At 49.3% G+C, this 103636-nt stretch overlaps 1 protein-coding gene across 1 annotated transcript; it reads right to left on the minus strand.

The window, feature by feature from the left end:
* Window positions 1–11729: 11729 nt before the first annotated feature.
* On the minus strand, window positions 11730–71040 carry Slc9a1 (solute carrier family 9 member A1). The gene is made up of 12 exons (XM_057784538.1): window positions 69876–71040; window positions 25121–25581; window positions 21561–21811; window positions 20338–20555; window positions 18380–18582; window positions 16336–16425; window positions 15860–15930; window positions 15573–15746; window positions 15238–15352; window positions 14963–15064; window positions 14175–14247; window positions 11730–13448 (listed from the first exon to the last, which is right to left on the minus strand). Exons 1-12 carry the CDS (start codon window positions 70237–70239, stop codon window positions 13105–13107), a joined length of 2466 nt encoding a protein of 821 aa, XP_057640521.1. The 5' UTR covers window positions 70240–71040; the 3' UTR covers window positions 11730–13104.
* Between the last annotated feature and the right edge of the window lie 32596 nt (window positions 71041–103636).

Raw genomic sequence — 103636 nt, forward strand, 5'->3', positions numbered from 1 at the left:
ATTTTATATTTTTGGAAAAGCATCTCACTCCACATCCCCTGGCTGGCCTTGCGCTCACTGTGTGAGGGACCTTGAAAGCATCGCGGCCGGCAGTGAACTGATCTGAGAAGAGGCCAGAATGAAGCTTAGTTTGGCCTACTTCAGTTATCCGGCACTGGCTCAAACTTCCGGAGACTGACACTGGCTTAATCTAGCCATGTTTAAGCACAGCATAATTTTGAAAAAATATCCTGATGACAACTAACCCCATCCTGTGTGTGAAACAAAGCGTAAGACATGTTTACACTGAAGCCCTTTACAGAGTGCAGATGGCTTCTTTCATAGGGCTGGGCTCTGTTGGCTTAGAAACGGTGCTCAGGATAAGGGCCTAAGGAGAGTGTCTGAGGTAAACCTGACGCCCGTGGGAGTCAGGAGTGGCTTGGCCCTAAGATAACATGGAAGTCACTTAGGCTGTTGTAAAACACAGTGGCATCTTGCATAAGGATGGTTTTATGGACTGAGAACCAATGTTAAAGATGTGGGGGTGGGGAGTCTGGGCTAACGAAGCACAATATCCTGGGTGTTGTAATTTATTTTAAAATACCACGAAGAGAAGTCACATCATGCAACAGGGCTCACCTGGAAGGTTTATTCGAAGAGGAGAGAGAATGGCAGAAAAGGAGACAGAGAAGGGGGCAGAGATGGTCCCTGGGACAAGAGTGGTGGGAAGGAGAGGAGAGAGGGAGGGAGGAAGGGAGAGGGAGGCAAGGCACACCTTTTAAAAGGGAACATAGTGAATGTGCACAGCAGCTGCTCTTAGTGGCTACAGCTGAGGATGTATTCTGTGAGGACCCTAAGGGCAGGCCAGTGCAGATGCCTGAATGCTAACACTCCTGTCAGGACCCCAAGGGCAGGCCAGTGCAGATGCCTGAATACTAACACTCCTCTCTTTTGTTTGTTATAGAAAGGTGGGGCGTTAGGAATGGGTAGCAGGTGAGGCGAGGATGAGGACAATGTGTTCTGGAGACTGCTTCCTGCTGACCTGGGGGGCACTAATCATATTTGGGGGACCTGAGAAAGCTGGGGTTCTGGCCATGTCCTGGGGTATCTGGCTGTTTGACTTCACTGTCTAGGCTCTGTGGACTGCTCGGTGCCCCTTGGACCTGGGAAACACCGTTCAAGGTGGATCCAGGTCCATTCCTGGAGCTCACAAGAACTTTAAGTTTACAAAGAGATCAGTTTTAGACACATCAGAAAGCAACCAAAGAGAATTTAAAACCTTGAATTTAAAATCCAGCTAAGGATGTCACTTATCACTTGCTGAGCAGCTGGATGACCTGAGTTTGACCCTCAGAACCCATGTAAAGGTGAACGGGAGAGCCAACTTTGCCAAATTGTCTTCTGACCTACACACACACCCACACACACATACCACATACACAGCACATACACACACACCACATACACATCACACACACCACACACACTATATACTTATACCACACACAACACACACATCAAACACACCATACACACCACATGCCACACCACACAACACCACACCACTGTACACATGCCACACACACAGGCACACAATACACACATATATCACACACCACATACACACACATAGACACACACTACACACATATACCACACCACACACTCATACACCACACACATATGCACACACACACACATACTCCACATATACCATATACCACAAATACTACTCTATACAATATAGCACACACACACATTAGGCACACCATACACACCACATAACACCACACATACATTGCACACATACCACACAGACACATACTACACAAATATACCACACTTAAATATACACCACACCATCACAACATACACACACATACATACCACACACACCACACATACACACACCAAATAAAGGAAAAACATAGAGAAAAAAACTCTCTCCCCCAAACTCAGTTCCCCTTTTATTTTTTTTAAATATTTATTTATTATGTATACAATATTCTGTCTGTGTGTATGCCTGAAGGCCAGAAGAGGGCGCCAGACCTCTTTACAGATGGTTGTGAGCCACCATGTGGTTGCTGGGAATTGAACTCAGGACCTTCGGAAGAGTAGGCAATGCTCTTAACCACTGAGCCATCTCTCCAGCCCAATAATCCCCTTTTCTTTATGATTTTGTACAGAAGATTTTGTTTTAACAGCAGAAGATAGACTATCGAGGCCACATTTACCAGCTCAGCATGGTCAAGCACTCTCCCATTGCAGGGCTCAGCTCTTCATTCTCCTTTTGGAGTTTCTGACTTTTTTTTTTTTTTTTGATTTTTCGAGACAGGGTTTCTCCGTAGCTTTTTGGTGCCTGTCCTGGAACTAGCTCTTGTAGACCAGGCTGGCCTCGAACTCCCAGAGATCCGCCTGCCTCTGCCTCCCGAGTGCTGGGATTAAAGGCGTGTGCCACCACCGCCCGGCCTCTGACTTTTAATAAACGTAAACGGTACCCATTTTTTCCATTACAGTCACCCGTAGGACCTTGCCCTCCTGTGTGTATGGTTAACGGTTTACCGTTCTTGAGACAGCTGTGAGTCTCCCTCCTTCCTCAGCTTCTCCTAGCAGCTGAGGCTCCGAGGCCTGCACCACCCACAATGCTTGGCTGCCTCTCACTTGGGGGAAAAAAAACCAAACTGGGTGTGGCTGTACTTGGGAAATGGAAAGTGGAATAAAAGGAGTTCAAGGCCAGCCTTGACCAGCTAGTGAAACACCAATTCAGGCTACTTAAGACCCTGTCTGAAAAAACTAAAACACAAACAAACAATTTCAGTTTATTGGAACTCTTGATCTTTAGGACCTTAATCACCCTGAGAACATTTGTGTTTCCTTCCAGGAGGCACAGGACTTAAGGTAAAAACGTACAAGTCAGAACAAAACAGATTATTATAAATCCTAAGATCGCATATGAGCGTGACCACGTGCATTTACTAAAGCATACTTCCTGGCAAGGACTGTCGGAAGCACAGTGTGTGTATTCCCCTCTGGTATCATCATCTCGTATCAGTGGCCATCCAGCTGTTCTTCGAGAGACGATATTTTCTATCTAGGCTTGTTGCATGGTGCTGGGAGTCCCAGTGCCAGTCATGACCTTACCAAACAAGCACCTCCCCAGCCCATGGTGGGGAATCTTGACTGCCAACCTGGCAGGATGGAGAAGCATCAAGGAGATTTGTAAAGTACTCTTCGGGGTGTGTCTAGGAGGGCGTGTCCAAGAAAAGAGTGAGCTAGGGGGAAGAGCCACCCTGAATCCCATCCCATGGACTGAAGATCCAGAAAGAATAAGAAAAAAGGGAGAAACCTGATGAGGACGTCCTCTCCTCTTTCTGTCTTGACAAGGGCTATCCTGCTCCATTACTCCCCAGACCACCTCCACCTCACCTCCAGCACCATGATGGACAGAATCCCGTGAGGCCACGGGCTGGCAGCAATCTTCCCTCTGTTTATGCCAGCCATTCTATCACAGCCACAAGGACAGCACGGCCTCTGAAAAGGAAGCCTCGGCTGAAGATGGCTTTGCTGGCTCCCGTGTAATCCTCCCATCTGGCTGTGATGTGAGGAGGGATGCAGAGTAGGCTGTGGTAGGCATGGAAACGAGGCTGAGCGAGCATCTGCCTCAGCTGCCTGCTGGATCTTTCAGGAGAGAACGCCTTACCTCAGACACCAGCACGTATGCACATGCACACACAGACACATGGGCAGGTGCGTGTACATACGGCAGGTGCTCTGGGCCTTTGTGCCAAAAGGCATGGGACGGCAGTCTTGCTTCCGTTGTCTGTAAAATGAGCTAATGAGAAACTGATGCTTCCCAAGCCTACAGCTCTTCTAGATTCCAGCACGTTCTTTGTCCCTTTAAGTCTACCCTCCATTCTGGAGGAACCCCTTCCTCAAACCCTTTGTGACTTCTTGAGAATGTGACTTTTGATGCTAGGTGTTGGTGGCACATACCTTTCTAATCCCAGCACTCGGGAGGCAGAGGTAGGAGAATCTCTGAGTTTGAAGCCAGCCTGGTCTACAAAGTGAGTTCCAGAACAGTCAATGCTGTTACACAGTGAAACCCTGTCTTGAAAAAAATGTGTGTGTGTGTGTGTGTGAGAGAGAGAAAGAGAGAGAGAGAGAGAGAGAGAGAGAGAGAGCCCTTTGTCCTCACCCAGGGCCTGGATGACTACCAGTAGAGGCATGGAAGCTTCTGTGGCAAGGCTGCTCACACATCTTGACACATCTTGACTAACGCTCTGGCAACCTCCTTGGAAGGGGCTGATGGACCATGGTAAGCCATGACACGCTACGGCATGATGGTTACTCACCATATGACCAGAAGTGGCATGATATAACTGGTAAGATGCTGGCAGATCAAGTGGTAGCATTTGGTAACTATGGTGATAGCGTTGGCTAGAGTAGTGACAATGACTGGCATGCCTGGTCTGGAGAGCCTTCACCCTGTCAGCCGCAGGGCAGCTGCGGCGGAGGACTGGTTTGTCAAATGGTGAGAATCAGAGCCAATTACACACACAGCCCCGTTAAGTCTTTCACACTTGGAAAAGGATGTCTGTAAGAAGGAGCGGCGGTGTGGAAGAGGCTGGAGAGATGTTTTCAGTGGTCAAGAGCGCTTGTTGCTCTTGCGGGAGACCAGAGTTCAAGTCTGTGGGACCTGGAAGGCTCAAAACTGCCTGCATAACTCCAGCCTCAGGGGATTCTAAGTTCTCTTCTGATTTCTGGGAGCACCCGCACGCACACGTGCACCCCCCCCAAATAAACAAAAAAGAATGGGGGCCAAGGCTGAGATGGGGCCATGTGGCTAGAACTTTGTAGATCCCTGCAGTTTCCTGCTGACAGGGGTGGTTCCTCCCTCAACTCTTGAAAATGAGTCTTTCCTTGCTTAAAAACCATCCAGTGAGAGCTGGGCTGTGGTGACTTACATCTTTAGTCCCAGTACTCAGGAGGATCTTTGAGTTCCAGACCAGCCTAGTCCACGCAGAGAAAAAAAGTGTTGAAAAACAAAACAAAATAAAATCCATCCAATGACTCTGCTTTGGTAATTGCCTCTGAAGAGGCACAGAGCTCCCCCAGGGTGCAGGCCCAGCACCTGCTCTGTCTCCTGGGATACCTTCCTATAACGAGAGGGATGCTCTAGTACAGCCCAGGAGGAGTACAAGGCTCATTCTCAGAGAATCGTGCACATGTTCAAGAAGTGGTCAAAGCCTGGGAAAACTGCCAGACACCTGGGTTGTATTCTGGGGTGTTAGATTAAGGAAGACAAACCTGGGGGTTCAATAGGACCAAGTTAATTGATGTATACATCTTCACTTAGTCCCGGGGTTGTGTGGATTTGAGGCTTGGTGTGGTTTGACCTGGATAAATTGGTTATTTAAACCACCCAGTGCTCAGCGTTTTCACTCAGGGGATCAGTTCTGGGAGGAAGACCCCATTCCTGTGGGCTATGGTCCTGGACTGAATATAAAGGAGGTAGCAAGGGGCTGAGGAGATGGAGTGGTTAAAGTGCTTCTTATAAAAGTAGGAGGACCAGAGTTCCAATCCCTACCACCGATATCAGGTGGGTGTGTGGCTCACTTGTAATTTCAGCCTTTGAGTGAGGATGGGTCACTGAGACTGGAAATTCTGGTGACGTCTGGGTTCGAGTGAGAGACCCTATCATCAAGATGAATGAAGTGGAAGATTCTTGACATCAGTCTGGGTCCCCACACACACGTGCACACATGCATGTGAAAACACACACACACAGATGCGCACGCATGCATCCACACATCTACACAAAAGGATGAAGAGAAATGAATTGACGTAAGCACTTATGACTCTGCTTCTTGTGGACATGGGCACATCTGCCTTGATTTCTCAGCGGAGATGGTGCACCCTCAGACTGAGAGCCAAAATAACCTTTCCTTCCTCGAGACCCTTCTGTCCGTGTTCTTTCATGGCACCAAGGAAGGGAACGAGGTGGCATCCACCTTTGATCCTTGTGGTGGCTCAAACACAAACGGCCTCCATTTAGGCTCATATATTTGAGTGTTCGGGTCCCAGTTGGTGAATGGTTTAGGAAGGATTGGAGGTGTGGCTTTGTTGGAGGAGGTGTGTCCCTGGGCTGCAGGGGTGGGGAGGTTTCAAAGCCTACACCAGACCAGGTCCTGCTCTCTTTCTGCTCTGCCCTTGTGGATAAAATACAATCTCTCAGCTACAGGTACAGTGCCGAGCCTGCCTGCCTACCGACTGCCATGTTTCCCACCATGATGATCGTGGACAAACCTTCTGAAACCATAAGCCCTCAATTCTTTATTTTATGAATTGCCTTGATCGTGATATCTCTTCAGAGCAACAGAACAGTAAGTGACCAAGTCATCGTGATAAAGTTCTAAACACTAGGCCAGCCCATTACCTGACCAACAGGATGGCAATTGGGCCCAGTGAGTAGGAAGCTGTATGTGATCTACGTTCTTAGGAATGTTTTCTAAGGGAAGGTGGGCCAGTGAGATGGCCGACCATCCTACACAGTGGAAGGAGAGGATCAACTCTCACAAGACACCCTCTGGCCTCCGCAAGCACACACACTCATGCAAAGTAAAGAAAAATGTACTACAATCTAAAAAAAAATTTAATAAAGGAGGAGAATAAGTCCCACAAAAAATTCAGGGACTGCCATGTCAATGAGGCTTGAAGGGGACGCAGGGGTTCAGGGCCTGTCTTTCCTCTAAGATGAGCGACCAGCGGCCTCTTCACACTACCCTCTTCAAAGGATGGGCTTCTGTGGGACTTTGAATCTGCGGGGGTGGAGGTGGGGAGATGGGATGGACAATATATACCACATCCAGCTGTGCTGCCAAAGCCATTTTCTGTGAACTCCACGAAACTGTGACCTTGGGGAAGAGACCCCAAAGCAGGCGCAGGCTGCAGAGGACACTGCCCAGTCACGTGAGCATTCTGAATGAGAAGAGGCCATGGCAGAAGGATGCCGGGTGGACAAGCACCAACAGGAGTCTCTGGCATGACAGACCCTCAGGGCTTTCTAGTAAACCGTGCCAGCGACTTGTGCCAGTAACTCTTCTGCATTTGAAAAGTAGCTCCTGGCGCACACTGGACATGGCAGGGACAGAATGCCTGTCTGTGGGACACCAAGCGACCCCTTTAACCAGAACCCATGGCATAAGATTGGACACACACACTGGCGTTCCATTATTAAACATCAGCGACGAGGTCAGGTCTGGACAAGCCCGGAAAGCACGGAAACCGCGTGAGCAGGCGGTTCGGATTCCCCTGGCACCTCACTTGCTGCTATGGCAGTTCTCCCTAGAGCACACGTGAGCTGCTGTCCCATTAACTTGAAGAAACAGGCACAGATAGGATTGCTGTATGTGTGTGTGTGTGTGTGTGTGTGTGTATAGATAGTTATAGATATAGACATAGGTAGTCTGTATATATATGTATAGTTATATAGTTTATTTTTTAATTACCTTAAATTTTTTAGTATAATTTATTTCTACTTCACGTTCACTGATGTTTTGCCTGCACATGTATCTGTGGGAGGGTGTCACAGCCATGGAACTGTTGTGAGCTGCAACGCAGGTGCTGGGCATTGAACCTGGGTCCTCAGGGAGAACAGGCAGTGCACACCTCTGCACAGCAGAGGAAAGCTGGTTAGAAAGACCTTTCTCTTCTCCCATATATGAGTCCCAAGGACCAAATGTGACAAACACCCTTACCCACGGAGCCCTTACCCATCTCTCCTGCATGCCACAACCAGGCTGTCCTTCAACTCAAGGAGGTCCACCTACCTGTCTCCCGTGTGCTCGGATTAAAGGAGTGTGCCATTATGGCTTGCGCCTCCACTTTATTGGGGGGCAGGCAGGGACTGTCACCCAGCAGAGCTTGCTGATTCAGCTAGAATGGCTGGCTAGCCAGACTCTGGGTTCATCTCCTTCCCGTCCCCCGTTCCCCGTCCCCCCGCCCCCGCCCTGAGATGACAGCTCTCGATGTGAACACTGGGCATCTGAACACCAGTACATATAGTCAGAAGACTTAAAAATAGGGAGATTGGAGGCTGGGGAGAGGGTGCTGTAGTTTGAGAACCTTCCTGTTGGGAAGCTGACACCCCTTTTCTTTGTAAAGGAGCAGTTATTGCCTCAGGGGTCCAAGTGCATACTAATGACCTGACTGGTACTCCCACCTGGTCGCTCCTGCCAGTACCACATTTCTGGATGTGACAGAATGTCTCCCATGGTCCGCCTCCTGCCATTTGATGGAGACCATCTGCAGTATTCTGTAGACTGCCATGTCCTCCCAAGGAATCCTGCCGTCAGCAGTACCGATTGGAGAGAACATGGCAAGCTGGGAGGGAGACTTCCCCCTAAGTCTGGGCTTCTGATGGGCAATGCTGCAGTGTGTGCTTCAAACAGTAGCTAGAATATGACACCACTGGTTTTGTTTCTTTTGTTTTGTTGTTTGTTTGTTTGTTTTGAGACAGGGTTTCTCTGTGGCTTTGGAGCCTGTCCTGGAACTAGCTCTTTTTTTTTTTTTTTTTTTTTTTTTTTGGTTTTTCGAGACAGGGTTTCTCTGTGGTTTTGGAGCCTGTCCTGGTACTAACTCTTATAGACCAGGCTGGTCTCGAACTCACAGAGATCCGCCTGCCTCTGCCTCCCGAGTGCTGGGATTAAAGGCGTGCGCCACCATCGCCCGGCTGGAACTAGCTCTTGTAGACCAGGCTGGCCTTGAACTCACAGAGATCCGCCGGCCTCTGCCTCCCAAGTGCTGGGATTAAAGGCGTGTACCACCACTGTTCTTACAGTGCAGTTTCACAAGCATGGGGAACAAGGGGTTATGTGCAGGAGAGTCTCCATTATTCCCAGCTACCTGTAGAGGGTTCCTGCCTTTATCCCCGTGACTTGTGGTCATGCTGAACTCTGTATGTGGCTTAGCCAAAAGGCAGGAAGAGGGCCAAGGGCATCAGCTACAGGAAAATTAGTCTGCGTTATCAAAAGGAAACTAGATTTTACTATACATGGGGGGTAGGCAGAAAGGCTGGCTGGAATCATGGGGTTCTCCAGAGGCCTCCTACTTCTCCTGTGACCCTTAGCTGTGGGGGACCAGGGAACCCAACAAACATCACAGCAGTATGAAGTGCAGATACATAGGGAAAGGGGGACACACAATAGTCAGGGTTCTCTCCTCTCGACCTCCCCGCCCTAGAATTTGTTGTTCTGGAGACAGGTGTGGCTATAAAGTCCCAGGTAGGACTCAAAGAATCCCCTACTTCAGCCCACCAGGTGAAAACCCCAACCAGTCATGGCATTGCCCACAGTAAGAACAGAAAAGCCAGGCATGGTGGTGGCACATGCTTGCTGTGGGATAATGTTCTTGTACACTGTAAAGATTTGTCACTCATACTGGTTTAATAAAATGCTGATTGGCCGCAGCCACACAGGAAGTATTGGCAGGGCAACCAGACTAAGAGGATTCTGGGAAGAGGAAAAGCAGAGACTCAGTTACCAGCCAGACACAGAGGAAGCAAGATGAGAATGCCTCACTGAGAAAAGGTACCAAGCCACGTGGCTAAACATAGACAAGAATTATGGGATAATTTAAGTTGTAAGAGTTAGTTAATAATAAGCCTGAGCTAACAGGTCAAATAATTTATAATTAATATAAGCCTCTGGCCATTGTCCTTAGAGCCCCAATGACTAATTTTTTAAGAAGGTTTTTGTGCAAGACATTAGGTGTCTTTCTCAATCCCTCTCCACTTTAATTTTGAGACAGGGTCTCTCTCTCTCTTTGAGCCTTAAGTGTATCTATCAGTGGTAGCTGGTTAACTGGCTCCAGGGATTCCCCCTGGCCTGGCCTCCTCAGTGCTGGCACTGTCTGCTAAACAGATTTTTTTACATGTATCCTGGGGGTGGGGGGTGTCTAAACTTGGGTCCCTATGCTGTCTGAAAAACACTTTAACCACTTAGCCATATTCCCAGCCAATTATTTTATGTCTCCCTCTGTAGTTCAGGCTGCCTCAAAGTTGTGGTGATCCTCCTGCCTCAGCCTCTGGAGTATTGGAATTATTGGGATTGCAGGTGTGAGCCCCCATCCTAAATTCGTAATGATTAATATTTCAAGTTAATCCCTGAGAAGAACTAGAAAATGGCAGGGATGCAGTGTTCCTGAGATTTTTGTTTCCCATGTAAGGATCGTGTTTTTCTCCTTTCATGAAAGACAAATTGACATGAAAATCTTCATTATTGTTGGTTTTCTGAGACAGGGTTTCTCTGTGTAGCTCTGGCTGTCCTGGAACTCGCTCTGTAGACCAGGCTGGCCTCGAACTCAGATCCACCTGCTGCTGCCCAGTGCTGGGACTAAAGGCGTGTGCCACCACCTCCTGGCGAGATTTATATTTTTATTTATGTATATGTGTATGCTGGTATGAGTTTATGTGCACCATGTGTGTGCAGTGGCCACAGAGGGTTGGATCCTTTGAGTTGGAGTTGAGCTGTTAACCACCAAGCCATCCCAGTCGGGAAAATACAAGTGGAAATTCTGATCCACAGGTAGCTGTGCTGTTGTTTAAGGACACAGCCATGGCTGGACACCCTTCCAGAACCACAGTTCTCTTTTCAAGTGCGGCTCTAGAACCTTTTTTTTTAAAATATTTATTTATTTATTATGTATACAATATTCTGTCTGTGTGTATGCCTACATGCCAGTGGAGGGGTTCAGACCCCGTTACAGATGGTTGTGAGCCACCATGTGGTTGCTGGGAATTGAACTCAGAACCTTTGGAAGAGCAGGCAATGCTCTTTATTGTTGCTATCCTTGAGATGGGGTGTGGCCTTGGAGCCCCAGGTTGGCCTCAAGGAACCCTTCTACTTCTACCCCTCCTGCCCGGGATCAGGCAGAGTCCTGCACTGGTTGAGGGGCGGGGGATGTTTCCCTAAAGTGAGCTCTATTGGGCCTCATCCTTGGTGCCTGCACCTTCGGAGTCTTCCAACGGTTCCCTGCTGGGACAGCAACACAGGGATGCCATGTGGTCCTTTCCTATAATCCTTTTGAGCATGGCCCCCTTCATATATCCTCAGTAAAGTCAGCTCTGAATCTAGTCCCAGGCTGGGCAGAGCCTCTTGGACAGTACAGATTCTTCTGGGCTGAGATCTCACTGCCCTCTGGTGGTCAACTACTGGAAATGCCGCTCAGCTCCCAGCTCCGCATTACACACAAATGGTAGGTACCAGGGACTGAATGGTCCCGTTTTCTCAGGTGACAGCACAGGGCTTCAGAGGCTTTGCACTGCCCTCAGATCCCAAACATAAACTACAAGGTCCCATCCTCCCCCTCCCGGCTTTTAGCAAGCCGAGCAAACAGACTTGTTAGGGAAAGTAGAGAAAACTCACTGGCCTTCCTCGGGCCTGAATGTCTCCACTGGCCTCTGCAGGAGCCAGTCCTGGGTGCCAGTCAGGAGTCTCCCTGATAACAGCCTGCTGCCCTGCTGCCCCCACTCACACATCAGGGTTTCTAGCCGTGTGGGCACTGGGAACTGCTGCCCTTCAGCACCGAGCTGAGGCCCTGAGCGCAGACACGGTACCCCATCACACCGTATCACCAGCACTTGGCACACAGTATCAACCCCACCAGCAGATGACAGTGGCGGTGTGTCTGTGCCAGGCTCTGAACCTAGTTCCTCAGGCGCCTTTGTTCCCAGGAAGCAGCCCTGGACTCTTATAAAAAACTCACATTGATTTATTAGAATATGAAAAAGGTTCAGTTTCTTTTGTACAAGTGGCAGAGCGGCGGCAGCTGCAGTGGCTTTGTACATGGTTGTCGATGTCACCTTACATGGCAACTCCTGCCCGAAACAGCACTTGCATGGAGAGGAGACAGCTGGGCCAAGCACCCATGGCCCCACCCCTGGGGACCCCAGGGACCCCTCTGACTACTGCACTATCCTGGGGAGGGAGTGCTTGGGGGCTGGACAGGCACCCGTGGGCTTGTGCCCAGCCATGGTGGCAGAAGGGAGTATGTGCTTGTGAGCAAAGGTCTCTGGGGTCCAGTGCTCTGTCTACTCCAGCAGCCCTGGCCAGCACAGGGCGGAAGCCTTATTCCCAGGGCTGGGCTTCACTGCAAGCTATGTATGCAGGTAAGAGAGGGGTCAGATGGGGGTGGTGGTGGAACAGGCCAACAGAGTAAAGCAGACCCGTGAGCAAGGTAGGTGCCAGGAGGCCCCTTGCTCATGAGCTTGAATCCTGACAAGTTGAGCCACATCTCAATCAGTGCCATGGGCAAGAGCCCAGCGGGCAGAGGTTCGGTTTAGGGGAAGGCGGTGGACAGTGGGAAGGAAGGAGGAGGGGAAGAGGGTGCGGCTGACTGGTCTGGAAACAGGAGTGCCTCTGTGCAAACGGAATCGTACTTATACTTACGTGGAGGTGCAAACAGTGTGAGAAGGCAGCACTACCTGGAGCGCGGGCAGCCCCTCCCAGCACCAGCCCCAGAAGGCCCGTGGTCCTCATCCCCCGAGTCACAGCACCCAGCAGGAGCTCAGAGGTGCCCTGAGCCAGCAGCTCAGAGTGAGGGCAGTTTTTGGTGGCAGGTCAGGGTGCTACGGCTGGACAGGAATAGCGTGGGTCGGCCATGGGTCCCCCTTCTGTCTCCCAACCACAAGCCTGTTGTCCTCTGATTCAGGAGGCCCCATCAAGGCCAAGGAAGGTTCAGCTCCCTCCTTTCCTGGTGGGGCCACAGTGGAGCCAGAGGCTCTTTGGTTAGAAATGATGATCAAAGATGGAAAATTGGTCTGGATCAGGAGGGGGCTGTGGGAAGGGAGGGCCTCATGGAGCCCTGGTTCCAGGACGGGAGAGCCTGGATCTAGAGATAGGGCAGAGCTTGCCTCACCAGCCCAACTCTCTGCCAAATGGATTGGAAAGGCAGTTCTGGTGGGAGAGGACACTTCCCAGGAGGCAGGGGCAAGCCGTGCTGCAGTGGGGGCTGTGGACCCAGCTGCCATGCGTAGGAAGGGGGCAGGGCCAATCCAGGTCAAAGGGCAAGGGGAGCACCCAGCCCCCACTCTGTGGGAGAGTCTATGGGACACCCACTGGCCTGGGCCTACTGCCCTTTGGGGATGAAAGGCTCTCCCTCCCCGGGCTCGGGGTGAGGGCCTGGGTCACTGAGGCAGCGCTGTATCCTCTGGGAGCTGGGGCTGTCACTTGGTCCAGGAGTGAAGACATCATCAGTGCCTGGGGATGAGGGCTCCTTGCTCCGCATCATGATGACGCCATCCTCATCTTCATCTTCCTCTTCCCGAGTCATCCTTGTTGGATCCCGGTTTAGCCCTAGGACCTTGCCCTTCAACTCCTCATTCACCAGGTCCACAGACTCAGGTGACTGTGGGGACGCTGGGTCGATGGTAATAACAGGCAGATCTGCCTTGGGCTCATAGGCCAACGGGTCTGCGGATTGAAAACAAAGCATGGACGGGTGGACGGGCTCCGCCCCTGAGCCCTGCTCAGTGCGGGCCACACCTCAGGGACCCCTTCAGCCTGTGCTAGCGGCTCTCAGACCTTCCCATGAGTGCGTCTGTGTCTAAGGGCTTCATGTCCGTGACCAGCTGCTCCTCCAGCACACGGTTGCTCTCCTTGGGTCAGGGGTTCCTGCTGGTGTCCCACAGATTAAGAAATAGGGCTCGGGGCTGGAGAGAAGCTCAGCAGTTAAGAGCACTGGCTGCTCTTCCAGAGGACCAGGTTTCAATTTCCAGCACCCACATGGCAGCTCATAACTGTCTGAAACTCCAGTTCCAGGGGATCTGACACCCTCACACCAATGCACATAAGATAGTTATATATATTTATTTAAGAGAAAGAAATGGGCTTTTCCTGAGCTATGACCTGCAGGCCTACGTCTGCCCCGTTCCTCTTCACAGACTAGTGACTTCTGCCTCCCTACCGGATGCTCTGTGCTGCTGCCCACTGCAGGCTCCACCCTGAGTCCCCCTGGCAGTACCTCTGTGCCTGGGTTTCAGAGCAGAGCTATGCTGCCTCTGTGAACACCCAGCCCTCCCAGTGTGGACATAACTCAAGGTTTGAGAAGACATCATGATGGGAAAAGCTCATCTTCCCCTATGATTCTGAGGCTCTCGCGGGCACAAACACCCAGGCTGAGGGCCTCTTTAACCTTACCTGAGCCTATACGGGCCCGCGACATGGTGGGTGAGTCTAGCTTGTGGGCCGGCACCGTCAGGTAGTTGCTGATCTGACAGAGAGAGTGGACAGGGTGAGTGTGGGCAGTGGGCTGGCAGAGGTCCTCTGGAAGACACTGAGACAATGGTTCCTCGATGGGCACTCTCTTTGTCTGTACCCACAATGACACTTCGGGGCCTTCAGGGGACTTGTCCCAGGCTCTCGGCAAGCTGTGCCACCTTCTTGGGCAAACTCAAACAGATCTACTTTGTGCTAGCTCTGCCTCCAGCCCACAGCTGGCCGAGATTCTAGAGTAAAACAATAGCAGTAAAACACCACCCGGGGCAGCATGTCTTAGTCCCGTACGGCCCCCAGGACTGCAAACCCAATGCACCGCAGCTGAGCTCAGCTCCTTACCTAGCATCAAGCCTTGTTCCTTTCCTGGGCGCTCTGACTTCTACCAGCCCCTTTAGATTCCTTTCCTCCCAGCGACCCCACCTCAAACTGGTAACCCAGTCACCAAGTCTTGCTTAGCTCCACTTCCCAGTGTCCCTTGAGCTCACTTGTTTCTCTCTCTGTGTCATCCCCACCCTTTCTCCGCATGGCTCCTCAGGGGATAAAGCCCAAAGCCTCATTCCACTAACAAACCTCCCGGGCTGTGTCTGTTTCTGAAACAGGTGCATGCCCTCAGAGGAGCCCAGCAGAGCCCGAGGTGCCCTGGGGTGAGAGTGCAGAAGAGGAATCCAGCCTCTAGCATGCGCGAAAGGTGGGCCCAGCCTGACACGCACCTTCTGCTCCAGCTGCCGGGCCTTCTGCCTCCGGAGCAGCATCTGGTTCCAGGCTTCCTCGTAGGGGTCGGCCACCAGCGTGTGTCTGTTGTAGGACCGCAGCTGAGGGCAGAACAGTTATCAGAGGAGGGGAGCACTCAAGCTGGGCTGGGAGGCCACGGCCAAGGAGGCCTGGCTGTATGGGGGGCAGGAGAAGGGTAGGGGATGCAGGGTAGGTGCCAAGGAAGCTCAGAGGAGAGCAGCTAAGAAGACGCCAGGCTGGGGCAGGACCTCACCCGCTGCCGGGTCTTCTGCAGGTTGCTCCTCAAGATCTTGCGGATCTCCTCCTCCTTGTCCTTGGACAGCGCTGGCAATATGCGCTCTGAAGCCATGGACTTGGGGTGTATGTTCCTGGGACAACAGAACACAGGTTAGGTCGCCATTTTGGCAGCAGGAGGCCATGCTGGGGGACAGCACAGGGGTGTGTAGTCAAAGTCCTAAGCCCTAGTATGGCTTCAAGTCAAAGGCCACCTTGACTAGCTAAACAACACGGCCCTGGTGGCCATCCCAGGCTATGGCTGGGGGAGCTAACATGGGTACAGATGCTGCCTAGGTTGGCAGTGGCACTCACTGCATTGAGACAGTGGAAACAGCAGACGGGATCTTGCCCATGCCTCCACTTTCCACCAGCTCGATGGCCTGCTTCATCTCCATCTTGTGGTAGAAGGCAATGAGCTGGGGCTCTTTGGAGCGCTCGCCAGCTATCAGACACTTCTTCACGTACTTCTTATTAAACCGGTTGAGCCTGTGGGAGGAGGGAGGTGGATGGGGCTAGTTCCTAGGCATGAGAAGATGCCTAGGCCCCCAAGGACCCTTAACTCTTCTTCCCACCCTCCTGCCCACCAGACCTTCACCTACTTGTCCTTCCAGTGATGGTGGCCATAGTGACCACAGATGTCCTCGATGCCTGTCAGAAGGTGGTCCAGGAACTGAAATGGGCCCAGGGCCAGGTCAAGCCTTACTACTGGGCTTCTTCCCACCCACCTTCACCCATAGTCTGCTTAGCCGGGCCCTGTAGTTCCAGGAGTAGCCAGGAGGTGGTGCCTTTCCCTTACTCATCCTGAAGCCCAGGCCACACACTCTGGTGTGCCCCCCTCAACCCATGTGCAACTAATGACAGAGATTGGTGTCAAGTAGAGCCAGGGGTGGTATAACAGCCTCTTGGGTTCCCAACTGCTCACACCACACTTCCCCTTCAGCTAGAGTCTGGCGGGGGACCTCCGGGGGCTCAGAGATCACCTAGCACCGGGATGAAGGAGGGTACGCTTAAGGCCCAGCTGCGCCCCAGCTCCAGCCTTCTCCTGCAACCCAAGGCCCAGCCCAGCCTCCAGTACCTGGGTGTGGATCTCCTCGTTGATGGAACGCTTAGTTTCTTGCTTTTTCTTCACAGCCAACAGGTCTACCAGGGGCCGAATGGTCATACCCTGGAGGGCAGGTGAGAATCAGACATCCTGGTTCTGCTACCTCCGCAGGGAGGCTGAGGAACATCCCTTCTTCCTGAGGGGCACCCCCACCCCAAGGCAAGGAGACTCTCCCCTTTGAGGTCCTCCATCTCCCAGGACTGGGCTTCTCACTCTCCACCTCAGTATGTAAATAAAGGTCTTTAAAGTGCACTTCTTCCTGTCAGAGGTCTGACAGCCCGACCTGTGGGACAAGCCTCGCTGCCCGGCTAGCTGCAGCCTGGGTTCAGTGTGGGTTCCACCACCAATCTGCTCTGCAGCCCAAGAAGTCAGGCCTGCAGATAAGAGAACCTTAGCACTGCCCCCTGCAGACAGAGAACCTCCGCACTGCCCCCTGCAGACAGATGACCACATCTGCACTGTCCCCTGCAGACAGATGACCACATTTGCACTGTCCCCTGCAGACAGAGAACCACCCCCACACTGTCCCCTGCAGACAGAGGGCCACCTCCACACTGCCTCCCTGCAGACAGAGAACCTCAGCACTGTCCCTGCAGACAGAGGACCACCCCCACACAGTCCCCGGCAGGCAGAAAATCACCCCCCCTGCCCCCGCACTGGCCCCTGCAGACAGAGAACCACCTTAGCACTGCCCCCTGCAGACAGATGACCACATCTGCACTGCCCCCTGCAGACAGATGACCACTTTTGCACTGCCCCCTGCAGACAGAGAACCTCAGCACTGCCCCCTGCAGACAGAGGACCACCCCCACACAGTCCCCTGCAGGCAGAAAATCACCCCCACACACACTGGCCCCTGCAGACAGAGAATCACCTCAGCACTGCCCCCTGCAGACAGAAAACCTCCGCACTGCTCCCCTGCAGACAGAGGACCATATCCGCATTGCCCCTTACAGTCAGAGAACCTTTGCACTGGCCCCTGCAGACAGAGAATCACCTCCACACTGCCCCCTCACAGGTTCTTAGTGTTTCCCTAGTATTCGGGCTTCAATACCTTCAATATCCCTGAAAGATGGCTCCTTAAAATGTTCCCATTTTACAGATGAGGGAACCGAACAGTACAGAGGCCGAGGGATTTCCTAGGGCCAAAAAGAGCAGACCCAGAGGCAGGCTGGTTCAAGGGGGTCAGAACCATGCCACCTTCAGGGAAAGTGGGCTTGGAAATCCACAAACAGACTCAACAGCAAAGTCGAGAGAAGGCAGGGCATCTGAGGATGGAGCGGGAAAGAGGCAAAGAGCAGCTCGCTCCTGTGAAAGGACAGAAACTTGCCCCATCCAGGAGGCCTCCCCATATCTTTCTCTCATAGGAAGACAAAGATGTGTCCTTCTGGCACCGTGTGAGGTGCCCAGGCAAGGCAGAGGATGGAAGAGAAATAGAGGCCAACAGTTTGTCACCTGTTCTAGGCCAGGCAGCTACGGGAGAGCAGTGGGCAACATACCACACAGACTCCCTTGAGAGGTGGGTAGAGACAGGTCTCTGCTAAGCCTGGCTCATTTAAATGCCCAGAAGTCACTGACCAGAGGCTTGAAGGAGTCCACCTCACAAATGGAGAACTGAAACACAGACAGGTGTACTGCCCCAAGAAACACAGCTAGTGGACACTAGGCTGAGCCTAGGCCTCAGGCTTCCTGGCTCAAGAGATGTTCAGCTGCCTGTTCTGCGATGCTAGAAACAACAACCAGGAAACCACCGCAGCCCTGCCCTGAGCTGGGATAGTCAGATCTCAGGCCCGCCAGCAACATCCGCGGCTCTCAACAGAGCTGGGCATACTCTGGCCACTTCGCACACTAACCATTGATTTCACAATGTTCACTACCACAGCTGGGAGCTGAGGCCACAAAGCGGGATGGCTTGCCCAAAGTCATGTGGCAAGTTAGCTACAGGGTACCCATAGCCCTTTCCACCAGAAAAGTCAGGGCCCCCAAGGCAGGGGCATGCCCATCCCAGGCCCAGCACCTGCACAAAGACTGTGAAAAAGATGACCGTGATGATGGCAGTGAGGAACAGGTCACACATGGGGAAGTGCTTCTTGTCCAGGAGGTAGCCCAGGGAAAAGGCGATGGCCCCTCGCAGGCCCCCATAAGCGATGATGAACTGGTCCTTGGGGGTCAGCTTGACAATGCGGAACTTGTTGATGAACCAGGTCAGGCCCAGCACACCTGCCAGGGAGCAGGCAGAGGAGAGGTCAGGTGGCCCAGGAAGCCCCTCCCACTAAGCCCATTTAGCTCACTCACTTCTGAAGATCTCCCAGGGGCCTTCAGGGGCTATGGGTCAAGGGATGAGGAGACAATAGAGTGGCAATGAATCGTTACTTATTAAAACAGATGAGCAGCAGGGAAATAACTATCTTATTGTCTCTCCTTTTCTATATATTGGGAACTGTCCATAATAAAGTGTACTTCACAATGCAGGCTGTGAGGGGAGGGACACAGAAGGGTGCTTTGCCCCACATGCCTGGGGTCCTCAGCTTGATCCCCAGCATCACTAAATACACAGACAAAACCTGCTTGCCAACAATAAAAACCTCACAAAATCTCTTTATAGGCATCTTACACCTGTAATCCCAGTACTCATGAAGCTGAGGCAGAACGATTACTAAGAGTTCTAGCCCAGCCTGGTCTACATAGTAAGACCTTATCTCAAACAAACAAGAAAAAAAATTCCCAAACAAAGGACTAGAAAGAAAATGTAGAGAGGGACAGGGAAAGACACCCACTGTGGACCTCTGGCTTCCGTGTCCACAGGCACACACAGACCACCGCACAGACGCCTCCGTGTCCACAGGCACACACACACACACACACACCATCACACACAGGGCTCCGTGTCCACAGGCACACACAGACCATCACATAGACGGCTCCATGTCCACAGGCACACACACACACAGACCATCACACAGATGGCTCTGTGTCCACAGGCACACACAGGGCTCCGTGTCCACAGGCACACACAGGGCTCCGTGTCCACAGGCACACACAGACTGCTCTGTGTCCACACACACACACACAGACCATCACACCCAGGGCTCTGCACAAATGTAACGGGAAGCGCAGACTTGGCTCTCAGCAGAGAAAAGGGAGTAAGATACAGAGGAAGCAGTGGCCTAGCCACTGAAGCGAGGACAATCTGGCATATGGGGGAGAACCATAGGCAACACTAGCCTGGTGGCTTTGGGCATATGTGCTACGACAGGCTGGATTTTGAGGGCCTGAGAAAGTCACTGGGCTGTTGGAGTGTTGCAAAGCCCTTCACTATGACTCTCTGTGACACCATCCCCAGCGTCTCCATACTAACTACAAGGGGGGGGGGGCGCGTTTCTCCCCACGTGGTCTCAAATGATGTCAGCATCGTAGAAAAGAAATGGGAGCAGCCAGGAACCATTCAACCAGGAAAACACTGCAGTATACGCATCTCACAAACTGGCCTCTCCACACACTATACACCCACAGCTCAGCCTCTCACGCTGTCGTAGACTCCACAACTTAGCTCCTCTACACCTATACCATAGACACCCCACATCTCGGTCCCTCAATACGCTGTCATAGATACACCCACACTTTAGCTCCTCTACAGACTGTACTGGACATGCCCCACAACTCAGCCCCTCCACATGCTATACTATAGACACCCAACAGCCCAGCACCCTCAATACACTGTACTGGACACCCACAGGCCACCTCTTCTACATATTGTACCATACGATACAACCCAGCTAGTACTGTACCTTAGCACACACAGCCTGACTCCTCCACACAGTTGCCATCACACACACACACACACACACACACACACACACACACTCCTCCCGTGACCTGGGTCTGGCCTCACACTCTATCACAGCCCCTCCACAGCGCTCACACGGTCACACAGTCAGTCACGCATTCCTCCCTCAGCCTGCATCTGGCCCTTACCCAGGACCCGGGCAATGAGGCAGAAGAGCAGGGTGCTGATGACAAAGGTCCAGTTCCACTGGTGGGAGCCAGCCACAGTGGAGACCCCGAGGAAGATGAAGATGAGGGTCTCGCTGACGCTGCTCCACATCTTCAGGAAGTATTTGATGGTGGTGTGGGACTTGTGGGAGATGTTGGCTTCCACGTAGGGACGCATCACCACTCCTGAGGCGATGAGGCTTGGGGTGGAAAAGGAAAGGGTTCGGGGTGAGCTGCGCCACTGCTAACAGGCTGACCAACCACCTGCCTACCAGGAACGCATAAACACCAGATACCCACTGTGCCTCCTTGACCTTCACATTAAGTATACACGGGGCCAGCGAATTCTTGCATTTTCAGACAAGAGACAAAACTTTTGGGAAAATAAAGTCACCTACATTGTCTAACTGAGGTGAGTCCACTCAACTCTAAAGCCTTGGCCTCTTCTCCAAGGCCACACCGCATCCTGCCCAATGTGGTCTCTCAGGTTCACTCCCTTCATGTGTGATGCTCCCAAGGCACAGGGTCCCACTAGGGCAGTGGTTCTCAACCCTCCTAATGCTGCGACCCTTTATAGTTCCTCACGCTGTGGTGACCCCCAAACATAATATTATTTTCAATGTACTTCATAACTGTAATTTTGCTGTTATGAATCATAATGAAAATGTCCATGTTTTCTGATGGCCCTGGGTGACCCCTGTGAAAGGGCCACCACCCACAGGTTGACAACCACTGCCCTGGGGAACTCTGCAGGCTTGTCCCTACTACCCAGAGTCCTCCAGTTTAGACTGGCCTCGCACTTCCCTTCTCCTTGTCCCTCACTGACTCTTCCCATTGGCCCACTGCTAACTCAACAGAGGCCTCAGGGCTTTTGCGACTCAGGCTTGGTAAATGCTGGTAAGTCCTTTCTAGGGAGCCTGTGGCAGGACTGAGACCTAAGACTTCAGGCAGCACGAGATTCTGCCTCCTGTGACTGAGCCTAGCCAACACAGGTTGCTTTTTCTTCATCCGCTTTCAGGCAATCTTCAGAATCCTGAACCCTAGAGCCCAATTCGCTAACGACCTGGATCATTCCAGTGGACACCAGCGAAGTCTGGAGTCCAGAGTTCGGGTGCTGGGGAGCTCCTTGGCGACCACACAGACATGGGGATGTCATGCTAAGTGGCTTCCCCTACCCAGCCCATCACCCCTCGTGCCCGACTCACGCCATGATTCCCGACAGGTGGAAGAGCTCGGCTGACAGGTAAGCCATGTAGCTGTAGAGGAATACGAAGAGCGGCTCGATGACCCGGATGTGGGAGGTGAACCGTGAGGTGAAGGCTGCGATGACCCCGTAGACCACGCCCACAAACACCCCGCCGAGGGACACTACGAAGAAGCTCAGGAAGCCAAGGAAGATGTCCGAGATGCCCACATACTCATAGCTGGCAAACTCCTCAAAGAGGTGATAGAGGACCTGGAGAGGGCAGGCAGGCTGGTGGGCAGGAGGGCAGGGCCTGGCCCCATGGCTCCCTGGTTATCCCACCCTCCACAGCTCACAGCCATGAACACAGCCTACATGCGCAAAGAAACCCTAGTGCTGAGTAGGTATAGAACCATGGCCTGGGGCTGGGGACCTTCTTCTTTGGAGGCCTGCAGCACACACCCTGCTGGTCATGAATGCAAGCTCTAAAGCTGGGCAGCCAAGCGGCAATCCTTCCTACACATGGCAGGTAACCCAATCTTCTGTGCTTCAGTTTCCAAGAGGTGGAAGCAAGCGCAGTGCCCACGTCACAGGGCTGTCATAGAAGTAAGCTAACGGAGTGCTCAGCACGATACTCCCTGTGCTACTGCCGCTGCTGGTGCCACCAGGTCTACGTATCTCACTGCTTGACCTTGTATAAAGCAGGCCAGTTCCAATAGCAAACCAGGATAGGACCTGTCATTAACCTCTGGAAATGCATGGGCTAGGTCGTATGCAACCTGGGATCCACCAAGAGGGACTGGCAAATCCCCATTTAAACAAGCTGCCCAGGTAGTTCCAAGGAACAGCCGAGCTCAGACGCCGTAGAGCTGGAGGCCTCTACAGCTTCCCAGCCTGGCAATGGGAAAGTGTGCAGTGGTCATCAGTACCGACTATCTTTAGTGGAACGCAGGCCAAGGATACCTACACCTATCTCCTTGCTACAGTGAGGCTCACAGACATATCAACTAACATGCCGGGGGGCCCACCAAGGGGCAGGACCAGAACTGGTTCCCTCAGTCTCTGGGTTTTGTTCTGAGGGAACAACATGGCGGCTCCCCAGGCTACTTAAATCTAGCCCTAGATAGTTCTGCCAGGAACCAGGTAGGGAGTTTCCAGGCCTGGAAGGAAGGGGAGGCAGACAGGAGAGGGTGAAAGGACAGAGAGCTGATGCCAGGCAGCTTGGGTGCAGCATCACTGTCTTGGAAATATGGTGTTTACAGCTGTACCAAGCTCTAGGAAAGGTCCAACTGGGGCCTGGCAGGAAGGGCAGATGCTGGGCACTCGCTGGGCCCCAGTGCTGCTGGTGTTTCATACCTGCCTGGGGGACAGGCGAGGCCTCAGCAGCAGGTGCGCTCTGCCCAAGGCTAACCTCACTCCTGGTCTGGGGATGCCCATGTGCGCTCATGGTCCGCCACACGGGCCACTGGAACAGTACAGAGGCCAGGTCCTCCTTTCTAGCCTGCGGTTATGATCAGTGTGACAAGTAGAGAGAGAACATGGTGGAGGCCGGTGGGGGTCATGTGACTCTAGCATCTCATGCATTAGCTGGTGGAGCCTCTTAATGCCTCCATTTCTTCATGTGGGAACACTTGGATCAGAATGCCACGGTCCTGGCTGTTCTTTGCTAGAGTTACCTGGGAAGAAGACCAGCTGGGAGAATGACTCTCCAGCAGAAGCAGACTTCCTGGAGATAATGCTATGGGGAATTTTTTTTTTTTTTTTTTTGATTAAAAGGCTGACGAGGGAGGACGCAGCTCACTGTGGATGGTACCACCTCTGGGCAGGCGGTCCTGGTTGTACAGGGAAGCAGACTTGAGCAAGTCAATAAACAGCGCTCCTCCACAGCTTCTGCTTCAGCCCCCACCTCCAGGGTCCCGCCCTGAGTTCCTGTCCTGACTTCCCTCGGTCATGGGATGTGACCTGACCTGGCTGTAGGCTCAAACAAACCTTTCCTCCTCAGATGCTTTTGCTCTGGTATTTTATCACAGCAATAGAAACCCCAACAGATATGCAAAACAGATAAGGCAAGCTACATTCAGACTGGAAGCATCTGAACACTGGCCACATGGTCACCACTGTCACTACTGTCAGGAGATGGCATAGATCTGAGTTATCAACTCGATGAAAGTATGCACTGTTTCCAGTAGTGTCGACATGAATTCCTATCCAGACTCAGCTGGGCAGGGTTCAACTTAGGTACCAACTGGCTTCAGATACACATTAATAAGAAGAATTCCATTGTGGGAATTCCTTAAGTCAGTAGCCTTTTAGATATCGGCCCATTTTGGGCATGATCTCAGGACTAGAAGTGCACATGAAAATCATGCACGACCCCTTTTCTTCTGCTGGATTCGGCTCCCAGCTTCCATGCACACAGAGGACCACAGATCGCTACCCTTACTGTGAGTTTATCCCCAAATAAATAAACCTTTGTTATACTCATTCCAGGCTATTGTGGAACTCTTTGATACGCCCACATTTTGGCGCCCAATGTGGCCTGAGCTCACACTACTCCTGCCATGAGAAAAAGCAGCAGATGGCTCAGGAGAATTCCTATAGGAATCCCAGGAAAATGAGAGGCTAACTTCGGTGTGTCCTGCATGAGTTGAGGATTTTGTGTCCCTTGGCAGGGGCTGCTGCTAAAGGGACCAAGATGGAGAACTGAATGATTAGGCTAGACTCTGCTGTATGAGAAGTGGTGAGGGCGCGGGAAGACGTTGAGGCCAGGAAGCACTGTCTGTTTCTACTTCCTGTTGCATCCAGAGGGGCTGGAGATGACAGAGTGCAGTACCAGCAGGACAGGGCACGGACCTCTGTCATTTGTGTCTTCCTGTGTGTGCAGACCCTTTCTTAGGAGCCCAGTTCTAGAGGGGACTAATGTGCGTGCACACACCTGCTTCCTGAGGAAGCCCACAGAACTCTGCCAGGCACAGGGCCTCCCCTGGCCTGTGGCAGACGGCACTACTACTCTGTCACTTGACAACAGGCCTAGAAGAGGAGTGTCTTGCTTAAAGTCACACAAAAAAAGTAGTCAATCCTGACCTACTAAATTCACTTATGATGCTTTAGAGGTTTGGGGGAGCAGACTCCTCATTTCCTTTGCCCAAACCCTGCACACACCAATTCTTGGAGCTAAAAGGCTCCTTGGAAGTTAAATGGGCTATGAAGAAAGGAAAGCACGAAGCAGTTCAGCAATTGGGCAAAACGGCAACAAAATGCAAGCTGGCCATCCTTGGGTCAAAGCCTACTGGGTCAAGAGCTCAGGTCCTGCAGGGCAACAGACTAGATCAAGCTCACTGCCTAAAACCTTAGCTCTGCCACACTCTAGCAAGTTGTCTAACTTCCACTGCGGTCTCTAGTTCTGTAAGATGAGGATAGTGCATCTCTCCTCGGGTTGTCCTGAAGTAAGAGAGAGAATCCACATTCCACTGCTTGTCTGACACACAAGCACGGAGAGACATGGCCATCCACATTATCACCAGTGGAAGGATAAGGCATTGCCTGTGCCCCATGTGCGTGTGGTGTGGCCTGACCCCTCACCACAGTGACGGCATCATTGAGCAGGGACTCCCCGAAGACAAGGATGTGCAGCAGTTCGTTGATGTGGATCTCCTCGAAGACAGCCAGCACAGCCACCGGGTCCACGGCCGAGATGATGCTGCCAAAGAGCAGGGTGTCCAGCAGGCCGATGTTGTTGATCTGCTCACCGCCCACCAGGCACACGGCGTACAGGAGGCCACCCAGGAAGAAAGCATTCCACAGTGTGCCCACCACGGCAAAGATGAGGATGGTGCCCAGGTTCTCCGTGAACTGCCGCAGTGGCAGGAAGTAGCCCGCGTCCAGGATGATGGGTGGCAGCAGGAAGAGGAAGAAGACGTCTGACTGCAGGAAGGGGGGCGTCTCGCCAACGCCCTTGATCAGGCCCCCCACCAGCAGCCCCACTACGATCAGCAGGCAGCTCTCCGGGACGATACTCGAGATGGTGGGGATCACATGGAAACCTGTGAAGGACGAGAGAACGGGAGGCCGTGGGCTTTTCAGGGGAGCCAGAAGAACAGAAGGTTGGGGACAGGACTGGGGACCAGGAGAGCATCTGGCGAGAGGTGCACAGGCTTGGTCTCAGAAGGCCGCTCTCTTAACTCTCTGAGCCTCGGCTTCCTTGCCTGTAAAATGGAAGGGATAATACCAGCTTCACAGGGCTGTGGTATAAAATAAATTATTTTTCAAATTTACATTTATTTTATGTGTGTGTGTGTATGCATGCATATATATGTGAGTATGCACCGTGGCACGTGGGTGGATATCAGAGGACAATTTGTGGGATTTGGTTCTTTCCTTCTATCATATGGGTCCCGGGAATTGAACTCAGGTCCTCAGGCTTAGCAACAAGCACCTTTCCCTTCTGAGCCACTTTGGACCCGATGTTTTCACAGAACATTCATTAACTGTCTCTGTCACTGTCCTAGACTGCCAGAAAGCAGCAGTTCTGTATACCTCTAGCAGACAGAAATTAAACTGACGACCAAGGTGCAAAGTACCCAAGGCAGCAAGCTATTCCTGAGTCCATGGCATCTTTTCAGGCACAAGTTCAGGGAGGCTGACTTTTGCCCCACCCAGGGAAGAACAATCAAATGATTCTGTCTAAGGGAAGGAAGGCTCCATGCCATGGAGGTGTCTAAGTAACAGGCCGGCAGTGAACGGTGCTAAAGTGCAGATAGCAGAGAGACTGCCAGGAGAAACGTGGGGACAATAGGCTTGGGTCTGCAAACTGGCAGAGTACATGCAGAAATTTCTGGTCCCAGACTGGCAGGCAGGAGGCCGTGGACATAACTGAGGCATGCTTTTCCGGACATCAGGCAGCTGCTCCAGACAAGATCCCAAGAGGTCAAAAGCCATCAGTTTTGGCAAGCGAAGCAAAACCTCTTTGCCACCCTACTCTGCCTTTAGTGCAATCCCACCCACTCTCAAGACAGGGAAGCATAGGCTGAAAAGGTAAAGAGACTTGCCCAAAGTCGGAGCAAGTCAGTAGCAGAGTCACGAGAGAACCCAGATCTGATGCCCTGCTCCTGATGCCCCGCTCCCAGCCAGCTCCCTAACTCTGAGATTTTAGCTCTCCTAGCCTCCCTCCCCATCAAGCCATCCTGACACCCACCAACCATTCCCAAGCGGTGCTGGCCATCAGCAGCATGCCATTCTTTGTTGTGGACCATGCTGAGGTTCCGTACACGGGCTGTGGGGATGCCAGGTTTGGGTACAGAGCCGTGTTCCTTATGAGTTCTTTGGTTTGGTTCTGCAGTAGGAAGGTGGGTGAGGACCTGGGTACCCAGATGCAATGTTGGGTACCAGACCCCAAAGCCAGTTTGGTCAAGAGATCGAGCCCTTTGCTCAAGAACAATGTTCCCTCCTCTTCCCTACCTAGCAAGCTCTGAGCTGGTAAATTCCACAGTATGTGATGACTTGAGAATGACTGTGATCCTCAAGGACCTGCCTGGACAGATCTTTGCCTTCTTCGTTCCCAGAGCCTTGGGAAGGAAGGACATTTCTCCCAAAAGCAAAGTCCCTCCTATGCTCAGGACTGACCTAGGGAACACTAGTACACCACAGTCCCCACACAATGACAAGCTCCCAGGAGACACGGAAAACACACTAGGGAAAAACACAGCTCTGTCTTAGGGTAGGAAGGAAACCTCAAAGCTGCCTTGTACATACATGCTCCTGATTTCAAAAGTTACCTTGTGCGCTGAAAAGATGTCTATAGGCTAGCCGGGCGGTGGTGGCGCACGCCTTTAATCCCAGCACTTGGGAGGCAGAGGCAGGCGGATCTCTGTGAGTTCGAGGTCACCCTGGTCTACAAGAGCTAGTTCCAGGACAGGCACCAAAGCTACAGAGAAACCCTGTCTCAAAACAAAACAAAACAAAAAAGTTTCTAATTCTCTTTAAACGGGTATTTAGTCATAGGAACATGAGACAACTGAGTTCAGGGACTAGATTCTTACAATGGGTCAGAAAGCATAGAAAGCAGTGTCCCAAGATCAAGAGTGCAGCTCTAGGGACTGATGACATAGCTCAGTGGGTAGAGGTGCTTGCTGCCAAGCCTGATGACCTGAGTTTGATCTTCTGGGTGCCACACAGAGGAGAGAACCAACTCTTACAGGTTGTCCTCTGATCCCCACAGGAAGGCTATGGCACCATGAGCACACATAAATAAATGCTTTATAAAGTACCATCCCCCCAAAAAAGAGTACAGTTCCAGTCAGCAGGCCTTCTTTGAATGTTGTGGGTCTACTCTATAGAGTTAGCAACAGCAGTTGCCTTAGGAGAAGACAGAGAGCCCAGAGTAAGCAGAAGACAGCTTCCACCTCCTCCTAGCAGAAAGGCTGGGAAAATGCCTCTCGTCCTGTGTTCATCAGACCAACCCACAGAGCTGGGATCCAGGGATGATTGGCCACAGCTCCTGTCTGGAGAGGGTGTGTGAGTGAGGCAAGCTAGGAGCGGTAACGTGGGGATGTTTGCTGCTCCTGAAGGTGTCCCAGAACCAGCGCTGTTCTGGAAGTTCACACTCAGTCCTGTGAACAGCCGGGCAGTGCTGCATGCAGCGGAAGACAAGCCTGGGTGTGCAAGGAGCGGCTCCGTCTAGCACAGCTGTCTCGAGCCTGTGGTCAGGAGTTCCCAGCCATTGCTGGAGTGTCAATATTTTCCCTGAGCTGGCTCTGCTGGGCCCTGGGGACCTTGTGAGGAGCTCATGGGGATGACCACGCTTCTCTGGAATGAGTCCTCTCTGGCAGGTGAATAGTGGGTGTCTCTACAGATGAGGAGCTGGTGCTCTGAGAGGCAGGATGTGCCCTCACAGGCTTCTCAGGCCTGGGCTTGGGGTCTCCTGACCAGGGGACAATATGCTTTCTTCTGTAGAATCAGCTCCCAGGGTACCCGGGCTGCAGTCATGACCCTGGCATCCTTCCCCTCTCATCTGTCCCCAGTCTTCCGTTTGGTCCTGCTTCCTAGTATTCTGCTGGGGGCTCCAGGCCTGAGAGGCCTCTAGGCTGAGTCCAGGCCACAGGATCTCTTCACCCTTGGCTTCTTGCCTGCAATGGGTGGAACATTACTGGAAAATGCTCGGGGGAGGGGCAATGTCTCTCAGGAGGAGGAGACTCCTTAGGGAAAGCAGCTCACTAGCCTGTGGCCTGTCCTTGATTGTCCCTCTCTAACTGTTCCCACCCTGTATCACCCCAAGTGTCCTGAAACACAGGCAACTGGCTGACACCTGTAGTGGGGTCCCTGGCATGGTGACAAAGGGCCAATATCGAGGGCTCCTCCAGGGCTCAAACTGTGGCACTGGTGACTTAGCTACAATGGAATTCGGGTAGGGCAGACAGAGTTAGAAACAGATCTAGAGACAAGGGAGCTAGAATGGATCTCAGACAGCATGATATGGTCAGTGGCCACAGAACCAGTTCCACAAGAGCTGTGCACTGCAAAAGCAGTGACCCCTTAAGCCCCACAGCGTCCCTCGTCCCTTCAGGCATCCTGCTCACCCAGAACTGTGTGGCAGGAAGGTGTGGAATTCCACATTCCCAGCCTTGCACAATGAATGCAGCTGCAGGCTGGCCCTCCTGTGAGAAGCGCTGTGGGAGGAGGTGTGACCATGTGTGCACACAATGCACACCGACAGAAATGACTAGAGTTCGGATTGGGGGATTCTCCAGGCTCTCTGCAGCCGCTCCGCCCTCACCATGAAAACGTTTTATTCTCATTCTCAGGCTGTCTCCATCTGCTTGGGTGGGCATGGTGGAGCAGGCAAGGCTGTCCCATGTCACCCACGGTTCCTAGGGTGACCACATGTTCCTGGTTCTGCTTGTCACAGGCTGCCTGGCCTGGGAAGAGACGGAGGAGGCTGGGACGAGGGGTCTCTGAGGCCCACCAGTGTCAGGTCACCAGAGACCAGATGGCAGATCGGGGGCTCTGTCATCCTGCATCCAGGCCTGAAGACAACTCTGGGGCTGCAGTTCAGCTGGTGCCCAAGGGACTTCTCTCTTCAATGCACACTGTTTCCATTCCTTTACATCCTTCATCAATGCCCCAGCAGCTGTTCTCAACCACAGCAGCGAGAGACAGGCCTCACACGGAAGCTGCAGTGACTCTACAGGTCACGATGTGTGCTAGTCATTTTGATCTCATTCGCTCCTCACCATGACTTCGAGAGGACACAATTTTAGATGAGAAAACTGAGGCGTAGAAAGGTTAATTAAGCAACTTGGCTTAAATCCACAAAACCAATAACTGGGTACACAATCCAGGCCCAGAGTCTGCTCTTAGTCATTCACACCATTACCTCTGGCTTCCTTCCTAGCTGGTTTCTCAGAGGACCCACCCAGGACTAAAGAGGCCCAGAGCTGTTCCCGAAAGACCAGAGGCAGCCATTTTTTCCATGAGCCCTTCTTCCCCAGGGAGGCCCTCACACAGTTCCTCTCTCACGGTCCTCTTGAAGGCACCGTCCCAGGAACCATGCACCGAGCTCAGCCAGAAGGGCCTTTGCTGCCAGCTCTTAGGGCAACAGGTGGCAGTTAATCAGACATGGGTTCTCACTATGAACTCATCGGTGGGACCCGAGGAGCAAGAGTAGCTCAGAATCAGCCACTGCCTCAGCAGGTTCCCAGACAGAAGTGCAGGAGGTAGAAGTGCCTACCCACGCTGTGTTTCCAGAGCTAGCAAAACTTAGGTCCCAACCAAGACACAGTAACTAACCAGCATATGGCCTTGTCAAGTTTCTTTACGGCTCCTGTCCTCAACTTGTCCACCTCTAGCATGCCAGTGGGTAGAAGTAAATGAATTAGAGGAGACAATAAAGGTAAAAATGCCAAGCACTGAGCCAGGTATGGGAGTGCATTCCTTTAATCCTACCTACTTGAGATACTGAGGCAGGGGGACCACGAGTTTGAAGCCTGCCTATGCAACTGAGAGGGAATCTCAGAGAGGAAGAGAGAAAGCACCAAACGATGCTGGTACCCGATGTACAACGTGACAACTACTCTATTAACGTTTTCAGAAAGGGCCAGCAAGATGGTTCAGTGGGTAAAGTTCCCGTGGTACAAGCCTAGTGACCTGAGTTCTGACTCCTGGAACCCAAGTAAAAGTGGAAGGAGAGCTGAGCAGTGGTGGCGCACGCCTTTAATCCCAGCACTTGGGAGGCAGAGACAGGCAGATCTCTGTGAGTTCGAGGCCAGCCTGGTCTACAGAGTGAGTTCCAGAACAGTGAGGACTATGCGGAAAAACCCTGTCTCAGAAAACAAAAAAACAAAACAACAACAAAAAAGTGAAAGGAGAGAATCGATTAATTACACAAAGTCGTCTTCTGACCCCTATGTGGGCACGGTTGCGTGTGTGTCCTTTCATGGGCCCCCACATCATGCACACACATACATTAGCGATAAATAAATTTAAAGTAAAACTTCCTTCAGCTGAGTATAATATAAATACATTATCATGACCCACTACTGTGCATGTACCCCCCATTGCTGTGCACGTATATGAGCGCACCCCTCACTGCTGTGCATGTACCCCCACTGCTGTACATGTACACCCCACTGCTGTGCATGTACACCCCCATTGCTGTACACGTACACCCCACTACTGTGCATGTACCCCCCGCTGTGCACGTATATGAACGCACCCCTCACTGCTGTGCATGTAAACCCCCTGCTGTGCACGTATATGAGCGCACCCCTCACTGTTGTGAGCAAACATTAACTAACTACTTGTGATTGAGATACGATTGTCAGATGTTAAGCATGGAAAGAGGAAGGCAAAAGGGACTCTCAGTTCTTACGCCAAGCAGTGTTAAAGGGGAAGAGAAGATGGTGTCCCCGGTGCAGGGCTACCAGGCTGGGTTTCTAAAGGCTCAACAAAAAAATGCCTAAGGAGCAGAGTCTGTCTTCCCTAAAAACCTCGTGACCTGGGCCCTTCTAGAGGCTGTGCAGAAGGATCCCAAGTTCAAGGACTGTATGGGCTACACAGCAAGTTCTAGGCCCTCCTCAGCAACTTAATCAGAGCATGTCTGAGAATAAGAAATAAAACAGGAAGATTTAGAGTGCAGCTCAGGGGTCAAGTTTTTGCCCAGCATGAGGGAGGCTAATGGAGTCAGTCCAGACACTGCAACAACAACAAAGAATGAATAAATAGAAAGAGCTAGAGAGGTGCTGGAGAGATGGCACAGTGGTTAAGAGCGTTGCCTGCTCTTCCAAAGGTCCTGAGTTCAATTCCCAGCAACCACATGGTGGCTCACAACCATCTGTAATGAGGTCTGGTGCCCTCTTCTGGCCTGCAAACATACACACAGACAGACTATTGTATACATAATAAATAATATTTAAAAAAAAAAGAAGGGAAAGGGGAGGAAGGGAGGAAAGTGGAGAAATATATATATAGCTCAATAAAAGCAATAAAAATATATTTATTAATTAAAAAAAAAGAAAGAAAGAGCTAGAGAGACCACAATGGTTAATGCTCTTGCAGGAGACCTGAGTTCTGTCCTCAGCACCTGTGCTGGGTGACTCACAACCTCTTATAACCCCACCCCCAAACGATCTGACGCCCTCTTCTGGCCTCCCAGGGCAAGTGCACATACACGCATGCACGCACACACTTAAAAATAAAATATGTAAGACAAAGAAAAAGAGCAGAGTGGGGCTGGAGAGATGGCTCAGTGGTTAAGAGCATTGCCTGCTCTTCCAAAGGTCCTGAGTTCAATTCCCAGCAACCACATGGTGGCTCACAACCATCTGTAATGAGGTCTGGTGCCCTCTTCTGGCCTGCAGACATACACACAGTCAGAATATTGTATACATAATAAATAAATAAATATTAAAAAAAAAAAAAGAAAAAGAGCAGAGTGGAGCATGGTGGCACATCCCTTTAACCCTAGCAGAGGGACACGGATCTCTGAGTCTTAGGACAGCCTGGTCTACAGAGCAAGTTCCAGGGCAGTCAGGGCTACACAGAGAAACCCTGTCTCGAAAAACAAACAAACAAGCCGGGCGGTGGTGGCGCACGTCTTTAATCCCAGCACGGGAGGCAGAGGCAGGCGGATCTCTGTGAGTTTGAGACCAGCCTGGTCTACAAGAGCTAGTTCCAGGACAGGCTCCAAAACCACAGAGAAACCCTGTCTCGAAAAACAAAACCAAAACAAAACAAAACAAAAAAACAAAAAAAAAAAGGAAAAAAAAGAAAACAAACAATGTAAACTAACGGCTGGAGGGAATAGCTCAGGGTTCCAGCTTGTCTAGGATAAACAAAGTCCTGGGTCTGATCTCCAGAACCACAAGAGAGAAAGAGAGAGTAAGGGGGGGGGGAGACTCCCCGTGACCCCAAGTCACATGACAATGGTTGTCCAGCACAGAGAAAGGGCACATTTAGAGACACACTCAGATGCCGATGTGAGGAGCAGGGCTGGGGTCTTCACATGGCTCTTCTCATTCTGTATTTGATCCTCATTTGATGGATAAGGAAAAGGGTCAGAGAAGCAGGGTGACTTGACCAGGGCTGTATAACTGGGAAGGGCTGCCATAATTAGAATCCAGGTCTCCTAATTGCCAGTTCTTTGAGCTCCACGAAACCTAAGCCTGTCAGGATCAACAGAAGAATTCAAGTCTGCCATATGCCTCCCCCACATAAACAGTCAGAAATAAATCTGCTCCCAGTACCTGGGCAGGAACCATCCCCGTGCCCAGAAAAGCCAGTCTCTCTGTGCCTCTCCCTAGCCTTTCCACACAGCAGCCGTCTGTTTCAATCCATACATCAGAGTCTTTCTAGGTTGTAGGGGGAAGGGAGGACACATAGGGTCCTGTTTGGTCAAAAGTGAGACCCCAGCCCCATGACACCCCTATATCAAGCAGTCTGGGATGATTGAAAGAGTCACCCCAGCCCCTGGCACCCATCCTTGGAGCAGGAAGCTCCATTTCAAGACCCCTCCCCCTAGGAGCTGCGTTGGTCCTAACTCCACCTCCGGGAAAGCCCGCCAAGCAGTGACCCCTCCTCAAGGAGGGTCAGGACCACTCCCACAGGCTTTAGGCAGCTGCCCAGAAAAGAAACACATGGTCTCAGGTTTTGCATGTTCTCCCCTGCTCTCTTCCCCTTGCCATGCTCCTGGCCACCTGGGAGCGCTGCATTAAATGTGGGAAACTTTTTTGGGTCTAATTTTGTCTGATTGAAATTATTTGCGTCGGCAGAGAGGCTCATCTTACGAATTATTCCTAGCAGGTCCCACCCCTAGAAATATCAAGACTACAGGCCGGGCGGTGGTGGCGCACGCCTTTAATCCCAGCACTTGGGAGGCAGAGGCAGGCGGATCTCTGTGAGTTCGAGACCAGCCTGGTCTATAGAGCTAGTTCCAGGACAGGCTCCACAGCCATAGAGAAACCCTGTCTCAAAAAAACAAAAAAAAAAACAAAAAAAAAAACAAAAAAAAAAAAAAAAAAGAAATATCAAGACTACATAATAAAGCAGCTAACAATCTACCTGAAAAGAACAGCGAAGCCAAGCTGTCTGGGCCAGAAAAGAAGGAGCCAGGGAGCAAGAAGCAGTGCCGGGTCTGGACCTGTGCTCTAATAACCCTGAGCCCGGTGTCTTCCAGGCTTCCCACTCACAGAGCTCACCACAGATGGGCCTTTTTCTGTCAGAGTCAGGGGCTGGGCCCAGAAGCATCTATACCCTGTGCTGCGGCCGAGGGGCTGGTAAAAGATAGAACAGGAGGAGGGGCCACAGCAAGTGGGAGGGGGCCAACAGCCTGAGGAACCCAGTGCTGAAGCCGGGAGTCAGTCAGCTCCCGGAGAGGCTGCTCAAGGCCAGCCTGGTCTAGGGAGTAAGTTCTAAGTCAGCTAAGGCTGTTACACGGAGAAACCTTGTCTGGGGGCGGGAGGGAGGGTGGTGGGCTCTGTTTTTTTTCTTGTCTTCATTCTTCTACCTCCACCAACCCCTCTTCCCCGTTGCCAGAAGTTTCCTAACCCTGCTTCTGTGTACACAGTGAGGAACTCTTTAATCTTGAACTTCTACCCACTTCCCAAAACCCAGTCAGGCATCGCCTCCTCTAGGAAGCCCTCCGTGCACACTCCAACCCAGCTGCTCCTCCAGACTGAACGTGTGCTGGACATCCACATCAGTGCTGGCACCCCAGCACAGCCCAGACCTGAAAGGATGACACTCAGGAAGATGGGGTTCAGGGGACAATGGGAGCCTCCTAAAAGTCATCAGATCCCTGTCAAAGAAGGGGAGGAGGGACTGGACACATGCACAGAGTGCAATGACCTCTGAGTCTCCAAGGCCGGACACTGGAAAGGACGCTGGCACACAGGCCTGAGACACAGAGGGGCTCCCCCTGACCGTCAGGCCCCACCCCATATCTGTATGGACTGCAGCCAAGTCCTGCTGCCATCAGCCTTCACCTTGTGGCTCAAAGAACCGTTTCAATGGCCTCAAACCCCTCAAATCCCCTCCTCCCTGCTCTAAGCAGCAGTAAATCTGGTGTCCCAGGGCCTCCAGTCACCAGAGCTCTCCAGAAAGCTATAGTCAATGAATCCCCCTCCCCCGCAGCGCAGCAAGGCAGATGCTGACTCATGCAGGGTGAAGGGAAGGACAGGGACCAGGACAGCAGTAAACAGTGTCGACAGAGACAGAACTGGCAGTCAGAGCAGTGGCAGGAGAGGAGGGCTCCAGCAGACAGCGGGGCCGCTACCTGGAAGGGACCAGGGGCTGTGTGGGGCAGGGCAGTGGGATCCGGGGTCCTGAGTCTCAGCGCTAGTCTGCTAGCAGGGGACCATGTGACACACATTGATTTCTTTCCATTTTCTCAAAACAGACATGGACTGTTCTGGTGATTTGATTTTATTTTTGGTTTTTTGAGACAGGGTTTCTCTGTGTAGCCGTGGCAGTCCTAGAGTTAACTAGACCAGGCTGGCCTCGAACTCACAGAGATCCGCCTGCCTCTGCCTCCCGAGTGCTGGGATTAAAGGTGTGCGCCACCACCAATCACCACCCACCCCAGGACTTGCTTTGGTGATTTTAAGTAAGCTCATGTTAATTTGAAAATATTTGCTAGTACTATGTACTTTTGCCAGCACTCCAAGTGCTTTTAGAAGGCAATTGGCTCCCTTCGTCTCCTCTTTTCTTTCTTTCCTTTTATTTGTTTTTTCTGGCCTCAAACACAGACATCTCCTGCCTCTGCCCCCTGAGTGCTAGGATTAAAGGTGTGGGACACCACGGCCCAGCTGGGTCTCTTCTTTTCTATAACCCCAGTCCAGTCTGCCATAGCAAAGTTGACTTTGGAGACCTTCAAACTTTTCTGCTTCTCCAGTTTTGTTTTGTTTTATTTTCAAATGCTGAGGACAGACAGACTTCAGGGCCTTCTAGAATGCTATGCAAATGCTCTACTGGAGTCGCATTTTTCATGTTAGTTAAAACACAAATTTAAGTGTTAAAATTATGTTTAAGGGGCTAGAGAAATGAGTTAAGAACACTTGCTGCCCTTGCAGAGGACCCAAGTTCAGTTCCCAGCATCCATGCCAAGTAACTCATAACCACCTGAAATTCCAGCTCCAAAGGGTCCAGTATCCTCTTCTGGTAGCTGCAGGCACCTGTGTGCATATAGTGAACATACATACATCCAGGCACATTCACACAAGCATAAAATAAATATTTAATATTTAATAGAAACAAAACAACCAACCAGGTGTGGAGGTGCATACCTTTAACCCCAGCACTTGGAAGCAGAGGCAGGTGGATCTCTGAGTTTGAGGCCAGTCTGGTTTACAGTGTGTTCCAGGACAGCCAGCGCTACACAGTAAGAACCTTAACCCCAGCTCCCAGAATATCCTTCTTCTGGCCTCCTCAGGTACCGCACTCACGTCCACATACCCACACACAAATAGATAAAAAACGTACAAGTCATTAACTGTCCTCTGTGTACTTTGATGTAAACCCTCACCCAGCTGTCTCAGCCCTAAAGCAGTTGTGCAGTTATTACCCTCATTTAGAGACCAGGCTGGCTGCCAGCATGGCTCAGCAAGCTGTCACTTGCTGCAAAGCCCAACAACTACCCAAGCTCCATCCCTGGAACCTACAAAGTGGGAGGGGAAAACCAACTCCCCAAAGCTGTCCTTTGACCTCTATACACACACCATGACACACATGCCTCCCCACAGAAGAAAATTTAAATGTAATTTTTCTTTCAGATCATAAAGAGATTGGGTGTGAGTTAGGCAGTGGTGGTGTATGTCTTTAATTCCAGCACTCAGGAGGAAGAGGCAGTGGGATCTCTGTGAATTTGAGGCTAGCCTGGACTACGTAGAGAAACCCTGTCTTGAAAAAAGCCACACACACACAAAAGAGAGAGACTGGGTGTGATGGAGCATGCCTGTGACCCATCACTTTGGAGGCATGAAATTGGGGCCGGTCTGGGCTCCATGGTAAGTTCTAAGTCAGACTGGGACACAATGCCAGACTCTGTAGCAAACAAATGCCCACTTACTTGCCCAGGACACACGGCCAAGCTTACAGAGTGTTTGGGGCACCTTGGTTCTCCTTTCCTACCCTGAGCCGTGGAGCCCCCTTACTGTAGATATGGCTGCGCCTGCACCATCATAACAGAGCGATTCCCTACAATGGCATTAGGGTGAAAGGAGGCTTCTTATGCTCCGGTCATCTCTACCTGAGCCCCGAACAGGCCTTGCCTGCCTGTGTTGTTGACAATAATCACCCGGCAGCCCTAGTGTCTGGTTTCATGTACCTTCACCCCATGGCACCACTGGCATTGGAAAAATCTAAATGACATTCCTGGCAGTGGAAGCCCTTCTTGGCTCCCCAGCTTTCACCCCTGGAGTGAGAAGGAGGTGAAAACAGAATGCTGGAGCTTACGAGAAACCTGGAAACGATCTACTGTCAAGTCACTATGTCTTCCTTTCCACCTGACGGCCCTGGTGTGTGGCTGACCCGCTGAGCTCTTGTTCTCACGCCCACTCCATTGCTGTCCTGTCCTGTCCTGGGGGCTGTTCTAAGGACCTGCAGCGATAGTGGTAGCTGCACATGCTACCGTGCCTCATTATCTGAGGTGTGGCAGGGCCTATGCAGAAACAATGCTATCGTGTTTCAGAAACTTTCATTGCTTCTCTCGCTTTAGAAATTTTAGAGCCGTGAGCCAGGCGGTGGTGGCGCACGCCTTTAATCCCAGTACTTGGGAGGCAGAGGCAGGCGGATCTCTGTGAGTTCGAGACCAGCCTGGTCTACAAGAGCTAGTTCCAGGACAGGCTCCAAAACCACAGAGAAACCCTGTCTCGAAAAACCAAAAAAAAAAAAAAAAAAAAAAAAAGAAATTTTAGAGCCGTGAGAATGCTAGATTTTCCGTTCTTTTTGGAAGGGGAAGATACAGTCTGCAAAATGCAGACACAAGCTAGAACTGAAGTTGAGTACAACAAATACCCGTGGTTCTTAAGCAACCCTCTGAGCCCAAGGCCTGTCTAATTCAGAAGCATCAGAGTTCAATGCATTGCGCGTGACCCGTTACCTAGAACTTGCACCTGTGCACAGACGTGGCGCAGTGGCAGAAAAGAACAGCAAGAACAAAGCAGCACAAAGAGAAACCTACAACGCCCAGGAAAACTCCCCTGCAGAAAGTGAGTCACAGTGCCCCACTTTCAGCTGCCACAGGAGGGCAGGGGGTTACAAGGAACCAGGCTCGGGTGCTGCCAGCTTGGTCAGGGAGAGAGAACAGCAGCCCCCGGGAGGCAACAGGCCCTCTGTCCCTCACAGCTCCGTTTGCGAATGGGATTTATGTCTGTGTATCATCTGTGATAGAGAATGGGTACCTACCCACTGGGAGATAGCTAGCCACCTCACAACCTGAGCACATTGGTAACCTCTCAGAGGGTCATAAAGATATCAGCAAGAGCTGGTGCAGGTTTGTGCTCGAGGAGCTAAGGCAAGCTGGGCATGCCTGGGCTACAGAGCAAATCCAAGGCTACCCTGGACAACTTCTGGAGATACTAGCAAAATAAAAAATTGAAAATGGCCTGAGGACATAGCTCAGTGGTACACACTTCCCCACGTTATGTAGGACTGTGAGCTTAATCTATAGTACCCTAAAAAGAGGAGATGGGGAGAAGAAAAGAAGGAAGAGAAAGAGGAGGAAAAGAAAGAAGGCAGGAGGAGGCAGTGGCGGCATCAGTGAGGGAGGATGTTGAGAAGGCAGAGCTGATGGGGAGGTTCTGCAGGAATGCGCTCAGATGCACAGGTGGATCTATGAGCAGCAAGGAGGCAGGAGCTGGGCTGCTCCTGACAGGCAACTCCTTTCCCCAGCTTCTCCTTCGGTTGTTCATGCGGATCTTTAGAATCACCCTGACTCCTCTGTGCTCTCACGCCCACATCCCACCACAGCCAGAGGCTACTGGCTCTTCCTTTTAGACCCCTTCACTGATTCCTCTGCTAACAACTGGTCCAAGTCTCCAGATTGCTGAGGCCACTGCAGCAGTACCCATCAGTCTCCTCCATCCACTGCGGTTCCCGGGGCTCTGCCTATGCCAGCCAAGGGGGAGCCACCTTTAAAAAGTAAGGCGGGCAGGGTGTCTCACACCTTTAATCCCAGCACTCGGGAAGCAGAGGCAGCTGGATCTCTGAGTTTAAAGCCAGCCTGGTCTACATGGTAATTTCCAGGCCAGCCAGGACTACATATTAAGACCCTGTCTCAAAAAGTCAAACCAAACAAACAAACAAACAAAAGAATGGCAGACTTTCAAAGGAAGATACCAATGCCAGGGGGTGCATCCTTTTAATCCTAGCACTTGGGAGGCAGAGGAAGTTGAATCTCTGAATGTGAGGCCAGCCTGGTCTACACAGTGAGTCCACAAGTGGATGGACAGCATTTTCTCTGCTTCCCTTTAGGTCTCTCCACCTCCTCCAATCTCATGCTCTTGCTATGTCGGTGGTGCCCATCACTGTGACAGCATATGTGCTTACCAGTATGTCCCTTGCCCCGGAACGTGAGCTGCATGACTAGTTCCTGGCACCCAGACTAGTGCCTGGCATACAGTCAGTCTACAACTGATGACTAACCTACGAATACTTATCTCTTGCTTTATCACTGTTCCAGGTGATTCCCAAAATCACATGAGACCACAGATATGAATGCACTGCCAGGGTGGGTCACCTTGTCCCTGGGAAGCCCTACGGAGACAGACACAGAGGCCTCTGTTGAGAGTCTGAAGACTGATTCATTTCCCCTTGGGACCATAAGCAAGTTTCTTACTCCAAGCAAGGACAGATCACATCCCTTTGCCTTTGATTTTCCAGCACCAAGCCCAAAGCCAGACACATGATGACAAGAACCAAACCTGAGCCTATATGATCACACAAGAACCAGACTTCTGTGTCCTGTCCAGCAACTGGTCCTACACACTGAACTCTAGCAGAATTGGTCTTTACTAAACAGGCACCTGCTGAGGCAGAATGGAGTATTGGTACAGGTAGAATATTTCTATTGGGAACAAATGACAGCAAAGACTAGAGAAAGTTGTTGGATAGTCTCATAAGAAGCCAGGCAGTAGATAGCAGATGAAGACAGACAAACTTCAGAGTCCACAGATTTACCCAGAATAACATAGGTGGCAGTTAGACAGCAATCATATTAGGAGTGCTGACCCCCAGTCCAGTGTTCACCCAGGCCTAGATGTGGTATAATGTCAATTTTTTCTTTTGCTGGGCGGTGCGGCGCACGCCTTTAATCCCAGCACTCGGGAGACAGAGGCAGGCGGATCTCTGTGAGTTTGAGACCAACCTGATCTACAAGAGCTAGTTCCAGGACAGGCTCCAAAGCTACAGAGAAACCCTGTCTTGAAAAACAAAACAAAACAAAACAAAACAAAAAATTCTTTTGTGAGCAGGGTTTTAATTAACCCACTGAGTCAAGACAAGCTGCAGGGCTCCAACTACCCAGGCTCAGCACCTTGGAACATGGGAGAGCTGTCTGGCTGCACTCAAGAAGTCTAGGCTCCAGGGAGACCAGCAGTGACCCCTCTGTGACACCAGCAGTGTGGGGGGAGCCCAAGCCCCCACGTCCACATGCATTGAGAGACTAGAAACCTACAATCAGAGGGAGAAAGGGTCAGAGCCAGGCCCATACTAGTGATCAGGAAACTGGTTCCGGTACCTACACACTGGGTGCTTTGAACAAGCCCTTGCCTTTCTAAGCCTGTGTCTTCCTCATATATATATATATAGCAATGTTTATGGCTTGGGCAGCTGGAATAAAGAAGAACATGATCTGCACATAGACAAATGTTCTGTTTTCAGGGTAGAGAACAGCATTCACGATGGATGCCAAGAGGCTTGAGTGCTCTGAGGGGAAGGGATGTCTGCCCTGCATGGTGCGGTCTCCTCTCAGCCTGGTATGACTGTCATTAGCCCTGACTTGTGTTCAACAGGAGCATGGCATGGGTGTGGAAGCACAGGGGTTGGACCTTCTACTCAGACAGAGGTCTTATATTACCTGGCACCTTTGAAACTCAGGCCAGCTCCACACCAGGCCCTAGGGAGGCAAGGACTCAAGGGTCAATAAAGCAGCTTACCCTCAGAACAACTACTCTAGAGCTGGATGGCCAGCACTCTGGGGCCTGGGGACAGGACCAGGTGCAGGGTGCCAGGGGCTGGGGTGATGGCTGAGAAGGGAGGTATCCGGGAGGACAGGTAGTGAGTCAGCTCAGACTTTCAACCCCAATTCAGTGGCAGATCAGGGAGGCTCCCTTGTTAAGAGGACAATCCCCTGCTGCTGACTAGAAAGGTCTTTATGCCGGGCACTTAACCTCAACTCAGTTCTTCATCTGAGGAGTGGGGCTCAACCGTTTCCATCTGGAAGGGCCATTCTGGGTGGCCAAAGAGCTGAAAACAGTCAGCTAAGGGTGCCACCCCATCTCCACGCACCCCACCTCCAGCCCTAAGACAGCCCCCCAGCATCAGGATATGCCTAGCAGAGGAGCCAGAGGCCGGGAGAACTGGGCCCCACTCACAGGCAGCACGGCACAAACACCCACACCCTGCCAGCTTTTCAGTAAGCCTGACTCTAAGAGTCACAGAGGGCACGTAGGGAGGCTGCAGGAAGCAAAATCCTGCAGCCCCCAAGGAACCAGCTCCTTGCAACCTGTAAAATCATAAAGCTTCCTTATAGGGACCGAGCCTGCAGGTCACAAGACGACCTGGGGATGAGCTAGGACTTTGCATAAGCTGTACGCTCTAGGACAGATGAAGGATCCCTGAGTCCTGGGCAGCAGAGTGCCTGTAGGCAGGTGTGGCTACAGCATGGGTGACCGGCGGTAGATGTCGGCAGGGGACATGCATGGAGGACTGTTCCCTGTCCCTTCTCCACCAACATTGGGGGCAGTTTGTCACCCAGGCCTCTAGGAGCAGCAAATGGGCTAAGTGGATAGGAGAGTTGAGCATGCCCAGAGAAGGCTGCCCTGCAGAGGACACTGCAGAGAAAGGAAGAAAGAAGCGGCCACAGGCCTTGGTCCCAAAGCCAGCAGGGTCCAGGACCTGAGATTTTTGGAGAGAAAAACAGCAAGAAACATCAGGAAATGCGGAGATGGCCAACCTAACCTCTGCTCCAGGGATGCAAATTAAGCCCAAAAAGGAACAAGGACTGGGCCAAGGTCATGAAGGAAAGCGGTAGCAAAGCCGGGATAGACACTAAGGATGGTCCGCATGCAGCCCTCCTGCCAGCCTATAAATCACTTCCATTTATCTGTATTTTCCTGAGCACTTCACCTAGTATAGGTCCCAGGGTTTGTCTGCATTGCTGTGGCTCTTAGAGGGACCAGAGCTTTAGAGTGGGCGAATGGTCTGCCTAAGATCACACAGAAGACAGAAGACAGGGTTTCTCTTGTGTAACAGCCCTGGCTGTCCTGGAACTCACTCTGTAGACCAGGCTGGTCTCTCGAACTCAAAGAGATCCCCTTGCTTCTGCCTCCCGAGCACTAGGATCAAAGGCGTGTGCCATCACAGGCTGGAGAGATAAGGAGTTTTGACCTGGTCCTCTGCTTGGTCTTTCTGACTCAAGAGTCACAGTCTCCAGCCATGCTGCCTGAAAAGCAGGGTTCTGGTTTTCCATCCTGCTTGGAAACAAACAGGAAGCGTAGGAAGCAAGAGCTGCAGTTTACTGCCAGCTTCTCTATCTCCTGTGTGATCTCAGACAGACCACTCGCCCACTCTAACCTCTGGCCCCTCTAAGACCCACAGCAATGCAGACAAACCCTGGGAAGGGAGAGGCAAGAGGCTACCAAAGAGGAATGGAGCCCTGCTGGTTCTAACCTAAAAAGCTCCCTGCTTACTTACTGCATGCACTGCTGTGTCAGGGAGGCGGAGATGACAGTGTGCCCTCTAGCCACGACTGCCACCAAAAGGCAGAACTATCAGCAAGTCTCTGCCTTTCTCATTTAGCCTCAGCAGAGCTATGGGGCAGGCACTACTATTTCTGACCAGCAAGCCCAGAACGTAAGAATTTGCTCAAATGACACAGACAGAAAGTACCAAATTAGTACTAGATCCCAGAACTGCTTAATTGTAGAGGCCAAGCCTGGTAACTATTTCCTGTTGACGCTCTGGTCTTCTGGAACAAGTACCAGGCTGAGGCTGGGACCCCTTCAGCTGAGCCAAGCATGGAAGCCCAAGGGTCCCAGGCAGGATGAGAGAGCTGCCTGACAGCCTATTTGCCTGCCTGCCAGCCAATCCCATAAAAGTAGGCGTGTGTGCACAGGAAGGGGATAAGGAAGCCTTTGTCAGCACTGGCTTCCGCCTGCTGCTGTACTAACCGTATAGACTGCAGAGGCCCACTCTCTGCAAAGGAAGGGTAGGTACATTTGCCTCCCTGGGGCAGGGTCAACAAGATGCTTGTGGCATCCAGAACTGGAGAAGCAGCCACCAGAGGACAGGACAGAAACTGTCTGGAATTTGGGGGTGGGGGTTCTAATCAGCTCAGTCACCCGGTTTCCTCAAGAGAAGGAGATGCTAATGGTAAAGAGACTCTCCCAACTACCCGTTGATGTAGGCTCCATCACATTTCCACCACAGACAAAGGAAACTGACGCTCACAGAGGCAGGATTCAAGCCCAAGAAGTGACCCCAGCGCTGGCTGATGCTCACCCACTGATGTGTTTCTCAACAGTTCCTCATTTGCACCAACAAGAAAATGACCTGAGTGACAATTTTCTCAATGATCCAAAAGACAGTCACAACCTGGGCTGCTTCTGAGTGTCCCACAGGAACGAGCGAGGCTTCAGCGTGAACACCAGCTCCTGAGCCTCAGTTGCCACACTGTCCTGTTTCGGACGGTGTCACTAGCCTTGGCTCTGCTAACTTAGAATAGTGTTTCCCTCTGACTTCCCAGGACTCAAGGTCTTCTAGTTTCACTGCTTTACTAAGTGAGTTAGCTACCCTTTTGGAATTCTGGGGTTCTTGTTTACTTACTGAGGATATCTCTATCTACCCCACAGGATGAAGGGGGAGCACCTGAGATGAGCAGGCAGAACCCAAGAGGGAGGCAGGTGAGCTGAGGCTGGACCGTGAGCTGCTGGTGCCCACTGCCCACACTGTAGGACTATTTCTCATCACCATTCACTCCCCAGGACATGTGTCCCTTCAAGACCTCACCCTGAAAGCAGATAGTAGGGCTCTCCCCAGCCCCCGCCCTGGGCCAACAGGGCACTCCCAGACAGGCTCAGCCTGGCTCCTTGATTATCGTCAGCAAAGTCTTTTATAATGAGCTGTGGCCACAAAAGAGGACAGGAGCCAGAATACAAAAAGCCATTACTGAGCTCTGTACCTGGTACTGAATGTGGTGGCTAAACAGAGTCAGGCCCACCTGGGCTGGTACTGTGTAAACCTTATCATGCCAAATGCCTCCTGGGAAAGGGCTGGGCGAGTGAGGCAAAGGCCCCAGAGATGCCAGTTAGGTCTGTCCCCAGGTGATCTCAGCCTTGGCTATCATCTCACACAGACCCAGAGGTGCCTGCTTCTCTGTCCTCTCAGAGCTGAGACGTAAAGGCTGTGGTGATCAGTCCCTAAGCGGAGTGAGAACACTCAGACCCAGGCCTATGGGGTCTGCCTAAGGGGAAGGGAAGAAGCCACAGCTTAACTTCTTTAGTTTGGAGGACAAGGGGAGGCCCAGGTTGTTACAGCTGGGACAGCAAGGATGCTATGGTTGACTGGGATATCTCCTCTCATCCAAATCCCCGCACCTCTGATCTGCCATCTTAAGACCACAGGCTGATGAGCACATCTCATTGTCTAGAAGTTCCAGATACCACAGCACCTCAACCAGGGACCAGAGGGCAACTGAAGCCCTGGACATTTCCTAAAGTGTCTTTCCTCTCTAGCAAGGCCCTCTACACACAGGAAATGAGCAGATCAGAGCAAAGCTCAGGCCCATACAGCAGACTCTCTTAGGGAGCACGTAGGCTCCCAGGCATCAGAAATCATTGGCTGCTTCTCTGGCCCCATCACCTGCTGCTTTCATGGAGTTCCTGGGGCTTTGGCTTTCTTCGGCGTTATGTGATGGGGCTAACTAACTTCCTGCACACCTCTTCTAGCTCTGTTTCTATAGAGTAAGTAGTGTGAACACATCACTTTCCGTTTAGTTCTGTTCACCTCATGTACATCCGCACATTTAGACCTGATGGCACAGGGTCTGACTGTAACAATGAGAAAATCAAAACTCAGGGCATTCAAGCCTGAAACCAGACAGGGAACAACAATCAAACCTTGGGTTCCACAGAGAGAGAAGGTGCCAGCCCTTAGATGAGGCAGAAAGCCTGGTATGGGCTAAGGGCTCACCTGAGACTCTCCAAGCCATTCCCTCGGAGTGTGTATGAAGAACTGGAAAGGGGAGCAGGAGAAGGAAGGAGATGCTAAGGGAGGGAAAAGAGGGTGCTGGAGTGTGTGTCACACGAAGACAGGAAGGGAATCGGATAGAGGAGGTGGGCAGTGAGTGAGGGGACAAGTCAGAAAATGGTGTGCACACATGTGAAACTGACACAATGAAACCATATCTTTGCTAATTTAATTAAGTTACTTAATTTAAAAATTATAAAACAAGGGGCTGAAGAGGTGGCTCAGTAGTTAAGAGTACTTGCTGTTCATGCAGAGGACCTGGGTTTGGTTCCCAGTACCCACAGGGTGGCTCGTAACTGTCTATAACTTCAGTTCCAGTGGCTTTAATGTCCTCTTCAGGCTGTGGGGGGCATCAGGCACACTCACGGTACACAGACATACATACAGTCAAAACACCCATGCACATAAAATAAATTTTAAATTAAAAAATTTTAATTTTAAAATATGGATATGAGCCGGGCAGTGGTGGCACATGCCTTTAATCCCAGCACTCGGGAGGCAGAGGCAGGCGGATCTCTGTGAGTTCGAGGCCAGCCTGGTCTACAAAGGGAGTTCCAGGACAGGCTCCAAAGCTACAGAGAAACCCTATCTCGAACCCCCCCCCCCCCCAAAAAAAAGAGCTAGTTCCAGGACAGGAACCAAAAGCTAAGGAGAATCCCTGTCTCGAAAATAAAAAAAATAAAAAAAAAAAATATATATGGATATGAGGCCGGGTGGTGGTGGTGCACGCCTTTAATCCCAGCACTTGGGAGGCAGAGGCAGGCGGATCTCTGTGAGTTCGAGACCAGCCTGGTCTACAAGAGCTAGTTCCAGGACAGGCTCCAAAACCACAGAGAAACCCTGTCTTGAAAAAAACCAAAAAAAAAAATGGATATGAGTCAGGTGGTGTTGGTACACGCCTTTAATTCCAGCACTCAGGAGGCAGGGGCAGGCAGATCTCTCTGAGTTCAAAGCATCCTCATTTACGGAATAAATCCTGTCTTGAAAAACTAAAATAGGCTGGAGAGATGGCTCAGAGGTGAAGAGTACTGGCTGCTCTTCCAGAGGTCCTGAGTTCAATTCCCAGCAACCACATGGTGGCTCACAACCATAATGAGATCTGGTGCCTTCTTCTGGTGTGTAGGCAGAACACTGTACACATAATAAATCTTAAAAAAAAAAAAAAAAAAAAAAAAAAGTTTCTATGCCAGGCAGTGGTGGCGCACGCCTTTAATCCCAGCACTCAGGAGGCAGAAGGAGGTGGATCTCTGTGAGTTTGAGGCTAACCTGGTCTACAGAACAAATTCCAGGACAGGCTCCATGACTACTGAGAAACCCTGTCTTGAAGAAAAAAAAAAAAGAAAAAAAGAAAAAGAGGCCGGGCGGTGGTGGCGCACGCCTTTAATCCCAGCACTTGGGAGGCAGAGGTAGGCGGATCTCTGTGAGTTCGAGACCAGCCTGGTCTACAAGAGCTAGTTCCAGGACAGGCTCCAAAGCCACAGAGAAACCCTATCTCGAAAAACCAAAAAAAAAAAAAAAAAGAAAAAGAAAAGTAAGGGGGCTGGGGAGATGGCTCAGAGGTTAAGAGCACTGGCTGCTCTTCCAGAGGTCCTGAGTTCAATTCCCAGCAACCACATGGTGGCTCACAACCATTTGTACTGAGATCTGGCGCCCTCCTCTGGCGTACGGGCATGCACTGAGGCAGAATGTTGTATACATAATAAATAAATCTTTAAAAAAAAGTAAAAGTAAAATAAATAATAATAAAATATGGATATGTAAACTAAAAAGTTAATTTCATAAACTCAAGGGTAGATGATTAGTGATTACCAGAGCCTCCAGGTAAGAGGGGCTGACTATGCACGAGGATACACGGGACAGGAAGAATGACTCCCAGTGTCTAGGGCACAAGAGGATAACTACTGCTACTAACACATTTTCTGGGGGTTGTGGGCCTTGCATATGAGGCATATGACCACTGAGCCACACCCCCAAGATTGCTGACAACTAATCAGATATTTCACAACAGAGGATCTGAGTGTTCCCAGTACAAAGAATGGATTACCATTCAAGGTAATATGCCAACTACCCTGATCTGATTGGTATATATTGCATACGTGTACTATGATGTCACACTGTTCTCATTCATTGGTCATGTGGCCCACACCTTTAATTGTAACACTTCAGAGGTAGAGGAAGATGGATTCCCATGAGTTCAAGGGCAGCCTGGTCTACATAGTGAGTACAGCCAAGACTACATAGTCAGGACAGCCAAGACACCACAGGAAGAACAAGCCCTGTCTCGAACAAGCAAACAAACAAACAAAAAGAATATAAACAGTGAGCCAGGTGGTGGTGGCACAGGCACCTTTAATCCCAGGACTCAGAGGCAGAGGCAGGCAGACCTATATGAGTTCGAGGCCAGCCTGGTCTACAAAGCAAGTTCCAAAACAGGCACCAAAGCTAGAAATCCTGTGTCAAAAAAAAAAAAAAAAAGAATATAAACAACAACAGTAAGTAGTTCATACCACTATAGAAAAAAAAATCCCAATAGGACATACTGGTGTTTAATTTTTTTGGGAAAAAAATGAAAACCTACAACACCCACCCAGAAAGCAATTTTTCTGAGTCATAATTCAATATTAAACACTTTACTGTAATAGATTATCTCATTTAATTCCCACAAAAACCCCATGGAGTATAGAAGAATACTCAAAACAGCTTTCTTCATAATTGTCAGAAAATGGAAGTAACTCAATGCTTATCAACAGGAGAATAAGCCAGCTGCAGTGGCCATACCTACGGACTGCGAGCGAATGAACAAACCTCTGGCGGGTATGGCACAAAGGGCACAGATGTGCCCAGCAGATGTCACACACCACAGTCCCCATTATACTTTTTTTTTTTTTTTTTTTTTTTTGGTTTTTCCACACAGGGTTTCTCTGTGTAGTCCTGATTGTCCTGGAACTAGCTCTGTTGACCATGCTGACCTCAAATTCGCAGAGATCCACCTGTCTCTGCCTCCCAAGTGCTGGGATTAAAGGCGTGCACCACCGCCCGGATATACAATTCTTCTTATCTGAAACATTGGGGTGTGGTGGTGCACACCCATAATCACTGCATGTAGGAGGAAGAGGTAGGAGATCAGGAGTTCAAGATCATCCTCAGCTACACAGCTACCTGGAAGCCAGCCTGGGCTCCATGAGACCATCTCAAAAACAAACAAATAAACCATGTAAAACTAATCACGACAGTAGATGTGTCAGAACAGCGGCTACTCCAGGAGAGTAGAGGGTGCTGACCAGAGCACAAGGAAATCCGGAGTGCACAACGACGTCCAGTATCTTCATCTGGGTAGTTTATATCGATGCCCACACTGTAAACAGCACATTTAAAGATTATGTATGTAACACACACATAAAGATCGTGTATATCTGTTACAGTATATAGGCATGTAACTCCACAATTAGATGCTTGGGGAGGGTGTTAAAAAGTCCTTCCTTCAGTCAGGTCATCTCCTGCACTCACAGAGCGGGCACACAGTAGAGGTGATACTTAAATTATGTCTACTGACTCAAGATCTTAGGTTATCAGGATACACTGACCCCTGAGACTGTCTGGAAGGATGCCTTGAATCCACTCCCGACCTGCAGAACCATCCCAGCATCTCCATGGGCAGCGTATTCCAAGTTCTAATACACTTGCTCCTACTGCCAAACACCAGCACTGTGGTTCAGCCACTAAGTGGATCCATACTCACAAGAAGCCTCAGCCCACTGACAGCTGCTGTTTTGCCAGAGGGGCCAAGTAGGGGCAAAAGTCAGGTCCGTACTAAAGCTTTAGACTGCTGGGAGCTAGGGCAGGACAAAAGACATCTTATGCCAGGACAGCATGCCCAGTTACACCCAGCATTCATAACAGGCCCCGGTCCGCAATAATGTGAAGGGCCAGGCCACACAAGACAGCAGCACAGCTGGCCCATCAGTCTCGCCTCCGGCTTACACTGCCTCTCACTCCACTAGGACCTCAGCCCTGTTAACCCAAAAAGGCGAGACCCTGCCAGTCAGCTGTCTCTCTCCTGGAACTACAGGAGTTGTAGAGGACTCGGCCATCCAGACCTGCCTCCATCCTGCTTTGTGCTCAGCCCAGCCGGGGCTTCCCTGGCTCTCCCTCTCCCCATCTTAGAAGGGAGCCACCGCCTGCTGCTCGGAGGCAGCTATTTCCTCTCCAACCTTCCCACAACTCCTACACAATCCCTGTCCCAAACCATTTCCTACCGCTTCCCATCTGATCAATTTCTTAGGGAGCTAATTATCCACGGAGGGAGGAGGCAGACTCTCTCAGAGCCAAGAACACTGACAGGAAACTGTCTCCATTCTCTACCTTCCTTGTCCCTAGCCCTGAGCCCCATGCTCAGGCCTCCCCTTAGACACCCGCAGTTCCCATCCACAGCCATCTCAGTCTTCCACACTAATTCTGAGCCCACTATGAATTCGTTCTAACCCAAGTCAGAACTCTAAGTGGCAGCATCACAGAGACCCATCTGCCACCAGGACCCATTATGCTGCGCCTCAGTATGGCTACAAGCACGTTGTATGTTAGCTGCCATAGCTGAATCTCCCAGCAGGTCAATACCTATGGTGGGAGCACTTCCCACACATCTCCGCCCAAGCACAGCAGGTGCTCAGGGACAAGCCGAAAAGCTGGAGCTCCAGAGGATGCTCCTCTCCCTCTAAAGAAGAAAGGGGGGGGGGGCTGCAAAGATGTCTCAGCGGTTAAGAGCATTGGCTGCTCTTCCTGAGGTCCTGAGTTCAATTCCCAGCACCCATATGGTGGCTCACAACCATCTGTAATAGGATCTGATGCCCTCTTCTGGCCTGCAAGTGTACATGCAGAATACCTATACATAAAATATAAATATATTTTAAAAATTAAAAAAAAAAGAAAGACACAGGAATGGAGGTAAGAAGGTCATTTATGTTACTGCAGAAAGGCCCATTAGATAGGGGCCAAAAGAGTTAAGCCAACCCCAGCATTGCTACCATCAGCTGCTGCCCTTGAGCAAGTCACTTCCGCTCTGGCCTTCTGCTTCCCCCTCTGTGAGATGAGACTAGGCCAGGCTCTGCCCCCAGCTTCCAAGAGTCCTTCTTACTAGGCGCTCCTAGCGGGCTCATTCCACCTCCCCACCCTCTGCATGTGAGGTCCACATGGCTGAAGGGACAGGAGCTCTGGCTGCTTCCAGTCCCCAAATTTCTTTTCTGAGGTACTCGCAGGACTCTGGGCTTAGTCTGGGATCTCTCAGAGCTTTGAAATCTGATTCGGATTCTAACAGTCCTTACATGGTTGGCCAACAGCCCAGGCTATGACTACAGAGCTGTTACCATCGGGAGGAGGGACCCCAGGTCCTAGAGCTCTGAGCTGCCATGCCCTCTCATAGGACATGTCTGCTGATGGCCCTGAGCCTGATACAGGCCTCAAAGATCCAGGCGTCCCTCTCAGCCCCTCCAGCACCCTCATAGAATCCTTTATGACTAAATGCTCTAGCTCGCGGGTCCCTAGGCTGGCACTCCAACACCACCGATGACCTGGCAAGTGGTGCTTTGTTAGGGAGCTTTGCTCTCCTGTCTGTCCTGGGCGGAGGAATGGACGTGCAGAGATCTGCTTTGCACAGTCACTCAGTATTAGCCCGAGTCTCAGCTCCCTAACGTTGACTCCCACCCTGCTCCACATGGGACCACACAACTCCTAGCATTGATTCTTATAGCCAACCCAAGGCCATATAGGCCCGGCCCCTGCCTCCTCTGTTCTCACACCCCACTTTCCTCCTTGCCCGACTACGGCTCCCTTAAACACATCCTCTTCAGGACCCTGGTCTTTGAAAAGTGGGTGGCTGCTCTCCTGTCATGCAGCCACTTCCTCAGAGAGCCTTCCTGACCTATGTTTATTTTCTTTACATATATATTCCTGCCTGACATTATTGGATCTACCATTTAACACTCCGCACTTGTGTTATGAGCCCTTGACACCCAGCACTCTTCTGTCCTGGTTCTGGCTGCATGGGCAGCATCCAGAACAGACTGGCACAGGGAAGACCGAACTGGTAGGTTAGGGCATGACATTAGCCCTGAAGAGACTGTGACTTGAGGCAGTCTACAGGCAGTGTTCCAAGTTAGAGGACAAGCAAACACTAGAGTGTCACAGAGAAAACTGGCTGGCAAGGGAGCGGGCTGTGACACTGAGAAGGTATAGACGAAATCAGAACTGTCTTCAGCAGGGAAAAACGCATTCTGGTTTACATTTCTACAAGCTCCCTCTAGCTGCTCTGTGGTCCCCTCATTATAGACAGGCCTGGAGGCCAGAGTCACCTTAAGATGCTAAGGCACTGTCAGACAGAATGGGTGTGGAAACAGAGAAGGAGCAACCTCTGACCTAGGCTACAGCCCCCTCTGGCTCGAATCCCAGACACTCAGAAGCCAACTCCACCCTAACCTAACGTCACTTCCCAGCATGCCAACGCATATGGTTTCAGCTAGACGGTGTCCCTGGGTGGCTACTCACTGCAGCTGCTCAGTCTTGGACATGTCCCAGACTTCTCCTGACTTGGTACCTCTTTGTTTCTGGGATTTGTGAAGCTGCCTACACTGAGGCTCGCTGGGCTTCCCGGCCACATCTCTTCCCTCTCTAGAGGCTTCCTATGCTTTGAACAGCAGCATAGCAAATCCCCAAGTGCTAAATTATCCTGTGTCCGTGTCTGTTACAAACAGGATAAAGGCAATACAACATGACTCGCTCTGCTCAGGGTTATCGTGAAGATGGGCAGCTAGGCACTGAGGAGTCCTCAGCACAAGACCAGGCACTGGCAAGACTCAGTCAAACAGCTCCCTCCTCCTGGTCTAAGGGTGACACACATCCCAGCCTCTCCCCAACCCCAACCACGGCTGAGTACTTCTGCTTTCTCCACATGGTTAAGGGAGGCTATTTGGAGAAAGGGTTGAAATTGCCAACGGGTTTTCAAGAAAGTAATCTGGATGTGGCGGCTCACTCTCATAAAAACAGCATTCGGTAGGGTAAGGCAGGAGGACTGTCATGAGTTCGAGGACAGACAGGGCTATAATATGAGACTGTGTTTCAGTATCAGTATTTTTAGAAGCAAATGGCAGTCACCATCGCCTCTGGCTCTGCATCACCTCACTACCTTGCTTTCTTCCCATCCTCCCTCCGGGTGAGCTGAGCAAAGTAACATTTCACCTGAAGGGCCAGCTCAACGCTCTGGAAAATGAGTCACCCCCTACACACACACACACACACACACACACACACACACACACACACACACACACACACGCATGCACAGAATTCACCGGACCTCTGTGGGCCCTTGCTGTGGTATTTCACAGCACATTCAAATGGCTGTTTACATGCCAGTTTCTCCCCTGAGAGATTATTCTTACTCAACTTTCCATCCTCAGCAGAAATCAACACTTGCTGTCTCCCCACACCTAACTCAAAACCAAAAAAAAAACAAAAAAACAAAACCAAAATCAGACAACTCAGTTCATTCTCTCATTTGTACCTCTGCCCTGAGTACTGATGAAATTCAGCTTACTCCAAGGTCATCAGATCATACACCGAACAGCATCCTCCTCTTTTAATGCGACAGGACCAGTGGTAGCTCCTAATACCTACAGTATGTTCAGAGCTTTACAGACGCTCCCTTATGTGATCAAAGAAACTGAGGTTTCAGCATGGTGATTAGAGTGAAAAGGGGCAAGACTCACTTTCTGCCCTCAGCACTGGCACGACATCTCACACTTGCAGCCGGAGCTGTTTAAAAACTATTATCTCCTAGACTAAGGATATGACTCAGTTGACAGAGTGCTTGCCTGACAAAATATAAGGCCCCAGGTTCAATCTCTGGCACCATAAAAAAAAAAAAAAAAAAAAAAAAAAAAAAAAAAAAAAGCAGGTGTGGTGGGGCGCACCTAAAATCTCAGTACCTAGGAGGTGGAGGCAGGAGGGGAAGGAAACCTGAGATCATCTTTGGTTACAGAGTGTTTGAAGCTGTCTTTTAATTCACTATGAATCCTAGTCTGGCCTTGAATTTACAAGAAAAAGAAAGGAAGAAAAGTAGGATGGTAGGGGAGGGAGGGAGGGAGGGAGAGAGGGAGGGAGGGAGAAGTTGGGTGGTGGCGGCACACACTTTTAATCCCAGCACTAATGAGGCAGAGGCAGAAGGATCTCTGAGTTTGAGGCCAGCCTAGTCTACAGAATGAGTTCCAGGATAGCCAGCGTTGCGCAGAGAAACCCTGTCTCGAAAAACCAAAAGAAAGAAAGACGAGGGGGATGTGCACGGAAGAGATGGCTGAGTCAGCCAAGCATTTGCTGAGTAATCCCAAAGCCCCGACTCTGAACCCCCAGCACCCCTGTAAAAAGCCAGGCATGATGGCACATGTTCATAATACCAGCACTGGAAGGACCTTGTCTCAAAAAATAAGGTGCAGAGCAACTGGCCCTGTCCCTCCCTCTCCTTCTCTCTCTCTCTCTCTCTCTCCCTCTCTCTCTCTCTCTCTCTCTCTCTCTCTCTCTCTCTCTCTCTCTCTCTCTCTCTCTCTCACACACACACACACACACACACGAGAACCATGACCTGAGCTGGGTTTGATGATCCACACCTATAATCCCAGCACTTGGGAGGATAACAAGTTCCAGCCCGTCTGGGGAAGCACAGTGAGCTCTAGACTAGCAGGGAATGCAGAGCAAAATCCAGTCTGAGAAAAATAAAACACACAAACAAAAATAACTGCTCTGCAAAATCAAGTGTTTTTATATCTACATATTCATTTGCCAGCTAAAATCATGCCTTCCTCATTAGATGTTTCAGGGAACAAGTCCTGTTACCTCAGCTGGGCAGTTAAGGCAGCAGCATCTTCCTCAAAAGACTTCCTGGGTATGAAGTGCAACTCACAGTAGAGCTCACGCTTAGCCCGGTGGGGATCTGGGCTGGGCTCGATCCCCAATCCCCAACACACACACATGCATGCACGCGCGCGCGCACACACACACACACACACACAAGGTTCCCTGCCTTGACACTGAAAGGCTCAGTGTCCTCTACCCACTGCCACATCACATGTGCTTAGCACACCACTGGACACACAGCAGGACACCAAGACTGAGTGGGAAATAAGCCAGCACTCCACGTCCTCCGGATCCTAGGTCACTACTCACTCTGTACAGCCCATCACATGCAAGTTCTCCCCCAGGACCCTCCCGTTAGCCCTGGCAGTTAAACGCACACTACATTACAAATGACCCGAGACTCAGTGAGGGGGACTTACTCCTTCAACATCATGGCTGAGATTTGAAGTTGGGTGGCAAAGCCTGTGCCCCTAGTTACCACGGAGAACTGCTTGAGGCAGTTTTCAGCACCCTAAGGGTTCCGCCTCAAATAGAACTTCCAGTAATACCCAGTGAGGTTGAGATTGACAAGCGTCTCATACACATCCTTGCTCACAAAGTGTCTTGACCTTGCCAGTCAGGAGGTCTATCTTCTCTCCCTTCCCCAAACTCCCAGTGAATTCCATGTGCACCTCAAGTCCCACCCACTTGCCCCATCTCCCCTCTGCACTCCTCAAGAGTTTGACATGAGAAGCACTTTTGCATCTCTGTACAGCCAGGCAGGACAGGCTCAGGAAGGGTGGGGTGGGGATGCCTGTTCCTTTCCCCGCCCCCCATATAGCTGTAAACTCAGTCTTGGACTTGCTTGGGTATAGAACTGGTTCTGCCCCATGCTGGCATCCTGCCTACCTAGTATAACATATGGATTCTTATGGGCCTGACCCAGAACCCAGGAGACAGGACCTTGTTTGAAGGTAAAAATATTATAAAAAACAAAACACTTAACCGGACTGGTGGCTTACACCTTTAATCTCAGCACTTGGGAGGCAGAGGTAGGTGGATCTCTGAGTTTGAGGCCAGCCTGGTCTACAAAGTAAGTTTCAGGACATCCAGAGATACACAGAGAAACCCTGACTTGAAAAACAAAAAAACAGAGCACTTTAGCTTAGCACTGGCTTGTGATTTACTCCACAATCTAAAACATTCATTGATCCGGGACAGTGTGGCCAATACCCAACAGTTTCCTGGTCCCTGAAGAGGTACTACCCCAGCAGGACACCACCCTTCCTTAGGCTTAACCGATCCATCAATGCTTGTGACATCCAGACATAGACAACAGCCCCTCCTCCGAACCCACTGACTGGAGAGACCTGTGTTAGTTAAAAGAGCAGGAAAGAACCCTGTCTCTGCCATTAGTTCACATGTGGCCCAAGGCCAACCATCCCTGGCCTCAACTGGACAATGAGGAACTCTAGCAAAATATCTCTTCCCTTTGGGGCTGAGAGCCACAGACTATGAAAAGATTCTTTGTACCTTCCAGAAGCAAGATGAGAAGAGAGAACAGGAGTGCTGGTCTAGGAAACAGCAGAGAACAGTCAGGGCTTTCCAGCACAGGACCTTAAACACTACCCGCCTTCTGATGCTATCGCTCCAGTCTGTCTCTGTGGTGGCTGCTTCTTTACAGTGTCTAAGAGGTGTGTTTGGGCCCCAAGCATTTTAGGAAAAAGAGTGAGAAGACTGAGTCACACCTAAGGTGTGAGCTGGATTCACCATGGCAACCCGGCCACCCCAACGGCCCAGTGCAAGGGGAGCCTGTTGAATCACTTAGCTTTCCAGTGCCGAAAAGCTTTCTCTACTTAAGCAGTCACGTCAGTCACGTGCTCTTCTCTTCCAGGGTACAGTCCTCCCTTCTTGCATTGATGAGGTTCTATAGCTTCCAGTTCCACTCATCTGAGGGTCAGGTACCACAGTACCCAAGGAACCCCCCCCAAAAGAAGCCGTCCTTCACCCTTTTAATTCCCCATAGCACAGACTTGAGCACTCAGTCTGTGGCCACTACTGACCATCTTCCCATGACAGTCCAGTACAAAGCAGCAAGATGTGGCGGCACTCCTTTAATCCTGGCAATCTGGAGGCAGAGACAGGCGGATCTCTGTGAGTTTAGGGCTAGCCTGGTCTTCAGAGAGTCCCAGGACAGTTTACTTTGTCCATTCTTCCATCTAGGCTAGACTCTGTTTGCCCCAATCTCTCCCAGAGAACAAGGCTTCTTAAACTATTCCCGTTGAGACCGATCTAGGCCTTCTACATATGTGTGACAGTTGTATAGCTTGGGCCATTTGTGGGACTCCAGCAGTGGGATCAGGGAACCTATCTGCCCAGCCTCGATACAAAGGGAGGACGTTAGTCCTACCTCAACTTGATGTGCCATACTTTGTTGACCCCAATGGGAGGTCTCCCCTTTCTAAACAGAAACAGAGAAGTGGATGGGGGAAGGGGCAGAGAGGGGGAAGAAGGAGGGGGGAGGGCAGATGTAGAGGAAGGTGGGGACATTGTGGTTGGGATGTAAAATTAGTGAGAATTTTTAATTAATAAAAAGAAAAAAACTTTCCCATTGTAACTCCTTTGCTGAAGAAATTTTTGTGAGCCTAGGAATATAAATATATAAAACCTACACAAAACAAAACATTTACTGATAGTAAATCATCAGGAAATTTATTTTAAGAGGGCGGGAGAGATAGCTCAGTAGTTTAAGAGCACTGACTGCTTTTCCTGAGGACCTGGGTTCAATTCCCAGCAGCCACATGACATCTCACAACTGTCTGTGACTCCAGAGTCAGAGAACCAAAGCCGGCTCCTGGCCTTCACGGGCACCAGGCACACAGGAAAGAAAGAGCAGGAAAATACTCATACACACAGAATAAAAATAAGTTTACTTTAAGACACTTGTTTAGTATTATACATGTACTCCTACAATTTAATAAAGATAAAAACAAATTTACATACTAATGAGATGGCTGATGCTTTTTATTTGTATATAAAGAATTCAATTCTGAGCCAGGCGGTGGTGGCACACACCTTTAATCCCAGGTAGAGGCAGGCGGCTCTCTATGAGTACGAGGTCAGCCTGGTCTACAAGAGCTAGTTCCAGGACAGGCTCCAAAATTGCAGAGAATCCTTGTCTCGAAAAAATAAAAATAAAAAAGAATTCAATTCTGACTGAATATTTGCTACTATAGAACATAGAGCATCCTCAATGTTTTTCTGAGTTCATCAATGCTTTAATTTTGTAATCATGAATGCTGCTATGCACAAATATACAGTACCACCAGCTGTGTTGGCACATGCCAGTAGGAAGGATATGCTGAAGAGGCAGAGGCAAGAAGTTCATGAGTTCAAGTCCAGCTTGGGTTATCCCTTGGGGTGAGCGAGATGGCTCAGTGGGTAGAAGCACCCACACGATGGAAGAAGAGTCCTGTGGGTCATCTTTTGACCTCTGTGTGCTACCATAGACATGCACCCACACACAGAGGTACAAATGTGATTTTTGTTTTGTTTTGTTTTTGTTTTTGTTTTTTCGAGGCAGAGTTTCTCTATATCTTTGGAGCCTGTCCTGGAACTCCCTTTGTAAACCAGGCTGGCCTCGAACTCACAGAGATCCGCCTGCCTCTGCCTCCCGAGTGCTGGGATTAAAGGCGTGCGCCACCACCGCCCGGCTACAAATGTGATTTTTAAATTGTTCTTTTAAATAAACAAGTTTATGTGTGGTTAAAAAAAAAAAAAAAAGGCAGAATGACCCGACATTTAGGAACATTTCAGAAATTGTTGGAAATTCTGTCCTAATCCTTGGTCAAAATTCACTGGACCATCTTCTTTTTTTTTTTTTTTAAATGAAATTCAAATCAACAATTCTAATTTGCTACTTTACATGTTGAGGGATGATGGCAGGGAAATATCAAATCTTTTTTCCATAATTAAACCATCATGTTTATACGAGAACAGAGATTTTTTATGTATAGTAAAAACACTGCAATTAGCTTAGTATGGTGACGTCTGTAATCTCCACACGAGGGAGGCTGCGGCGGCAGGAAGACTGCTATTAGTTCAGAGCTAGCCTGGGCTACAGTGTAAGTGTCAGGTCAGCCAGGGATACACAATCAGACTCAAATAAACAAATAAGTGAATTAATAAATAAATAGGAGATGGGGCTCGAGAGCTTGCTCAGCAGTTTCCAGCACTGCTGTTCTTTCAGAGGACACCATAGTTCAGCTCTCGGCAGCCACATCAGCTACTCACAACTGCCTGGAACTCCAGGTCCAAGGGATGAGCTGACCCTTTTTCTGACCTCTGCAGACACCTACATATATGTGACATACACTCACACACACAGAGACGCACATAATGACAAGATAAAAATAAAACATTCCACTGGGCAGTGGTGGTGCATCCCAGCACTGGGGAGGCAGAGGCAGGCAGGTGAGGTGGTTCCAGGACAGCCAGGGATACATAGTGAAACACTGTCTCGAAAAATCTAATTAATAAATGATAACATTTTCCTTTAAAAAAGAATGAGGACGATGGGCTGCAGTTCAGCAGGTAAAGTACTTGCCTGGCTTGAGCAAGAAAGGTCCCCAGAAGCTCTCCTATTTGAACACTTGGTCCTCAGTTGGTGCTATGTTTGCGACGGTTTTGGAAACTTTAGAAAACAGAGCCTTGTTGGAAGAATATGTTATTTGGGGCAGGAGAGTTCATTGCCTGGCTGGGGGGTGGCAGTGGCGCACACCTTTAATCCCAGCACTGGGAGGCAGAGGCAGGCGGATCTCTGAGTTCCTGTGGTCTACAGTGTAAGCTCCAGGAGAGCTAGAGCTACACAGAGAAATCCTGTCTGAAAATAAACAAGAGTTCATAGCCTCACCCCACTGCCAGTTTGCTCTCTCTGCTTCCTATGTGTGGTTGAACTTGTGATCTTTCAGCTTCCTGCTCTAGCCACCTGCCTGCTGCCATGCTTCTCCTGCTTGGGTTCTTCCCTCTGGAGCTAGAAGCCAAAATAAACTCTTCCTTGTATAAGTAATTTTAAAATATTTACTTATTTGTGTTTGGGTTTTTTGTTTTTGGGGTTTTTTTTGGGGGGAGGTTATTTTCTTTGTTTGTTTGTTTGTTTTCATTTGTTCCAGACAGGGTTTCTCAGTGTAGCTTTTTTGGAGCCTGTCCTGGAAACTTGCTTTGTAGACCAGGCTGGCCTCGAACTCAGAGATTTGTCTGCCTCTGCCTCCCGAGTGCTGAATTAAAGGTGTACACACTTCTACGTGGGTTTATTTGTGCATTTTTATGTGTATGAAGAAGGCATTAGCTCACATGGGATACGGTGAGCTGCCATGTGGGTGCTGGGAAGTGAACACCAGACTCCTCTCTAAGTCATTTCTGATCATGATGTTTTATCACAGCAGCAGAAAAGTAAAGGTTGCTTTAACCCCTTTATTTATGGGTGGTTGAAACAGGAAGATCAGAAGTTCAAGCTCATCCTCAGTTACACAGTGAGTAAATTTGCAAACAGTCTGGGATATGTTAGGACCCTGTCTCAAAAAACAAGAAGCCCACCACTGCTATGACTCCGGACACAACAGCTCAGGGTCAGAGCCAAGATGTTCCAAGCAGTGTCATGCCGTGACTTCTGTGGCATGACCGACACGTCCTGCAGAACGGAGCGTGTTGTACACACAGAACTAAGGCAGGACCTTTTGTGAGGATGCACAATGCAGCCCAGGGGAGCATGGAGAAACACCCAGGGCTGATTACACTTCGATTTTGAATTAATTATTGGTGCTATGTTTGGAGACCCACTGTTACCAGATTTATCAAGCTTCGTGACCACGTTTTGCTGCACAGCCCCACAGTTGGAGAGACTATGCCCTGATCACCTCTCCAGACCATCTCTTTCCAGAAGCTTCTTTCTCTCATCTCCTCTCGGGTTCCAGCATAAACCAGCGCCATACAATCCCATGCCTGTGCTTCACCCCGTATATACCGTTCTACTTCTCCTATGGACCCAAGTCCTTAATCTTAGAACTGAAGATGACTATGAACCTATACCTGGATTCTGTGCTTTGAGGCCTGAAATCCTAGGGAACCATGGTCCACCCACAAAGGATGAACCTTGTAGACTTTTCCTACCAAGAGTTTCAGTCTGCCTAGGCCTCAACCAAGCAGAGGCTCCCTTCCAATTAGAAAGCCCCAGCGGAGCTTTTACAGTGAAGTGAAAGTCAAAGAAAACAAAATGATTTCTGCAGAAAAGAGGCAGAGTTAGAACTAGGGGTCAAGTCCCAGACCACAGCCTAGAGCCACCGAGTAGCTGCATGAAAACTACATTTGCCCTAGATGCCCATACGCTCACACATGCATGGGGAGTTTATGCAAAACATGTACAACAGAGCTAACAGCAGCAACATCTGGGGGAAATGAATGAGTGGTCGGAGAGCTAAGCAGGGAGACTTTCGCTTTTTACTTTAATCCCCTCTTGGACTGTTGTTGGATTTTTACTACACTGTTCTTATTTTATTTGTATAAGAATAAATCTGCCACAAAAGCAAGATTCTGGCCCCAGTCCACACCCAATCCACATACAAACAAAGAAAAGTCATAACTAAGCCTGTCCAGGTATGACCATAAATTAACAAGATGCCTTCTTATGTGGTTTATGGCCACTGGTCTCATTAATTCAGTCATGGAGCAGTTTATGGCTTGAGGAATCTTCTCAAGAAAAACCTAATTCAATCAGAGTTTTCAGCAGCTCCCTGTGGAGGTTCTGGGGCTCACTTTTACTCACACACAGAGAGGGTGGACCTCCCGAGACACCCCTCCCAGTCCAGGCAGATACCTTTGCAGGCCGGCATCACAGCCATGCAGGAGGCTGTGACCACAAGACCACTTAGACGCCAGCCGGCACCTAAAGCATCATCCATGAGCGTCACTTTCAGTTAAACACCTGCCTACCATTCAGCAGCCAAAGAGCCTCTGGACTCCCTTTCTCCCTCCTCTCTGAGCAACCTGCTTTCTAGTGTAGCCAGTCTCTGTGTGGACCCTGTCTCCACAGGGAAGTCAGCCATGTGCTCCTTCATTCATTCACCCCAGTATTTGTGGAGGGAGTCCTGTCTGTGGGCCAGAAACAACCAAGAAAGTGAATGCACAAGGTTCACAGCACATTTAAAATCAGTCAAGCAGGTTTTCTGGCTTTTGCTAACACCATAACAAAGGAAGGAAGGAAGGAGAGAAAGAGAAAGGGAGAGAGAGAGAGAGAGAGAGAGAGAGAGAGAGAGAGAGAGAGAGAGAGATCAAAGGGGGCGGGGAGCTAGCACATAGGTCCCGTCTTCAAGGGACTTCCATGCTCGCCCTCATGGGGACCAGCTTCTAAGCACAGCAGTTGCTCCACTTCTGTTCCCTTCCGCTCAGGTTCCACCTCATCTTTTTGGAAAGCCTCCTCTACCACCGCAGCCCTCAGGGACTGCCTACTCCTCTCAACTTGCCCTCTGCCAGGAGTCTACCCAGCCCTCAGACACAACCACTCCTTGTCACGTCTTGTCTCATCTTGTCCAGTCCTGAACAGACTGGAAGCACCTACTGAGCCCCGGAGGACCCTGAGCTAAAAGCCGGCAGGCAGACCACCACTGGTGTGCCTCTTCTTGCCTCTCTGTCTTCAGGCTGGCCAGCTCAAGACAGCCTTCTCAAGCCTTACCCAGCACGCGGTAAGGGCTATGTATGCAAGTGGTGTTAGCTATTGTTTTGGTTAACTTCTGGGCTCTGTCTCACAGAAAACTCTGATGTCATCCCTCCTCCTTCAGTGAGCTGATCTCAGACAGACTCCTCTCATTACAGACAAGCCACTTTGGTATGAGAGGTAAGTTGCCCCCACAGGCCTGAGAAGGAGCAGAATGCCTCAGTCAGAGTACCTGAGAACATGTATTTCTGGAAAGTACTGGGATAATCCATAATCTGGGGATTCCTGATTTCTAACAAGCAGTATTAGAATTCAGGGCTTAGTCTGGCCCAATAAACACCACAACTGGTCGGTCCTATGTGTTGGATGAGCTTTGGGGGAAGGAAATGAAATCAGCATGATTCCAGAGAACAGGGGCAGCCCACTGATCCAGGCCAACCCAAAACTTAGTTCAGTTAAAATTAGATTAGCCCATAAGATTAAAAATACCCACATATAATCACGGGCTGCCTAAAGTATCAGTTGGTGTTTATTGGCATCTAAAGAGACGGTTTGGCCCCGTGCGGTGTGTGCAGACAACCTTGGGGAGACTCGTCTGACTCAGACATTTGCAGAGGGAGCAAGAGCTGCAGGAGGAGCCCACACGGGCGGGCGATGGATGACTCAGGAATAACCCAGGCCCTGCCTGTGCTGAACAAGGCTTCTCTGCCTGCATAAGAAGAAGGGGCGCGGGGGGGGGGGGGGGCTGGCGGGGAAGGAGCCAGCTGCAGGTTGTGTATAGGCTGCATAGGCTGCTTGCTGCTCCCAGAGGATTCTGGAGCCCCTTATCTCCAGGTCCCTGTCGTTCCAGGGTGTGTGTGGACCTTGGAGTGGGTCACAGTTTTCAAAACTGAGCCAGAGAGAATAGTCAAGGCTTTCAACTGTCCAGTTCAGAATGACTATAGGGAAAATGGATTCCTGAGGGCCCTTGAACTTAAGCTACGACACTAAAAAAACATAGGCTCCAAAGTTGGCCAGAGCTAGGCTTTTGACTTTAGTGTTTCTAACTGTGCATGTACCCAGCAGTCTCAAAGCCAGAAGCTTAGTACGAAACAGTTAACAAATAAAAAATAAAAGCAATAACTAAGGCAATTAACAAAAATATCACAAATCACCAGGCAGTGGTAGCACACACCTTTAATCCCAGCACTCGGGAGGCAGAGATAGGCAGATCACTGTGAGTTCGAGGCCAGCCTGGACTACAGAGCTAGTTACAGGACAGGATCCAGTGCTACAGAGAAACCCTATCTCAAAAAACCAAAAAAAAAAAAAAAAAAAAAAAAAAAAAAAATCACAAATCAGAAAATGGGCTCAGAAATTGTCACAGGGTCAGCAAAAAGACCAGAGTTGGGAGAGGGGGTGTGACTCAGGCCCCAGGTTCAATTCCCACACCAAAGGAAGGCTGACCTGAGGTTGGATCTCGTGCACTCCCACCCACTTCCAGCGAGTTTCCCATTGAAATTCACTTCTCTCCTCTCTCTTTGGGTGGGGGTGGGAGAGCTTCCCACGCTCCAAGAATGAGAACACCCTCCCTCATCTCAAAGATGTGCTGCTCTGCAGACTAGGAAGGTGAGGATGGCAAGCCTTGGTCTGACTTCAGTGGCACACTTCACAGAAGCATGGGTCCTCGGAGGGTGAGGAAAGCCTTGTTGCTGAGTGGCCAGAGCTCTGGACACTCAGCTCTACAGCCCTCCTTCCAAGGGAGGGACACTACCTTACCTCTCTTAACAACCACCAGATTACCTATGTGGATGCATCTGGTCATTTTCTCTCCTAAAGCCACTTTGGATCTTTTTTCTTTTTCTTTTAATTTTGGAGACAAGGTCTGGCTGTCCTAGAACTCACTATGTAGACCCAATCTGGCCTGGGACTCACAGAGTTCTACCCGTTTCTGCCTCCCTCCCAAGTGCTGGACTTAAAAGACATGTGCCACCGCTCCCGGCTGGAATGTTACTAACATTCAGTGTGTACACTTTTAACCCCAGCATTCAGGAGGCAGAGGCAGGCAGAGTTCCAAGGCCATCCAGGACCCACTATGTCACAATGTATACTGAAACCCTGTTTAAGAAAGAAAGAAAGAAAGAAAGAAAGAAGGAAGGAAGGAAGGAAGGAAGGAAGGAAGGAAGGAAGGAAGGAAGGAAGAGAATCCTAGCTTGCTGGCCAGGCAGGAAAGAAGGCAGGACCTTGGGCTAGCAGTCCAGAAATTGTGTCCTCTCTCCTACCTCAGGCAGGTCACAAGCCAAGACTCAGTTTCCTTAGGCAGAAAAACAAGCCACAGCACTAATAAGAACTACGACTGCTGCTTCTAGATCAGAAGAAAGCTGTGCCACCTGCTCTCATCACAGAGGGTGCCTCTCAGAGGATGCTACTGGGCCCTGAGGGCAACCAAGAGCAGCCTGGCACCTTCTTCCTCAAGGGCAGGAGGTCACAGTCACAAGGCTAGCCACTCCCTCTGGCTAAAGAAAATCCCCTTTCAATTGTCACGCTCTTGACCAACAGGAGAGAAGAAAGCTCTCCAGACAGCTAAGAGACACCTGAAGTGAGGAGACAGGTGGGTCACGACCAGGCCAACAAGGAACAGATGCAACCCAGCGCAGGATCTGTGTGGGCACAGGCTCAGAAATCTCGGAGGACAGACCTAAAGCCAGGCACAGACACCCACAGCTCTCTCAGGTGGGAAGAGGGCTCCCGTGGCGGGCATGCCACCCCTCAGATGGAGTCCTAGTGCAGTGCAGGTGCAGTAGAGCTGGGCACCACTCACACAGGGCCCAGTGCATCAGCTGAGGGCAATGAGAGACGGGGGCAGTGCAGCTGCACCCCTTCGGAAGGCTATGCCAAGACACCAACAGAAAAGAAACAGCAATTCAGCATCGCTGAGAACCCCCGAGCTGTTTCCTCATCTGAAGAACAGAGGGAGCCTTTATCTATTAAGTCTTCAGTGGGAATTAAGTGAGATTACTTTTACAAAGTCCCGGGCACAGCTCTGTAGATACTCGATAAATGGCGGTTATTATTAGAGCACACCCCACCAGCAACAGCAGCGACATCACAGGGCAGGCGAGGGACAGTGCTGAAACTGGGAGAAACTGTGGGGAGCGGGGTCAGGAGACAGGAGAGCACCTGCTCCAGGCCCGAGTGGGCAGGACGACCTTGGGTCTGGAATAGTCCCCAGGGGCCCAGAGTGGTAATATCGGGAAGCTGTGGGAATTTAAAAAGAGGCCTAGTAGGTCTTCGGGGCTAATGGCATGTCCTTGAAGGGGCTGTAGTACCTCATCTGCCTCCTTGCTCTCTTTGGTTTACAGCCATGAGGGAGGCAGTTAGTTCTGTTCCACCACACACTCCTGCCATCAAATATCACCCCATCTGTAGGCAAACAATGAGCCAACTAGTCTGTGAGACCCCAAAACTGTGAACCAAAAAAAACTTTCTCTCCTTATATACTGGTTATATACAGTATTTTTGGTATAGTAACAAAACTGACTAACGCGGTGGGGGGTCATCTAATAAACTCTAAAAGCCACCACAGTGGGCCAAGCACCCCTGAATCAATCTCTACCTCAGGCTCAGAAGGTGAGATAGTGTTGTCAGGTCACTAAAAAGGCAAGGCGAGCCCAGAGACATACAGTAAAAGACAGTCAAGGGCAGAGAGCGAAGCCAGGTTTCCGCCAGGGCTTTCCTTGCAGTGGAGCTGCGGGCGTTGGGCTGAACTGGCTGGAGCGAGAGGAAAGGTGAACCTCGCGTGTGAAGCTGACTGAAGTCCAGGCCACGTGACCAGCCCAGGCCCTCCAAATGCCCAGCACACCTGCAAATATACTACCTGAGGCCTTTTTGCCCAGATGCTGGCTGACTTCCCTCACGCCATCTGAGTCAGGCAGCTGTTTTCCCAGGAGAAAAATGTCATCCTTTTCTTTTTAGAATCCCATCGAGTTCAATGTGACCTTTAAGCTGTTTCTTCTCTACTTTTGAGAAGTAGAAGAGGTAGGTCTGGGTCTCACTTGCTTATATGAAGTGGGCAATAACAATCCCCTAGTTTCTCTATTCACAGTCTCGGTCTAAAGAGGAAATAGCAGCATATACCTTGTAAAGACCAAAACCAAAACATCATTAAGATGGAAAGGGACAAAAGAAGTCTTTTTTGTACCTAAACAGGGAACAAGATGAATACCTGCTTCATAGGCAACTGGGCCTCTGCCAGATGTTCCAGGTCAGGAATACGGGCAAACAGGGGGTGCTGCTAGTGCTGAGCTGGGTTACAGAGAGCTTCTCCCTGGGAACAAGCACTGCCTGAGAGTCAGGTGAACTGGGACAAAGCGGAATTCATGCGGGAGCCAAACCACAGGACACGAGAGAGGAGGAGAATGGCCCTACCCCAGAGGTTTCAGGACGGTTCGTTCAATTATTCATTTATTCATACATTTATTTATTATTTACTTACTTGAGAGGGGGTCTCGTGTATCTGGCCTCAAACTCACTCTGTAACTGAGGATGGCCTTGAACTTCTTGATCTTCCTGCCTTTACCCCAGGGGCTGAGACTACAGTGTGCTACATATGTTACTATCACACTTGCTCCATGTGACGCTCAGACTCAAACCCAGGGCCTCGGGCACGATAGGCAAGCACTCTACCAACTAAGCTACATACCCAGTTCTGGTTCTCCCGATAATTTAAGTTCCTCTTAAGCCACTAATTCCTCCCATCAAGAAAAGGACTTGACTACCAGAGAGAGAAAAACAGGGTCCAGAGCAGGGAAGTGATTTGCCAGAGGTCACCTCCCCAGTCCCAGAGGCATCAATTACTCTAGAACATTAACCCTTGCCCTGTCTCTCCCACGTCAGTGTCCACAAGGTTCTCCTGTGGGTTCCAGGATACAACTAGTCTGGGAAAGAAGACTGCACGCTGCACTTTCCGTCCTTGTGTGTTAAGGAGCTGCCACAGCTGACAGAACAGGGACTCTACCAAAACCCCTACTCACTCTGGGATGATGGGAAAACAGGCAAGACCCTGAAATAAATTCTCTAACTCTTGGAGAGCAGCTGATCTGTACAGAGATCTCTGCTTCAGCCCTCAGGTCTGTTATTAAGTCACCATCTCCCTCTTCCCACAACCCACAGGAGCAGCTCAAGAGAAAGAACAGGACAGCCAGCGCTACACAGGGCTCAGAGAGGGACACACAGAGAGAACAAAGTCAGAGGGGCATGTCCAAACCCCTGAAACCTCAAGGAAGGACCAGGACCAGGTGGCAGCCAGGGCTATGGGATACTGTGCTCCAGTCCCAGCAGATATAGGAAGCAGGGCTACATCTGCCTTAGGTGGCTAAAATACTAACAGCAGCAGTAGCTGCTCACCAAGCACTCCCTATATATAGAAAGTCAACTGTGTGCATTAATTTACATCATCATCACATCACTAGCTACAGCTAGATGCTAGCCCCCTCACACACATGCACACTCACATGCACACTCACGCGCACTCTCTCACACACACAAGCACACTCTCTCACACACACACACACTTTCTCTGTGAGGTACTGGGGTAGAACCTAGGGCTTTGTGTATGTTCCTACCACTGAACTACACTCCATCTTGTACTTTCCATTTTATGATAAAGAAACTGAGCTTCAGAGAACATAAGCCACCAGAGCGGAGGTGCCTTCCCCACTTCAGCCTCAAATCTAACCTTAATGTCAGACTGTGAAGGTGGAGAAGTGGTTTGTACTGTTGCCATCTTAACGGGACCCTTGACATCTTTGGTACACATTCCCTCTACCCTTTAGCCCCAGAAAGGCCAGGTGCCAAAGGTCAAGGCTCCTGTTGTCAGAAGCAGAAAAGTCAGACACACAGGCCTTTGGGAATGCAAGGGCGGGGGTGGGGGGAATCATACTCAGTCTTCCCATTTTATGATGGGAAAACTGAGGTCCAAGGTTGGGGCTTAACCAGGGTTTCCAGAATCAGAGCAACACCTGGGAAGGATCACAAAGATCAGTTGGCTAAGTGGGTGTGATTGGTCAAGGTCACAGGAGGAGGAGAGATGGAGAACCCAGTTTCCTGACAAATATTCTTGCCAGCGCCCCATCCCTGCTGTCCAGCCCAGGGTCTCAGACCCCCACACTCTTAGGTTGACAAAGCAGGTCAGGCCCAGTTGGTGCCCCTTAGGACAAATGCTATCATATAGGGTCTGCAGGACAAAAAGTTTCCAGAGTGGGGTCTTTTGGGTCATATCACCAGCAGACACAGATCGGCTGTGTCTGTGCCAACTCCCAGTACCGGGACGTGAGAGGGCAGAAGGGAGGTGTTAGTCTTCCTTGTCTCCTGCAGACAAATGACATATCATGGTCACTTCAGTTTCTTAGAACAAACACAGACACACGGTTTCATGACTCAATCGATACAGTCAAACACTTCAGATTCTTATTTCTCAAGACCTTCAGGAAAGGCTCAGCTGTTCAAGGTCACACATATATGTGAGAATCCAGACACAGGGTTCCCCTTGCTCAGTCCTTGATTTTTCCCAGGAAGCTGGCTGCCATCAAGGTATAGGTGCTGATGGCCCAGCTCCACAGCCAAACTCCACAGCCACCATAACACCTCAGCACCAAAGCCCTGCACCAGGAAGCCGGACCCTGGTTCTATCAAAGCAGAGGCAGCAGTTAGTTCCTACAGCGTGTCCCAGGGACGGCCTCACGCCAGGCTGGTGCCCTTGGGAAAGCTGCAAGGCTTCCGGTTCAGTCTCTGAACTCCTGTAAACCCAAATCTCAAGCAAAGAGGGAAACAGAGTCCCAGTACCTTGTGCCTTCCACTGTTAGCTGTATGTGGACTGAAAAACTTAAGGCAGCTTCCAAAGCCCCCTGGACACTACCTCCAGGGACTTCTGGGCTATGCAGCCTCTGGAGAGCTCCACCAATCACCCAGCAGAACAGGGTGCTCAGGCTGGGCAAGGAGCCCAACCCTTGGGGAGGGGACAGCTTTTCCATGCCCTTCTTCCAAAGAGACTACTCTGAAATCTTAGACCTAGCTCTTCTCTGTCCCTTCTCCTTCAGTGAGCAGCCAATGTCTCTGGTCAGTTGGGTACAAACCCAAACCAAACCTCAACTTCCTCCACTTTCCTGCCACCCCAAAACAGCCTTTAGAAATATGCCTACGAACTGGATAACGGTTGGCATTTCTGGTCTGGAACCTGACTCAGGGGCATCTGACCAGCCTCGGTAGGCAAAACTGACAGATACTACTCTGGGAATGAAGGAAAATGAGACTTTGGTCATCCCTGACGTTCTTCTGACCACACTAAGTCTTCTGTACCCAGTCCCTTACTATATGCAAAATCCTTAGACAGGCCAAGTCCTGAAACACCCTCTCACGGAGAAGGTAATAAATTGCACTGATTCCTGTTGACAGGGCAGAAAGTGCCACTCGCTCAAAGATCCTCCTGTCTTACACATAGCTCAGCACTGGGCTCGTCTCTCAACCTGCCAAGCCTTGGAAGCTTTACTGAAACTCCCTAGTATTAGAAGCATCCCATTCTCAAGTCCTGTGTGCTCTCCCGGTCCCTTCCTTCCCCCTACATAACGCCAGCTCTAACTTCGAAGGTCCCAAATCACACAGGCCAGAGTTGGAATTTAAGGACCAAACACATAAAGGAAAAGAATGCCTGTCACAGAAGTGGTTCATTCGGATCCTGAGCAGCCGCATCTGGTAAGATACAGGACAAGAAGCTCACCTATCTGGTGGTGGCGGCGGCAGCACCACACACCTCAGACTTACCTATCTTCATGAGGCAGGCCAGGAGGATCCAGAGGGAGATCTCGAAGGGTGTGCGCACGTGTAAGTAGTCAATGTCCAGGACCGGAAAGGCCTTTCGATGTGACTTAACACCATGTTCAATGTATAAATGGGTCAAATTGCGGTCGTCTGGGTGGTGGAGAGGCTCCGACGGAGCAGTGGTGACATCCCCAATTGAGCGTTCCCGTGGTGGTTCGGACCCTCTGATGGTGCTGGCAGTGGGGCTGGGCTGGAGGCCATGGCTCCTGAGAACAGGTAACAATCCCACCAAGGCAACCACCACCAACAAGGAGGGGAAGATCCGAGGTGGAGAAAGTCCCCCAATGCTAGACCCCTGAAGCATCATGCTGCTCCCTCAGCCTGGGAGGCCTCAGCCCTTAGGGAAGTGAATGTGAGACCTGGGACATAGGGAGCAAGGAGTCTGCAGCTGAGGTGAACTGGAGCAGTCTCTAGGAAAAGTTCATGTTTTAGAGAGGTATTTTCGTTTTCTAGAGATTCACAATCTGAAAGTCTAAACTGGGGGAAAAAAAGGGGGGGGCAAGTACCTTGGAGGAACTAGGGAGGAAACTAGATCTAGAACTCCAGGCTGAGAGAAGGCAATCGGGGAAACTGCGTCCTAAAGAGAGAGGAAGGGCCAGGATAGGCTGGACCACCGGCAAGGGAAACGAGGAAGAAATCCGGACCTTAGGCTAAGAAAAATATCCGGGATGCTGGAACTCGGCTAAAAGGAAGGGGTAAGGAACCTGTGCTAGAGGGGACCGAAAAGGGTGAGACCCACTGCAGGAAAAGGAGAGAGGAGGCTGGAAGGCCAGCCTGAGAGAAAGGAGTAAAGCCAGAAAAAGGCTGGGGCTTCCCCACCCAGAGGAGAGCCAGGGTCCAAGCGCGCCGGGTTGAGATTCCGGGGAAATGGAGGGAGGCGGAAGACGGAGGCAGGCGGCCTGGCGGGAAGGCGCCTCGGCGCAGGCAGGAGGCGGCTCGCAGTCAGCCAGCAGCAACACACCCCTCTTTGAGACCCCGGTGCAGTGCTGTAGTGCGCCCCGGCCCAGCGGCAGCTCCTTCCCGGTCAGCTCCAGCTCCACCTCCAGCCCTAGCACGGTCCCCGGTCCCGCGGCAGCGGACTGATGCCTCGCTGAGCACAGCGCAGCCATTTATAGGCACCAACGAGCAGCCGGCGCAGCGGGCTAGAGAGACCTGTCAGCGCCCGCGCGGTGCAGCGGCCCCTGTCGCCGAGGGAAGGAAGTAGCACGTAAGAAGAGGAAGCCGAGACCCAGATGGAAAAAATAAAAAAGTACATTCTAACACGAATGAAATACTGTACTACCTACAAAGTATTTTCTCATTGCCGCGTGACCTTGAGCAAGTTACTTAGCTTCTCTTTTTCACAGCTTTCTCAACTGCGACGTGGAGATAAATAGCTGTACCAAACGGGTAACAGGATGGCTAAGTGAAGTAATCTCTGTGCAATATTTAGAATGAAAGGCGGGATTGTGGTTCAGAGGCAGTGTGTGCCTACGTTTGTAACGCCTTGATTTCAATGCCAAACGTCACAAAATAAGTTGTATGAATGAATGAATGTATGAATGAGGGCTAGAAATCTGAAATGCAGATGTTCGCAAGGGTAGGTTTGTGAGCAAAACTTGTACTGCATCCCACCTGCTGGGACTTTGTGGGCAGTGTACTGGTGTCCCTTGACTGTGGCAGCGTAACTCCACCCTCCCTGTCTCTGTCTGTCTCTAGTTCCAAATGGCCCCTTTTACAAGGACTCCAGTCAATTCAAATTAGGAATCTGCCCTTAGCTTGATCAACTTCAAAAGTCCAATCTAAGACCTGAGCAGTGGTTCCCAGCCATAATTGCCAGCACTTGGGAGACTAAGGAAAGAGGAATTTCAACTCAAGGTCGGCTTGTGTAACAAAGTGAGTTCCAGACTAGCCTGTGCTACGTAGAGAGATGCTATCTCAAAGAGATGAAAAAGACACTCACCTAAATAGGGCCACATTCACAGGGCACAGAGGGTGGGCAAGGGTAAGACTTCAACTTCTTTTGAGAGGTGCGTCTCAACCCATCACAGCAGTGAAACAACAAAATAGCAAGAAGCTGAGCATTGTTTTAGTCCGTCTATTTGTTTGATTTGTTTAAAGAGTAAACAAGGCTTTTTTTTTTTTTTACCTGCAAGCGGAATGCAATTTCCAAAAACAGCATGTTCTTTGTTTTGTGAGACAGGGTCTTGCCATGTAGCCCAGCCTGACTTAATGTTTTTGTTGATGTTGCTGGGGTTTTTTTTTATTTGTCTTTTTGGTTTTTCAAGACAGGGTTTCTTTAATCCCAAACAAGAGTGCTGGGATTAAAGGCGTGCGCCACCACCATCAGGCAGCCTGTCTTCTTAGTTTTGGAAATCCTCCTCCCTCTGCCTCTCAAATGGGATTACTAGTGTACACCAGCACAGACAGCTGACGCTGAAATTTGAATGAACGGTGATGACTGGGATTTGGAAAGCTCAAGAAATTATGTCTATGTGGTGCAATCATTAGAAATCTTTTTATCCTAAGTAGTAGGATTTGAACACAAACCTGCTTATGTTAGGCAAGCATTCTACCACTGAGCCCAGACTGAGAATGTTTTTTCCTTTTTGACTTTTCAAGGCAGAGTTTCTTTGTGTAGCCCTGGCTGTCCTGGAACTCATTCTGTAGATCAGGATGGCCTCGAATTTAGAGATCTGCCTACCTCTGCCTCCTGAGTTCTGGGATCAAGGGTATGTACCACCCTGGCCTGGCTGACTGAGAATTTTTTTTTTTTTTTTTTTTTTTTTGGTTTTTCGAGACAGGGTTTCTCTGTAGTTTTTGGAGCCTGTCCTGGAACTAGCTCTGTAGACCAGGCTGGTCTCGAACTCACAGAGATCCGCCTGCCTCTGCCTCCCGAGTGCTGGGATTAAAGGCGTGCGCCACCACCGCCCGGCTCTGACTGAGAATTTTTGAAAGACTGAAATGTTGTCCTGTTTTGTAGAAAAGTTAATTAAAAGCAAGTCAATTATCTCAGAGGGGTTCATTTTAGTTTGACAAGTCTCCCAAACCTGTTGACAAGGCTTTGCGCTGGGCTAGGAGCACAGGCATGGGCATGGGGTGGGAGTGGGTCCGTGACTAGGTGTCAGCTCAAGAGCTCCAAGTGAGCGTCTGAGTCCTGGGGGTGTCTGTTCCTTTGTTGGGCAGTCTGAACCGAGGGTACCCACAGGCAGTTAGGTTGTGGGCACTCACCAGGCACTCAGAATTTATGCACTTTTTTGGAGGGAATGGTTTGTTTGTTGTTGTTTTGAGACAAGGTTCCTCTGTATAACCGCCCTGGCTGTCCTGGAACTCAGTCTGTAAACTAGGATGTCCCGGAACTCACAGGTGCCTGCCTGCCTCTGCCTCTGCTGTGATTAAAGGCGAGCGCCACCACCTCCTGACTTTGTGCACTTCCCTGTGAATGTGAAATCCTTCCAGAAAAAAGATGCTTGCAAAGAACAAGAGTGCGGTGTGACCACTGAGTGTGAAGAGCGCAACGTGACCGCTGAGTGTGAAGAGAGTGATGTGGGGACTGAGTGTAAAGAGCATGACATGGGGACTGAGTGTGAAGAGCTCGACGTGACCACTGAGTGTGAAGAGCGCGATACAGCCATTGAGTGTGAAGAGCACAACGTGACCGCTGAGTGTGAAGAGCGCAACATGGGGACTGAGTGTGAAAACATTACTAACTTTTCTGAACCTCACTTTTCCCAGGGTTAGATTCAGACACTGGGAGGTGACCAAAAAAAAAACAAAACAAAATCTAGACAAACTGGAGAGATGTCTTAGTGGGTTCAAATCCCCATTGAACTGCATTAAAATCACCAGCTCTCACACACACACACAAAAAAAAAAAACCCAGAAAGAAAACCAAGCAACTCCACGCACCGCACCTTTAACCCTAGTGCTGTGGAGGACAGAGATAAGAAAAGACTGCTGGGGCTTACTGGCCACCAGCGTGACTCCAGGATCAGCAGAAACTCCATCCCAGCAGACTAAAACAAAGAGATAGAACAGCAAACCTGATGTCCTAGTCCAGCCTCTACACCTGTACACACCACACATGCATGCACATACCACACACATGAGGTGGAAAACTTCAGAGAGATTATGGGAGATGTCCTAGTATGAGCAAGTCCCTGGGTTCATCCCTAGCACCTTAAGAAAACATTGAGAGCCGAGCGGTGGTGGCGCACACCTTTAATCCCAGCACTCGGGAGGCAGAGGCAGGTGGATCTCTGGGAGTTCGAGGCCAGCCTGGTCTACAAGAGCTAGTTCCAGGACAGGCTCCAAAACCACAGAGAAACCCTGTCTCGAAAAACTTAAAAAAAAAAAAAAAAATTGAGAGCCGGGCGGTGGTGGCGCACGCCTTTAATCCCAGCACTCGGGAGGCAGAGGCAGGCGGATCTCTGTGAGTTCGAGGCCAGCCTGGTCTACAAGAGCTAGTTCCAGGACAGGCTCCAAAGCTACAGAGAAACCCTGTCTCGAAAAACCAAAAAAAAAAAAAAAAAAAAAAAAAAAAAGAAAACATTGAGAACAGATGAAAGGCAAACCTTATCTCCAACAAAGGTAAGCAAAGAGGGACAGCCTTTAGGTCAAGGATCAGAATCAGCCAGGCTTGGTATCTAGTGTTAGTTCAGGCCTTTAATCTCCGCTGCTCAGGAGACTGAGTCAAGAGGATTGCAAGTTCAAACCCCAGCAGGCCTACAGAATGAGCCAAGGCTAGCCTGAGCAACTTATATATGTATGAGTAGCCAGGCAATGGTGGTGCACACCTTTTATCCCAGCTCTTGGAAAGTAGCAGCAGGTTGATTTCTATGAGTTTGAGGCCAGCTTGGTTTACAAAGCGAGTTCCAAAACAGCCAAGGCTACACAGAAAAACCCTGTCTCAAAAAACCAGGAAGAAAGGAAGAAAGAAAGAAAAGGAAGAAAGAAAGAAAAGAAAGAAAGAAAGAAAGAAAGAAAGAAAGAAAGAAAGAAAGAAAGAAAGAAAGAAATTATAGCTAGCTGAGGATGTAGTTCAGCGGTGAAGTGCTTGCCTACCGTATACAATGTCCTGGGTTCCATTCTTAGTACTAAAACCCAAGAGGGCCAGAACCAATAATGCCCCATAGCTGTTCAGTTATTGAGAATTGAAAATCAATCGCCTATGTCCTTCAATGATCAAAGCCCTGCTGTAGAGCCCAGAATCAGCACACAGTCGCGGCTATTCTCACTCTCGCTTTGCAAATGGAAAGCCAGGGTTTGGATTCCTGGAACTGTTTACCTAAGATTGTATAGCTATGAGGAAGCAGTGTTAAGATTTAAAGCCAGGTTTTAATCTACACCACAGACTCAGTGTAGATTAAAAGAAGAAAAGGTAGAGTTAGTGGAGACACAGTCCACCTGTGCCCTGAGGCGAGAGCCGGAAACTTTCCAGTACTTTCCAGGACTTTCCAGTCCAGACAACCAGTCCCTGGTGCACTCTAATCCACTTCTCCTTCTCTTCAGCCCTCAGTAAATCTTTTTGGCTGCCAGCTCAAGAGAGTGCAGATCCAAGGAGGACCAGGAAATACCACCCGCAGGTCCCCCAGAACACGGAGAAGGTTATAAAAACTTGACAATATCAGGAAATAATCCTGGGACTGCCTGTGGCTAGGGCACAGTCCCAGGAGGCTTTGGGGCTGCCTAACATAGATGAGCGCTGTCTAAACCCTGTCCCAGCATCACCACAGGCTAGTTCACAAAGACCTGGAGTAATCAGTGTCTATTCCAAGTTTCTTCCTCCATAACGCTGGGCAGCAATAGCGCCAACCTCGCGATACTGTGATCAGAGTATCAGGCAATGCACATAGCTTTAGAGCAGCACCAGCAGGTACCACCTAAATGTGTCATTGTTTTCTTTTCTTGCATGTACCTTGAAGTCCTAAACTTAGACGTTTATGTCTGCTTGGGGGTTTGTTTTTGTTGTTGTTATTGCTTTTGTTCCCCCAAGACAGAGTCTCAACTATGTAGCTTGGCTGTCCTAGAACTCCCTATGTAGACCAGGTTGGCATCGAACTCACAGAGATCCACCGGCCTCTGCCTCCTGAGTGTTGGAATTAAAGGTGTGTGCCACCACTCCCAGCTGTTTGGTGTGTTTTGATACAAAATTGCTATAGCCCAGACTGGCTTCCAAACTCTCCACATAGCTGAAAATGACCTTGGACTTGTGACCCTCCACCAACTCCCCGACAAGTGCTGAGATCACTTGTGTGCACCACCATGTTTGAATCTGTTTGAATTTCTTGTGCTAGGACTTCCCTAAGGTAACCCAGACTAACGTCAAACTCATGATCCTCCTACCTCAGCCTTCTGAGTGTTCATATTGCAGGGGAAGCTTTGATGCAAGAACCCTGTGAATTTGCACACACCATCATAGAGACGAGGTACAGGCTTGGAGGAAGACCCTCTTCCAGATGAGACTGGTCCTACCATTGCATCACCTGCTATGAATCTAATACTTCTAAATAAACATGATCTTGTTAAAGATCATCTGTTAAACTGTACTGTCCAATGGGAGTGCTGTCCAGCTGCACAGGACTCTTGGTTCAATCCTGGCACCACAATAATGTAAAGTGTCTTAGTTAGGGTTTCTATTGCTGTGAAGAGACACCCTGACCACAGCAATTCTTATAAAGGACAATGTCTAATTGAAGGGGCTCACTTACAGTTTCAGAGGTTTAGTCCATTATCATCATGGCTGCATATGGCTCTGTGCAGGCAGACATGATACTGGAGAAGGAACTGAGAGTTTTACATCTTGATCTGCAGGCAGCAAAAGGACAGTATGTGCCATTCTGAGTGTAGCTTGAGCATAGGAAACCTCAAATCCCACCTCCAAAGTGACACCCTTCCTCCAGCAAGGCCACACCTCCGAATAGTGCCACTCCCTATGAGCCAGGCATTCAAACATGTGAGTCTATGGGAGCCATGCGTATTCAAACCACCACATAAAATAAACTGCAGTGTCTGGGGGAAAAGGTTTGTTTAAATTAGTTCCTTTTGGGGGCCAGAGAGATGGCTCAATGGTTAAGAGCATTGACTAGCCGGGCGATGGTGGCGCACGCCTTTAATCCCAGCACTCGGGAGGCAGAGGCAGGCGGATCTCTGTGAGTTCGAGACCAGCCTGGTCTACAGAGCTAGTTCCAGGACAGGCTCCAAAGCCACAGAGAAACCCTGTCTCGAAAAAACCAAAAAAAAAAAAAAAGCATTGACTGCCCTTCCAGAGGACCTGGGTTCAATTTCTAGCACCCACATGGCAGCTCACAACTGTCTGCAACAGTTTCAGAGGTTCCGACACCCTCACAAATATACCTGCAGACAAAATATCAATGTGCATTAAATAAAAATTTTAAAAATTAGTTACATTTGTATATCATTTCCTTCTTTCTTTTTCTCCATTGTATTTGTTTTCTTTGTTCTTTGTGTGTTTTTTAATTTATGTATTTATTTTTATTTTCTCTGTGTAGCAGTCCTGGCTGTACTGGAACTCACTTTGTAGACCAGACTGGCCTCAAACTCACAGAGATCCACCTGCCTCCCGGGTGCTGGGATTAAAGGCACACACCACCCCTGTCCAGCTGTTCTTTGTGCTTCTGAAAGTACCTTTTGAACACCCAGACATGATTTTCTCATCCCCTAAAGACCTTCAGTTCTCATGGTATTTATTTACATTTTCTGTTTGCCTCAAATGCCCAATGTCTAGAGAGTGTCTATCTCTAATGCCATAAACCAGAGGAAACCTCCATGAAGCTCTCCCCATGTTCTCAGGTATACTTGGTCGTTTCTTCTTTCCAGCGTGTTTGCACACCTGGTCCAAGTCTCTGTTAAAGCGCATTTTGTTCTCTGTTGTTCCCCTTGGCTTCCCCGTTTACTCATTCATCTGTCTATCTTGCTAGATTGTTAGGACTTAAGAGGGACTCCATGAAAAGGCAGGCATGGTGACCCCTGCCTGCAATCCCAGTGGCTTGAGAGGTTGATCAAAAGGATTGCTGGGAGTTGGAAGCCAGTCTGTTCTATTTAGTAATTTCCAGGCCAGCCTGGCTACCGAGTGAGACCCAGCCTTAAACGACAACCACAAAAGAGCGCACAGAGCAGGATGTAGCTGAATTGGTGAATGAGTAGGTGATGGGAAGAAGCCATAGCCTGAATTCATCACCTTCACACTGTCTTTTGTTTCTGTGACTCTGAAGAATTTTTTAAAACCCTGCAGCCCTCTCCCATGCCTGTGAGATCCTAAGAAGAAACAGATGACTTGGTCCAAGTAAGAATTCACACAGGTTATAGACATAGAGAGACTGGTTTGGGTGTGTGGTCAGGTTGAAGGGAAATCACAAGAGGCCTACAGGAAGCTGGGGATGGCAGCATCCAAACTGTTGCCACCCTCTGCCTACAGGTACAATCTATCTGCCTCAAAGAGGGCATTAAGTTCCTGTCAGCTGACAAGGCCAGCCTGCAGAGGCTTCACAGGGCACAAACCAGAGGGACAGGTCCTGACCTCAGTGTCTTCCCTTTCTCCATTCTCCTTCCAGCACTTCCCACTGGCCAAGTCCAAGCCAAATCCAGACGGCACTGCAGCCATTGATATCTTCCATCTAAGACAGCCAGCCAGCCAGGGGACAGGCCAGGGACAGGCAGGGGACAGGCAGGGGAGAGGAGAGTACAAAATACAACCTGGGATGGTAGAGGTAGGTGACCTACCATGTTCTACTTCTGGCATATTAGGTGTTTATGTGTGGTGTGCATGTATGGTCACGTGTATGCTGCACACCTGTATTTATGGCAATCTTCCAGCCTCAGCCCCCTGAAAATTAAGTTTTTATTTTCTCAAAGTATTTTCCCATTTTTATTTATCCAGTGGGGAGAGGATATGTCTAGTGTGTGTGCATGTGTGTACATGTGTGTGACTACATGTGTGAGGTAGTCGGAGGACGAGTTTGTGGAGTCAGTTCTTCCCTCCCCCTTTGTATGGATGGGTTCCTAGACTGAACTCAGGTTGCCAGGCAAGATCCTTTATCCTTGGAGACATCTCACCAGCCCAGTTGATTTGTTGTTGTTGTTGTTTGAGACAGGGTTTCTCTGTGTAACAATCCTGGCTGTCCTGGAACTTACTCTGTAGACCAGGTTGACCTTGAACTCACTGAGACACAACTGCCTCTGCCCAACCCGATTTATTTTTGTTTTTGAGATAGTCCCTTACTATGTATCCTTGGCTGACCTGGAACTCTCTATACAGACCAGACTGGCCTCCAACTGGTGGCAATCCCCCTGCTTATGCCTCTTGAGTGCTAGATTATGGTGTATGCCTTACTGAATGAAAAAAAAAAAGCCGGGCGGTGGTGGCGCACGCCTTTAATCCCAGCACTCGGGAGGCAGAGGCAGGCGGATCTCTGTGAGTTCGAGACCAGCCTGGTCTACAAGAGCTAGTTCCAGGACAGGCTCCAAAACCACAGAGAAACCCTGTCTCGAAAAACCAAAAAAGAAAAAAAAAAAAAATGAGGACATGACTGCTCCAGCTCCTAGGTATGGGTTGAGGAGTTTACTGTGGTGTACAGGAGGGAGAGCAGAGCCAGAGACATCTGGAAGGCTCCAGACTGAACTAGGCCAGGAGAGGAAGGGAGGGGGAGAGAGTGAGAAGAGAGAAAGGAGCAAGCGAATCAAGAGACACTCAGGAGTGGAGCCTGACAGGAGCCAAGAAACCAAGAGATCAGGTGTCCGAAATGACTGAGGTTGGACAGGAAAGAGAAGCTGGGGGTGGGTGGGGGGCGGGGGGGGGGGAGGGAGGGCAGAAGTCTAGCCCCTGGGCGGGTGGGGTTTAGGGTAGAGGCCCAGAGGAGTGAAGTGCTAGGAAGAGCCACACTTTACTGTGCGATGCTAGGAGAGCTGGCCAGCTCTGATAGATTAGTAGGCATCTCAGTTAGCCATTTGTCCCCAGTCTCTCTTACCAAGCTTGATATTAATATTTTAAATAAACTGTTCCATCACTCAATGGAACATGTTTTGATACCCAGTATCAGCATTTAAAGAAAAAATCAGAATAAACTCTACTTTCAAGGATGGAAATGTTACATCTTCCTCCTTAGTTTTGCTTTATTTTTATTTATGTGAATATATGTGGGTGCCCAAGAAGGCCAGGAAATGGACTTTGGATTTCCCCAGATCTGGAGTTTCGGGCAGTTGTGGGTCACCTAACACGAATGTTGGAAATCAAACTCAAGTCCTCTGGAAGAACATTATCTGCTCTCAACTGCTGAGCCGTCTCTCCAGCCCCCTTGTTGTTTTGGGGGGAGTTGTTTATTTGTTTTTGTTTTTTTAAGATAGAGTTTCTCTGTGTAGCCCTGGAATTTACTCTGCTGACCAGGTTGGTCTTGAACTCAGAGATCTGCCTCCCGAGTGCTGGGATTAAAGGAAAGCACCATGCCCGCTGGCTTGTTCTTTTTTTTTTTAGTGTGGTTCTGGGGACTGAACAGGGCTTCCTTCACGCTACAGAAGCATGCTACAAACTGAGAAACACCCCGACCCCCAAAATTATTATTTTTTTAAAATATTTATTTATTTATTATGTATACAATATTCTGTCTGTGTGTATGCCTGAAGGCCAGAAGAGGGCGCCAGACCTCTTTACGGATGGTTGTGAGCCACCATGTGGTTGCTGGGAATTGAACTCAGGACCTTTGGAAGAGTCGGTAATGCTCTTAACCACTGAGCCATTTCTCCAGCCCCCAAAATCATTTTTTAATGACAACACAGTTAGAACTTCCTGGGGTGATGCTATAGAGGAAAGGCTGGGCTGGGAGGCTCAGGCTCGCCTGCCTTTCTCCCTCCCCACTTTCCTTCCTTTCTCATTATTCTCATACCCTCATCCTTTAGGTGACAGACTCTCACTGACTCTCACGGCGTGGCTGCGTAGTTCTGAGTAATTAGGAACTCACTACGTAGACCAAGCTGGTTTTGAATGTGTAACAATCCCACCGCCTCTATCTTCCAGATTCTGGGAGTTACAGGTGTGAGCCACTGTACCTGGCTCTAGGGTTTTCTTCCACAGTTTGAGTAGGGAGCAGGGAAGGTAGAACGACCCACGTGCTGTCAGAAACTGTTTTCTAGAAGATAGGTGGAAAGAAAGAGCACAAAGAGGCCTGATCAGCTTCTTTGACGTGATGTTCTCAGGTGGGAGAAAGCCTGTGGTCACAGAAGGTCCTGTCATCCACCCTTCCAGACTGGCTTAGACCCCTACCCCAGCACTGACTCCTGCGCTTAAAAAAGCAGGGCTTGTTGCTCTTTATAGGACCCTGGTTCAATTCCTAGCACCCACATGGTGGCTCACAACTATCCCTATTCCTAATGTCAGTTCCAAGAGATCCAGTACCCTCTCCTAGAGTCCTCAGGCACCAGGCACATGCGTGGTAAACAGACATACATCCCTACAAAATACTTAAATACATAAAAAGAAAATAAATAAATCTTTTTTAAAAATAATACTTAGATTTGCTTTTTTAGGTTTTTTTTTTTTTTTTGAATTTTTCGAGACAGGGTTTCTCTATAGCTTTTGGTTCCTGTCCTGGAACTAGTTCTTGTAGACCAGGCTGGCCTCGAACTCACAGAGATCCGCCTGCCTCTGCCTCCCGAGTGCTGGGATTAAAGGCGTGCGCCACCACCGCCCGGCTTTTAAGATTTATTTTTAATTATGTATATGTCTGTGTACTCATGTGCAGTTGCCCGTGGAGCCAGAGTGTAACAGATACCCTAGAACTGGAGCTGCCTGACATATAAGAACAAGAATTTCTGAAAGGAAGCTGTGTCTGGCTGTGAACACAAAACTCCTGGGAGGAGTTCCTGTGTCTGCAGAGACTGATGGACTGCTTGGTTTCAGTACTGTGGAGAGAGTGGGATTTTCTCCATTTAGAGGCTAATTATTTTGTCTTGGGTTAGTTTTGGCCTTCTGGGACAGCCATTCCTCACCCCACTCTCTATGAACTAACACCTTGGGATAATAAATAAAAATCTCTTAAAAGCTATTAATTTAGCTGGGCAGTGGTAGCGCACGCTTTTATTCTTAGCACTCAGGAGGCAGAAGAATGTGGATCTCTGTGAGTTTGAGGTTAGCCTGATCTACAGAACGAGTTCCAGGACAGCCACCAGTTTGAGGCTAGCCTGGGCTACCTAGTAAGACCCCCATCTCAAAGAAGCAATCACATACACAAAAAAGGTCTTTTGGTGGTTTGTTGTTTTTTGTTTCGTTTTTCATTTTTTAGTTTGAGAACTATTTCATTTAAAAGAAAAACAATAGGGTAGGCAAACTGGAAATCTCAGCCGCTGCTAGAAGGGAGTTGAAGAAAAGGAAGCCAGCAAGGTTCAGTTACAGCGCCTGGCCAAAGGATGCTAAAGAGAAAGCAAGGAGGTACATCGGTACCTGGGCTCTAGTCAGTATCAAAGGGAGGCAGGAAGAATATGGAGGAAGAAGGGGAGGAGGAGAAGGAGAAGGGAAAGAGGGGGAGGAGGAGAGAGTTATGTTTTCTGAGTCAGGACGCAGATGAGCCGGCAGATTCAACACAGCTATGTGATAGCTGTGGAGGCAACTGCCAAGACAGAATTTATAACGAAGAGGCTGGAGGACAAGTGAACCTCCAGGCAGAGGCAGCTCCTTTCACAGGTGGCCCAGCCGCTTCCCAGCAGGGTGGAGTCCCTGAGTCATTATCTTCCAGTCACAGAAAGGATGAGGTGACTTCATTCCAGGTCTGCTCAGCCAGAAAGGGCAGCATGAACAGGGGCTCTCAGAACCACGGCAGTCAGGTGAACTGGTGCTCTTTGCTTTCCAGTACACTTGTTTAACTGACCTCTCCCTAAGCCCAGCTATGTCAGTCACGTGGCAAGATCACACAGAGTTGTAGGTCTAATCCTGAGTACTGAACACATCTGTTTGTTTCCTTAAAGAACAAAAACGGGACTGAAGAGACGGTTCAGTGGTTAAGCATGTGTTACTATTCAGATGACCTGAGTTTGATTTCCAGCACCCACATCAGGTACTCATAACTGCCTGGAAGCCTCTGGCCTCCTCAGGTACCCACACTCACATAAACACAGACATATACACATGATTAAACAATAAAATAAACCTAGCCAGGCAGTGGTGGGGCACGCCTTTAATCCCAGCACTTGGGAGGCAGAGGCAGGCAGATCTCAGTGAGTTCAAGGCCAGCCTGGTCTACAAAGTGAGTTCCAGGACAGCCAGGGCTGTTACACAGAGAAACCCTGTCTCAAAAAACCTAAATAAATAAATAAATATTTGTTTTGTTTTGGTTTTTGGTTTTTCGAGACAGGGTTTCTCTGTGGTTTTGGAGCCTGTCCTGGGACTAGCTCTTGTAGACCAGGCTGGCCTCGAACTCACAGAGATCCACCTGCCTCTGCCTCCCGAGTGCTGGGATTAAAGGTGTGCACCACCACCACCCGGCAATCAATCAATCAATCAATCAATCTAGAAGGTCAGTGGTGGCATACACCTTTAATCTCAGCACTGGAGGAGCAGAAGCAGGGGGATCTCTGTGAGCTCAAGGCCAGCCAGGTCTACAAAGTGAGTTCCAGGACAGGTTCCAAAGCTACAGAGAAGCCTGTCTGGAACAAACAAACAAACAAACAAGATAAATAAACAGAAGCCAGACAGTGGTGGCACACACCAGCATTTGGGAGGCAGAAGCTGGTAGATCTCTTAGTTCAAGGCAAGACTGATCTACAAAGTTCCAGGACATCCAGGGCTACACAGAGAAACCCTGTCTCAAAACAACAAAGAAGAATAAATAAGAAACAACCTGTTCTTTCTTCCCTCCACTGCCCCATCTCTCACCTCCGCAATCTGCTTTCTCCTCCAGCACTTCTGCCCCTTTCTTTCTGACAGTCTAACATGGTGGGTCCAACCATCCTAATGGCGTGATGCCCCCTAACCATAAAATTATTTTCATTGCTACTTAATGTGATTTTGCTACTGCTATGAATCATAATGTAAATATTCGAAATGTGACCCTGGGTTGAGAACCACGGCTCTATAACTTTTTGTCACCTGTACCTCCTAAGCTGCACGCTGAGCCTTCCCTTGGACTGTGCATTTATCGTGTGCTGTGAGGAAGTTGTGAGGCAAGTGGACACCTTCCATTTGGGGCATAATTCTCACCAGCCCCTTTACAGAGACGAAATGCAGCAAGGGTTCAGCAAGGGTGACATGCCCAAGGACACACAGAGAAGTGGCACAGTGGTGACAGGATTCCACTCTGTCCCTCCCTTCTCTGCCAACTGTGAATTCCAAAGACACCCTTTCAAGGGGCTTCCATGGTCAGAGGACTAGACAGCACCGGTGGTGCAACCTTTAGTCCCAGCACTTGGGGCAGGAGCGAGACTGATTTCAGTGAGTTGAAGGCTAGCCTGGTTTCAGGACATCAAGGACTACATAGAGAGACCTTCTCTCAAAACAAACCAAAGAGTCAGAGGATGCAAATGTACTGAGGGCCTGGTGAGGTATTCAGATTTCCATTCCCAATGGGGGGGGCAGGGGGGGTGTCAGGGAAGTTGACACGGGTCGAAACAGGTTTGTTTTCATGTTGGGTAGGAACTTATTTTATACCATTCAATCTATTTGTTTTGGGGTGCGTGCATGTGTGTGTGCGTGGGTGTGTTGTCTCGAGGCCAGAGAGAGATCAATGATGTAACTTCCTCAGTTACACTCCACCTTATTTATTCTGTGTATGTTTATGTATGAATACTCATGAATGTGTGTGTATGTATGTGAAGGTCAAGCTAGATAGCTTGCCCCAGAGATCCCCACCTCTTCTGCCCTGGTGCTAGGATTCCAGCAGTACCTGTGTAAGACTTTAAGACAATTCTGAAGCCATTTTGGCAATTCTGAATCCTCTCAGCCTCCGTGCCATAGTGCTTCCCCTCCTCCCCAGGAACCAAGGACCTAACAGCTACGTATGTTTTGGTTCGGTCCCCTGGGAAACGGGGTCAAAATGACCTCTTACCTCACCTGATCTGGCAACAGCTCTCCAGTCAATTATTGGTAATAGCCCTTTCGAATAAGCCAATCAGAATAGTCAAAGAACAACCCCCCTTGCTTCTGTGGCCCCTTTAAAAGTAGACTGTACCAGCTATTCGGGGACCCTGTCATGACAGAATTAATAAAATCCTCATGCTTTTGCATTGGCTGTGATGTATGAGATGGTCTCTGGGGGCAACTCCTCCTCGGTGTTTGGACGCTAGAGTCCAACATTCGGTTCCCTGACCGGGAATCGAATCTCTCCCAGACACACTCTAGACCCATTTGGAGGTATAAAGAAACGAGCTCATTTTTGTGTCTGTCTGTTTGTGTGTTGTGTATCTGTTTCTGTGTAATTGTGAATCAGTAGTCTGAGAATTGTACTTGCGCAGGGTCTGTATTGAAACGGGGCTCAGGGAGGAGGCAGACGTGTCCTGAGATCTCTTGCCCCGGCCCTGAAAGACGTTTCATGGGCGTTTATGGGAGGGAGGGGCGACCTAATCTCCAGGGGAGACGTGATCCTCCATCTGTAGTTTTGGATCTGCTACCGCGCGGCTTCTGCTATGTCTGTCTTTTTGTTCTTGTGTATTTTCAGTTCTACATCAGAATGGTGGTGAGAGCACCAGCTTCTGGTTTTGAGTTTATGTCTGTCTCTTTGTATTTTTGTTTTTGTATGTTGGTTTGTCTTTGTTAAAATCCACCTGCAGGAATTCAGAACCTGGCACCGGGCCCCCAGCCATCATTAGTTCCCCTGATTCCAAAAGCAGCCCCGCTGCTGGAGGAGGCAGTGGCTGCCCTTCCCCGAGCCTTTTGTCTTCTCTCTTTCCTGTACAGGAGCAAAAGAAACCCAGAATCCAGGCACCTCTGGTTCTTCCTGATATCCAGCCAAGCATGGCAGACTTCTCCCTCCTCCTCCCCCGGAGAAAGCACTTCGTTCCTGAGGAGCCCCGCTGGTTGGGGCCTAGCCCTGAAAACTTCAGTACTCAGCATCTATGCTGGGACAGGGGAAGGATGTCCACTAGGGAGAGAGTGACCTCCCAAGCATTTCCCCTTCGCTCAGTAGCAGGCCAATTACAATACTACCTTTTTCTGCCTCTAATCTTTACTTGTAACCATTCCTTTTCTCGGGACCCTCAGGCCATGACCGGGCTTATAGAATCTGTTCTGGTTACCCATCAGCCCACTTGGGTGATTGCCAGCAGCTTTTACAGGTGCTCCTAAACCACAGAGGAAAAAAGAATGTCCCAGGAGCTGACAGCAGGCCAACCCAATCACCGGACAAGATAGAGGATTGGACTTCAATACTCCAGCTGGTAGGGAGCAGCTCCGTCTTTATTGCCAGAGTCCAATTGGCGGGTCTAAAAAAAGGGGGGGGTTGCAAAGCCCCCCACTAATTTGCTAATTCGGCTAAGGTAAGAGCAATAGTACAAAGGCCTGATTCTGCCAGGCTTGCTGATCTTTGTCCTGATGTTTATACCTCAGGACTTAACCTGGACCCTGACTAACTTTGAGACTGGGCAAGCCTTAAGGCTGGCCACTGGAGTTTGTTCCCTGAATACCTGGTTCCCCCAGCTAACTTTTGACCTGTGTATTTTAGCAAAAGCCTCTTGGGAGGATACCCAAAATCCTCTCAAGGAGGCCTGACTCTGATCCTGTATGCAAATATTCTGAATGATATATTTGTCCGGGGGGGGGGGTGTGGTGGAGGGAGGGAGAAGCAAACTCTGCAGTATGGGGGGGCCTAAAGTATTTTATTGTGCTGCCTGGAAATGTAAAACCAATGTCAATGTCTCCTGGTTGAGGGTTAACAAAAAGAACTTAGTCTCTTTCACCCGTACCACACCAGAAAAAAAAAATCTAAAATCACAATCACTTTCACTGAGAAAAAAAAAAGAGCTAACCGGTTAACAGGCAATACTTGGGGTTTATGGTTGTATGATCCAGAAAGGAAGACATAGGGATCTGTTCACCCTGTGAGTTGTAACACCTCCAATGACCACAGTACTAGGGCCCACCCCGATACTACCTGACCAGGGCCAGCTAGCCCCTGCTGAGGTAGCTCCCCTTGCCAGGGCCCTGGGCCCTACTCCTAGTCCTAAGAATCCTTCTGCAACCCCTGCTCCACTGATGGCAAGCTCTAATACAGGCCAGCGACTGTTTAATCTGATAGTGGGAACCTTTTCTTTGCTAAATAGTACTGACACCAGCTTGACACAATCTTGCTGGCTATGCCTGTAAGCAGGACCTCCCTAGTATGAGGAAATAGCCTCATCTGGCAGTTTCAACCATATCAGCTCTTATACGTCCTGTAATTGGGGACAAACCTAACTCTCCCAAGTCCCACGATGACAGGACCTGGTGCCCTCTATTGATCTATGATGGGCCTACAACACTGGTTTGTTAATTTCTGTGTACAGATCCAATTAGTCCCCCAAATTTACTAATATCTCAAGATTGAGATATTTGACCAAATAAGAGGGGGGGAATGTAAGACTTTAAGACAATTCTGAAGCCATTTTGACAATTCTGAATCCTCTCAGCCTCCATGCCATAGTGCTTCCCCTCCTCCCCTGGGAACCAAGGACCTAATAGCTACGTATGTTTTGGTTCGGTCCCCTGGGAAACGGGGTCAAAATGACCTCTTACCTCACCTGATCTGGCAACAGCGCTCCAGTCAATTATTGGTAATAGCCCTTTCGAATAAGCCAATCAAAATGGTCAAAGAACAACCCCCCTTGCTTCTGTGACCCCTTTAAAAGTAGATTGTACCAGCTATTCGGGGTCCCTCGGCTTCCCAAATGCTGGGGGACCCTGTCATGACAGAATTAATAAAATCCTCATGCTTTTGCATCAGCTGTGGTGTATGAGATGGTCTCTGGGGGCGACTCCTCCTTGGTGTTTGGACGCCAGAGTCCAACACCTGGATATCTGACATGGGTGCTGGGACAACCTAGGCTGGTCTTGAACTCACTGTGTAGTTGAGGGTGGCCTTGAACTCCCAATCTTCCCAACTCTACTTCCAAGTGTTGGGGTTGCAAGTATGAGTTACTATGCCTGACGTTGTTCCTATTATTTATTTATTCATTCTTTGGGTGTTTTGAGACAGGGTTTTTCTGTGTAGCCCTGGCTGTCCTGGAACTTGCTCTGTAGACCACGCTGGCCTCACACTCAGAGATCTACCTACCTCTGCCTCCTTAGTGCTGAGATTAAAGGTGGCACCACCATGCCCAGCATGTTTTACGTTTTAAAACAAACACTATCTCACTCTATAGCCCAAGTTAGCTTAGAACTCACTATGTTACCCAGGCTGGCCTGGAATTTAAGGGCAGTCCTCAGTTCTCAGTAAAGTTGTAATTGAGATATTTTATTCTCTCTTTCCAGGCTCATACATCTCAGGTTGGCCTGAGCTGTGTAGCTGAGGATGACCTTGAATTTGGGGAGCCTCCTACTTCCACTTCCTGAGTGCTGTGCTCACAGGCATGTGCCTTCACACCTGGTTTTATATGGTGCTGGGGAATCAAACCCTAGGCAAGCGCATGGCCGACAAGGATTGGACCAATGGAGTTACCTCTCCACCTCTGTGCTTTCCTTACGGTAAATCTCCATTACTTCATGCGCTCAGCAGCCCTGTGGCTGAGGACTGGAGCACAAATGGGGAGAAAGCCCACTGTACCCTCAGACCCCTCTGGTCCTTAGGAAGTTTTCTGCCAGAGGGCAGAATAATGCTGGCTTGGCTTCTTTAAGCGTTCCTGCCTCTTCTGACTTGTTGACCACAGACAAGTTGTAATATATAATCAAGATAAGAATAAGTATTAGGTGCTGTGGTATATGGTGCTCTTAGAAGAGGCCCCTGGTCCTGGTTTGCAGGTCACGGGAAGGTTTCTGTAGGAAGATACAAAGGATTGAGCATAATTAGTGCTAAAAACAGATCTGCTTGCGTTGAGTTTATAATTACTCTTTAAACTGTGCCTACACGCTTAATGTCTAGATATGATATATTACACAATTTTGAAAACACAGGTCTAAAGCTGGGTGTGGTGGCACATACCTGTAATCCCAGAAGTTGGTCAGGAGGCTGAGGCACCAGGATCAGGAGTTCAAGGGCAGTCTTGGCTACTAGTGAGATACGTCTCAAAATCTTTTTTAAAATAATGAAAATAGGCCTGGTGGTGGTGGCGCATGCCTTTAATCCCAGCACTCGGGAGGCAGAGGCAGGCGGATCTCTGTGAGTTTGAGGCCAGCCTGGTTTCCAAGAGCTAGTTCCAGGACAGGCACCAAAAGCTACAAAGAAACCCTGTCTCGAAAATAAAAAAAAGAAAAGAAAAGAAAAGAAAGAAAAACAAAGCTAAAAATAAAAGTGCAAGTAGATTCCCCAGTGGCAACCAGCAATGAACCAGCACTCAGGTAGTGGCTTCTAAATATACTATATTCTTCAATAAAAGGAAAGAGAAATCTTTGGAGAAATGACAGATTCTTGTACTTGAGTAGGAAAAAACAAGAGACAAACCCAGAGTACCTTGTAGTGCCAGAGAGCCAAGAAGATCTTAAAAAGTAAAAGGAAGACTAAACAAAACCAAATAACTCCCCTGAGACCCCGCAGAAACACAAAACAACGACAACAAAACAAAAATAATCCCCATAAACAAACAAAAATCCCCAAAGAAAACTGGAACCATTTGAACTACAAAATCAATACGAATATGGATTGTAACCTAAACTATAGAACAACTATGCATGAATTCATACTGATATAAATAATTGAATAAATGACTGAGGGAGAATTCTAAATGTCCATATTCCTTCCAGGAGATAGAACTTAAAAGTCCAATCTTTAACTCTAGAGGGTGGGGTGGAGTTTGTAATTTGAAAGAATGCAGTATGGAGCTGCCAGGAACTGGGGCACATACCTGTGACCCCAGTACTGGGGAGCTGGAAGCAAGAGGAGTCAGAATTCAAGGCCATCCTCGGCTACATAGAGAGCTGGCGTCTAGCCTGTGGAACATGGTTGATACCCCCACCCATCAAGAATTAAAAAAGAATAACCAACTACCAAACAACAAGAAAAAAATCCACAGAAGGATGAGTTATGGAAAAGGCAGGTCAGGGAAAGAAGAGAGTGGAGGAGACAGAGGGGATGGGCAGATTAAAATAACCAGGATGGAGAGACCTGGGAAACATCATTATGTGACCGAGGATAACACCACCCATGACAGCAGTGGGCAGCATGTGGCCCTAAGATTTGAAGGGGGAGCACCTACCACCACTACCCCAGGGAGGCAGAGGCAGGAGGATTGCTTGGACCAGCATATGTCATCGTGCCTGATGGGGATTGGTCATTCAAACTCTTTAAATTTCCATGCTTTGAAGCCGGGAAAGAATAGCTGGAAAGTAACTGATCTGTAAGATATTTTTAAAATATTTATTTATTTATTATGTATACAATATTCTGTCTGCAGGCCAGAAGAGGTCACTAGACCTCATTATAGATGGTTGTGAGCCACCATGTGGTTGCTGGGATTTGAACTCAGGACCTTTGGAAGAATAGGCAATGCTCTTAACCACTGAGCCATCTCTCCAGCCCCTCCCCCCATCTGTAAGATTAAAGACGGAGGAAACCTATCATTTGGGTTGAAAGTAGCCTACTTGGGAAATCTGCCAGCTAGTTTGAAATTCTCCCAGCTTCTTAGACTCCATTTAATTTTTTTTTCTTTTGTTACTGTTGTCCAGAGACTCGAACCGACGGTTTCCAGCGTGCAAGCAATTCCTGTTGCCACTGATCTGTACTCTCCGTGAGAGATACCCCAGTCCGGGCTGTGTACTTTTTATGTAATTCCTTCAATGAGGTTGCACCACTGGACGCGTGAGGGACTAGAGTCAGCTGCCTAAGTCAAACTGAAGGTTGGGTATCCGGACTTTTATCTCACGGAACCACAGAAGTCTACGCAGCAAGGGTGTGGACAGCTTGCTCAGTGACTCAGCCAGTCTCACACAATGTACTTCCTGGTGTCTTCAACCTGCTCCTCCCCCACCCAATTCTCTTTCAGCTCTGACATAAATTACATCACAAGCACCGGTTGGGCGTGGTCAAATGCTCCTGTATATCCTTGCATCCAGCAGGCCATAGGGGAGGATCTTAAATTGGAGGCCAGCCTTGGTTACGTGAAGAGTTGGAGGCTAGCCTGAGCTACACCGAGACTCTAGAAGGCAAATCAATCCAGGGTGGTGGCCAAGGCCTGACTCATGGTCCCAGCACTCAGGAGGCTGAGGCAGGAAGAATCAACGCAAATTCGAGGCCAGCCTGGGCTACATAGTGAGTTTGAGGCCAGTCTGGGCAACTGAAGGGTAGCCTATCTTAAAAAAACAAACTAGACCCCCCCTCCCCCCGCTCAAAAAAACCCACCACATCAAACAAGCAAGTGTCACCTCCAAGGCCCATCCTCTCTCCCCTCCTTTACCTTGTTTCGGCCTTCTTTAGAGGCTCTTAGTAGCCACACTCACTAAAGGAGGGGTGGAGCCACCTTTTAACCCTTCCTGGATAGGACAGAGATCCCTAGACTGGGTGGAGCCTGTTGTAAAACCCTGCCAAGCCTTGCTTTTCCCTTTGCTTGCTAGCCCCTCCCATCCCAGTGAGAAGAATCCAATCCATTGGTGGGGAAAGGGGACTCTGGGGTAGAAAAAGAGGGGTCAAGTTTTCCTGCCGTCGAGAGAATTCTCAGCCTCTTTTCGACGGGGCCTTCACGGAACCACAACTATGTCCAGGTCAGAAGCCCGGGGGTGGGGTTGGGGGAGAAAAATGGTGCGGGTCTGTTGTGGGAGATGTGAGAAGAGGTGTTGGTGTGTGCTTTTCCTACGATTAATAGTAGCGGAGTTCATTCCCCACTGACAGCAGTTTCTGTATCCGTATCTTCTATCCCTTTGTGGAGATGGCTGGCGTTGCGTTATGGAACAACGCGTTTGACGCCGAACGCTGTAGGTACAGCTTTATTTTGCCCCCACGGCATCTCTGTATTAGTATTCTTGTTTAAGTCATTTACGTTGGTTTTCTTATGTTTGGTTTTGACTTTTTTTTCTTTCTTTGTTTCTTGTTGTTTTTTTTTGTTGTTGTTGTTGTTTTGTTTTGTTTTGTATTGCGAGACAGGGTTTCTCTGTAGCCCTGGAGCTAGCTCTTGCAGATCAGGCTGGCTTCAAACTCACAGAGATCCGCCTGCCTCTGCCTCTGGAGTGCTGGGATTAAAGGCGTGGGCCACCACCGCCCGGGTTTTGACTTTTCCACACAGGGTTTCTTGTTTTAACACTGTCTGTCCTGGAACTCACCCTGAAGACCACTCTGTTCTGACCTGGAACTCACAGAGATCCGCCTGCCTCTGCCTGCCAAGCGAGAGTGCTGGTTTAAAGGTGTGCGCCACCACTGCCCTGCGGACTGTTGTTGTTTTGAGGCCCCGTGTCTTGGCCTTCTCTGCGTGACCTAGGATAACATGATTCTCCTGGCTCCTCCCAAATCCTGAAATTACTGGTATCTGTGTAGAGGTTCCTGTGTGTGTGTGTGTGAGAGAGAGAGAGGGAGAGAGGAGAGAGAGAGAGAGAGACTGAGATTGAGCTCTGAGTTTGTGCTGTTGGAAAGCCATCCACCAACAGAGGACCGTCTCTTGCTCTTGGAATTTTTTGTTGTTTTTATTATTTTGGTTTTGTTTTAGTGTGTCTGTTTTGTTGTCTCTGAAACAGGTCTCTCTCTGTGTGTAGTTTTGGTTGGCTTGAACTGAAAGAGCCTCCTCCCTCTGCATCTTGACTGTTGGGGTTAAAAGCTTGCACCCACTACATCTGGCCTGGTTTTGTTGTTTGAGGCTTCGGTTCATTAAATAGCCTTGGCTGGGCTCAAACACACAGGTTCCGCCTACCTCTGCCTCCCGAGTGCTGGGATTAAAGGCGTGCGCCAGGCCGGGCGGTGGTGGAGCACGCCTTTAATCCCAGCACTTGGGAGGCAGAGGCAGGCGGATCTCTGTGAGTTCGAGACCAGCCTGGTCTACAGAGCTAGTTCCAGGACAGGCTCCAAAACCACAGAGAAACCCTGTCTCGAAAAACCAAAAAAAAAAAAAAAAAAAAAAAAAAAAAAAAAAAAAAAAAAAAAAAGGCGTGCGCCACCACTGCGTGGCAAGTATCTGGATTTTTAAACTGGATGTGGAGCTGCATGCCCCACAATCCCAACTTTCCAGGGTTGAATCAGGAGGAAATCAAATTCAAGACCAGATCAGGCTAATGTCTAGACTCCGCCCCCACCCTCTACCCCTACTGCCCAAAAACATTGTTTTATTTTACACATATTGGTGTTTTACCTGAATATATTGTTGCACCATTTGGGTGCCTGTTGCCAGTAGAGGCCAGCAGAGGGCACTGGATCCCCTGGAACTGGAAATGTCGAGCTGTGGGTGCTGGGAATCAAACCTGGGCTGTCTGGAGGAGCAGCCAGTGCTCTTAACAGCCCCATCTTTGCAGCCCTTAGATGTTGTCATGTTGCCAGAAACCCAGATTATTATTTGTTGTGTTTTGTTTTTTTAAGACAGGGTTTTTCTATAGCCTTGGCTGTCCTGGAACTCGCTCTGTAGACGCACTGGCCTCTAACCTCGAACTCTTAGATCTGCCTTTCTCCTCCACCCTCCCTCCAGAGTTGGAATTAAAGGTATTCACCACCATGGCCCAGCTCTTCTTTTCGGGTGTTTTGAGACAGGACTCCTCTGTGTAGTCCTGGCTGTCCTGGAACTCTATCTGTAGACCCAGGCTGACCTTGAACTCATAGAGATCTGCCTATCGCTGCTTTTTTAAAAAAATTTATTTATTGGGGGCTGGAGAGATGGCTCAGAGGTTAAGAGCACTGCCTGTTCTTCCAAAGGTCCTGAGTTCAATTCCCAGCAACCACATGATGGCTCACAACCATCTGTAATGGGGTCTGGTGCCCTCTTCTGGCCTTCGGGCATACACACAGACAGAATATTGTATACACAATAAATAAATAAATATTTTTTTAAAAATTTATTTATTATGTACACAACACTCCACCTGCATGTATGCCTGCACACCAGAAGAGGGCACCAGATCTCATCATAGATGACTGAACCATCGTGTGGTTGAACTCAGGACCTCTTAAGAGCAGCCTAACCTCTGAATCTGATGGGACTAAAGGCAGGCACCACCACTGCTTGGCTTCTTTTTTTTATTTATTTATTTGTTTGTTTGTTTGTTTTTCGAGACAGGGTTTCTCTGTGGTTTTGGAGCCTGTCCTGGAACTAGCTCTTGTAGACCAGGCTGGTCTGGAACTCACAGAGATCCACCTGCCTCTGCCTCCCAAGTGCTGGGATTAAAGGCGTGCGCCACCACCGCCCGGCACCATGGCTTCTTTTTTTTTTTGTTTTGAGGCCAACGTATGACTATGTAACCTTGACTGACTTAGACCTTAGGCTGGTCTTGAACTTGCTACCATCCCCATGGCTGGATTTACATACAAGAATCCACCATATTAGGCTTTGAAAAAATTTTAAGTTAGTGAACAAAGCAATAGGTTTCAAGGGCCAATGTATTTTATTACATGCTGTGTGGGAGGCCTTGGGTCATTTTGGGGGAAAGGAAAATTGTCTGGGACATAGGACTTTATATCTAAAATTTGCTAGGCCTGGGATTACAGGCCTTTAATCCCAGCTACTTGAGAAGCTGAGGCAGGAGCATCAAAAGTTCAAGGCGTACACAACAGGACGTGGTGGTGCACGCCTTTAATCCTAGTACTCAAGAGGGAAAGGCAGGTAGATCTCAGTAAATTCAAGGCCAGCTAGAAGACCCTATCTGAAAGCAGAGCAGAGGATATAGGGGAGGAGAGAGACAAGGAGGAAGGAAAAGAATTAGATACTGTGAGACCTGCTGCCTCAGCTTGCTGAGGACTGCTTTTGGTATTCAGAGTGTCTGTGTTTCCATATAAATTGTATGTAGTTATTTTCCCTCCAGTGAAGGGTGTCACTGGGATTAGGTGGGAATTTCACTGAATCGTAAGTTTAGGGAATATAGTCATTTCTACTATCAAGCTGCTGATGCAGGGGTGAGGGAGACCTTCCAATCTTGTGTGTTTTCACTTTCAACAGTCTGAACCCAGTTAGTGAAATATTAGCCCCTGTCTTGTTATTGTATCTTCTATTCCTGGTTTCTTCCAAGGATTTTTTCATGATTGGGATGTCAATACCAGGCTCTTTTCAGTACTGTAGCTCTGCAGTAGAGTTTGAAGTCAGGGATTGTGATGCCTCCAGAAGTTCTTTTATTGCACAGGATTGTTTTGGCTATCCTGGGTTTTTTGCTTTTCCAAATGAAGTTGAGTACTGTTCTTTCGAGGTCTTTGAAGAATTTTGTTGGGATTTTGCTGGGCCCCCTTCAATTCTTAAATCATAACTCCAGCAGCAACTTCTGTGGCCATACAGTTTACAAAAATGTATGGAAACTTTTGCTTGAATGTCATGTCATAAATTTCATGAAAATTCATGTCATGAATTTCCAGCCGCCAGCACCCAAGAAAGAGATACTTGATACAGTGAGCACCTCTGCGGCACCTTGAAAAACACCCTTCCTGCTTCTGTTCCATCAGACCTTACCACTCTCAGCATCCCCCGCACCAGTCTAGCCTGCCTCCTAATTCTCCCAGATCTGCCCATTGTAAACCAGTCCACCGTCCCCTTTAGGGGACCTTCCTCCTTTGCCTGGGCCATTGCATGTCTCCCTGTGGGCTTTCCCGCCTCCAGTTTGGTCCATTTTGTTCAGTGTCTCCATTGTGTAATCCAAGGGATTGGTCTGTGGCTCAAATGGCCTGAGACAAAGTCCGTGATCTTAGTGAGTGTGGCTTTATAAGGCTTTTTCCTTCTGGCCACAGCCTCATTTTCAACCACACTCTGCCCTGTCTGGTTGAACTAGTTCCCTAAATGCGCTCATGATATTTCTTTGCCTGAAAATCTTGCTTCTGCCAATCGTTCTGGTCTCAGTTTGGATACCATTTTCTCCAGGAAGCCCTTAGTTCTTCTGCTTCACCAGCCTGACCTAAGAAGCCTTAGTAAGTCGGGTGGGCAGTGGTGGTACAGTCTTTAATCCCAACACTTAGGAGGCCGGGTTAGGTGGATCTTAGTGAGTTCAAGCCCATCCTGGCGTTCAAAGCAAGTTCCAGGACAGCCAGGTTACACAGAGAAACCCTGTCTCAGAAAGTAAGAGGCTGGAGAACGGAGAGCTGGCTAAACTGGGCACGATGACTAACGTTTGGAATCCCAGCTTTTGAGAGGTTGCAGCAAGGGATCACGGGTCAGGCTGGGATACACAGTTACTTCCAGGTCAGCCAGGGATACAGAGTGAAAAGCAGACCTGTGGGGCCACCAGCAGCTCATGGCCTGTGTGGTGCTTTGGAACACAAGACTGGGAACAAGAACCCTGACCTTCAGGCTTAGGTCACCTCATGGGTCCTGCTGTTTTACATCTGCGTAGTAACAATGGACTGTATAGTATAGAAACAGTGGAGAGGATACAATCATCCCCATTTTATTGAGGAAGCTGAGTCCCAATGCCGCCCTGCAGGTAGCATCACTAAAGCAATGGAAGTGGGACAAGATTCCCCATCTTGGTGCAGAGGCTCACTTTTCATTCCCCAGATATTTTGGGGGTGACTTCTGGTTTGAGATGGGTCATGAGGAGCAAAAAGCATCAGTGGAAATAATTCAAACAGTGACACCCACAGGGGGTAGAAGAGGAGAAAATTGGACCAGGTGACCACTCGAGAGCCTTCCAGGTTGAGGGAACCCTTTGGTTCTATCTCCTAAGCATCCTTTAAGATTTTTTTTAATTTTTAATGTTGATTTTTAAATTTTTTAAATCCTTATGTGTTTGCGTGTTTTGCCTGCTTGTATGTCTGCATCACATAAGTGTAGCACCCGTGGAGTCCAGAAGAGGCCGCTGGATCCTCTGGAATTGGAACTGCAGACAGTTATGAGCTGCCATGTGGGCTGGAGTTAAACTAGGTCTTCCGGAAGAGCTGGACTCTAACCACTGAGCCACCTCTGCTCTGTACTCCGTGTTGAAGCTCTCTGGGATCACATCTTTGTCGGCTGTGCTGGCTGGTTTTCTGTCAACTTGACATAAGCTAGAATCACTTTGGAAGAGGGTTCTCAACTGAGAAAATGCCCCCAGCAGACTGACCTGTGGGCAAGCCTGTGGTAACACTTTCTTGATGATGGATATGGGAGGGCCCAGTTCATTGTGAGTGGTGCTACCCCTGGACTGGTGGTCCTGGGTGCCATAAAAAAGCAGGCTGAGGCCGGGCGGTGGTGGTGCACGCCTTTAATCCCAGCATTCGGGAGGCAGAAGCAGGTGGATCCCTGTGAGTTTGAGGCTAGCCTGATCCACAGAGCGAGTTCCAGGACAGGCTCCAAAGCTACACAGAGAGACCCTTTCTCGAAACCCTTTCCCGCCCCCAATAAAAAAGCAGATTGAGCCGACCAGTAAGCGGTATCCATCCATGGCCTCTGCATCAGCTCCTGCCTCCTGATTTCTGCCTTGTTCTTCTTCTCCGACTTCCTGAGTGATGGAATATGACCTGAGTTGTAAGGTGAGATAAACCCTTTCCCTCACAGTTGCTTTTTCTTCCCCGAGGAGATAGGGTTTCTCTGTTGTAACAACCCAGGCTGTCCTGGAATTCGCTCTGGCGACCAGACTGGCCTCTAACTCACAGAGATCCACCTGCCTCTGCCTCCCGAGTGTTGGATTAAAGGCGTGCACCCCCACTACCCAGCTAGAGATAGGTATTTTATCTTCATTGTGTTACCTGAGGGTCATAAAATTAGATAGCTTTCTCTGAACTGTTTAGCACCCTGGAGTCAGGGTCTCTGGAGATATTTCTGAACTGTCTCCAGACTGTTAAGGGGGCTCATGACATTCTACGTGCCGACACTTGCAGAGGGAGAAAAGAAATCAAACTAGGAGCCTAGTAGAGGAGACATCCATCAAGCTGCAGGCCAGATTTAAGGACAAAGCCCTGGTTTTATGGATGCAGGACGTGAGAGGTGATTGGTCAGGAAACACTCTGTAACATTTTCTGGAAGAGTCAGCACTAAAAGAGGGTGGGGAAAGTAGGTCAGAGGGGGAATCTCATGGCTTCCACTCTCCCTGACCAAGTGTCCAAAACGAGATGTAGTATCCATAGTCCACCACTAGGTGGCACTGTGAAAGGCCTGCACACTGATTGCCCTATTAGAACCTCTGAATTGGAAGGGGTTTCAGATTAAAAATCATCAAATCTGGTTTTTGTGTTTGCTTTTTTTTTTAAATAGGGGGTGGCTTGTCGGTCTTTTTTTGTAAAGATTTATTTATTATGTATATAGTTTTCTGTCTGCTTGTATGCCTGCAGGCCAGAAGAGGGCACCAGATCTTACTATAGGTGGTTGTGAGCTACTATGTGGTTGTTGGGAATTGAACTCAGGACCTCTGAGAGAGCAGTCAGTGCTCTTAACCGCTGAGCCATCTCTCTCTCCAGGCCCTGGTCTTGTGTTTTTTTTTTTGTTGTTTGTTTTTTTTTTTTTTTTTTTTTTTTAGATACGGTCTTGCTCTGCAGCCTAGGTTGGTCTCAGACCATAGCAATCTTTCTTCCTCAGCCTCCTAAGTCATAGGATTGCCAACATGTGCCACCATACCTGGCTTCAAACTCCTTGTTTTAGAGAGGAGATGTGAGGTCCAGAGAAGTTATCCATACCACCCACTTTTGTGATTGAACCAGTCCTAGAGATGTAGATTGTTCTCACTTTCCTGTATCCATTATCCATCCATCCATCAGTGTTCACTAATCGTCATCTACAAATCCCTTCCTGTTCACGCATGGTGCAAGTTTACCGAAGTCACTGGCGTCTTTCAGAGCCTTGGTCTTATCTTCACAGAATGGAATAAAGGCTGACTGGACCATATATACTTGGGTTGTTAAGAAAGAAGGTTGACACTAGCCCCAAGCAGCTGTCCTAATTTAAATCATTTAAAGCTAATTGAAATTTATTTATTTATTTTTTTTTTGTTTTTTGTTTTTTTGGTTTTTGAGACAGGGTTTCTCTGTGGTTTTGGAGCCTGTCCAGGAACTAGCTCTTGTAGACCAGGCTGGTCTCGAACTCACAGAGATCCGCCTGCCTCTGCCTCCCGAGTGCTGGGATTAAAGGCATGCGCCACCACCGCCCGGCTGCTAATTGAAATTTAAAATTCAGTTCTCTGTCTCAGCACTCAAGAGGCAGAGGCAGGTGGACCTCTGAGTTCAAGACCAGCCTGGTCTACAGAGTGAGTTCCAGGACAGCCAGAGCTACAGAGAAACTCTCTTGAAAAACCAAAAATAAAGCCGGGCGGTGGTGGCGCACGCCCTTAATCCCAGCACTCGGGAGGCAGAGGCAGGCGGATCTCTGTGAGTTTGAGACCAGCCTGGTCTACAGAGCTAGTTCCAGGACAGGCTCCAAAGCCACAGAGAAACCCTGACTCGAAAAAAACAAAACAAAACAAAAAAATTCAATCCTCAGTTCTATTCCCATAGCTCTGCAGATAGTTGTGAGCAATAACTATTACACTGAACAGCAAAAGTGAAGAACAGGATGGAGGGGGTTGTATCAGACAGCACTGAGTAGTGTTTAAGGTGCTTCTAGCCTCATCTGGGTGTCCTGGGTGCCATTAAGGGGTGAAAGATTAAATACATAAGGTTTTCCAGCTCTCAACCTGAGTTCCTTTCTGAGACAGGGTCTCATGTATCAGACTGACCTTGAATACACTATGTAGGCAAACATGACCCTAAGCTTCTGTCTGATTCTTTATCGTTTACCTCCCAAGTGATGGAGAGCACTGAAGAACAGCACCTGGCGTTGACCTCTGACCTCCATGTGTGTACACACGTGCATACATATACGTACACACATAAAGAAAAAATAGTTTTTGCAGAGGGAATGGTGGGATACATGTGCTATCCCAGCACTTGGGAGATCCAGACACAAGGATCCAGAAATCAAGACCAGACTGGGTTACATGAGACCCTGTCCCAAAAGACAAAATAAATAGCCAGGCACGATTACTGATGTAGAAGGATTCTCACAAGTTTGAGGGTAGCCTGCACTATGCCGTGAGTTCTGGACCAGCCTAGTTTACATGGAAAGACCGTGTCTCTCTCTCATCCTCGTCCCCTAAAACAAAAAAAAAAAAAAAAAAAGACTCAAGTCTTGGAAACAAGGTTGGTGAATTCTTTTCACGTAGCCAAGGTTATCAAGGAGCACAGATCAGTAAGATGATGGAGAAGGGTTCCAGCGCAGGCACAGGGAGCAGGTGTGATTCTCCCCCACACCTATAGTCTGCAGTTCAGATTTGGGTCCCCCAACAACAAAAGACTTGAAGTGAGTCACTTAACTATACTAGGCCACAGTTTTCAGGGTCAAATGAGGGGGCTAGCAGAAAGAGTCTCAAACCTTTACTAATGTTGAGCTTGATTTCCTCTTAAAAGGTTTTGTAACCAGAATTTTTTGGTTTTTGGTTTTGTTTTAGAGGAAGAGTTTCTCTGTGTAGCCCTTGCAGTCCCGGAACTCATTCTGGAGACCAGGCTGACCTGGAACTTAGGGAGATTCACCTGCTTTTGCCACCAAATTCTGGGATTAAAGGTGTGAGCCACCACTGGCTAACACTAGTAATTATTGTGGTACAGGGTACACACACACACACACACACATATTTCTTCTTGTTATTTTTTTTTTTTTTTTTTTTGGTTTTTCGAGACAGGGTTTCTCTGTGGTTTTGGAGCCTGTCCTGGAACTAGCTCTTGTAGACCAGGCTGGTCTTGAACTCACAGAGATCCACCTGCCTCTGCCTCCCGAGTGCTGGGATTATCTTGTTATTGTTTTTATATAGTACTGAGGCTTGAACCCAGGATCTGGTATAAGTTAGGCAAGTGCCAGATCCCTGAGTAACATATCAGCCTCAAGTTATAGAATTTTAATTTTAGGCTGGGCAGTGGTGGCGCCCGCCTTTAATCCCAGCACTCGGGAGGCAGAGGCAGGCGGATCTCTGTGAGTTCGAGACCAGCCTGGTCTACAAGAGCTAGTTCCAGGAGAGGCTCCAAAACCACAGAGAAACCCTGTCTCGAAAAACCAAAAAAAAAAAAAAAAAAAAAAAAAAAAAAGAATTTTAATTTTAGGTGGGTCTTGTGCTGAGGTCAAGATTTTTCTCTTTCATTTAATTAAAAAATTTTTGATAGATGGGTAAGATAACTCAGAGTCACAGTGCTTGTCACCAACCCTGACAACCTGAGCTTGATCATCAGGACCCACATGGTTGGAAGGGAAGAGCTGTCTCCAGCAAGTTGATAGCTGGCTTCTTGTGCCTTCTTTTTGGTATTATAATGAAGCTGGAAGGAGCATCCTTGTCTGTCTGTGTCTCCTCATGTCCATGTGTAACAGTTCTGTGGTGTTAGAATTGCCAGGTTGTTGCTGGATGTGGTGGTGCACTCCTTTTATCTCGGTGGTCTGGAGGCAGAGGCAGGAACCTGCCATCTGGGAGTTCAAGGCTATAGTGAGTGTCTCAAGGGTGGCGGGGGGGAGAGAAAGAAGAGAAAGGAAAAAAGAACGAGAATTTGCTGGGTTATAAATATGCGACTCGAGTTCAGGTTGACTCCTGTTGCTTTGCCCAGGAGTATCAGACGGAAATGACACAGTGACTATGGCTGCAGAGGCAGCCATGAGCTGGGTCAGCCATGAGCTGGGTCAGCCATGAGCTGGGGTAGCCATGAGCTGGGGTAGCCAACAGCTGGGGCATCCTTTGAGCTTTGTGGGGAAGAAAAAAGCAACTATATATTCATTACCATAAACTTATTTGAATGTTCTTTGTTTCAAAAGACCAAGTCAGAGATTATCGGACTTGATCCTTTAGACAGTTCCCTAGTACAGTAATTGGGTCTAGGCTGTCTTGGAGATATAGCTACTACATTCTGGACTTGAATACTTCCAGTGATGGAAGGCTCAAGGGCTCCCAGCACTCGCCCAGCTCTGCTGACTTTGGAAGGCTCCTTTGTTAGCTAATCTGAATACACTCTGGCTAGTGTGTCTCATTCTGAGCTGAGTCCTTTTCTCTGTGATGATCAAAGCTCAGGTCTTGCACATTGGGCAAGTGCTTTGCCGTTCAGCTGCTGTGTCCTACCTGGCTGTTCACCTTCTCTGTGTTTTTCTATGTAAATGAGTGATTTAGTTAGGTTTCTATTGCTGTGCTAAAACACCATGACCAAAAGCAACTTGGGGAGGAAATTGTACATGTCTCCATCACAGAACATAACGAAGGGAAGTCAGGGCAGGAACTGTAGCAGAGACTAGAGGAGTGAGTGCCGCTTACTGGCTTGGCCCTCATGGCTTGCTCAGCCTGCATTCCTGAACCACTTAGGACCACCTGCCCATGGGTGGCACTACCCACCATGGACTGGGCCCTTTTACAGCAGGCCAGTCTGCTGGGAGTATTTATTTCAGTTGAGGTTCCCTTTCCCCAGCGACTCTGGCTTGTATGAAGTTGACAAAGTACTAGCCAGCACAGATTAAGAGATAAGTATCCTTTCTAATGTAAGTCTAATAAATTAGCGTGTAAAGTACATGTGTATACATATAAATACATATATGCGAACTACATATGGAGACGGCATGTGACTAAGCATGAGGGCGTCAGTGAATTCCAGCCAGGAAATCAGCAGTACTCACTGTGATCATCTCCAGTCATCCACTCTTTGCCATCCATCATTCATCCTGACGACCAATGCATTCTGTCACAGAAACACAGTTTACCCCCTTCCTTCTCGTTTCTGTGACCTTGTCACCTGAACAATCCCCTACTAAAATAATGGGGATTATTAATGGATTAGAATTATCTAGGTTTTAATGCTAAACTCTGCGGCTTGTTAACTGCGTGATTGTGGGAGTGTTGTTTAATCCTCTTGGAAACACTTATCTCCCGTGGGAAATGCAGGATAAATATTAGCTACTTTGTTGCTTTATTGACCCAGTCACACCCCCCCACCACCACCAAGGCTGTAGCCTGAAGCTAGAGAGCTGTAGGTAGATGATGTCAAGGCCTTCTAGTCTCCAAGTCTGTGCTTTGGTTTTGGTTTGTGAGAAGGTCTCATTTTGTAGCCCCAGATGGGCTGGAACTTAATAGTTCAGATTTGATTGCGCTACCACCCAAGTACTGGGATTTAAAAACTTGTGCCACCACACCCAATTGGGTGTTTGTCTATCATCTATCTATCTATCTATCTATCTATCTATCTATCTATCTATCTATCTATCTATCTATCCATCCATGTGGGAAAGGTCAAGAGGAAATGCCCCACAACCTCTTTAGGAGAAAGGCCCTGTAGGTTGAGCTAATTCTTCAAACGAAAAGAAATCAGTTTGTATTTATTTACACATGTGATTTGAACAGAAATGGGCAAAAAAGATACTCAGTGAATGATAAACATGGAACCAACACTCTAAGTGCTAAATGTTTGTATCTAGTCCTTGATGGCGCACTCTGCCTGCTTTCAACCCTTGTTTTCTTATCAGCTATGCGACCCTGGGCTAGAAACTTTTAACCTTTTTATACTTCTTTCCTCTTTTGTAAAACGTAGAAACAATTA

Source organism: Chionomys nivalis, chromosome 11 (genome assembly GCF_950005125.1).
Source record: "Chionomys nivalis chromosome 11, mChiNiv1.1, whole genome shotgun sequence".
NCBI lineage: Eukaryota > Metazoa > Chordata > Mammalia > Rodentia > Cricetidae > Chionomys > Chionomys nivalis.

Bases quoted from the DNA above. Each gene is read 5' to 3' on its own strand.
- Slc9a1 (XM_057784538.1), bottom strand. From the start codon at position 70,239: ATGATGCTTCAGGGGTCTAGCATTGGGGGACTTTCTCCACCTCGGATC. The intron at 25,582-69,875 runs GTAAGTCTGAGG...CGTCCTTCACAG, and splicing joins GGCCTGCCTCATGAAGATAG to GTTTCCATGTGATCCCCACC. The intron at 16,426-18,379 runs GTGCTGGGCCTG...CCTGCCCTCCAG, and splicing joins TTTTCACAGTCTTTGTGCAG to GGTATGACCATTCGGCCCCT.